The sequence below is a fragment of the Coturnix japonica genome, chromosome 2 (genome assembly GCF_054131305.1).
Source record: "Coturnix japonica strain WE chromosome 2, WE-NBRP24, whole genome shotgun sequence".
In the NCBI taxonomy this organism is placed as follows: domain Eukaryota; kingdom Metazoa; phylum Chordata; class Aves; order Galliformes; family Phasianidae; genus Coturnix; species Coturnix japonica.
The window spans coordinates 84,151,910-84,287,379 of NC_140664.1; the positions used below are offsets into that span (position 1 = coordinate 84,151,910).

The window sequence follows — 135,470 nt, forward strand, 5'->3', positions numbered from 1 at the left end:
AGTTATTTTCACTTATTTTTATTAAAGTAATGTAGTTTAATTTCTGTTTTTGTTTCTCTATTCACATGTAAATAAAGCTTCTGGAACTGCAATGACCTTTTTAAGGAATGCATTTTCCAACTAATTTAAAATCATGCCATGCAGCAAAATGATAGGAGGCAATCAAAATCTTCCAAAGGTATAAATTTGCAAAATTTCTTTCGGGGCAATAGATGTGCACTGATTTGCTTCTGCTGAAATAGTGGTGGTATCACTTAAACCTCTTTTGCATCCTTTTTTCCTTCTCTGACTACCCTCCAATGCTCTCGTCATCTCCTTTTTACACTTAAGATTTACCTCCCAAAATAAACAGTGATACTGATGTGGTTTCAAATGGGGTAGAGGGGATAGAGAGAGAGAAAAAGATTAACTTATTAGGTGAGTTAGCTCACAAAGCAGTTAACCGCAGTAACATGAGACCTAACAGACTGGTGCCTAGCAAGATGCTATGACTAATGCTGTGAGACCGCATCAAGATCAGCTAGCCCGATAGTGAAACTAACACATTGCTACATAAGAAGTAATTCCTTTTGAATTCATATATTTTAAACTTGCAGCCACTCTCAGCATTTTTGAGTTTTCTGCTTTCTTTTTCTTATGATTATTTTTGACAACTCCGTTCCTCCTACTCAGCCCAGTGCAACACAATGCTATAGAAAAAGCACTACACTTAAACCAAGAAAATGAGTAGTTGTGTATTTACTTCTCATTCCAAACCTTTTCCTCCCTCCTCTCAAAAAATAAACCCAGATGTGAGATATTACAGAGAACAAAAGCAGAGTATCCTCTCTTATTGAAATAAGCAACAAAACTTCTACCCACTCCAGTAAGAGCATATTAAAGTATTAAAGTATTTCTCACTTCACAGCCTTCCCTACAGTGTATTTCCTGTGCAACATGACCATCCCAGACTGATTGATTTCACAGAATCATAGAATCACTAAGGTTGGAAAAGACTGCTATGAACAGTTAGTCCAAACACCAACCCATCCCCACTGTGCCCACTATCTCATGTCCCTCAGTATCACATCTACACACTTCTTGAACACCTCCAGGGACCCTGAGCCACCACCTCCTTGGGCATCCTGTTCCAATGCCTCACTCCTCTTTCTGAGAAGAAATTTTTCCTAACATCCAACCTGAAGGCTGCCACCACAGCATAATGCCATTCCCTCTAGTCCTATAGCTGCTATCTGGGAAAAGAGGCTGACCCCCAACTCACTACAACCTCCTTTCAGGTAATTGTAGAAAGCTGTAAGGTCTCCCCCGAGCCTCCTCTTTTCCAGACAAGATAGTTTGTCTTTAGCTGTGTCTTAGGATGGTAAGACAGGCTAAAAGCTGTGTTACTTTACAAGTGGTCCAACACAAGCCATGTCCATGCCTAGGACATGCCACTATAGCACTAATTTCTACATGATATCTTCTAGGCTCCAGTGTCATCTGACACAGTGGTAACTCTCAAAACTCAGCGCAGGCTATGAGAATTTGCCCTTGTAGGTTTCCTGAAAGCTGGGCCACAAGTTTCTGGAGAGGGGGGATACAGATGCTAAGTGGAACCCTGCAGGGCTTCAGGCTACATGACTCAGAACCAACCCAAATACAGCAACCATAAGTTAAACATCTTTCATTTTCCACCTCAGAGAACTGCCTTACCTGTGTCTGACACCACACATTTTATGTTAGCTTTATGTCACCCTCCTGGAAGACAGATCCATGCCTTCCTATCTGTCTGAGGCTGGAAGAAATGTTCAGCCCCTCTTCTTCCACTTTCAGTACTACTAGCAAACATTTTAAAGTCTGCAGATCCAGCAGATAAAAGACGCTTAAGGCATTGCTTTAGCTGCTGATTATTAGGTTTCTCTTTCCCACAGCTGATAGACTTCTCACATTCTTAACTGTATGAAAGAAAAAAAAAAAAAGAAAAAAAGAAAAAGAAAAAAAAAAGAAGAAAAAAGAAAAAAGCAATACACTTATTAAGGAAGTGCACAACACAAAGAATAAAGATCAACTGCTTTAAGAACAACTGATGAGATCATTCACTTATGAAATAGCAGGCTCAGGTGTCCCTGAACTAGCTCCTGAAGTGTAAGCATATCATGTAATTAATATCAGTCCTTAGAGAGGCTAACATTTCTCTTCAAGTCGCTCTTCCTTCTGCCATCGCTGAGAATCCCTGCAGGCCTGAGGCACAGCAGAGCAGAACAACAGGGAGTGCAGCGCTGTGCTATACAAGCTTCATTGTCTGCAGAAGCGCACTGCTGGCTGGTAGTGGGAAAGGCTACAAAGAAACTGCTGGAGGGTCACATGGAAAGTAAAATAAAAATTAAAAATAAAAATGCCAGAGCTGTAGCAGTGGATATGCTAGCTATTATAATTTGGCTCAGGAAACAGAACTTTCTAGAGCCATTTCCAGCCTCTACAGGAGACTCTGCTCCCTGTTAGACAGCAGCAGGGCTGAGCAGGCTAGTCATGCCCGCCCACACTATTCATGGCAATCTGTCCCGGTTTATCCCAAAGGGAGGGGTAAAAAGAAGTGTCTCAAACAACTCTTCCAAAATAGAGAAAATGCCAACCAAAAACAGCAAAAGTAATTAAAACCTAAGGCCAGCCTAAAAACCATGTTGAAAGTCAGACAGCTGCAGCCTTCAAAGGCTTGCTTTCTTCTGGAGAGGGGTGGAGAAGAGAGCTTTGATTTAAACACCACCACCACCACCACAATGGATCATTTGATCTTTTGGTTCCTCCTGTTTTATTTTAATTAATGTTTCTAAGTACTGATTTAAAGTCAATCCAGCTTTATTAAAGGTTCATTGCAGGATTAAGAGAGATTTGAAACTGAGCTCAATGCAGTCAGCAGAGGCGAGTTCAAAACAGCCAGTCAGCACATAAAAAGAGTATCATGCTGGTCATTTCTGGAGCAATCAGCCAATAAAATCAGTCAGCGTTTCTAAACACTGCTGTTTTTTCCCCCAGCAATTAAAATCTTTTAAACTCCTAGTTAACAGGCCTTTGTGCCACTTGTGAAACATTCCTTTTTGTCTTCTGAGAGATCTCTTATTCACTATCAGTGCTAAGCAGGATCTTATACTTACATCAAGTACACAATCATGGCTAAATGCAACAATACATTTACAAACTAATACCATTTGTTTCCACTCTTCTGTTGGTTTTTCAGGCTCAGAAACAAGAAGATTCCCTAGTTGAAAGGTACGCCTGAGCTCTAGCATTACATAGGCTGCATATTTCATGCTACAAGTAGCATGCTCAGGATACAGAAAAAGGAAGGCTTGTAAGGATGAGAATCTTATTTTAAGTCTCTCAGAAGCAGTAGCATTTCTAGCTTTTCCAGATAAGTTGAATACAGCCAAGAGCCCTTCTTGGTGGTATTAGAGCTGTGCCTGGGAATTTATTATTGTTTAATATGGATTAGGCACCAACAAACTAATTTCACACTGGATTAGAAGAACCTAAAATCTGGCATCCATCATGAAAATACCTGGTGATTTGCTTGCTTATTTCCCACATCATATGAGAGAATGCATCCCAGGTATCAAAAATGTCCCTTCCAGAGGGACTTTGCTCTGAGTCGTATACACTGAGTTCTTTAATCAACATCTACAAAACTATTTCTGGTCAGTGATTCCTGCTTCTGCGGGTTTTAGAGGAGACAGGAGAGAGGCACAGTACAGATACACGTGAGGTATGATACCTTGGAACGCACCATATTACTATTACTATTACTATTACTATTACTATTACTATTACTATTACTATTACTATTACTATTACTATTACTATTACTATTACTATTACTATTACTATTACTATTACTATTACTATTACTATTACTATTACTATTTTGGAGCATGTCCAGAGAAGGATGACAAAGCTGGTGAATGATATGGAGCACAGGTATTATGTGGAGTGGCTGAAGGAGCTGGGATTGTTCAGTCTGGAGAAGAGACCTTATTTCTCTCTACAATTGCCTAAAAGGAGGCTGTGGTGCGGGTGGTTTTGGTCTCTCCTTCCAGGAATCAGGGATAGGATGAGAGGGAAAGGCCTTAAGTTCTGCTGGGGAAGGTTCAAGTTGGATATTAGGAAAAACTTATCAGAAAGAGGGTGAGGTATTGGCACAGGTTGCCCAGGGGGAGGGAGGGTGGTGTCACCATACCTGGATAGGTTCAATAAATATGTAGGTGTGGTACTGAGGAACATGGGGTAGGGAGCACAGTGGGTCAGTGGTTGGACTAGATGATCTTAGTGGTCTTTTTCAGTCTTAATGATCGTATGATTCTCCCTTGCATAAGCCTTTCCACAGCTCCTGCAATGGACTTCCCTGTGAAATATCTGGAATTTGTCATGAGAAAGCCAGGTCATCAGTAGGAAGAAGAGAATTTCAGAACCTTATGGGCACTGATGCTGTTACACAGCAGGCCCAGGATCAAGCAGCATGGCTCCTCATTCCTCCACTTCAATCAGCACAGCTAGTTCCCTCTTCTTCAAATGGAGAATAGCTAACAGCTGCAGATACATTACCATAATTCCCTCTCCCCTGTGACTGTGCCTACACAGTGTACCAAGGGCTTCCATTGCCAAGGCCAAGCAGTACTTACAGAAAATGCATTTCAATTCTGAGTCCTGCAGGCATGCTCCTGTTACTTTTGTTCACTTAATAAGAAAATAGTGTCAGGTCCAGCTGATACAAGTCAGCACAGGAGCAATGAACCTGGGGAAAATTTGCCAGTTTAGCTTAGTGAGGGTCTGGCCCAAGGGATTCATAATGGATGGATATGTCGAGTCAAGGAGAGGTTGAAACAGCTCAAAATGTCTGCATTTAGCCCCCACTTTCACAGTTTAGACAGCTTCTGCCAAATGATATGGGCAGCTGAACATCTTTTTCAAATCCATATTGAATTGCCTAAAGCTGGACTGGAATTAAGAATTCTACCCACAGAATAGATCAATATATTGTGCTGCTTTGGATTCAAATTGTAAAGAACAAGGAAGATGCTGCTGTAGTTTAAGAAAAATCAAAAAACTGATTATAGAATTTCTAGACTGACCAAGAAAATATGCCTGTTTAAAACATTCTATTACAGATTATTGTTTGTGATGCAAACAAAGTAATTTCTGGTTACAACAACTTTTTTATTCAATACAGAATTACAGTACGAGTATTGAAAGAACTGTGCACGTTGTAACTCAGGATACTTCCACCAATAGACAGATGTACCATGAGTAAGTCAGAACACTTGAACAGGAATCAGATTATTTTTAATATTAAAAATCTTACTTTCTCACTTTTGTTCCTTTTAAATCTTTGAAGTGATATCTCTTCTCTTAAACAGAAAAATGTCTAGAAATAAACATAGAAAAATACATATTTTGTGAAAGAGGCTGAATTTCTCAGTCAGATGTGATCACAGTGATATTTTCAGGAAGATAACAACCATCTTTTTGAAACTAAGTCAGCTAATCAACTGCAGATGTTTCCTGCTAAGAAATAATTTTCACTAAAAAGTAAATTGTATTATGTACTAATTTTATAGGGTACATATACCTGTAACAGGATCTTTGTATGGGGTCTTAAGATCTGAATGTGTTTATCTTGCAGAACTTAGTACTATATGTACAACAGTATTTGTCTGCTATGCAAGAGATTTCTCAGCCTGCCATGGCTGGTGTGTTTTTGAAAGGTAAAATGGTTAATTGTCAGGGAATGAGAAGCAAGGTTACTTGCTTGACAAAGCCTGAAGGACAACACGCATGCTATGTTCCAAATTAAACTCTAAAAGAATCCCATAATCAAACTGAACATGAGAGGGGCCCAAGGACAGCAAAACAAAAGGCTGCATTGCAGAAACAGATAGGAAAAAAAAAAAAAAAAAAGGAAAGAAAGGAATGGGAAATTATATAGTGAGTCCTCATGGGAAAAAGAAGGCAAATTGATGGAGGAAGGGAAAGGTAAGGAAACTAAGTAACTTAGAATGCAAAGGAGGGCTGGTTTCTATCTTTTTTTCCTAATTAACTGCGTAAGTAAAAACATCAGGTATCTCCTGCAACACACTGACCAACCGACTGTACCTCTGAAGTCTTTCTGCACAATTTATAAAATTATTGTATGAGAAATCACACATCCTAATTACCAGAGTCAGAACAACTCACATATGTTATTTTATTTCCAAGCTTTTGTTACCAGAAAAGCCTTTTTTTACTGAGAACACATCAGTTCTTACTTTGTCTTATTTATTCAATATAGATGTGAGACTAACAGCAGTCTAGACCATAGTTCTAATCTGTGAAATAGCATTAATTTTGCAGGATACAAATTCCAGTGATGTAATAACACTGAATCAATGGATTGTGTTGCCTAATCTATATAAACATGGTATCAAAAACTTTCTTTCTCATTTTGAGGGAAGAAATGTATCTAATAATGTAAGACAACAGGAAGGTCAGGAAAAGGAGCTCACAAGTATCGTGGCACAATAGAGACAGAAGAACTATTGGAGGGGAAGAAAATATTTCAGACTGTCTCTTAACTACTCCTGTTGACTGTATGCACACTTTGCATTAGGCTGTTTGAGCATGTTACAGTTTAATTTCCTCCACAAGGAATCTAGCCGGCACATACCAAACAGATCTGCACTGCAAACAAACCATGGTAAGAGGAGATTCATGAGACAGTCACTTGATAAGTGCTTTCCTGATCCAAACTAAAACATCAACATGAATGCACCCCTCATCATCCTGAATGACATCAACAGAGCAAACAGGGACAGGCCAAAAGGGCGTGGGAAGTGGGAGAAATGAGGCAGAGCTGGGCATGACCAGAGCAGAGTCATCTGCATCTGCCAAGATGGAAGTGAAAAGTGCCATAACCCAGTAACTACAAACTGTGGATCTCTCACCTCTTTGGTGACTGTTTAAAAGAACAAAACATCTGTTTCCCATCATAGGTTAGGAAAAATCAGTGCTGTATGGAATCCCACCTTACGTGGTAAGGATGACTCCACATGAGGGAATTTCGGAAAAAAATAAATAACAAGTAAACAAAAATGATCTTCAAAAGCACCGTTAGAGCAAAAAACTATTCTGTATGTCATTTGACAACATCAAAATCTCCTTGTAGGTGTGCTGAGTGCCCTGTGAATATAAGAGTTCAGCAGGAGCTTGGCTAAAAATGTTAGTCTTCCAAATGCAAGAGTCTGTGTCTAACCAGAGAAAACAAAACCAAGAGTATGAAGAATTCACCTTAAAAAGGAAGATGTGTTGGTAGGGGTCAGGTGTCATTGATCCTGGCCAGTTGAGGCACAGAAATGTGCAATATCCTTCTTCCTTCAGTGTCAAAGAAGTCAAGCAGCTAAAGATCATCTCCCTGATCTCATCTCCAAGACTTCCAGCCAGTAAACCTTCCACAGAGTTTTTCTTCTGTTATGAGACCTTGCTGTGCCTGACTATCTATGTATCTGCTTTTTGTTTATTTGTATTTTTTCCACCCTTGCTTTTGTTGTTGTTTTCTGTCTCTGCAACCCCATATTCACCACGCAAACAGGAACAGTAATGAGCCCTATCCTTTGGCCTGCACAGAGCAAAGCCCTGAGCAAACCTTCAGAATGAAGACCAGTGCCATGCCAGAAGGCAATGTAAGTACTTGTACTAAGTGTGATTTGTGCTCACCCATTTCTGTGCACCCAAGCCTTGATGCTGATGGGGATGTAGAAGGTGCTGAGCAAGCACTTGCACAGCCTTTCTCTACATTGTAGCCTCTACAGCCCAGGCTGCATAGTACTAAGGAAGCATGGCAGTTTCCTCAGACCACCAGAGAAATGCTTCTGCATCCAATAGGGAGTTTCTGGAAAATTCTATCTATCTACATTCAAAGCAGTCACTCAGATTACCTGGATACATATGTGTATACACACATAAGCCAAAGTACTATGTGGCTTTAATTCTCTACCTGTGAAACGTCAGTAACATACCTCAATCTCCCAGAGGCCATGGGACAGTGAATTAAGTAATATTTGTCAAGTACATAGAAATGTTATTATCAGCAGTGGAGCCCACACAGAAATAATTATTTACTCAAGACAGGCTTGGCTCTGAATGCACAGCAAACAAAGTATATGGAACGCTGAAGGCTAGTGATAAAGGTGGTAAAAAGTGGTCATTTTCTCACAGCCTTGTACACTGAGCAGAAATCAGAGGGTGGAAATATCATATTGTTATTAATTGAAGTTTACTATATAATGCATTGTGTTTTTATTAAATAGAGATGTGGTTACTAAAGTTTCAAACTTCCTATCCAGTTTTATTTGACAAATACAGGTTCATATGCAATACAAATAATACTTACAAAAATGTATTTTGTGAATTCAATGAATTACTAATGAAAGAGGATGTATTTCACACTCAGGCTGTCAATTACTTGTTCATAACTCAAAGACAGCCTTCATCTAGAGGTCCTCCAATTGCCAGGTAGTCATATTCTATTTTCATGCAATCAGTTATTTGCATAACTAAGACAGTATGCAACCAATCATTTTGTAATCTCAAGGACGATTCAAGAGCTTAATGAAGGTTAGAAACAGTAAGAAACCTTCAGTGTCTGAGAGAGGACAAAAGGTAGGGAACGAATGCCTGGAACTGTGGGTCTGCTGCTCAAGGTGCCTGTCACAACTGCATATGCTGTAAAAAAGAAATTAGTAAACACTGCCCAAACTGGAAGTTCCTCCTGATATGCTCCAGTGAAGCCTGAAATGACTGTTGGTGTTGCTCATACAGAGAATATCAACATCTCGTTGATGCTTCAAGTTGGCTGCATCTGGTAGCCATGGTCTACAGAGTCCAAGAAGTACAGCTTGGCAGATCAGCAGGACACTGCAGTACAAGCAAGGTTCATTACTGTTCTGATGTGAAACTGTTAAAGGATTAATGAAAAGGATTTGTGGAAGCTGGGGAAGGATGTAGAATGGAATAATTTCTCTGAAGTTCCAAAGACTGAGTGCAAAATACAGAAAGGAAAAAATCATTTTTACTATAATTTTTCTAGACCAGTTGTTGACAGTTTAGGCAGGGCTTTTTAGAGGCAAAATTCTGCCTTTCTGGACAACAATTCTAAAACATCCAGACCTGTACACTAGTGTAAAACACCGTAATTGATAAAACTACAAGATATCACAATTTTTTTTTATGATGCAATTAGGCATCAGGCACAATAAGCTTGTTGCAACCAAAATTTATTGCCTTGCAGCACAGCTGCTCCAAGTAAAAAACATTCAGTTCTCATTTTTTATGATCAGATTAAGTATGAACTCAAACTTTATGCTTCGAAGAGAAAGCACAAAAGGTTACACCGAATCTAAACTAGTGAGCAGAAACTTACATTGCAACAAGTTAACCACTCTATAGTGGTCCCACTGCGGGGACATTTCAAAGACCTTTACCCTGACCTAATTAGAAAATAGTTTTGTTTTGTTTTTGCTAGGCAAAGATTCATTCTGGTAGAGGTCTATAGCAGAATCAAGGGAGGGGCCAATTGTGGAATAAAATTGAGAGGTTTCCGCACCGGAGTCTTCATTGTTAGCAATTCAGAGAATACAACTTAAATAACAAACCACAGAAGATACCATAGGACAAAAAACAACAGAATAAGCAAAACTAAAAGATATTTATTCCAAAATTATAAAGGAAATGAAGCAAAGAGCAGAAAAAAATAAAATTATGTAGTTTGTAATCTCTTGTTTATTAGACCTTGCATCTGAGGACTGAAAGGCAGCAAACAGGATGTTAGATTTTTAAACAGGTTTCAGAAGGGAACTCTGGCCATGCCTGTGTCAGGCAGGATAATAAAGTGTAATAAAGAACAGAATTAAAGAATATGTGGATAAAGATGTACCTGGGGAAAAAATAACAGGACTTCTTACATGGTCTGTCTAGCATAATGTGCACAAGTTCTGCACAATCAACATGTATATCCAGCTGATATCAGCTACGTAGCTTTCTGAAGGATTTTGTTGGTTTTTTGGTTGATGTATTTGTTTGTTTGTTTGTTTGTTTTATGGTGGCATTTTTGTTGCCTTTGTTCTTCAGAAAATCTATCTATAGTGCCTTTTCAAGAAACTAATTGGTCATGACATTTCATGACAACTATTTGTTTAAAAGCCAGGAAACAGAAAGTAGTGTGAAAATAGAACAGATCAAGATTATTAAAATCTAGAAAAAATTGTATCGGGAGCATGTGCTAATCAATACAGTAAGGACATACATAAGCAGTGAATTGAGAAATTCTGCTGACAGCATGAACTGATACTGAGTAGGAATTATAGAGAATGATAGTGAAAACCTGTAGAGGTGCTTTAAAGACTAGATAATGAAAAATCAAATGGAATTCAGTATAGATTTCTGTAAAGCAGTACACAAGGGGAAGAAGTTAACTTCTGAGCTGACTATCAGCAGCACTCAGGAGAAAGATCATAGGTATGAAATGGATGAAGTGTTTATCATCATTAGTAATGAAAATGAGAACAAAATAGAGAATATTGTTATGCCACCATAAGGAATTAGGGTTCCCTTACAAATTAAGTTGTGTCATTCTGGCTCCCATTTTTAAAAAAGGCCATGGAAGAATTGAATAAGCTGATGAAAGGGATAATTACAAGCGTGGACAACCTTCCATAGAGATAGTGATTATGTGAAGTAGTACTCTTTCATGTGGCTTGGGGGAGAAACCCTGGGAAATTAAGATAAGGGTCCATAAAGCAACAGAAAAAATGAAGAAGGCACAGAGATTAAACATTGAGTCCTTTTACTGTTAGAATAAATTGCCATGACAAAGTCTTGCAGGAGCAATCTTCAAAACAGGAGGTAGTTCATTACCTATGTGTTGTTCACTGGTGGAATTCCTTACAAGAGAAATTTATAGATGCAAAGTTTACCTATTTTGAAGAGAGCAGTAGTCGAGTTCATGCAAGAGGAATCCCTCAAGAATTACATTCTGTCCAGAAAACCATTTACTTCACATCTTTTTCAAGATATTCGGGGAGTAAAGTTCACATTCCCATCTTTGTCAGCCAACTTGGAGCTTGATAATGCATAGGTTTGTGTAAGAGGTTTCTTCAGAGAGTGAAACCAGTCAAAACAGAGCCTTTGGCATGTAGCAGGAGAGTTAGGAGATTCTGATATACACAGCTTTAGGACGAAGGCAAAGACATCAAAAAAAATTCCAGACTTTTGATAAAGCTGAATAAACGAATGAGCTCCAGGAATGCTAGAGATGTTTAGGAGATCAAGAGAAGACTGGACAAATCCCTGGAGAAGCACTGCTATATGAATGTACTGTCCTTGTATTCTTGACAGTCGACGTCTTTTATCGGCCACTGGCAACTCTGGTCTGACTTGCTATCAGTATTTTGTTTGATTTGACCTCTGTTTTTACAGCATCATGCAAACAGGCAGTGTCAAGGCTAAATGTTCATCCCCCTGTTCCCGGGGATTTGGCTGCTTGGGTTCAGAGCCAACTTAGAGGAAATACAGCTGCTGGATTTGAAAGCTGTTATGAAGAAAATTAGAAGAAGTCTCAGCAGGGGCAGCTCCTTCCTCCCTTAGAAGCTGCTGTTATCTGTGACTGTCGCCTTTGACCTCCATCTGAGCTATAACGCAGCTGTGTTATAACCATGACTGTGCCTGGTCAGGTGTCCCAGTAACTGAGACCCCTGGCTCACAGCCTGGTTGCACCCAGAGCACCCAGAAATGGTCTTGCCACCACAGCCTCATCTGGTCATCACCAGCCCGCAGCTCTATGGGGTTCTCAGCTATGGTTTCATTCTGCTCCTGTTGTTGGAAGGTGATGGGACTGCACCCAGCCAGAGAGGACACGGCTCTTTCAGTCTGTTGGGTACACACCATCCCAATCCTGCCAGCACCCCATGGCCCATATACTCCCCTGACACAGGAAATCAATGCATAGTTTCAATCAGTACTTTCTGCCAGTGCCCACCCTGATCCTGAAGGACACATGAATAAAAAATGAGGAATCTTAGCAACCAGGATACCTGCAACAGTGTCTTCTCTCTTCAAAAGAAAAAATATATATATATCCTATATCCTATATTTTCATAGTTCAGAAGAGCTTCACTTATATATAATGATTTATACTGCAAAGTGCTATTGATTGCAGAATACAACATTTCCCTTTGGCATTGGCAGCTAAAACGTATAAAGCTTTTCATCACAGGAAACTCCTGTTCGAAGTTATCATAAAGGAAAATTGGAAAAGAAGGCAAAATACAAATTGTTCTCTTCTTCTTCTCGGTGCTTTTAGCACAATGTTCCTCATTCCTGTCTCTGGAAGAAATAGTGTGAGAAATAACCCAGACTGTCTGCTCTAGTAGAATAATGAAAGTCTTCTAATACTGCCTTACGTAATAGTTTGTCTTACAACCACAACTCCAGAAGAATAAGGCAAAGCAGAAAGAAGAGCAACAAGTTTTGTCCAGGACATTAGTTCTATATGGTGTTTACTCCTGATCACACCTTTCACCTATCTTTCTTTCCTACATTTTGATTATTGTCTGCTAATGATTATGGCCTTACCCAAAATGTAATGATACTTTTCATGCTCTAGAGTAACAGGCTCACTGATGTTCTTCTAAAGTTAGTGAAGATATTGCTGATGACCTCTTAAGTTCATCTAAAAAAGTTAATCTTTTCTCTCTTAGTGAAATATTTTCTTAACACTGAGTCTATGAGTCTAGAGTTCAAGTAGATTTTTTTTCTGTACAATTTAAATTATTAATTATCTGAATTCAAGTCTACACATTATAAAAGTAAAACTAGAATATGAACATTTTCTGCTACACTCAAATTTATTTTCAAGGAACATAATTAATTATTATACACTATTAAGAAGAGAACTGGAGAAAAAGGAAAAATTGGGATAAGCTGAGTTTGCACAAGAATAAACTTTACCTGAGTTTCATCAAAACTAGAATGACATCTCACATAAAGCTTTCTGAATTAGAATCATAGAATCACAGAATCATAGAATCATAGAATCATAGAATAATGAGGTTGGAAAGGACCTACAAGATCATCTAGACCAACCTTCCTTCCATCATCATTACTACCACAGCAACTAAACTAAACTAAAGCCTCTTGAACACTGCCAGGGACGGTGACTCCACCACCTCCCTGGGCAGCCATTCCAATGCCTGACCACTCTCTGAGAGAAAAAGTTTTTCCTTATGTCTAATCTAAACCTCTTCTGGTACAACTTGTGGCAATCTCCTCGGGTCCTGTTCGCTGCCTGGGAGAAGAGGCCAAGACCTTCCTCATCACAAACTCCCTTCAGTAAGCTGCAGAGTGTAATGAGGTCTCCCCTGAGCCTCGTCTTCTCCAGGATAAACAATCCCAGCTCCCTCTGCTACTCCTCATAAGACTAGGGCTCCAGACCTCTCATCAGTCTTGTTTCCCTTCTCTGGATACAATCCAGGACCTCAATGTCTTTCTTGTAATGAGAGGCCCCAAACTAAATACAATACCTGAGGTGCAACCTCACCAGTGCTGAGTACAGGGGGATGATTACCTCTGCTCCTGCTGGCCACGCTATTTCTAAAGCAGGCCAGGATGCTGTTGGCCTTCTTGGCCACCTGGGTACACAGTTAAGCATGTGTATCTAATTACGGTAGCTTCCACAAAAAAAATAAAAACAAAGGTTTAAATCAGTAGATTTTACCCTCATTTATAGCAGACTGGAATTGCTTGGGCCCAGGAAAACCTGATGATGAAAACGCTTCTTTCTTTCCAGCTATATTTAGGTGCTGGTTTATCAGCAGTAGCAGTTCTGGGGAAGGTAGTGTTTATGTTTCATGCCACTGCGTAAAATTTGGCTCTTCCCATCACTTCGCTTTTTGAGTTGAAATGAGAAAGATGGGCTCTACCTCTCATAAGCACACCTATTTAGCAATTGAGCTTACCTTGTCATTGACCAGTACAGATAAATTCAGATACCTGACTTCTCATTTGCAATGCCAAAGAGAAGATTATGGCTTTCAGTAGTCTCTTTTTGCTATACCATGTACCAACAAGACTGAAGATTTCTTTCTAAAGAAGCCCTGGAGCATCTTGGCTGATTTACATAGGGGCTGATTTCTTCACATGTTGCTGAAATACCATAGTAATCAATGCATTACAAGAGAAAAATTTTAACCTAACTTCTAAAGAATTCCAACAGTTTCTGAATTTAATTACCTACAAGTTTAGATATGTTGGAAGATTCCACAGCTGTTTTTATGCATTTTCCCTTAAATATCTCTGGTCAGACTTTCTCATCGTTCTTTATAATTGAAGGCCTTGATTGTTTACATTGAATTGGAACACTGTGTTTATGTCCATGCAGTTTAATACTAAACACTAGAAAGTCACATCAGTATGAGATGTTATGAGAGGATGGATCCCCAACTTAACTCTGTCATATCAGAGAGAAAGTAATTCACCTTAAAATCCAGGAAAAAAATATTGCTATTTTAATACAAACAAACTATTTCAATGTAAAAGCAACTGAGTACAGAACATACTGATGTATGCTTTGGTAAGGCCAGAAAGCACTGACTTTTTCCTAGAGTATTCAGACAGCTTATTGTGGTGCAACTATGACCAGTGCTAGCCCTGAAGTCAAGGTCCCTTACCCAGGCTTGGCCACACACAGCTAAGAATGGTGAGCAAACTTGCACAAAGCTGTATCTGTTCATAAATTTTCCCCTTGTTCATTTGTGAAATGTTTGTGTGTACACAGGACTTTTGAATTTGAAATGAGAGCTCCCTGCAACAAGGAGATGTTGCAGGGACAGGCTGTTTCCATTTTAGTTGCAAATGTTCTTAGCAGCTCCTGGCTTTTGAGCACTGCACCGTAGCCTGAAGTCAAATTAGTTGTTCAAAGAGAAAGTAGCTGCACATTCATGTTAAGCTACAAAGGTCACATGCTTGGGATAAAGAGATCCAAGAAAACAGCTGAACAGATTTTAGTGGTTGGATGCTAAGATACTGATAATATTCTCCTTTCAGCTTTGTGTAGATCACTTGCTTGTTTTTGTGATTAAAAACACTTCTTGCTGAAAAACTTAAAGATCCTAAAAATTACGAAATAGTATTAAAAGTTCCTTCACACTCTAATGGAAGATTTTCCTCACTTTTCCTCAGAGTCTTTATAGAGAAGTAATATTTTATTCTTTTCATTTAAATGTTGACCAGAGGAAGGCAGCAATTAAACGGACAGCCAACTGCAAGAAAATTTAAGAATGACTACCTGATCCCCCCTCCATCCATCCTTCCTACCAACTGTGATCCAAGAGTCATCAGTAATGATACGTGATCACAATTTCATCTTATATTTTAGAAATTGAAACCTCAAGAAATTGCAAAGGCACTCTGAAAAGTCTTAGATATGTACTAATTTACCCTGACAGGTTAATAAATTGTCAGCAATCCCATTATTGCTCAGGAGATACTGAAATTTCTAGGAATAAATGTAAATATTCATGTAGTTTTAATACAGGGGGATTTAAAGGTGTTAGTGTTTGCTGATTCGTGTAGTGACATTTTTATTGTAATGGACAAATGGATGCTTTTCGACATCATTTAATGGGTTGAACTAAGTCTTAAATTAAGCAAGCCCTTTAAATTTCAGGATTCAGTGAAGCATGCAGACACACTTCCCAAAAGAAATCCAAATACACTGAAGGGCATTTTTACAAGGTATATGATGTACCAACTACATAATGAGAAGGAAACAAACAGTAACTGGATAAGAAAGAATTGTTTACTTCAAAAATAACACTAGAATTCTTTGCACTGTTTTCATTCCAATGAAATTATAAGCACTCACTTAATTGCTGCATCTCTGAAGACCTACATTTTCAGCCTACATCATGGTTTTGACTGGGATAGTGTTAATTTTCTTCACAGAGGCTTGTATGAAATTGTGTTTGTGATTGCTGATGAAATTAGTGCAGTGGTGATAGCACACTTATGTTTTAGTTGTTGCAGAGCAGCGGCTGCACAGGGCCAAGGCCTTTCCTGCTTCCTTTGCTGCTCTGCCTGCAAACGGGCTAGGGGTGCACAAGGAGCTGTAAGTGGATACAGCCAGGACAACCAGCCCAAACTGACCAAAGTCATAACCCATGCCAAATGGTGCTATGCTCACCAATAAAATTTAAGTACAGAAAGAGAAAGAGGAGGACATTTGGAGTAATGGTGTTTGTCTTCCCAAGAAACCGTGACAAATGATGAACCCCACATTCCTGGAAGTGGCTGAACACCTGGCTGCTGATGGAAGTAGCATATTAATTCCTTGTTTTGCTTCTCCTGTATGCACAGCTTTTTCTTTACATAGTAAACTCCATCTTGACCCATGAATTATTGTACTTGTACCCTTCTGATTCTCTCCCCCATATCACTTGGTGAGAGTCAGTGAATGACTGTGTGGTACTGAGCTGCCTGCCAGACCTAAACCACAACAGCCTATGACACTGATTTTTAACCTGAATCCATAAATGAGCCCTACAAATCTCTTTGGAAGTAAGCTCCTGCATGTGTAAGCATGGTTTGGATTTAATGAGAAGTGAAAAACTGTAGCAGTGATGATACTTCCATGCAGTTATAAACTGGTATTTGGGAATTTACATGCACTGTAGAGGCAGTTTAATACTATTATTTGAAACACAAGTAAACAGATATCAGGATGTACTTCCCTACATAAAAATATCTCATTTGAAAAGCCTACTTAATGCTGTGAAAAAGTCCCAGATTTAGAAAACAACATGCAGCAGGAAGTTACTCTGTAGAGGTGGCTACCCCCAGGAGCTAACAGATACGGAAGGTAAATCAAAGCTCAGCTATAGCACACCTTGCCCCAGAACTTGTTTTCCATAGCCTAGACATGAAAAATTTTTAGGTTCCAGTTTGTAAAGGTGAATTGCCTTCAGCATGAAGACAACAAGAAAAATAGAATTGAATTACCTGTGAAAATTCAGTTCTACCAGCTGTTGCCTTCTATGTGATGTGTGAGTCCTCGATTAGATCTTAAGATGATATGCTTAATTTTTTAGCACATTTAAAATTCAGTCAATGTATAACACAACCTCTTTTTATTGTGCTGTGCTGACAAAGGAAAAAATGTTGCACCTTCTCCCCACAGACCCTGATGATATAGGTTCCCTAGCTAGGTTTGAGGTTACCTGGTGCCCCCTTAAAAGAGACATTAAACAGGCCCCATCATGGTAAAGATAGAGCTAGACAAGACAGGAAAATAATGTATCCTAGCTTGAAATATATCAGTTTTATAGAGAGAAGTGACTAAAGTGGAAGGAGACAAATAGCAAAGGAGGAATAGCAAAGGAGGAAAAGCCATCTGTTCAAGTTAAGAACTGGGGAATAGGAGGGAAAAATAATACCAAAATTGAAAAATGTAAAGTCAAATGAAGAGATTAACAAAGGGCTGAAAATGTGGAACTTGGAAGAAATTCCCTATTGGGGACAGCAATAACTGGGGAGGATTTTATTTTAGCTTTGAGATACATAGTTATGTTCTCTATTTCTTATTTTTCAACCCAGCAATAAAAAGAACCACTACATACTTACATTGCACTCCTATGTAAACAGAAAAAATGAAGATGAAAATATGGGAACCAGAAAGAATATGCTGTAGATGGTATCTAAATTACTATGGCTAGATGGTTTGTTATTCACAGAAAAGAAAAAGAAGAATTGTTACCTTTAAACAAAAGATTTGGAATCCAGCATAACCCCAGTTTCAGAGTTATGAGACCTGATCCTAGTGTTATAACACTAACAGCAATTTTCGTTAGAAATATTCTACTCAATCATGCATTGCTATAGAGGGTGTACAAGACAAAACTGGACAGAATGCAGCCTGAAAATAAAAGCACAATGGAATTTTGTTCTGAAACCATATTCCGGGGAAGAGCAATGTGAGAAAATAATGAAAGTGTTGGTTGAAAGGGAGGTGGGCAGCAGTAGGCATGTATTACAGGAGACCTCAGCTAAAGGAATGAGAATGCAATGACTACAGAAGAAAAGAGGTGTTTGTACACACAGTACCAGAAGGCTTCCTTGTACAAAACAAAAGCAAGAGTGACAGGAAGGAACTCACAGGGAACTCAGGGAATAGCTTGAGTAATAGCCAGAATGCAGTTTCAGAACTGTGCAAATGTCAAGATAGGGGACAGAAGGATGGGGAGAGCTCAAATTCTCCAGGCAGAAAATAATAATAATAACAACAACAACAACATGAGGAAAAAGGAAAGAGAGAAAGGAAGGTTAAATATTTTGAATGAGAATGCTATTCCCCAAAGAAATGCTTTCCACCTACAAAAATAAAACCCAGAGTCCTAGCAGTGACAGTACATATGACAAACAAACTGCAGACACTACCTGAGAGTGAGTATGATATTACAAAGAAAATGCTAGCCAGTGGAAGAAAAAAGTACTTACAGGAAAAGAAAGGCCAAGATGAGAACACACTTCTAAATTGAAACTTTTCCTTAATCTTTCATTTCCCAGATGCAAATGGATGACCAAAGTTAGAACAGAGGAGGAAAAAGCGACACCAGCAAATACCTTCTGTGAAAACAGCAGAAAGATTATTGAAGAATAAAGGAAGTTAAATGATTACCAGAGGCAGCAATTAATGCAAACAAAAGAATTATTTTTAAGAACATAATGTCAGAAGGAAGTAGACTTCATAGGTGTCAGTGTGATGCAGTTTCATGGATTTCCTGGCTTCTTTTAAATAAACGGTAATTTTAAAGCTTTGCTGGCTGACTCTTCCTGTGCTGCAACCCTTCTGCATAGTGAATTTGTCAGATACCAGAAAAAGATATTAGTTTTAAAAATTGTAACACCATCCCTCAATAAGAAACTTGCTTTGTTTCCATTGTCATAACAGTGATGCCTTATTGCAAGCTGAGAGAAGGACAACCTAGCAACTAAAAAGTGTTCATCACCTGATCATAGTGGTTATGATGCTGCCTCAGTAATAAACAAGGGACACAGAAGCAGCCACTTCTACAAAATCAGCCTATATGTGTTGCACAGAAACACCATCCAGTGCTTGCGTGGATGTGCTATGCTCAGTGTATCTTTCTGACTCAGTAACCTTGCTCAATACATAGCTGCTGCAAATTTTGAACATTGAAGAGTTAAAGGAGAAGTACTAGACATAAAATTTAAAATGGAGGCAGAAGATCTCATTATAGAAATGCCATTTAGACTTTATTTCAATGCTCAGCTTTTGGTCTTGGTGAGAAAGTGGGAAATCCTACTCAGTCTCACTCATGTCTGAATCATGAAATATCTTCATGAAGAATATGAGGGCAATTTATACCAGTCATCAGTAACCATGGCTGATATCAGAGCCAGACTATGCCCTTTTTGAAGCCCAACATTTGGGGTAAAGATTTTTTTTCAACAAACTTAACAAGAAATGTTAGACTATTGACTCAGCATGGCTAAGGTTTCATCCTTCTTGTAAATGTATATACAATATTTATATATATATATATAGCCAGAATACTATCTACTAGTCATATATATATACATGACTAGAAATATATATATATTATATATATATATATATATATATATATATTCTTTTTACTAGTAGATATACTAACCTGGAACTAAGAACCTAGGAGATGATTAAATCAAATTCTGAGAACATGAGGAAAAAGGATCATCTTGAGAATAATTTTAAAACAGAGCATATTTTTCTCCCTAAAATGACTAAAGGTAGAGTTTGGGAGCATTTTAACCTAGCAATACCCTCAGTTTTTAAAAGACATTCAGCTTGTATGATCATTTTTGAAATTTCATAGAGAGCTCTAGAACTGCAAAGAAACTGTATAGACTGTTTCCTTCACCCCTGAAAGAATAAGAGGCAGTTAAAAAAATTACTTTGAAAAGCTAACTGTGAAGCTCAGATGGTATGTGGGCATGTTCGGAGGCTTAGCTGCTTACACAGTTTTCCTCAGTGAAGAGATCAGATTGAGCCTCACCATAAGCTTTGTAGCATAATGCAATTTCATGATTCGAAAAGGTTGGCTCTGGCACCACTGGAATAGCAGTACTGCAGATACAAGCCATACCGCAGAAAAGGTTCAGGCCTGAGCATCTTTAGAGCAAAAAGATAAAAGGATTTGATTCTTCCCTAGAAAAGGGACTACAAGCTCTACTGTGAAAGAATGATCAATCTAAAAGGCTATACGTGAGTTATAGAACCACTCGTTGCCAAGTTTAATTACAGGCAGAAAGAAGTGTATGTGATGGTAAAGGGGAGTTTAATTTTCTGCTGCTTTTTCCTTCATACTGGCAACAACGGATGATATCAAAATACGATGTGGTGGCTTTCTATATCTGCTTTTTTTCACTAAGAAGTAACATAAATTTAGACAAATAAATGTGTGGAAATAGAGAAGCAGGGTAAATGACGGAGGAGATATCAAGATCTTCCACTCTGAACAAACAAACCAAAAATCCATCTCAAATTTTTTGCAGGCACATATAAAAGATAAGACATGGACACTTTGGAAGGTTCCTTCCAAGAGAGGGCCTATGTTGCTGCCACTACCATCCAGTGAAAGGCTGAGTTGTGACTCCTACACATCACTTTCCTCCTCCTAGTCATTCTCAGCAAGATGAACCTCTGGTGAAGTATGCTGAAGTTTACCTGAAGAAGACTTGAGCTGAATTTTTCTACCTGACCCTACTGTCCTAATAAGGGCTTCTCCAGAGTCCTGTAATATCCTGGGAATTTTGTTGATGGCTGAAAGATTATAAACTGTCTTTCCTAAGTTTTATATTGTAATAAAAATTTTATATTGTCAGTGACTCATCTCTCACTGAGCATAATTTGATATTATACAGAAATGAAAAAGAACATTGAGGGGACTATTATTTTCTTTAACAGCAATTGAGCATCCCCAGGAAAGCGCAACTTACTATGGGAAAATAAGGATCACAGGACTTCAATCTCTTTTTCATCTCTGTCTGATATGCTCCAAGTCACATGTCTTTATAAATTCTTACTGATCTCTATCAACAGGTCTCTTTGATGTTTAACGTCTCAGCTGGAGTCACTTCTGTAAGCCAGCAACTCCTTCCAAAATATTTATGTCCTTTGACTCAAGGTTCAAAACAGGGCAACATCCTTTTTGTCTAATTGCTCAGAGCAAACACAGCATTTCTGTTACAGCAGTCTGGGTGACAGGGATAACACTCATTTTAAGGCATTATACCTCAAGTAACTTTTGTCACTGGCACTGGAGATCTATAAAGTTCCACCAAAGGAAAACAATGTGCTGAGTGCTTCTCTCACATTAATCTCATTTTGACTCTACAGAAATCACCTTCAGTGATGTGAGAGTTCTCCGTGAATAGAATCAAGTATATCAGCCTCACAAAAATGGAATGCAGTCTCTGTTGCTAATATAAGAAAACTGCCAGTGAAAAGTATTCTATGGAACATGATGGGCATAAAGGCATCTATTGTAAAGAATGTAATAAACAATGGCACCCGTTTTTCAGATCTTTTTAAAAACAGTATGTAATTTCTCTGGAAGGATAGAAAATGGTGAATTTCATTTTTTAGAACTCTGTGAAGAGTATGAATTTTATGTATATCACCACAGATTTTGTTTAGCAAGACTTCTAGATGTATGGTTCCAGTGCCCTTCTGCTTCCTAGGTATTCTTGGCAAGATGCTTAAGCCCCCTCAGGATGTCAGTTCTTTGGCTAGCTGATCCAGAGAGACAGTGTGAGACAGATAAGGAGGAGGAGCGGTTCCAGCACTTCTCACCAATCTGCATAGCTCATTCTGTTTGGGCTGAAGGGCCAAAGCCAGCTGCTGCAGAAGTGATGTCAATTGCCACATAGGAAGATACACCCCAAGCCATTCCATAATCCATATCCCACATATCCCCATTCTCAAAGCAAGAGTCTAACAGAGAATTACATTAAACATGAGTGGAGGTTTCAACCTTTCTGCAGCTGAGCCTGACTGCTGCTCCCTTCTCTTTCACATTTGCATCCTCCCGTCTGTTTTTGCTTCGCTTCCATCACCGAACACAAACTATTACACTCCTATCTCCATCCTCCTCCATCTCTTTCCCCCTCTCATTACAGCTACTGTCACTGCTGTCTCACTTGCCAGTGCCTTTCCCAGGCTGTCACATTCTTTTCTCCTCACCCTGCATCAGCTATCACAAGTCTTTCCCCTCCCATGCTATATTTTGCATCTGCCCACCAGCAGCTGTGGCAGTGCCAGAACAGCAAGCACAACCACAAAACTCCCTAAACCTTCTGACTTCATTGCGATTTTGTCCTCTGAACAAATACACCAAAAATGTGTCAGTCTACAAGATTTCTTTGACCCTACATTGCAATTTCATCTCTCACAAGCCACATGTGAAAATGTGGCATAGATGAAAAATCTCTCATTTAAACTGTTTTTTTTCCTTTATATTTGATTTAACTATTCTTCCACGGGCAGCACAGTGAATGAAATCTCTGTGTGTTCTCTCAGGCACTGGACTTCTGTAGGAAATTCTGGTGACTTTCTGGATATACTATTTGAAGAACATGGGAAATAGCCAAGGGAACTCCCATGGAAATTTACAGATTTTCAACTTTGTATATCTGAGAGCAGCATGCTACACACAACAGAATGAGTGGGATACATCTTCTTCAGCAAATACATACCTTCACATCTCCACTACTTGCTATGGAATGATTTATTAATGGCAGGAAAAAAAAAACAAAAAAACAAAAAAACAAAAAAACAAAAAAAAACAAAAAAAAAAACATAGGCAGTTTATGAAAAACCATCAGAACATCATGACCTCTGAGGTGCCACAGCAGCTCAAAATGCATTACAAAGGCCACTTCATGTTGAAACCATCCATTACTTTACAAGGGGTGGCCTTAGAAGTCTGCCTCAGTTGTTATGTGGTTATCACTGCCCAATAAGACAGCTTTTGATAACAGAGAAAACTAAGCAGAAAACTATGATGCTGTGGTTTACTTTAAAGCATTTTATGCATTTATTTATTTATTTTTTTCCCCAACAAATGATTTGACAGATGTAAATTCCTCAATGCAAAGCACTGGCAACCATGTTTGTATCACCAGGTTTTCCCTGTACCTATGCTTGCTTGACCAAACTAGGAGCATGTCTCTAAACTTAGAAACTTCTCTCTTAACATCTATATACTTTCATCCAGGTTAAAAAATCCACAGAAAAAAGGAAGTCATTTTTCAAGTCCTGCTTGAGCTCTACTCCTGTCACACCTATATTCTTGAGGTTTCAAATGAATGGCATGACACCCTCACAAACCTGCTGTGAAGCCAACTGGAAGTTTTTGTTTGTACACACTAATTGTCAATGAGATATTGTAATGGAAAAGAATTTAATGAGGACGTACAAGTACTAACTGAATTACATGTATTTGTGTCCTTTTCTAGTTGAGACCAATCAATTCAGTGAGAAAATATATCTTAAAAACAGTACTTTTGTCATGAAACTTGACGCTACTTTATTTCAAATACACTCATTACTATTATGTGAGGGAAACAGTCAGAGGATCCAGTGGAGCAGTACTCTGTGGAACAGGTTACAGAAATCCAGACATACAGCCCTACATCTTTGCACTGCTAATCTCACCAGCCTTTATTATCAGCAAAACCTGTGTTTGGACAGGACCTGACAAGAGTGGGGTGGACCTTCTCACTCATCTCCAGTGAGCTTGCTGGGATTTCCCACAATGAATAAGGAACAGCAAATACACATGATGTGCACAGATGGTTGCTTTTATATGTTTATATGTTTTATAGGCTCCGACTGACTCACCACACACTTAGGGATTTTCCTGTTATGGAAGCTACTCAAGTCTCTTTACTTGATACTAGGTGTCAAGAAGGAATGCAGTACTTGTAAAAATAAAATAGCGTAAGCATCTAGAGTGACAGCACAAGTACAGCTCTATTCTCACAGGGTAGGTTTGAATCAGGCCCACAGAAACTAGCTCTCCACCTTCAGTGCCTTCAGGTTTTGCTTTGATTACAAGTGGGGAAGAGGCAATTCACGTGCACGATGTAATTTGATTACACATGCCCTAAAAACAATTTTTGTTCTGGCTATTTACTTTTTACACGCAGTCTTACATGTTTATTTTTATATCAGTGATATTTTCATTTGCTGTTGCCTATTGTTTTTACAAGAAGCCCTTCCTGTGCTTTTGCAGACTACTGCAAGTAAACAACTCTCCTTTCAGTTTTAAAATTACCTTCCAGACAAGGCACATTTGTCCTACTTAATAGCAAGTAAATTAAACAGGACATTAACCAGAAGATACATCTGTGTATGCAGTGTTGCTAATTTCCTTCTAGGTGACTTCTTTACTGTTCTGTAAGTGTAAGCCATGAGTTATTCTGGGGCAATCAACATGTCAAAACCTTCTCAACTGCCAGATTTTCCATGGAAACTGCAACCGGCCACTGAAGCTTTATGTAGATATGGCCCCTTTCCTTTTTCTACATTGGTTTACAGTCACATTTCAAGAGAGTTCTACCACAGCAGCAGATCGAAGACCTGACACAAAACCTTTAAAAATACCAAAAGATTTAAAACAAAAACAAAAAACTTAGAACCCTGGAAAACTGCTCTGTATTTTTACCTCCATGCTGTTTCTGAAATATCATTCTTCAGAGTATCTGTTTTTGCCCCTTCTGTTTCTATGCTTCCTTTCTCCTGCTTGCATTATTCCTCAACTAAATGAGGATCTGTTCTCCTTTTCTTGCCCTCATTCCAGTTCCAATAAGTCCTGTATTGTCTCACATTTTGACAGTTACATTACAGTCTTTCATTACCACATGTCTGTAGAAAATTCAGCTTAGCTGAACATGATGAGAAAGAAATGTTTGCTCTGTGCCTTCTTTTTTCCTTCCTGCCTGAGTGGAAGTGGAGAGACATCCCCAGTCCACTCTTTGTGCTGGTAACAAATGCCGTCCCAGTTTTTCCATTTTGAAAACCTGCCCACTCTGTGTTCAGTGAGCAGGAAAAGAGACATGAAGACAGCAATTCACTTAGATGAGAGCCAGAGTGCTGAGACCTGCAGACAGCAGTTTTGTTTCTGGATGGGGAAAGTCTGAAAGAGGGACAGCCTATGAGCAAAGACAAAGCAGGGAGGAAGCAAGCTGAGAGAGCAAAGCAGGCTATTCTCCTGAAGCAATTATCAGATTGACTTTGTGAAGCACATAGAGAGAACATAACATTGAAGACTGGTGTCACAGGTAATTAATAAAGAGATCAGGAATGAGCCTGGATGAGAAGACAAGGTGCTTTCTGGCTAATTTTACAGGCTTGTGCTCAGTGGCTGTCAGCACAGATACACACCAGAAGAGGCAACATAGATATTAACCATGGAAACCTGGCTGACCAGTGCTGCCACCAAAATCAATGTTGTTTTCCTGCTGACCTCTAAGATATTTCTTCTGAAATGTCTGTGCCCTCTCACACCTGCCAGCATGAGCAGGTGGTGAGCACTGGCAGTGTATCAGGAACTAGAGCCTACTGTTTTCTCCCAGTCTGTGAATTCTCAGCACAAAAATCCAGCCTAGAATCTCTGTTCAGTTTTGTCACAATGTACCATATGATATCTTACCAATGTTTAACAATGGCTAGTCACCAGTAGTATTTTATCAATAACCTTAATTAAACCCAATTAACTTGCAGGTGAAGAGTGTTTGAAACAAAATAATACATTTGCTCTTCATTATTTCATTTTAACTGTCTTTACTATGAGAGTGGTGAGGTGCTGGCACAGGCTGCCCAGAGAGGCTGTGGCTGCCCCATCCCTGGAGGTGTTCAAGGCCGTTCAAGGCCAGGTTAGATGGGACCCTGGGCAGCCTGGTCTAGTATTAAATTTGGAGGTTGGTGGCCCTGCCTGTGGCAGAGGGGAGGGAGACAGATGATCCTTGAGGTCCCTTCCAACCCAAGCCATTCTGCGGTTCTATGAAACAAAGAGAGGCTGAAGGACAGACACTATTTAAACAGTTCTTGGTCCTTTTCTGTTGATACGTCCATAAGAATCATCAACCTGCATGCAGTTAAACAGCAGAAAAGTAGAAAGCCCACATTCATGTCAGAAGTTAAGCATAAAAATGGACTGGCTTCATTTCTAGAATGATTCCAAGGAAGCCAAGGCACCGGGAATAACACCTTACACAGCCCAGCCAGCTGACCATTTGGATTGTACCATGTAAGTAACTACAGCAGACCAGGGCGTAACCAACCTCTAGCACCAAGATGGCAAGTAGTGCGACTTGACTTGCAACCACATGGCCAAGCTGTTCCACCCCATGTGCCCAGCTGGATGGCCATATCCACACTGCTTACCAACAAGGGTCCTCGGTATGTGGTCCTCCCTGATCTATTTGTAGAAGCATACTAGATGCCACAGATCAAGCAGGACCATGAACACTATTACATGCTATCAAGGGCCAGTGCAGGAGTTTCAGCCATGTTTATGTGACTAGCACAGATGTGGCCTTGTATTCCTGCTACAGAAGAGCACTGGAACACAGCTGAACTATGACTCATGGGGGAGAAACCAAGAATTGGTTGAAAACGATTCTTCTCAATTTAAAAAGTCAGGGGAAATGAGCTGTGAAACACAGCATTACAATTTCCATTATTTGCTCCTGTTAAAGGGTTGATGTCATCATCCAACCATACACACCAAATATATCAAAAAATAAAACAAAAAACAAAACAAAACAAAAATAAAAAATAAAAAACAAGGCCAAACTCACAAATGAGTTCTGGAAACCTGTCGTATATTTCAATCTGAATACATTTTTTTCCCACGAAAATTATAGGCTGCAATAAAACTCTCAAAGTGCTTCTCTTGCATTGCCCCTCTCTCAAACTCTTTCAGTGAATGTAAGATGGGACCAAATGGAAAAAAAATAAAAATAACACCTCCCCTAAAACATAAAAAACAACAAAAGCCCCACATTCACTCAATTTATCCTTGAGGCTTTCACGGGGCCCAAAACAAAATTCTTATTTGTTATTGCCAGTATTGTAGAGTTCAGTAAAGCCAAGTGCAAGGTCCTGCATTTGGGTCAGGGCAATCCCAGGCACAAATACAGGGCTGGGCAGAGAATGGCTTGAGTGCAGCCCTACGGAGAAGGATTTGGGGGATGTTTGTTGATGAGAAACTCAGTATTAGCCAGTAACATACATTTGCAGCCCGACACACCAATCATATCCTGGGCTGCAATAAGAGAAGAGTGTCAAGCAGTTTGAGGAACGTGATCCTTCCTCTCTACTTTGCTCTCGTGAGACCCCACCTGGAGTACTGCATCCAGTTCTGGGGCCATCAACACAAGAAGAACATGCAGCTGTTGGAGTGGGCCCACAGAGGGGCCACAAAGATGATCAGAGGGCTGGAGCACCTCCCCTATAGGGACAGGCTGAGAAAGCTGGGACTTTTCAGCTTGGAGAAGAAAAGGCTCCATGGGACCCTGTAACAGCCTTCCAGTGCCTGAAGGGGGCCCAAAGAAAAGCTGGGGAGGGACTTTTTAGAAAGGCATTTAGTGACAGGATGAGGGGAAATGGCTTTAAACTGAAAGAGGGTAGATTTAGACTAGATATAAAGGCAGAAATTCTTTACCGTGAGGGTGGTGAGACACTGGAACAGGTTACCCAGAGAGGTTGTAGATGCTCCTCTCTGAAAGCATTCAAGGCCAGGCTGGATGGATCTTGGAGCAACCTGGTCTAGAGGGAGGTTTCCCTGCTTATAGCAGATGGCTTGGAACTAGATGATCTATAAGGTCACTTCTAATCCAAACCATTCTAAGTTTGTTTGAATACCTGCAAGTACATTAGGCCATTTGTTTTAAAATGTAGAGGCTTTTTTTTCTTTTTTTAAATGGTGACAGCATCAAATTCCAAAATATTTGCCATTAATATAATGTGATATGAGGGATTCTAATTATATCAAATGGACTTTAACTCCAAGACAGAAAAACATCCTGTGAATCTCTAATTAATTTCTGAAACCTACACACAGTAATAAAATCTGGATGATCAGTATGATAATGGATTAATTACCTATAATATAACAGTGCTTTATTATAGTAACTCAGTGGTTTAAGGGAACTTGTCAGAAGAAATAGTTCAGGGCTCAAAGATCTAAGATTGCATTTGCTTCATATAGTACCTTTCCAATGTCAGTGCTCAGAAAATGTTCACACACTGTGATGGAACATATAGCAGTAACAGAGGAGTGGAAAAGTCCTTATCCGCAACAAATGAGGACAAGCCCATATGCAGCAGCAGTGGATGCAGAAACAAAGGAAGAAAATTTGCTGAAATTTAGAAGGCCTCAGGTAGGCAGAGATCTTCAGCAAAATCTTCTTGCCTCCACTGCAGACCCTTCAGTGAGGTCTGGGATCTTGGCTCCACCCCTTCTGGTCACTCAGGTACACTGCATGCGGCTGAGCACCCCTGGGTGGCCCTGCCTTCCCACCAGGTGCTCAGTTCAGTCACTGTTTCAGGCCATGACTCATCATCTTTGCTAAAAAAAAAAAAAAAAAAAAAAAAAAAAAAAAAAAAAAAAAGAAAGAAAGAAAAAGAAAAAGAAAAAGAAAAAGAAAAAGAAAAAGAAAAAGAAAAAGAAAAAGAAAAAGAAAAAGAAAAAGAAAGAAAAGCAACAGATGTCACAGGATCAAACAGCTTATTGTATTTGGAAACAGCATCTGGACTTGGGTCTGTAATTAAGATGAAGGTAGACAAGGAAACCCAGGGAAATAACAGGGGCAGGCTCCAAAAAAGAAATCATCTTGCAAAGTCAACAGAAACTATGGTAGGAATGCACTGAAGACATTGCACTAAAGGTTAAACACTGGTCTGTCCAAGTTTAATGGTTATCCCTTTACTGCAGATTGAAAATAGAAACGACCAAAGTGACACTGTATTTAGAAGTTTTGTTGTTGCTTTCACCCAAAAGTGCCCTGTCAGGTATGAGAAAATGGCTGTTCTTTTTGAAGCTTTTTGGCTTTTTGCAAATTAGACCCAGATTGCTATAGTCTGGATCTACACCCAAATATAACTTGTGCTCATAAATTTGCACCTACTGATTACACTGATTTCTTGTTGAACAATCTTACTTATCATAAGTGAAGAGATTCAAAACAAAATTCACTTGAGACACAATGTTTTCCTTACTCCATTAATTTAGTATCTCCAGGTTAGCCCTGGCAGATGCTAACATTATTTTTGTGCACAGGCAGCTCACTTAGTTGCCTTAATTTGCGGGAAAAGATCATCTCTTCAGGTAATTACTTCTTTCTTACTAATATATGATATCATATTATATTTGCTTTCTTGCATACTGATTCAGTGGATTTAAGTGAAACTATTCACCCATGCATCTTCCGGTTCCTTATTTCAACCCCAGCTAAAGTGATGAATTTTTAGTAAACTCAAACTAATATGTGCTTATTAGAATCAGTTGTTATTTTAATAATCTTATTCATTTCCCTGTATTAGTTTGTTCTGTTTTATTTGCAACCTTACATGTTTCAGAAAAAATTGCACATGAGAAAAGTAATGACTTTCGTAACAAGAAATTCCCCTTTGGAAATACACATTCGTAATAGAATGACCTAAAGGGTTCCTAGTGTTTGAAGAATAATCCAGATACATATATATACAGTAGAGATTAACTAGAATTCAACAGTTAAAACTGCTGTCTCACCCAGTTTTCTAGGGATAAAACACCTTCCTTGCCACATCAGCTTCCTGCCAGGTGTGCTAGATCCCAAGGAAGGAATAGGAGTCTACCTGACTCCCACACAATGGAAGAATAAAAGATAGTAACAGCAAGTAGATACGGCAAAAAGAGGTGTGGACAGTTGTAGCAAAGAGGCTAAAAGCAGTGAACCTGCAAACCACTGAAAAGATGCCCTAAGGGATAGGTGAGACAGAGTTGATGAAGCGTGTAGACAGGGAGTTGGCTGGGCAAAGATAAAGGGACACAGAACTGTGAGAGACTGAGAACTGAGTCAGGGGATAAGGAACAAGTGACAAGAAGCCAGACACAGAATGGAGAGATGGAGAGACCGAAAGGTGAGGCTAACACAGACAGAACAATGTCATAGATCTCTTCCCAAATACAAGATGTTCATGCATGTGGAATCCTAACATGTGAAGGAAAGAATTAAACATGAATATGGCCTTGCTTTGACTATCCTTGCTTGTGTTCATATGCACAATGACAGAATCAAAATTCAGTGTGATCTCATAGCCAAAAAAAGTCACAAGCTAAGGAAAAATATAGTTAAGTGTCTGAGCAGGTAAGAGTTTAAAAGGAGAACATACAGAATTATGCAACCTCAGAAAGCAAATAAAAGAATGCAATGTAGCTCTAGAAGACAGGAAATAATTGGAGCAGACTGCAGTTACAGGCAAAGAGTCTCTTACACTTCAGTGACATCCCACTATGTCAGCAGCAGGCAGGGAGAAATCTTAATGCCCCTGAGCATTATAATTCATTAAAAATTCTTGTTATGTGAAAGGCTGTTTTTTCCATCAATCAAGAACGTGCAGAACAATGGGTCAGAGCTCTGGCAAATGATACAAAGATGACTGATTCATGCAATTATCAAACTCTACATACTGAACTAATTTGCGATAGAATAATGACAGGACAAAAATCCGGTCTCTCAAATGAAAATACTTAGAGAGCCCATTAACTACACAGAGAACTAAAGATGTGCATAGCTAGTGAACAAGCTCTCATCCAAATAGGGAGTATAAACTAAACAGTCACAAAACTATTTCAGAAGGCAGAACAAGGAAAGCATGAAAATTTAAGGAAAAGCGAACAAAGGAAGGCATACAAAATACAAAGCAGAATAAGTGAACAAGTCCCAAAGATCTGTGGCTACTGTGAAAAAATAATAATAATAGTGAAATGCTCTTTTTGCAGGGTCACATGCAAAAATTCTGACAAGACAACTCATTATGCAAAGGATTGCTGAGAAGAAAAAAAGCCCCCATATTGAGACAGTAAGCAGTGACTCAGATTTTGCATCTTTGTGACATCAGTGCAGTGCAGAACAGCAAGAAACAAATGGGCTGTGAGGTTCAGACTAGCACCAGATGCATAGGAAATGGAATGGAAATGAACAGTGGGCATCAATGTGTGTGAGAGGCCTCAAAGAACTCTTTAGAACTGTACACAAATAGTAAGGAAAATAGCAGAGCCAAACTTTAACTTTTCTGATTATATAAACATGGAATAACAGGGCCAAGTAAATCGAGTATCAAGACTATTAAGCAAACATTAGGTAAAGTTCAGGTAAGTACAAGCACTAGAGAAAAACATTTAGGGAAATAAAAACCAAACATGAATTACGGATAATTCTTACAAGATATACATAAATATAGACCATATCATGTGTAGCTCGTGCTCTACTGTATCCATGCAACACATCTAAGGCAAGCCAATAAGATGCTCAGAGATAAAAAACCATCAGCCCCTACACCAGTGAGGCTTCAGTGGGGCTGGGCTCCATCTCCCCACAGCCCTGCCCTGCCTGGACATGGCTTCTGCCCAGCTGGACCCACTCACATGCCCACAGCCCAGCCTGGCCTTGGCCAATCCCTAGCCCCACTGCCCCAGAGCCCTGATTCTGGTGAGGCACTGGGATGGGCCCTACATGCCTGCCCTGCCTGCTCCACAAGAGGAGTCCCTGGCACCTTTGGTAATGCACTGTTCAGGCAAAAGATAATAAGTTGCATTTCCTGCATCCAAGTACCTACAGAAGCCTTGCTTACTAGCAAATTCATAAACAGAGTGAGGACACAAGCTTGAACCCTGGAACACAATAGCTCAACTGTTAAGCTGCCAAGGAGCCTTTATGACAGTACACAGTCTCCCTATCAATGTCCAGCAACAGTTTTGGGAAAAGCAAAAGGCAGAAGGTTGATGCTCCCCCCCACCAACAGCACAGACAACACCACTTTTGAGGAATGGGAACAGCAGGAATACAGTTTAGCTATGTTAAATTATACTAAAAAGGCCTATTTTATATAATATGTGTCAGATATTACATATATACTTCAGATGTAGTGAGATGAGAGTCGTGTGAAAAAAGGAATACCTTTCAGTGCCATTACCCTGGGAAAGCTTCAAGCTGTACAGTCAAAAAGAAATTAAGCACAAATAAGTAAAAGACCATTTTTAAGAGCCCCCACTGTTAGTGAGTCTGCAGTGTTATGTATTTCACTGGATGGATGGCATACAGGGCAGGTATGTCCTTAGAGAGTTAGGCAGAGCAACTTCACACTATGGAATAAATAGAAGTTAAGTCAGAGCATGAGATCTTCAGCTGGCTGGAAGGTTGTGTACACTTTCTACAGAATGTAATGTAAGATTCGTGCATAGTCATGCCCTAGACAACTCTTGTTTCAGGGTATGGGCTTGGAAAGAATGCAGAAACAAAACAGTCAGAGCAAAGAAGAATTAATTCCTGATCACAGATGTTATTCTGTTGGACGCTCACAGAAAAACCTCATCTGCCTCTCAGACCAGCAGGACTTCACATAAGCCAAACATGCAGCATGTTGCCTCCTATGATCTCACATCTTAATGTGAGGGAGGGAGGGACGGAGGGAGGGAGGGAGGAAGGGAAAAACTCTTGCTACAAACTTTGTTGTTATAGGATGCTAAAACGCTAAAAGTTAAATGTATTGCCCTAGCAGTCCTCTCAGACAAGACAGAAAGATGTTTTAAGAGCATGGATATCCCCATACTATCACATTAGCTAGTAGGCTCCTGTTTACACATCACACGAAAGAGAAACTACAAAATCAAACTTTTCTAATTCCAGTCAAGCACTCAAGTCAGATTGTTAAAAATGCTATAAACTACCAAAAGAAAGGTGAAAAACTATAATATCACATAATGACAGAATGCTTGAGGCTGTAAGGTACCTCTGCAGGCCATCTGGTGCAGCCCTCTGCTTAAGAAGGGCCACTTAGAGCCAGCTGCTCAGGGCAACTTCCAGATGTCTTTTGAAGCTCTCTAAGGATGGAGACCTAGAGAGCCACCTGCTCCAGCGCTCCACCAACCTCATAGTAAATCAACGGTCACTTATTTCAGATGGAAAAGTCATATGGAACCATTCTTGAATTCCTTTAGCTAATCATTGGAAACAACAACTGCTTTGTGAAAAATAAGAGAAAAAAAAAATGAATTAAAAAAAAATCCTCTAATAATGTGATTGAGGAAAGGGGGTTATGTGACCAAATATCTATTTTTTCTTTTTCCTTCACTGCCTACTGCACCAGTTTCTCATAACTGATCTGTAAGAAATGCTGGAGGCAAGCTGTGGAGTTCACCGGGAGTTCATGCCATCAGCATTTTTAAGAGTGATTATGAAAGAAATTTTCCACCAAGCAAGAAGAGATCGTGTAAACTAGGAAAAGTGGCCTAGTTAAAGACAATTTAAACCTGAAGTCAGACTCTTGGGCGAAGAAAGAAACCACATTTACTGTACATTCTCTGTCTGAGAGCAAATCTGATGAAAAGTGAAGTTAGGCTACAACAACAGGCAAAACTGGATTCATATTTACAAGTTCTCCTATATGAGGCAATCTAGTTGTAAATTTGTATTTTTAGTGACAAGTAGGAATGCAGTATCACTGAGCTGAATAGCAGGAAAGGACAATATTGGAAGTTAAGGAGATTTTTTAAAGATTCACTTGCATTCAGAGCATCACCAAAAAGGAGGAACATCTCCAGAGGTTACTATTTAAAAAGGGATCCTGACCTACAAAGTAATTAAAGTAGGGCCCAATATCTCTGTAAAAGCCCCCACAACAGAATTATTGTTGATATCCTATCTAACTTTTCAGAAAATATGTATCTTAACTTGTACTCTTTGCTAAAATGAGATTTCTTTTAATCTTGTCTAGTAATGAGGTGTTTTTCATAACAGGCTTACAAACACCAGATGTTCTTTCTCTCAGCAAGTAACTCTACTTGGAGTGGTGCACAGACATACTTCCAAATACTTTTCACTACAAGTCTCTTTTAAGGATGCATGAAGTAGGACTATGTACCTACCATATAGCTGCAATGACCAATTTCTTCAAAATTCATGCCATATATTAGATCAGTAGATTGAAACTGGTAAACAGTTTTCCTGTTTACAAAACCCTTTGGAAAAAGGAAAAAGGAACTCGTAGGTGTTTCATATTTAATAATAATAAAATAAATAAATAAATAAATAGATGAAAATAATAAAAAAGCCAGAAGTTGGATAACAAAGAGTCCTAATACATTAGGCACCTTTCAGAGAATCCAGCAGTCCAGTATAAATAGAACACAAGCCAAAAGCAAGAGATGCCATAATGCCATAATACATTCAACATATTCAACAGTACAAGATGAAGTGCAAAGCATAGCCAAGCATCAAAAGAAATATTTGAACTTTTTCCAACATCTTGCTAAATAAGCAAAATAATTCGTTCATAGACACAGAGGACGTTATTCCCAAAACAGTAATAAACCAATAAAGTTAGTACTAATTTGTCTGAGACCATTTTTCAGGAAGTGTACCTCGAAGTTCAGTTTGTACACACATTACATTAATAATGTTTCATTTCATTGCCTCCCATGAAAGTGAAAGAAGGGAAGCTACTTTGTGAACCTTATATTCTGTCTGACGTATGTTTACAAGTTAGTGCTTAGGAATTTAAAGACACTTACAGAAAGTGCTTGTTGGTTATAACATAAGGAGCAGAATAAAACTTGGGTACTCCTTTGTCTTGGCTGCTATCTTACATCAAATGTGAGCTGCAAGGAATGGAGGCAGGCCTGAGAAAGGAGCTAGGAGAGTGTTTTTAACGTGGACAGGCAAGATAGGAAGGAGCAAAAGAAGTCAAGATAAGAAAGAATCATGCAGGAGAGCCTGTGGCCATAGAGCAACCCCAGAAGCTGAAGGAGACTGAAGATTGTCTCGTCACACATTGTCCATTATAGAGCCACTAAGATGCCGACTGGAAGAGATCCTCTTGCTTTTGTATCCCATTACTGTTACTATCAAACGCTACAGTAGCCCAAGTGGCAGAAAGTGGCACCTCTAAGGCTCCATTCCTGGTACTGAACTGCAGAACGCTGAACATGGAAAGATTTAGTGGAATCTGGGAGATAAAATTTGGTACTCTGCCTTTCAGCACACAGCTAATACTATTCAGCTAACAGTGGGTTCTACTGCTAGAGTGACCTGCCTTTTCAGCCTAACAAAATGAAACCCAGGAAACTGTTTCTGATGATCAAGAGATAAAAACAGACTGACTGCTCACAGTCAGAAAAACTAACACTGTGTATTCTGCTGAGCTGCACAGCCTTAAACAAGAATGAACTTCCAATTCATTTGGATGAGATGAATTTTTAAAAGAATTCTAATACAAGAAACTGGTACGTGTTAGTCTAATACTTCCTGAAATCTTCTCAAAGTATTCCAGATAGTGAAACAAAACTAAAATAAAATAAAAGACACGGTCAGAAGATTTCTATGGGTAAATTTAGATCTCAGTTCAAGTTTTAGTGAAAATAACTCATGGAGATACTGAGTATTTAGACTGGTGTTCAGAGAAAACTGTCTTTACTGGAGACAAATAGCAACTAAATGTTTACAGTCACAGCATTTTTCTTTTCATTGCTGCATGATGGCCTAATATTTGTTCAAACAGCAGGGATAAGACAATTCCAAAGCTTTAGAGAAGAACAAGTGAGCAAATTCAAATAATACCATAGCAACAGTCCTATAATCACCTCAGTGAAAGAAAATTAGATCCCTCCAGATCATCTGTGTAGGCACTGCAGGAACTGATATTGAAATCCTGAAACCTTAAAAAATGATTTTAATGCATTTCATTCAGGTTTTTTTTCCTATTAAAATTATCTAATTAGAGATGAGATAAGTGGATTTTCCTGTTCTTCTGCAGTGTGCTTTTCTTTCATGCCATCCTCCACAGTCCCTGACACTGACTGACTTTGGTGCTGAACTACGGTTAGTTACAGCCTCCTGCAATTCTGTTTTAACTGTGCAGCAACCTCATTTACTTTTGTAGTGAAAATCAGTGTTAGATGTGATGAGGGGAGGGGGGGACGAGAGAGAGAGAAGATCACTATTTTCATCAAAAAAAATTAAAAATTAAATAAAAAAGAAATGATATACCCAGATGTTTAGATCAGCTCATGTCTGCTGGAGAGATGAGCAACATCACAAATCCAGTGTTCCAGGTATGCCTCAGTGATCAGAGAAGAGTGAATGGCAGATAGTAACATATAAGTAGGAAGAGAGGCTATTCAATTTCTGCATCTTTTACAGAATTCACCTACATACCTCAAGGATCACAACAACTTCCATTTTCACCTACAAGAGCCATGATTGATGAGGAATCCCACTCTTTTCAGTGCAACAGCAAAAAAAAAAAAAAAAAAAAAAAAAAAAAAGATGGGGATCTAACCAGAAAAGCCTGTTGTATCCAACTTGCCGCCTCAGATCAGCTGATTGTTTGTGAAGGTATTCTTATAATCAACTGGATGCTTCACATACTGAAGCTAACAAAACACAATTGCTAAACAAAACAAAACCTGAGATAAACTAAAAGCTGTATTTAACCATCTCTTTCCAATCCCCAGCAGACACATGTCTGTTTTCACCAAAGATGAGGAAAGTTAATTCAGTTCTCTGCTGAAATCTGAGCTGATATTTTCTTCTCTGCTAAGCGGCATAATGTGAGACAATAGTGGTCTTCACCTTGTGCATCTTGTCTAAAAAGGAAACAATATACTAATTCCACACAATAGCATAGTTTTGAAATACACTTATTTCGTGTGCACATGAGAGTCAACAGATTTCCTGACTTGACAGAACTCTACCTATTTATCACCATAAGTATTGCCTCTGCAGTGCAAATTCAGACCTCATGTTTACAGTCACACAAGAATTTTAAAATCTTTGATGTCGAAACCAAAGCATTTCATCAAAATTAGTAAAATACACCATTCCATCTCTCCAAAGGATTAAAAAAAATATATCTTTCTCTCACAGAGAATTCAGATAACTGCGTTAGGAGGTGAGAGTCCTCTAAATCAAAAAACACTGTTTTTACTTCCTATGATAAGTAAGTGCAGTGGTCTAAATTACTCTTCAAACCAGAGTCTTAAAATTAATATAGTTTGAATAAGAGTGTCTACATACAGTGTTGTGTCCAGAGAAATATGCTTTCACCAATAAATATTTTAATTTACAAGAAAGTCAAGAATTAAAATCCTAAGTCTTTTCATAGAAGACCAAATACTACACATATTCATGGGTAATGAAAGCTTGATTTGCCACAGAGCTGCCTCTCTTCTTTTGTCTTCCCTCTTTTACAAGATACCCCAGAAAATTCTTACATTTCTCTGATTTCCTTCTCCTAAGCACAGAGATGGATGGAAAGTAGAAGATAAAGTTGGAAGAATATGGTTCATCACTCTTAAACAAGCAGTTGTCCTTTGTGTTTTGATCACAACCCCCAAAGTATTCAATGCAAAGTCTTTTCTTCATTGTTATCAGAGCTTTTTATCAGTAGGCTAAGGAATTTGTTTTAACCGATCTTGTCCTGTAGCAAATAAACATAACTTACATACCTGGGAAAAATATCTTCTACTTGGAGAAATTATTCCATCTTTTCAGACCTCTGTGTGAGCTGGAAACAAAGGCAGTGAATAAATCTAAAACATTAATAACTCAAATATGTTTTTTTTTAAGGGAGATGAACAAATAAAAGTTATGATGTTTTGGAAGACAAAGGGATATAAAACGCAGAAATATGTGTTTTTCTTTTCCCAGAAGTAACTTATTATTTAGCACAAAGCCAGGAAAAAATAGAAGCCACTTCCTACGGACTCACATTTGTACACCTACAAGGATACTGGGGATAAGAATAAACTAATGACAGTGACATAACTTATTATTTACTCTTTTTAAAAATCAGAAGACTAATGACTTAGAGAAAGACCAAAAAAAATTAAATCTCAACTAACAGAGCATAGATAGAGCAATTTGGCAGTCTGCTTGCATGACTTAAGACTAATAGAGGTACTTCTATTTATTTTGTTGAAGCAGTGTTCTACTGGAGAGGAAATGAATAACAGACAATTACATTCAAGATCATTGCAAAATAAAATTTGCATACTAGAACAACACAAAAATAATAATCCAACTGATAAGACAAATTTTTACAATTAAAATGAGTAACTTGGAAAGTGGAAAAAAAAAACAAAAGAAAACCAAAGAAAACATCTGAGAACCAATAATTTGCATTTCTTATTGAATCAAGAATATTATTGCTTTTGTCTTTATTTGCATAACCCTGCTGAAATACCTTGAATAACTCAGTAGACTGCCCCGTCACTTCTCATTTTGATGTCCAGTGTCCCTTCAAAATGTTTATGCTGTTTTCCTTTCTTTTACTCTCCCCTCCATAAACACAGGTAGCAAAACAAGTGCTTGTGTACTACCAGAAATGACTACTCAGATGCTTGGTATGTAACCAAGACTTTCCAATAGAAGGAAATTGGCAGCAAGCACTTTCTTTGAAGTGTTATGATGGAAGGGCAGTGAGTCTGCTGCTGTCATGCATTACCCTGAGGAGGTTGCTGAGGGCTCATCAGAGGCAACAGAAACATCTGCCAGAAGTTCTGGTGGGATTCCTGCTGAACTGGCAGAAGCAAGGAGCCACTGACCCATGCACACTTGGAAGAACTGTGTTTTGGCCATCTCTAATACAGAAGCGAGGGAGTCAGAGGGCATATTTAATTTCAACCAAATTTGGCACAGAACAATATGTTTTTCATGTCAGAGCATTGTACATAGCAATAAGTGAAGTTTTCTGACTCATGCTAAGATCAGATCAGCTTCTTGAATATACTGGAAAGCTCTTGAAGTACCATCTCAAAGACAGTTCTCACTAAGCTTGGGTATCTATGAAACTGAGGCCTACTTTGAATTCACCAGCAACTACTTAATCAGAGGTCTAGAAAATTCAATTGCAGAGAACAGCACTAAAAAACATAAGACAACTAAACTTGTGCTGTTTGTTAATATGCTGTAAGGAAATAACATCAAAAACAAACCCACAAGAACTGGTGAAGAGAACGAATAATAATCTGGATACTTCGAGTGTTTCTCTTCTTTGTCCAAAGCAACGATGTAAGCCCTTTTTTGGGCTGAGAAGACATTTTAATTTTCATAGCATTATTTTCCTGTCAGAGAGTGAACATATTGATGAGAACATTTAAAACACAGACTATTCCTAATGCTCTAACGTCCAATTAGAGCTAAAACATTAGCTAACTTCAAAGAAAGATTCTACAGCAGATGCCAGTGCTTTGGAAATTGCTTCATGTTAGAATGCTTAACTGTTAGCAGAGAATGACACTCTTGTGTATTGTATTTGTCTTTAATCTGTTCTGAGATACATTTATTTCATTTAAAAAGATTCCACTCTTTGTAGACACAGCTAATACAAATGAGTTTCCTTTTCACAAGATTATTTAATGCAGAACACTATATCAGTTATACCTTGCTACAGCAATTACTTGAAGTATATATGTATATATATGTGTGTGTGTGTTTACAACTGCACAGATCTCATTTTTACACCAAATGCATGTGTTTGCATGCATTGCATATCTGTGGAATGAGTAGTTCTCACATTCTGATTTCTCAGTGTGCAGCAAATACTAAAAGAAAAGAAAAGAATAAAAGAAACAAGCAGAACTGGTGGAAACCTGAAACGTCATCCCAGCACTGGATTTTGACCTGACAAATGTCCACTCAAACCAGATTACAATCTTCTGACTATTTCAGTCTGTATCCGTCCGATGGTTTGATAGCAAAACACGTAGAAAATTCCATCTACCCTGCTCAAATCTCCCCAGAGCCTTAAGGGTGAATAGGACCTTCCCTAGAACTGCGTCTGCTGTGAGATGGCACCCACTGCAGCACAGCAGATCAGCAGCTGCTCTGATTAGACCCTAGCAGCAGAGAGATGGAGAAAGAAGTGAAGTGCTTGGGAACAACTAAAAAGAGCAGAAACGGAGATTCTGGAGGTGTGGGGCACTGTGATAAGAAAATCAACATGGAGTTTTGGAGCTGAAAGATAAAATTAAAATTCGACCCCAACCCCGGATATTTTCTGTGATTCTGAATATACCATTGATCCTTTTTTTTTTTTTTTTTTTCCACCACAGATGATCAGGGCACAAGGAGAGAGCTTTAAATATCAGTTCTTAAATTGATTTTGTTCCTCCTCCCAGACTATAATCTGCAGAGGTGCTGAGGCCCACAGAAGCTGTTGTGCTCTGAATAGGGTAGCTGCCCTCATGAGAGTACCTGTTTAAAGAGGCCACAGGCATCCAGGATTGCACAATTACAAACAAAGAGCACAATCCTTATGACCTCCAGGCTTACAGGAATTTAGGCGACTAACACCCAGAACATTAATTTTGCTGGGAACTGAGCATCTAAATATCCTTTCTTTGTGGTTTTCCTTTTTCTGAAAATTCAGAAGCTTAATTCCCATCTGGAAAATAATGATTTCTCATAAATTCTTTAGATTGTCATGAACACCCCAAAGAATCAGAGACTAGTTCCAGATTCTCAGTTCTTTACCACAGGCAGTCTATCAGTAGGGAATAGCATCAGATAAGGGCATACACACTGTACAGTGGGGCCAAAATTAAAACTGCTCCTTCCGGGCACTGAAACACTCTATGCTCTGACTGAGGAATGATCCTGAAGAGAAAGGGCTGGACTAAGAGTCATTTTACAGAGCAAGCTAACACATGCAACCTAAAGCCTGGATTTCCCTAATTACTTGCAACACTTCACCTAGATATTTTGCTGTTTGTTAGCATTCTTTTGAGCATGCAGCAATAAGATGCAGCAAGCTCAGTATAGCTCAGACTTTACTCAGCGCTGTTCTCCAGGTCTGCCTTTTATCTTTCTCCATCTTTTCTACAAATCTTGCTACTATATAATTTGCAACCAGCTCTCAGAAAATGTCAAACAACAACCGGAAAGAGAGAGGAAGATTTGATCACACAAGATTTTCTGAATTGACTGAAGAATCCTTTGAACCCATTGTATAGGTTGCCACACTGAAAGTCCTTAGCTTTCTCTTGCTGTTGGAATGTGTTGTTTTGCTACTTCACAGCATGGGGTGTTTCTCTTTATGAAATACAGCAGCTATTTTTCTTTGAGAAATGTATGCTGTGATCATGTTATCATTTTACTCATTTCTATAACATTTTTCTATTTCATATCCTTTGCAATCTGATGTGATGAGATTCACGGGAAGAAAACATACCTTCTTAACTCATCAGCTTTGTTATAATACTTCAGGAGAGAAAAAAAGAGGGGAACATTGCTCTGACTTGGCACTTCTGTAGATCTCTCTATTATATTTTTAAAAAAACACCTAGGGCTTTATCCTGCACCAACAAATTCATAGGAAACTTTCCCTTTGACTTCATCAGATAGCAAAATAGGCCACAGAAGAAAGGAAATGTGAAGATCTATTGATGTATGTAATTATCACTTTATCATTTAAGACTGTAATCCTGGAGATGGGAAGAGGAAAATAATAAGTTCCTGGATCTACACAAACAGTTGGTAGCCGTGGGCTACAGAAATTAAACAGGCAGCTCTTACTTCCATTATTGTACCTCTGCCCAGAGCTAAGCCATCAGTGTGAGCCATCTTTGTTCCACATCAGTCTTGTTCTCTGAGCCCTAGAAGCTAGTTGTTTGGTTGCAAACACCAGTTTGGAGAAGCAGACCTGTAGGCAAGTAGCCAATAAACAAAGGATGAACCAGGCACTGATTAGCAAGAGATTTTTGTTAGCTGCATTTGGGTTTTGCTTTTCTTCCAGTGTATGTGATGAAGATCTAATTCCATCACTGCAGTCAGAAGGATAAAGTAAATCTAATCTCAGGAAGTACTATAGCAAAAAGCTCCTAAGGTGGTTTTCTCAACCTGTTTCTGGAAGAAAAAAAAAAGAAAAAAAAAAAAAAAAGAAAAAAAAGCACTATTCAATCTGTCAAAGTATTTTACCATATAAGGTAAAAGCCCTCCAATTCTTTCTCTTGGTAAGAAAAATAAATCAGAGCTTCATTATCAGAAGACTAACAAGCAGCATGTGAGTCAAAGAAGGAAGCTGCTAGCTGAGACCAGTACAATGATTACAGGGGGCTTTACTGAATAAGATGTCACCCTTTGAGTGATTGTGTGAGATAACTGGAGATTCTGAACCCAATTTTACCTCATAATATCTTTACACTTCACTACAGCTATTTCTAAATTAAATTGGAATGGACTCATACTTCTTACCTTTCCTTTTATCCTAAGATATCTGCTTCTTTTATCATCGTTATAATGGAAGTATCTATATTCCTTCATCTTAGGAAGGCCAAAACATTCCTATTCCTGCATGTCTATTCTCAGACATCTAAACATTCTTCTGATATATATTAATATATTTCCATTTAGAAAAAAGGAGTCAGAGATATCTGATTAATCCAGAGACTCGAAGTTGTCATATCAGATAGACAGCTCATAATATGGCAGATCTTTTTCATATGACTGTCCCTGAAGTTAAACAAATTAGTTTAAGAGAATATGATCTAATACAGAAATCCTTCCATATTCCCAAATAGTGTATTTATGAAAAATAGCAGCTTCAGATCCACTTTCTTTTTTTAGTTTTTTTTCATTATTGTTATTACAATGACATTGGTACATGTTTCCATGTGCTTGCCAAGCTGAGAGGTTACTGTACGTTATTAGAAGGTTTCACTTAATTGATTTTTGGATACGTAGCTAATTTCTCTTCAGACTCGGAGTAGCACAGCAGCGCTACATTTAGCCAGAAAATATACAGGCATTTAAAGGAGCAGTAAAGAGTAGACTGGTGAAATTCAGCTTTTGGTTGATATCAATGGAGAGTAACTTAATTGATTTCTGTTAATGTATTCTGGAGTTGCACACATACATTTGGGAGCCACATTTGGGCCAAGGACAGTAAGGACTGCAGTCACAAAATGCTTAACAGAGAGTAGCATTTAAACTCAGAGGATTAGGGGCAGGAAATAAGTAGGCCATAGCAACAATGGACTGGGTAACTTACCTGACCGAAAAAACATTAACTGAAGCTTGCCCACAGCTGAGTTACAGACAGCCTGTTCCCAGCTTGTTGAGCATTGGTGTGTTTCATTGTTGTACAGAAAGTCATGAGTAAAGCACCAATATCTTCTAAATCACATAACTTTGCAAAAACCATTGCTTAAGCAGTCACCTACTGCTGTTAACATTTTATCAAGCTAATTCCAAATACTCCTTTACTAAAGCTCCACTCCTAGAAGATAGCTTAGCACTTTCCCATGGTGTCATTTACAAGACAGCATGAAAACAACAGCCTCCAGGTGCTGTGAATTTCAAGCTGTTCCTTGTGAGATAAGTACCATCAAGCCTTCTTAATTTAGTTTCGGCAATCCCATATTTAACGATGTTGTTAAGTATGCTGAAAGAAAGATCTAAAATGATTTTCTCAGTTTTCATGTCAAGTGTTGCTATAAAGTTTGCAGGGTAATTATTTTTTGAATTTTCTTGAAAGTACATCCATTCTTCAGTCTCTTTTCTTGAACACTGGTGTTTCCTAGTATGTATTATGACCTCACCTGGGAGTAGAGAAGTGCCTTTTAACTTTAAAAGGCATGCACCAAATCTTTAAAACTGAGATATCCTGAAAGCAACTTGAGATTTTGAAAGGGAAATGAAGAGTAACTGTAGTAAGGAAAGATAATTCTGTGCTTGGAAAACATTTATAAATATCATTGTATAGAGACAGATTGTCTGTTTAATATGAAATAGCATCTTTGGAACTTATGCCGAGCTCTCAAGATCGTGCTCTGCTCTGTTTTCTGATTTCTTATTGGCCTAAAACAATGTAAAGGGCAGTGAGCCATGCAGAACTGCCATAAGCAATGCCAAGAAGGCCCAAATACTAAAATCCAATTTAATTCCTAGTCATTCCTGTTGAGTCTGAAAAAGGATATCAGAGAACCCAGGACACTAGCACTGGCCTTTCCCTTGCCATCGTAAGACCAGGCTGGTGACAGAAATAGGTCCATCAACAATCCAGTGATGATTTATTGAGGGCATGGGTTGAGTCTATCTGGACAGGCATCCCTGGAAACTCCAAACAATTCAAGAACAGCAGAAAATGGCCACCTGCAACATACCTCAAGGTGGGACTGAGGGCTTTGGGCTGGGCTGAAATGTGGTCATGAGTGGCATTGGGATAGATCCTGGGAGGACTGAAAATCAGAGCTAACAGCATCCCAAGAGCTCATACAGCAGCAAAAAGAATGAATGTCTTGGATAAGCTAACTATTTGGGACTGTAGTTTTATGGCTGCTTTAGTGTTTACCAAGATAAACCTAGACTTCAGTCCCCCATTCCAGGTCCAAATATTTATATATTTGTATATTTTATATATACAAAGCCTTAGACCTAAAACATACCTCCCATAGGTTTATGATATGTGCTTTAATCTATGGATAGACCAAAGAACAGACCCAGATTTATTCCCTAAATTAAAAATACATCTCAAGTACACCTTGTAAAAACACAGCCATCTGTGATGGTGACATCTTCTGCATCTTAAACTTGGCATGATAAATTAAAATGTCTTGATCACAGAAAGTTTCCTTCTAATAGATAGGAAATTTTCCTGTGGGTCATGTCTTATAGGGCCATGAAATTTGTAAATCCCAGTAAAATTCTTCTTCAATAGATTGTCAGTGAGAGCCTCCTCATTCTTTCTTTCAACGCTGTGCCCAGTAGAAACATCCTTTCCAAAAAATGCACCATTTAGGAGGTTTGGTAAAGTTTCCAAGTCACATTTCTGTGGGATGAGGAGGTCCACCATAATGACTGTCGGACAGACAACACATCAATTGAGCTATGAATGCTGCTTCCTCTCCTGCTTTTCTTTGACTGTAATTCATTATAGAAAGTACCAGTAACTGCTGTGCTTTCAAAACTTGCAGCTCCTTAGTCCCAGAGATAAAAATCCCCTTTCTGCTTTCACACAGGGTAGGAAAACTCCTGGTATCACTATTCTTGGAAGCCCAGCTACAGTTGAGAGGCGCTCCCAGTCCCTGTGCCCTGAGGTGGCAGCTTTCCTGCTCCTTCATATGGAAAGCACAGAGAAGCTACAGCTCTAATTAATCCATAACCATCCTGTGTCACCAGCAGACTTCTGTAAGTTGATTTATTTTTGGTAAAAAGGTCCACATATCACTTGCCCTAAATCTGGTGCTGTGTCCACTGGTGGTATGTGGATTTCTGTGTGTGACCTAAGGAAAGGAAAAGGTCCCGGTTATTTATTGTTACTCTAAGTTTTCTCCTAAGGGGAGCTATTGATATCCTTAACTTTTTTCAGCCTCTCTAAATAAATATGACAAAAGGCTTCTGAGAGTCAAGTTGTGTCAATTCATCTGCAACACTGTAGTTTCCTAGAAAAGAAGTGGCAGGAGGATTGTACATCCTGAGCTTCCCCAGCCTGTACTGCACACACAACTTCCTCAGCAATTCAAACAAATGCTGTGGTTGAGAGTGGTAAAGTCACCATCTAACACACCATCAGTTATGCTACCCTTCCTGCCACAAGCAGAAGAGGAGAACAAAACAGAGAGCAGAGAGAAAACATGGATAAACTTATTACAGTTAAATGGAGGAGCTAGAAGTAAAATCCAGCATTCTTCACAAATGGAAATTTAAATAGTCAATTTAATTAACACTCCTTTTTTGGAATCCTTGATGTGAATACCTCGGCTCATGCTTCAGAGCTAAAGCTTTCCACAAGAACATTCAAGTTTAGGAAATGGTTTGAGGTAGGAGCAAGCAAGGCTAATCCTAGGAGAACAAATCCATCCCCACAGCACTCTGGCACATTGTCTCCTGAGGGTTAAAGGGCTGTCTGCTGGCTTTGTGAACTGGAAAGAGAGAAGATGCCAACTTTCATGGAAGGTTTTAGCCTTAAAATAGGATTGCTTTAAATGAGCGGTATTCTGCTAGTGCACTCTTTCCTATTCCTAAGACTTTTCTGGTGCTGCCTGTCACTGGGAGATGATCTGTATGAACACGATCACTGAAGGCTGCAATTTGAAACTCAGAACAATGCGTTCATAAATCTGATGACTAACACAATGAGTGCAAACCATACTTGAGAGCAGCAGCAAATGCTGGAAAGCTGCTGTGGCTACAAAAACGTTGTCTCGTGCCTGATGCAGATTGCTTTTCCATGAGTCACCTGACCTCTGAGCAAGTCCGGGGTTTTGGTTACACAGCCAGGGGTTTATTGTTTCTCAGGTTTCACACTGCAGGACTGCCATTCCAGAAAATGACTGTTCTCTGATGGGAGTATCCCCTGGGGGTGGCCAGTGCCTCATACTGATTGCTGTAATAGAACTGCAGCTTACTCAGTAAACAGACAGGATACTCATGTGGTGACTATACCTCATGTTGAGCACGTCTGCTAAGTCAGGTCTGCATGACAGAATCTTTGTAAGATGGCTAAAATTGGAAGAGAAGTGCATTATACTAATTGTGAGGGCCAAATTTATTCAGAGACATGGAAGGATCACCCTTGCGTAGCATACAAGCTAGTGAAAAACATCCAGTTAGAATATCACTTTCAGTGCTAAGTGTAATTCCAAACTTACTCAAATGCTGTGTCCTCGGACCTCAGATTTCAGTCTGTACAACGAGGTTTGATTTCTGAAGCAAGTCAGGGATTAGATTTCTGAAGTCAGGTTTGGGATTTTAACCACCTGTCTTGGTTTTCCAGCTTCACCTCTAATTTTCTTCACTCTCTCCATCGAGAATATCTTTCATGTAATGTAGCAAGGGAAGCTTGCTTTCTTAAAATAAATAAATAAATAAAAAGTGATATTTCAGTAGCTCCTTGCTGCTGGAATCTGCAAGGCTGCATTTTGCACTGAATTTCTATTTCCATACGTACCTAAGCCATTCTTCTGCTCCTATTTTTAAAATTGAAAAACAGAAGCTATTTCTCACTTACTAAGAAGTTTACTGTAGGTGAAACGAGGGCTGGGGGAAGGGACTGGATCCAGAAATCAGCCTTTTTATTAAGTGCTTTTCCACGTTTCTTTTCCCTTCCAGGGCAGGGACACACTGAACCAAACCTTTAATCTGAGTAATTGGTATGTTAATTTATACCACCTCTGGCTTTGATCTTTCAGTCCTACCACAGCGCAAATTTTGCCTCATATATAAAATTTGGAAAATCCCCTGGTTATAACATCTGTTCTTTCTCACTTCCCATTCTGCTAGAACAACTTTTTTTTTTTTTTTTTTTTTCTGAAATAGCTGTCTTTTTTGTGGTTTCTTTGAGAAGTGTGGCCCAGTGTTTCCCATTGAATCATTTCGCTGTGTATTGAGGCAACTAAAGACCACTTGCTCAAGATTTTTCTTATTATATTGCAGCAAGTCACAATGTAGATCTTAAGAAGTTTAAAAAATTCAAGTGTGTATTCAAAAAAAGCGTGTGTGCATGACTTTAAGTACCTGCTGAAGTCTCATTAACCTCACGCCTGAAGTAAAATCCACCTAAGTATTTTGCTGAACAGAGTCCCTCTGGATCTGTTCCAACACACATTGAAGCCAGCCCAAAATTCCCTTGATTTCAGTGGGCCCTCGGACAATTCCTTTGAGGTTTTGGGTGTGTGAAGTTCAGTGCTTCTCCTGCCAAATTTCAGTTCTTGCTCTGACATGTGTTTTTTAATTCTTTACACTGTCTCCTCCCTGTAGAGGAATATAAAACTTTTAAGTCAATCCCTAAAAGGCCAGAAGAGTTTTTCACCACTGTATTGAATGAACTCTTGTCAAACTGAAGTATTTCAAAACCATTTATTTCCTTCTATGAGAAATATCAAAGCAAATAGTTTGAGGTATAATATCTAGCTGTAAGGATAATACGTATGTTATTGCATCTTTATCTTTTGGGGGGTAGTGTTTCTGTTTTGATACATTCAAAACACTCATTACAAATCCTGAATATACATGCGGAAACACAATTGCAAACACTGTTGTATGTATTTTTAAATGAAATCTAGCAGTTTAAATAGCTAACAAAACACTTTTTCTTTTTCGGAATTAGAACTTTCTGAAGCATGAGTAGAGTGGTGCATTTTACATTAGAAAAATTTTCAATTCAAATTAAAACCAAGCTTCTAAATGTTCAGTTTTTCACAAAAGAATTTTTTCTGTCAGCATCTTCTAGAACATTTTAGATTGCATAGCCTTTTACTCTATAAATACAAAGATACATAGAACTTTCACCCCAGCTTGCCTGTTTAGCAGCTTAGAATCACTAATAAATTCCTCCTCAAGTAATCTTTCAGTAAAATAAATGATATTTCCAGGGCTTAGTATACAATGTGACAAGCTAGGCTAAATTTTGCAGGAGGCATCTCTGGTTTCTGGGTATTGCGTTAATTTAGTGGCAGCTTCATTACATTCAGAAATTGAGAGTCAAATCTTCAGAAGGTTTAAGACTGGCAAAGCTCTGAAGTCTAATGAGCTATAGTGGTTCGGTGCAGCTGGAAATGTATTCAGTTGAATAAAAATTGGATAATATGAACTGAAGAAGTAGCCTCTGTTTTATTAAGATTAATTATTTAGTTCACATTGTGCAGTACCTGAATCTTCTAAGAGCTTCTTTATTTTCCTCTTGTCTTCTCAGTGTAGTTGTTACAAGGATGGGTGAGATTTAAATGGTGGACCTGGGGAGCCAGCACCCAAGAAGATGTCAGAGGAAGTCTGAGCTTGTCCAACACCTTGAGTCATGTGATATACCTGCTAAATTGATCAGGACAAGATTTAAGCACAGTTTAAATTCATCACTTACAGACTTCATAGTTACTGGGCCATCAGAGTACACAGGGCATGTCATGTCTTTTGCGTTCAGTCATTGAGGAAAATATGAAGCAAGGCAGCACTGAAGCAGCTCCCTGTAGCTGCCATAGTTCTACTGTTCCCAAAGCTGTACCAGAAAGCCACGTGGCTGAGGGCAAGGGCATTGCTCCTGCTGGATTCATGCCAATAGCAGCCAGTATTAGCTATTAAGACAGTTCTGGCATGGTACAGAGCTTGGCATACAAATACCACTTCCCCTGAAATACCTTAGCTCTTCACTGTACTCTGTTCTTACCCAACCAAGTGAGGGACTCAAAAATTTCTTAACGGGTTATTTGTACAAAAAGCCTTCCTCTCATATTTGCAAGTACAGATGTGAAGGACTGTTTATTTCAAGTCATTGCTGAGCTATGAAACATTTTCCACACCTGAAATATTACATAAACCGGAAGGAGAGGAGAGGAGAGGAGAGGAGAGGAGAGGAGAGGAGAGGAGAGGAGAGGAGAGGAGAGGAGAGGAGAGGAGAGGAGAGGAGAGGAGAGGAGAGGAGAGGAGAGGAGAGGAGAGGAGAGGAGAGGAGAGGAGAGGAGAGGAGAGGAGAGGAGAGGAGAGGAGAGGAGAGGAGAGGAAAACGAAAGGCCATGTTTATACATTGAGCCACAAGCATGTGAAAGATGAGGGGAATGAACTTTATGGAAGATCTAGAAGTCTCTATTTCTGTACTTGGACAATAGCTGTACTGGCCTTTCACCATAGCAAGTACCCACACGATGCTTGTCATGTAAAGAGAGAAACAAAAATCGTTGCTAATCATCTTCAAAAATGTTTTCCTCCTCCATCTTCTCTGACAACCTGTTTGTTCACAACAATGGCTCTTTCTGAATCAAAATGAAAATGTATATTTGAAAAATCCTCTGTTGATACTACTTTGGACTTGCCCTCTCCTAGACTAAAGCCAGTGGTGTTGTAATTAATTCCTCCAGTCTGATGCATAAACTGATCTTTGTTTTGCAAGGACCTGATTCTGAGTGTATTTCATAGATACTCAGAAAGCATTGCCAGTCATGATAGCTACAGATGAAAGTGAAAAGATGTTAGACCTGCAGTATGTCAGCAGTGCTCACTAGCAGAGGACCATAAAAATATTGCACATGGAGAAGTGCCAACAATTTTTGAATCTAAAAGTGGGAAACAAAATGTACAGGAGAGAGCTGAGAAAGCCTCCACAGTTTGTGATTCCTTCATCTCTTGAGTTTAACTGGTGCTTCTAAATCTTCCCACTGACTGTTTCCCTGGAGCTTCTTCTGTGTCAGCCAAGCCCCCCATAAACTAATTAAACCAACGGGTAGCAATTTATACTACTGTAATTCATATGATCCCTCTTTATCATTCCAGGATAATCCCAAACATTTTCTGCCTTTGTGGAGCATTAGCTTACATTGTACAAGTATCTACATAAGGGCAGCTTATCAAAACACCCAGTTGGAAGAGCATTGTACTTGCAGGTGCAATAAATCCCCATATTTTCAGATAACAGAGTTAGTACTATTACAAATACATGAAAGTATAAGCTTTTAAGCTTTGCCTCTCACCAGCATTATTTCTCTCTTTGTTTAATCAGCAAAGCATTTCTAGTGGTTATGCCAGAGTGACTTTGTCACATTTTTCTTTCTCAGATGACATTACCTGTCCAGACCATGATGCCTGAACGCAAACCAAGACTCTTAAAGAGAGGGGAGGTGAGAGTAGAATGGGCTGTGTGGGTAAGGAGCATGTGTCTGATTGCAGAACAGTGGTTAATAGTGAACAGTGCCTGTATGTTGTCTAGGACAGGGCTGTGTTGTTTCCTTCTTGGCTTTCCAAAGTCAAACAGGACTAGTCTGTCACTCTGTAATGGACACTGCTTCTTTATCTGTTACGTTTCTGCTCATGCACTTGAAGACTGAACTGTAGTAAAGAAACTGAGAAATGTTGCATAATATGAAATTAATACAAAGTAAAAGTGTGTTTTCTTCTATCCTTTCTACTCCCTGCCCTCTCCCACTCCCCCTGCCCCTCCCCAAGCATCTCTTGGGAACTGTTCTGAACTTCTACTTAGGCAACTACTTTAACTGTAAGTAAATCACAGAATCCCCAAATGCCTTGGGTTGTAGAGGATCTAATAATCACCTAGTCCCAACCCCCTGCCATAGGTAGGGTTGCCACCTACTAAATCAGGTACTAGATCCATTTGCCAGGGTAGTAAATTTTTTAAAAGGTATTTTGTCTTTCTCACAAGGGGTGGGAAAGTATCTCATAAAATATATTCATGAACAGAATTGTGATATCTGTCATTGTCTGAGTTATCAGCCATTGCAGGAGTGGTTTCACTTATCATATGGCACCACTGGGTTCCAGTTGCCACAGACTTTACAGAATGACAGGGCCCATTGTATGTAATGGGAGTATATATACTACTATTTGTCTGTCATTGTGAAATCAACTAATCAAATACAGTAGTATTCATTCCATGGGTAAAGCTGCCAAAGTACATTAAATAGTTCCATTTAATGATTCAAAATGGTATCAATTCTGCAAAACAAAAGATGATGAGTATTATGAACTGTTGAAACAGCTATGCCAAGTACTTCACATATAGCAGAAATTTAGAATACTTCCATGAAAGCAAAGTATAAGAACTGAAAAAAAAAAATGGTAACTTTTCAAATGGAAAAATAAATTTAAACCATACTGCCATTTCTACTCTCTAAGATCTTTATTAACTGAATCAAAGAAGAGAAAATGAGCTTTCATTTTTTATTACTGTGTTTAGGTTTTAGTACAGTGGCTCAAGGAATTCCTTACTTATTCAGTAACTTCTGCTGACTGGCCCAATTGCACACTCCATAAGAAATTAATGTTTCTTATTTGTAAAAGATAAAGCTGTTCAATAAAGATTAGGGACTTCAGGGGAGTATTATATATAGTTACAGGCAGGCACTAAAATACCTGCCCATATCTGCTCTGTGATGAAACAATGGAGAAATTCTATACATTAGCAGGGCAAAATGCCCTCCTGTTTCAGATATCAGATACTTTGGGCACCACGCATGCACAAACTGCCCAGATCTTGTAGAAGAACACAGCAAATTTCTCAGTTCCAGTTTTAATAACAGAAAAAAAAAAGCTCAAGCATCTTACCTAGGTACAGTTGCCCCAGATGAACAAATCTTTTATTTTCTTTCTTCCTTTCATTTTAACAGTGTTAATGATTATTTGAACAGGACAGTTATTCTGACAAAAACCACAGCAAGTCGTACACCCAGTCTGGTCTTTCAGTTCATTGAGCTTTGGATTAACTTGGCCAAAATAAAACTGGAGGAGTGCAAGGAGATAGAAACGATGGTGCTTTTCAAGACTGTAGAAACAAAGCCCAACAGTTTTGCAGATTGTGCTGAACTTTATGTATTAGCGGATGCCAGGAGACAAGAAGAAGTATGGAAGGAGATGTACTCACAGAGTTTTTGATTGGAATGTCTTTGAAAGTATCCTCAGAATTGTCAGTTCCTGAGTTTCAAATGGATCTAATTACTCTTGTGCACACAGCGGAGTCACTTCTAAGAACTTTCTGATGTTTATAGTAGCTGAGTGGAAATACATACACATGGTCTCAAGAAAGTCTGATTGAGCTTCAAGTCTCTATCCTCATCATTCCCTCCTTGTGCCAAAAATAAAAGTATTAGAAAATAATTCTCTATTAGGGGGGAAAAAGGAGCTTAAAATTTTGTGGTTTCTCCTACATCTACCCCAGCTTTAAATTAACCCAGTACTAGCATAGCTATGCACAGGCCAACACAAAGGAAAAAGCACAGAATAGCAATGATTGCTCAGCAGTCAGCATGTACGTGGGGCAGGGATTTTCCAGGTTATTTTTATCTGTTTGATCACTACAATTTGCTGGTCCAATTCTGCCACATCAGCAGATGTACTTCTTAAAAGAAAGCCTCATCCAGTTTTGCACAGGCAGCACTCTGAGAGTTTTCAGGGTTACTAGCACTTTCAATCAGAGATCCATTGTGAACTGCACGTCTAACTAAAGCCCATAACTATTAGAAAATTCTCACCACTGCTGGACATCTAAATATCCCCAAGACCATTTGTAACAGCTGATGATGTTGCCCAGTTGAAACAGCAATATATTTATCTGCCTATCGCAAGCTGAGACATGAACAGGAACACTACAAATATATATCCAAGAGAAGACAGTGACCAAAATACATGCTATTGTTTCTCATTTGTAGTTTGATTGGTGCATACAGGAAAAAGTAAACAGCTTTGCCTATTGATGGTCTGAAAGATACAAGAATTGCTAAATCAAATCATGCAAGGGGGACGGAGAGAAACATTTTTTTCTGGGCATTCAGACAACACTTCAAAAAGTATTTTAAAAGGAGATGCTCAGTATCCTGGAGTAACAACATGCTGCTATTGAAATACAGCACCAGGGGATTTATTTGAGATGGAAGTGTACCTTGTACTGCCCTTAAACCTGCTGAAGGCAATCTACAGTGAATTATTATTCCATGAAAGCAGATATAGTCTTACTTTTACTTATTCACTTGAAGGAAGAGAGTTTTCACTGGAGCAATCTGAAGTCATCCTGGAACCACAGAAAACTTCTAAGTCTTTGACAAAGCTTTTCATTCCCTCACTTTCAGGGAGTTACACCCATATCCATATAACTCCTGACCAATATTTCTTCTCAGATCTTTAGTCTCCCTGCAGCAGTTCCATGGCTTCCTCCGGTGAGAGGCAGCTCTGAAGCCCACCGCAGGTAAGCCTGACAATGCCAGGGCACATGGCCGCCCTTGCCCACACAGTCAGCCCAGGTTTGGCAGCACACGTGACAGACAGAAGTTGCTTATAAAGTGATCTCTTTGTATGAACAAGGTCATTTCTTTTTCATGCCTTTGTTTACTACAAGATGCTTCTAAGGAGAAGGCTGAATGTGGTGCCTGTCCAGAAATACAGGAACTCTCTGGAAAGCATCTGGGATGTGTCACATGTTCCTCTTCAGTGAATAGTTTGGCCATTGCAGGAAAATGTTACTTCAAATGCCTAAAGCATAGCTCAGGGAAGAGAAGAAAATAATTATTGAGGGTATGGCTAGAGCAGTAGAAACAAACAAATATCAAGGTGGGAGATAAGGAGGAAAAGAATAGCAGACTGCAATTTTCTCCATGCTTTCAGATGCAGGCAAAAATCCTATTCTTTCTGCATAGATTTACTGGCCTGCAGCATATGCTAGCTTGTCCAGACACTCAGACGGGACCTCATCTCGATGCCCACACAAAATAGTGCTCCAAAAGTCACCATCCTGGCTTTGAATAGTGCCTGCAATCTTCTGACAATCCCCTTTTAACTGTGGCTAAATCTTCTATGCCTTCCTCACACTCTTGTTGGAAATATTACATATTATATTACAGGGCAGTAGCTGTGGTCTTGTTCTTTTATTTTATTTTACATTTTTACATAATAGTGGGGTAAGACTTTTCTAGTCTGCCAAAAAATACCACTGAGTACACCAAAATATACGTGCACATATTTGTAATCCAAATTTGCTTGGATTAAGTCTCAGAAACATAAACATTAAAGAAGCTTAGCTTTCAAAGATGGATCTTTTCTTTAAAAGTCACTGCAGTGGGGGGGGGGGGGGGGGGTGGTGGCGGCATGTCTTTCTGCTAGACTTGGAAGTCAGAGAGTTATAGAATCACAAAATTGCAGGTATTGGAACGGACCTCAAGAGTCCAACCTTCAAGGACCTTCCAGTCATCATAAGTGTTGCTTTTAGAGAAAAGCAGTATTTGTCCTCATATACATTTCTTGTACTCTGCCTCCTCCACTGCAATACTGTATGTGATACCCTTTGTGTAATTCGGCTCTCCTCAGGAAGCAGCCTGTATCATTGTCACCTTAACTCTACCATGAGGTTAGACACCACTGTATATCTTCATCCACGTTTTAGTTACATCCCAGTTTTAGCTGTTCGTATGACCCGGAGGAGAACTCTCAAGCTCAGCATGCTAACATCTACCAGCAGCCCCTACTTTTTCAGCATGACAGAGATGAGGGCAATGTGAGACATCCAATGCCCATTAAAACCCAGTGTCTGTTTTTTCATAGTCCTGACATTGGTATGGATGAGCCAAAGCCAGAGTTTGTCAGATGTTTATCAAATACAACAGAGCTCAAGTTGGATGGAGGAGGACCATTTAAAGAATTGGGTCATCACCTGTTCTGGGGCCCGCTGATCCTTGCAGATTGAGACGGAGAAGCAACGTCAGATATGGATTCATGGGCAGTGGGAGTATAATGAAAACAGAGCTTCTCTTCAAATCTCACCCAGAAATAGTCCACTATTAGACACTGCTAAGCTAGAACATCAAAACTTGGAGTGAAGCAAAATTAAAGTGTACTATATTTAAGAGCAGCTTGATGCACTGGCTTAAATTTAATATTTATTAAAAAGTACACAGCTCTCCTTCCCAGTACCACTGTACTGTATTCTCCAATCCTTCTTCAAGTGCATATATAGAAATATGCTGATCCTTATATTGTCCCTCTTGTCTCACATAAGCATTGTGACACATAATTCTTTGATAAATATTTCAAATCAACTGTTTTAGAAGTTACATTACATTCATATTTAGTTCTGACACACTGCCACAATTCAAATCCAATTCTGTCTCTTATTGGTTTATCACTAAGGTTGATAGATTAATTATCTCACATCCAATCATGCAATGCTACCTGTCATAGTGGGATATTCTATTGCTAATACGCTTATTATTATTAATATTAATATTATTATTAAGATCTATATGAAATAATTGTAAATAAAAGGAGTTTCATTCAGTTTGGTAGAGATTTGTTGACTATGCCAGCTGATGGATTAGCCACTGCTGTTCCAGATTTTCTCTCTGTTTTAGGATGAGGTGCGTGGTCAAGCTGAACTAGCTTATCTTCAAAAATTAAACTATAAAGATTTGCTTTCATGAATGTCTTTGAAAAACTGCCAAACACAAAAATTATTGTTTTAAATAAAATGTTGGAAGAGGTTCCAAAGTAGTGTCAGAACCTCTTCTGCTGGGAAAGGTTATTCAATGTTTAATAGGACTGAAATTTTCCTTTACAGTATTGTCATTATCAGCTACTGTTGTTTGCTTCCTTTTATTTAAGAATAAACAAAATGAAGTGCAGCTGACAAAGTTCAGATAATCGGACAGAGCAGCAGAGCTTAAACCAACAATTCACTTGGCACACAGACATGATATCTTTTGAAATATCCATAAGGTCTTTTAGCTTACAGTGAGCCAATTCAGAATCCTGGACTGCTGCAGAAAAAAGGTTTTGCTCTTTCAGGCTTGCACCTATTTCTAGCAATATAATTTTTTTTTATTTTTATTTTTTTTCCAATTTTTCCACCATGTCAGTTGATATTCTACTTGGGAAACATATAAAGTTTTACATTGTCCAGAATACTGAAAGTAATGCCAGAACTCCACCAAATAAATAAATAAATAAGAGCCAGAAAAACTTTATTAGTAGAGCATCAGTATGGTCTGCCACTGCAGCAAGCTATTCTCATTAACACATAATAAACCAAAACTTGATAGAAAGCCAATAAAACAGGGATAGGGGAAAAGGAGTGCTAAGAATGACAGCCACTGGAACAGAAAGACCACAAGTCCAGCAGCTGGCTTCCTGCCACACTGGGTATCTTCAGTAGCTTAGTTTCTCAGGGTAGCTGTGTAGCCTGTGATTAAAACACCAATCAGGCTGAAGTTTTCACGTATGTTATAAAGACGTTCTATAGTTAGTAGTTAGCATGACAGCCTGGCAGCTATGAGCTTTGCCGTGCCTGTCCCATTCCCAAACTGAAAAGACCATCTTGGGAGAGAATCCTGTGCCACGCTGTGTTTCTGAACTGGCTGGAACTGAGTGGAGAGAAAAAAATAGTTGGATTCTATTGCTTCTCTCCATCCTAATGTGAATGGTTCTATTCTTCTATATCTTGTGAGCCCGGTATGATATGTTTACTTTTCACATGAGACTGGATGTTGAATTTTCCCAAGTGTTAATTTAAAATTACTGCCTGGTGGAACTGCCAGTGATGTTTAGCAAGTCATTCATTTTGCAGTGACCTGGTGACATCCCAAATAACAGTTTGATAGGCCTGTGGGATCCTGTGAGAAGATCTCACCTTATCCTCACCATAAGTATCATGCAAAGCCTTTGAATTTTTTCTTTGTAAATAGAAAAAAGTTGTAATTCAATCAGATCTGCACCTCACTGGCTAAGCAATCTCAGTCATCTCAATCAAGTCAAGTTTGTGATGTGCTTAAGTCATCAAGAAGCTCAGTCAGATTCCTGATGCAACAAGAGATACTCAGAGATATGACTCACACTGTGGAGGAAAGAGCAGCTGAAGATGGAGGAATGCATTTAGATAGCCATGAGAGGAAGTGCTGGAATTAATATTTATTGTCAACACAAATAAATATGCTAAAAGAGGAACAAGTATGCCGGCAACAAGTTGAGAGAGACTGGGTAACCTTACAGTGACCAGTTAAGATATAATAATGCTGTCTCAGGAAACAAAAAAATTGTGTCACAAGCACAATTCCTGCACCTGTATTTCAAAATATCCCCTACGTTCCCTCTGCTTAACAACAAAAATCTGAGATACTTCTCAACACACTCCCCAGCTTCTGAAGAAAGGCTGAGGGCTTAATTCCTCCACTTCTTCAAGCTCAGTTCAATACACTGGAATGAAGAGGAGTTCAATGTGATTAAGAGAAAGCAACTTCTATGCGAGACAGAGAACTGATACACATTTCAGTTAGAACAGGCATGTCCAACTCGTGGCTGTTGGTCTGCATGGGACCCAACACAGCTGGAATTGTGGCCTGGCTGCTGCCTCTGTTCCCTACCAAGCATCCCAACCCGGCCCGGGGAACACACCCACCTCTCAGCAACAGCCAAACATCAGTGTGCGATTAATGCTATCTGACCTGCAGCTAGGGCACAAGGAGGGTGTAGTGCGGTGCCAGGTCAGGTTATAGCAAATAATTGTGTGCATTTTGATTCATTGGCTAAATACAGTCCTGTGAACAGTGAAAAGTACACAGCTGTGCTTTTTGTTTTGATAAAGGAATTTGAGAACTGGTTTCAAGATTGTAAAAAATAAAATCATTATATCTTTTGTATATTTGAAACTTCATTTTCAGTCGACATAAATACATTATGTGGGAATTATCAAATGGAGTGCATAGAGTTGCAATCAGACATTCAACTCAAAAACTTACCATTTCTCTTTATTTCTATAAGCCCTCTCTTATCAATGAAAAACATTACTCACTTTGCAATCGTGTCTTACTCACGCCATCACTTTTTGGCTGTATATACTTTTGTGAACAAACATTGTCAAGAATGAAGAACAGGAAAAGAAAAATTTCATCAGAAATCTCCAGTGAACGCCTTGAGACCTCACTAAGAGCTGAAGCCACTGACATCAAACCGGATAATGAAGCATTTCTTTCACAAAGGCAAGGTCACATATCCCACTAATTCGGTATTTTTGTTCCTCTCCTTTTTTGCTTTAATAAAGAATATTAAAGATTAAAATAAATGTTGTCATTAATATACACGAACCATATATTGCATTTTATGAGCTTTGCTCCAAAAGTAATGCCTCCTATTTTATCATGTTGACCCATGATATCAGCAGTGGGTGTTGGTGGTATGGCAGTAGAGGCTGAACCTTCCTGCCAATATTTCCTTACATGTTGTTGCTGTGCAATGATTGGTAGCAGAGGGGCAGTCTGACAAAATGGCATCTGACATGGAAGTTCATATGAAGCAAAGGAGTGGAACTGAATTCTTCCACATGAAAAAATGGCACCTGTTGACATTCATTGAAGCTTGGTGAATGCTTATGGACTCCAAACCATGGATGTGAGCACAGTGAGGAGCTGATGATATGTTTCAGCAGTGGCCACAGAGAAAGCAAGTCACCTTCACTGGTGCAGTTATTTATGAGTTGAGCATGCATGCATTCATAGTTAATGAAGTGACTATGTGTCTTGTAGCTGAGAATTTGCTCTATCAAATAGTGCTGTTATACTCTTTGCATAAATTGTAGTCTCCATGGAAAAAAATAGAAGGTATTACTTTTGGAGTGACCTTTGCGTATAAGGCTCGAGATAATTTATGTTTACTCAACATGGCCGACTAAAGCCAAAATGTTGGACACCCATGAATTAGGAGTTGGAACAAAGGGAAAACAAACTGGAAAGCCAGTAACCTTAGATACATACAGCTGTCTAATCTCATACCTAGAAGTGCTGTCACATACAGCATCAATGCATCCTGAAATGCTTTGTTTTAAACCTGCTTCACAGAGGTGTCTGTCCCATGTACATGTACAGAAACCAGCTTCAGTGTGGCTCTGAGGTGGCTAATTCTAGTTGCTTTTCCATCTCAGAATTCCATTATTAAAACACATATACAAACCATATTAAATCACATATACAAATATGTATATGTATACAAGTATATTGTTTATACAGTGATAAAAATAAATAAAGGTTAAGTTGCTCCTTTTTTAGCAGCAGCTGCTGTGAAAACGTGAATGAAGCCAATGGCACTGACCTTCCTGTTGCTGAAGGGACAGAAACAAATTCTTGATGATCTCCAAGGAAAAACAAGAGAGACTTTGCAAACATATCTCTGTAGGGGCTTTAAACAATAGCAATGGTTCTTTCCCAGGGTTGAGTTTCTCTATTCCTTTGGCATGCTTTCATGAAAGGGCTGGGTCTTTGAGGTTATCTGTAATGTGCTTACACTCAAACCATTAACATGCCTGTTGGCTCAGTACTCTTTACATACTTTTGTTATTGAAAAGTGATTATAGCTCAGAAAAGGAGGACCTTGGAGATGAGCTTCTGCACCAAGGGGAAAAAAAATAGGGCTCTAGCCCCTTTACGTGCCACTTCAGGAAAGGAACATGCTTCATGTTTATATTATCCCCATCATATATACATATTTCATGAGCTCTTTGAGCAGAGGCAGTATCTATCCTTGTGTATCTAGGTGCAGCAACACTATGGAGTAATGGTCTAAACGGGAATGCTTGTGGACTACCAGTTGCACACTTTTAAGTATTTGATAAGACTATGAATAAAAGAATTAAAAATACTGTATGGCTAAGTCTTTGAGAAGATCAAGCACTGAAATGCATCAGTTTTTGGTATCATAGAATCACAGAATCCTAGAATTACTCAGGTTGGAAAAGACCTCAAAGATCATCAAGTCCAACTGCAGCCTAAACCATAGTACCCTAACTCTAACAACCCTCTGCTAAATCATCACTGCCTCTCAGCTTCCCTATAACATGTGCCTACTTCCATGCCTGTATGTTAGTGATTTCCAGTCACATGAAATGACATTCCCTTGCACTACTGACAGCATCAGGAAGAAATTTCCTTTAACAAGCAAGTTGTGAGAACTGCAGCATGTATGGGAAGAGTATTCTGTCAACAGCTGCAAAACTGCTTGGTTTGGATACAGCTGTGGGGTACAGGAGTATTTTTAACTGCCCCAAAGAATTAAAGTAAGACTACTTGTAAGACCTTCTCGCCAGGTCTAAGCATGCCGACTGAAGACATTTCATGAGAAAACAAAGCATTGTCAAATAGATTGTCATCTGTTTTAATAACAGAGATTAAGTGCTACTTTGAAAGTTTTATTGAAAGTGAATGGGTGCGGTATCAGACGAGGCATGTTATTGTCAGTAGGCATGCTTGCAGCCATCCCAGTAAATAATTTACATACCTGTTCTCTACTGGCAAGCACTTCCAGCCTGAAGGCAAAGCATCAGCTTAGTCCCACCAGCGCTGCATTGGTTCTGTACTGCATCACTGCGAAGTACTGCAGGATCTCTGCACGCCTCCTCTTCATCCTGGACCTCTCATGAAGTTCATGGAGGAGTCCTTGGCAAAAATTTTCCCTCTCCAAGACACATCTACACTGGGGAACAATGGCAGAGGGCTTCTACAGGTTTGCTAGAAAGCTGCTGACTTGACCTCACAAGAATGCCGTAGGTCATGACAGCTGTATAAGCAAAAACTTTGGTGAACTACGCGAAGGGGCTAATCTGCCTAACCCGTGCAGTACTTCACCTCTTTTGTCTGAGAAATCTGCCTTCATTTTAAGCCACAGTACTGATCTTTGTGTAAAAGAATCCAGTTTGTTTTGATATGTTGTGCAGGAAATCAACTCCTTTACATTAATGATGCAAAAACTTGATGGTGATGCCAGATTAATGCAAGTATTTGGCCTGATATGAAACCAGGAGGACTGCTGATGACTGTTCCAGTAAGTTTTCCCTGGGTGGACCAAGGCACATCACTATCCCCAGCTTTAAATAAGACCCCCAGATTTCTAAACAAAATAAAGGATGAAAATTGTGAAAGTCTGTAAAGAGAATGATCCTCACTGTGTGAAGGGAGAATATGAGAAATAATATATATAATTTTGAGGCACTATCTGCCTTCTTTATTATAAATACAAGATAATCTATCTCTTTGGAATGTGTACAATCTGTGTTTCCATTTTCCATTGGCCACTTCTCTCAGAACCTGTGCTCAATCCAAGAGCTTGCTGGTGGACAGGCTGAAAATGCTGCTTTCACACGTATTGTGAATTCTGCACCTCATCTGTGCCCTGCAAGGACACTGCTCAGAAGAAACTGCACTTATCAGTTATCTGCTGAGTGAAAATGGGGCAAAAAGTAAAACTACTGAAGAATGTTGTTTCTGCTAGGCTAAACTCTGCTGAGCTGCACAAAGTTAATTGTACTTGAAATCAACAGATTCAGCCTCTTTTGACAGCTGCATTTCATCTTCTGCACAGTGGCAATGGGAAAAAGAACAAACTGTATCAACACTGGGAATATGTTAATTGGACTAGGATTAAATGCAATTGCGTTGTTTTAAGAGATCAGGTTATCAAATCCACTGTCTTACTCGCAGTTAAAACCTGGCCAGCATTCCTCTGACTCTTTGAAACAGCGAGAGTGCTTTTTGGATGTTAGATAGGCGTGAGGCATTTCAACCCTGCCTGAAATTAAACACATATGAGAGGTACTGTCCACCTGCCACTTCCAGCCTCACCTGTGAATGCTTGTGGCTGCTGAAGCAGGAGTATATGGCAGCATGATTCTAGGACTGTGAAGCTGATGATACTTTGTTTACCTCTATTTTGCTATAAATGGGAGAGTCAGCAGCCCCAGATGTAATGTTTCTGCTCTGGGTGTAAGTATTTCCTATGCCAAATTCCTAATGTGAAAGTGGAGATTTAATCAGTCTTTACGCTTTTATATTTTTTAAATTATTTAACTTTTATTACTGTTGCACCATTTATACAATTACATATAATTTCAATGCATCCATTGTACATTTTGTTTTTTTCATTTGTTTTCCAATGAGTGTGTGTTGGTGTCTGTGACACAGAATGGAAGAGAAACTGGAACTGCAATGAACGCAGACTTTTCATTTCCACTGACCAATAAACAGAACTACAGGTGCACCCAACCACGGACATGCATTAACTCGTCATGAGAAATCTAGGAAGGCTAAGTAGGATGAGAATGCTTTTTACTCCCAAAAAATATTTGGAGAGGAAGAATTGGAGGATTGGCATTGAGAAATATGTGGACAGCTAAGTGGGTTTTGTCTGAAAGTTGGCATTCATCCACTGCATAAAAAAAATATCAAAATAAGAAAGGCTGTAAATAAAAAAACCACAGAAAATACTGCTTTCATAAAGATCTGATTGCCTTGGCACAAACCCAGTGGGCAGAATCAAACGCATCACTCCCAAACCCCATTACAGAACAAAAAGAAGATTTTGATACATTGGTGGAGTGCATTTACAGCAGTTCAGATACAAAAGATGTGCTGTACTTTCAGACATCCATCTATTTTACTTTTTTTCTTTTTCTTTTCTTTTGTTTTTTAATCCAGGACTTGTGTCAAGTTGGCAGAAAGTATATTAGATATTTCCCCACAAAAATACTATTTGGATTCTCCCCCCTCCCTCCCTCCCAACTTGATGGGACATCCTTTTCATTATTTTTTTTTCCTTTTTTTCCTTCTCTTTCTGGGCAATACTTTTTGTTATTTCAGATCTGAAACGAGTTAGTATAGCTGAAAAAATAAAAAAAAGACACAGGTTGTTTTAAGTGGTTGTTTCAACAGGCTGTCCAATTTAATCTTGCACTGCTATGGTTTGATCCGAATTAGTCGCTGGGGCTTCAGAAGGTTTCGCTTCCTCTGGTGGGGCTGATGGTTCCGAGGCCTTGGCAGTGGAACTAGGTGCTGCTGTAGCTGCTACGGTCTCCTTGGAAGAAGGTGCAGCCTCGCTGCTGCTAGGTTTTGAGTCTGAAGCTGGGGCCACTTCGCTTTTAGTTTCTTGGGCTGCAGGCGTTGCGGGAGCCTCAGTCTTTTTGGCTTCCCCGTCCTCTTTGCTCTTGTCATCTGCTTTGCTGGGAGCTGTGGCTTCTGAAGGCTGGGAAGCTTTTGCATCGCTGCTAGGCTCAGAAGTTTTGGGTGCTTCGCTACTGGCAGCAGGAGCAGAGGCTGCAGCTGGCTCCTCTTGCTTGGGTGCCTGTTCATTGTTCTTCTGCGGCTCTACTTTTGCATCGACAACTGCCTCTGACTTCTCTGGTTCTGCTTTCTGGGCTTCTTCTTGGGTCACTGTTTTCTCTTTCTCCCCTTCTTTTTCTTCTGTCTTATTGGCAGCAACCTGAGAATCCTTCTCAACCTTCTCCTCTTTGTTGTTCTCCTTCACTTCTGTGGTCTCTGTGGTTTGCTGGGCATCCTCAGCCTCCTTTGGAGTCTCCTCTTCCTCAGTTGCTGCTCCTTCAGCCTTCTTGTCTTTGTCTTTAGCTTTTTCATCATTGACACTGTACCCCTTCTTCTTCTTGCTCAGTTTGCCTCCCATGTTGGAGCTCTGCAACAGAAAAAAGAAAGAGGTGGTTATTCAAATTGTTTGTCACCAAGAGAATCAAAAGCTGATCAACTGAGATACAGGAAAAACAATTCAGTCTCCTGAAATGGGGACTTTAACCATTGGGTTTGCTGCTAGCAGCCAAGCACACCCAACGTGATGAGCACCACTGCCACCAGGCCACCATCCCACACAGCCCCACAGCACTGCCGTCCCAGGACTACTGCCACATTCCTTATGTGCAGTCCTGCTCCAAGACTGTCAAAAGAAGGGCATCACACACAGCGAGGACCTCATCTGCATCATGCCTCATGTTCATACAAGTGGAATGGATACAGACCAGAAATCCTGAGCACAGACTACATATAGAAAGATCGCTGCCCCTCAGCAAGGCAGCTAAAGTAATATGACTGCTTCTGAATGATGTATAATGCATGATATCACGCAATAAAAGGTAGAGAGGAAAAAGAGAGGCGCATGCTTTGACCCATGTTTTCAAGCACCAGAAGTGATCAGGTGTGCAGTTCAGCTGCTTAATAGAGCTGATATGGTTACAACTGTTGAGCACGTGTAACTATACAGGTATTTATATACCCTATGTGTGGGAGTCTTCACTAAGAATATTTAAAATCTTCCATAGTTCCTGGAAGCAAATTGAATCTATTAAAACAGGGAAATGCTTTCCTGTTTTCTTTCCTGATACATTGCTTCCCTCGTGGACTTGAAAATCCCTAGGATTGCCTAAAAGACAGTCTCTATGTTCTAAAACAAAGGTGTTGTTCATCCTCAGCAAAAGGTTAACAAAACCATAATTTCCTTGTTTCGTGCTATTTGAAAACAATTGAAAAGGAAATTTTTTCACAATACTGCTAAATAAATATGTAAGAGCTTCTCTAAGTGGAGATGAATCATTCTCATTTTCTGTTTTTAAAAAGTAGATCTTAACTTTTTCTCACACCTTACAAAATTGTGAATACAGGCGAGCTCATAGAATGCTATATAGTAAACTATTTTAAATATCAATGAGAACCAGCTGCTTCTCAGTAGTTTTCCAGCAGAGATCTTTCTCAAGAAGAAGAATTTGCCAATATTGTTGAAGGGTTAGCACACAGCCCTGTAAAGCGGTAATCTAATATTGCTAAAACACTACTTTATTGTCTGGGGTTTTATGGGTAATGCCACTAAAAGGATTAACTTCCACAGAGCTGCAGTTGAGCAACCTAATCTCTACCTTCAGGGCAGAGATACCAGGTCTGACTAGGGGAAGAATATGGATGTTAGTTGTTTTCTAGACTTCTTGGTACTCCAGCTTACTGTCTGTGTATAGTTAAAGCCGAAATATTTGAAAGGGCTTTTTGCAAGTCAGAAGGATTAGAGATGTATACTGAATTCATGTGTGTATCCCAATTTGCAATCCCTAATTACACCTGTAAATGTTTCCCAGTGAAGCTTAATTTTATTTGCTGTATCTGCTGTATTTTTCCAGATTTGCTATTCTGTGTATAGGAACTCACAAAGATTTACTTTTTCATATACACAGACACAAATAAATAATAAATAAATAAATAAATAAATAAAGCTTTTAACTACATATAAAGCTAGGCAGAGAGTGCATGTGCCTAAGGACCTTTAATAAGCAGAGAAGCATTCATATGAGAAAAGTGCTCCCAAGCTATGAACAGAAACATGTGCTGTCTTTGCTCGGAGGTAAGATGCAAAATTGCTGAGTCTCAATTTGCATCACAGCCAGCTGGCTCGAGAGAGTGGAGAAGATGGAGACTATCATTACACTCTATTAGTAAATATTTACAGCTACAAATGGACTGCCATAACAGAACATAATGGACTTACTTTATAGCAGAACAGATTCAGTCCTTGTGACACCAGATCCTGAATCTCCCTATTTAAAAGCCTTCATCACAACTATACCAGGCCAACATGCAACCCCCATGGCATAAGAAAGCTCTCCATTACATCCTCCAGCCAGAGTCCCATGTATTCCACTATCACAAGCAGACGCTGCTCTGGTCCCTGTCCCACTTTATCCCTGCCAGAAGGACAACTCTGCATTGTCCAGAGCAGAGTAGGTAGAAAGCAGACCTTTGAAAACATTCAGAACTAGCTGTACCTCGAAGAAGCCTAGCACATAAATCAAGGCACTGTAGGGATAATACTGCCTAGTGCCATATGAAGGCTGTATGCCAGTGTCCTTCTTGAAAACATCCACAAGGAATTATTTTCCTGTCCTAAGTGTACAACACTAGTGTTAGTCTCTTCATCCAAGCCATTTGGCTTTGCTGTCAATCAGGTTACTTTGTTGTATAAGCAGTGGTGGGTTTATGAAAACAGGTATTTAAATTAAAAGAAGCAGAGAAAGAGAAAAGGAGAAAGGGAGAAATAAAACTGCCGGAGTGTCATTTATTCAAATAAAACCCCTTGAGAAAATATCTCAGTGAAAAGTTTCACAAGTGAAGTGGCAAACTGCATTAAAACATTAAGGCATAAGGTGTTATGCCTACCCTGCACTACTACCTATACACTAACACTTGCAAGGACTTCTTTGCTTCCCCTGCCAAAGAGATAAAATCTAACAAAAAGGAGAATGACAGTAGTTAAATAAATGTGCATGACAAGCCTTGAAGAAAACTTGTCTACAACTACTTACTTTCAGAAGCTATAGCCAAGTATGCCTTCAGTTACTTGCACTGCCACTGTCCTGTAGTGGTTCTTAGCTCCAGAAACTACCAGCTAAGCGCTCTGTAATAAGTATGTTCAAAAGGAGGGCTCTCAAAAATGTTGGTGCCAAGCACCATTCCTGCAAAATGGAACAGCTTTGTCCCTTCACTGTTTGACAGAAAAATGTCTAGAGACGATCTAGAAGCTTTGATATAAGAAGCAGCAACGTATCAGCTATTTTCAGGGACCTGTGATAAACCAGTTGGCACATCAATGTTTCTGAAAATTGAAGTTAACTACCACACTCCAAAGTCATAAAAGACTTCATCTACTTTCCAGTGTGCTTAGTATGCTTTATATGCAGTGTTCTTCTCAGAGAGGAAGAAACAGACCCAGCGAGCACTACAGAGGACACCTAAAGAGGAACAAGATTTCTCAAGTTCCTAAGAGCGGCCAGTCATTTTGCTTATCCTGAAGTTTCCATTCTCCTCTAGAAAGCAAGAAGAGAATGGAGAGCTGGCGTGGGTATGTCACTCACTGTAGAGAAGAAATAATCTGGCAGTATTTGCATTATGAAATAACATGTTTACAGCTCACCTAGAGCATGTTAAGTACTTTGAAAATGAAATGTTTGTGATAATCAGGATTTCATGGGATAAAAAATGTTAACAAAAGAGTTAATGTCCATAAGACCATAATATAGCAGAATTCACAGAAGACTGTTTGAAGACTGAGGTGAAGACTGAGGATAGCAGTGGGTCCCTGGAAAAGAGGAAACATGTACCTACACAGTTTGGGAAAGAAAATATTATTTCCAAGTTCTATATTTTAGTTTTTCCTCTCTAATGGTCAAGTTCCTATAATTAACCCCTTTCCCTCTCTCTTCTGCCAGTCATGGTTTGTCAGGCCGTTTTCTTAAGTGTATATAACTTTCTAAAAGTTTCATTTAGCAAACATTTTCACATCCTATGAAAGGGTCTGGCTCTCATGAGAATGGACAAGCAAGGAATTCCTGTCACCCCTATCCTCAATACAGAAAACAGTACATCACAAAAGGATGAAAAACACAGATAACCACCTTCACATTACCATCATCTGATTTCCAAAGCTAAATTTCTAAAGCTCCTGTTCAACTTCATGTGGAACTAAGTCCACCTCCAAAAACATAGAGTGCAGGAAGGTAATAGATGCCTTCTGAAATAATGCTGCCCAAAGTGCAATGCAGGCCCTTGCAATGGGTTGGTCCAAACAGTGCCTGGAGCAAGCCAGTTCCCAGGCACAAGCTATCTCACCTCAGCTGCACAAAGGAGTAGTAAAATGCACATTCCTCCCAAAGCAGGATAACAACACACCAAATCAAAGGAAATGCAGATCCCAGAAGCTACCTCAGCCACAGCTGCTCAAAATAAGTTAAAAAGAAAAAATCTTGAAAAAAGCTTTGCATCTCTACACTTCACTGATTATCTTTACATCTCTGTTTTGAAAAGTGAGTGGAAATTTTCATACAAGCGTGTACATAGGAACTTAGGGGAAAAAAAGGGATTTCCAAACATAATTTTCAAAAAATTTTCTGAAACTTTTTGTTGAAGAAAAAGAAGAACTTACTCTTTCTTAAGATATGAAGTACAATTTCATGCTTCCCCTTACATGTACACAAATGCTCCTATCTCACCAACCCCAACAGTTCACCAGGTTAATTTTAGAAGATGACTATAGCAACCTTCTCTATAGAATTTGGTTCTAGCTCTGTGTTTTAGCCACAAATACCTGCTTCTCTGTTGCCTCTCAGTTGCCCTCACACATCTTCCTTTTCCTCTACTATTATATGGAATAAACAGAGCAGAAATGCTAGGTTTCAGTCAGGTTAAAAGCCTCATCACACTTCAGTAGCAATAACTTTTTCCTCTCTCCTCTCCTCTCCTCTCCTCTCCTCTCCTCTCCTCTCCTCTCCTCTCCTCTCCTCTCCTCTCCTCTCCTCTCCTCTCCTCTCCTCTCCTCTCCTCTCCTCTCCTCTCCTCTCCTCTCCTCTCCTCTCCTCTCCTCTCCTCTCCTCTCCTCTCCTCTCCTCTCCTCTCCTCTCCTCTCCTCTCCTCTCTTCTCCTCTCCTCTCCTCTCCCATGTTCTAGTAAAGGGATAGGAACAATCTCTCATGGTCAGGCAGGTTGTGGTGCTGGGAGTCAATGGGAAGCAGGACCCTGACCATCTCTCATCTGGAGACCTATCTCAGGGGTTATATTCAGTCTGTTTATTGTGTTTATTGCTGGCCAATGCTAGTTTTATTATTGTAGATAATAGATAGTAGAAGACCTCTAAGAAGTAGTATTGCCAGTCTAAGGGTCCAATTTGATTATTTTCTTTCTTTATTTAAAGAGGAACTTTTATTTTCTGGTTATTTTAAAAGTCCTGGGGACACATGCTACACAAAAATGGGAATTATACTGTACTTTTTTCATATAGCCCATTTGTCATTAACACATGTAAATGATGACAATTTATAATAGATTGCCATTATGAGACTTATAATGATTTAAACACACTGCAGGCAGATATGAAATTGTGTCTGGCTATCTAGCAATTCATAATTGAGTAACTGGTTCTTTTGAGAAGTATAATGAGTTATCATAAAAGTTAATGAACACATGATAATTATTTTGAAAAGAAATAAAAAATTCATACCTGAGAATGACTAAGATCCAAGTGAAATACTTAAGCTCTGAGATATGTATTAATTCATAGGTAAGGAATCTATCAGCAGGTATATCACAGGCAAAGTCTTTGCTGAAATTATCAACTCATATTAGCATCAACCTCATACCACAATTACTTCACATGCACAATTCATCTTTGCTATTCAACTAGGCAGAATTCCTAAGTAAAAATAAAAGGCATCCGTTATTTGATCAAGAAACAATGAAGATTTTTTGGATTACAGTGATAGCAGCTATCAAAGGCTCCAGACTTTGTCCTCCTCACTTGGAGGACTGTTCAGCTGAGACCAATGGAACAGAGCTATGGAAGGTCTACCACGCAGTCTGGCTGGTCAGACACCAGCACCACTTTAGCTTTAGGAGCTTTTGCAGAAATACACTCACCAAGGTGCTGTATTAACTAATCTTTACGCATGTAATCCTCCAATGAAGCCTCTCTTGTGCACTGCTGAACTGTGCACTGTATGAGGACATGCTGCAGAGCTGTTCTGTAGGAGCAGCCTCCTGAATGCAATAGGTACACTTCATTTCTTTAGGTTGTTACACCCCTTAGCTTCTCTGGATGTAAAGCCATCTAAAATACAGTAGCAGAACTTGGACCAGTGTGCTGTGGCTTCTCTGTTCCACAAGCAGTATAGAAATGGTGCTCCACTGTGTGCAAACTCCCACTCACCCCAGGCAAGGCTGTGCTTTGCAAGCAGAGATCATATCTTCTATCAGATAGGTTAATATGGATAGAAATAGCATTACTCCAATTTACCTTAGGCCACTGTCCAATGAGTTTTAGAGCAAGCATTATTTGATACTTGTCTATTGCAGACTTCAAATCAGAACCACAGTGGTTTTGCCACCTCTTTTTTTCAGTGAGCCAACACAACACTGTCTTGCCCAGTGGCACAGGTAGAATTGTCAGTGCCTCTAGTTCTATCTCCGGCAGCTCTTCTAAGGCTGTTTTGCACTGTTTGTACAAAAGTAGAAGTCATATTAAAAACTGACTGGCACAAAGGAAGTGTGAAGTAAAGGGTGATGTAGGTGTTTTGCAGCCTTGCAAAAGTTTGTTCAGTGTTCAGACTGACTGCTGAAATTAAAAATGTTTCCATCCACTTTAATTTTCCTCATCTCTCCCATTCAGTCTACCAGCCATCCTACAGGCTGGAGTCCTACCTCATCTTCAAAGCATTTCTCTTCAGATTACCTGCATATATTCTTCCCGTCAAGCAATAAAAACAGCATGTGGACATGTTCATGCAGATACAAACATGCAGCCAAAAGTCAGCCTGCCCCAGATCGAGATCCTAATCACAGTATTGTTGGGCACATTGTTAGAAGGGGGAACTCTGCTGTAAACACCTGTTTTGCAGAGACTGGGATTAAATTTACAAAAATAAAAACCCTTCTGTAGAAGTAGTTTGTGGTCTTCAAAACTAACTTAACAGCCAAAAACATAAGTCTGTGCCTTCTTATGGTTCATTTTGAGTTGTAACATCACCTTGCTTTTTCTGTGTGTGACTCCCCCAAAAGCATTTAAACAAAAAATTTTACATTAGCCAAAGCTTTCTAATGTACCCTAGAATTAAGTTCCTAAATAGAAAATTATGCAAATTTCAGAGGTGCTGATTACCCACGTATTTTATAACTGTTCAGTCCTCAAGAGTACTTGCAGCAGAGGGAGAGGTGAGATTCCTTGCATATCATTCCAATTATGGTGAGCCACTTTTTGTCTCCTTCAAATACTTCAAATGCAGGTTGGGTACCACAGTATAGGAAGGACATAAAACTGTGTGAGAGTGTCCAAAGGAGGGCTATGAAAATGGGGAAGGAGTTCATGGAGTGTTTGGACATTGCTCTCAGATACAGGGTTTGGATTCTGGGTGGTGCTACATGGAACCAGGATTGCAACTATATGATCCTAGAGTATCCTTTCCAACTCAAGATATTCTACGACTCCATGATTCTACGGGTTTCAGGTTTGTTTAACTTTTAAAACACAAGCAGCCACTCCTGACTGCAGCACATGAACTCCAATCACACCACAGAGCAGAGGAGAAGGGAGCCAAGTTCAGCCACCATCCAATCAGTGTAGCACTCTGCTGCAATGCCTCGGTGTTCATGAGAGTACCGCAAGCCCTTCCTTCCAAAACACACAGTGCAGAGTTTACTCGGCAAAACAGAACATTAGGAATTATTTCTTGTTGACTCCTTTATTCCATTACTTAAGTATTCAAGTATTGTAACATCTAGGACCCAGCTAACACATTCCTTATCCTCTTTTGTAAATATCATAGAAACATAGAATTACCTAGGTTGGAAAAGACCTTGAAGATCATCAAATCCAACCTCAGCCTAACCATAGTACCCTAAATATAACAACCTTCCGCTAAATCATATCCCTGAGCACCACATCCAAACAACTCTTAAACACATCCAGGGATGGTGATTCAACCACCTCCCTGGGGAGCCTATTCCAGTACTTAACTAACCTTTCTGTAAAGAAGTGTTTCCTAATATCCAACCTAAACTTGCCCTGGCGCAACTTGAGGCCATTTCCACTCATCCTGTCACTTGTCACCAGTGAGAAGAGACTTACCCCACTCTCACTGTAACCACTGTAATAGGGCTGCACCACTATCTTTTCTCCATTTTCTTCCAAAAGAAACAATGGCAGATACACATGGTACTCCAGCAGATACCACAGCTTTAGGCTCAGACACTGAAAGAAGTTGCTTGATTTAAAAAAAGCACCCACAGTTCTTTTCTTCCAAACGTGAGTCAGAGAAGATGCGAATGCATGAGGTAGTAGCAACGTTCCCATCTTCCTGCTAACCTTGGCCTTGAACACCATGATGGCATTCCTCAGAAATGAAGGTTTATGGATGAATTGAGGAATTATGCCCATTTCATCCTCCAATTATTTCATGACTGCTAATGACAAATTAGTCGTTGAAACAATGTTCTGAACATACCCGCACATTTAACATTGCACTAGAAAGCTGAAGGCACATGTGGCTGTGGAACAGAGCTACACAGCAGGACTTTATGGTAGAAAATATCCATCTGGAGGTGGTCAGCACAACACCTGCTTTCACCCTCAGCAGCACTTAGAGGGGATTTTACCCTGACTTCCTGAAGTCACTGTTAGAGCTGCCTGAAGAGCTGCCACATTTCCCCCTGCAGCAACAATTTTTGCCTTTTCATCTTGCGTACGAAATTTCATTTTGAGTGAAAACTTCAGTACTGAAGTCAATGTACACAAGTCCAGTCATGTTTCACAAAGCGTTAAAACTACCTGTAATTAAACTCTGCAAGACTTTGGGCTGCATTACAAGTATTCTTCAAGCTGCTAAGAAAAACCTCCTCCTTATGAGCACAGTATCAATGTCAGCACCGTATCAGCTCTCAGCTTCTCACAGTTCTGTTGTAATAATCAGGACGTGCTCAAAAGAAATGGCAGAAATGCAAGCTAGCATGCTTAGCATTCTGGAAGATCTTTTGCATTCATATACCTGGATGCTCTTCTGTGCCATCTACATTTTCTACCTTGCTGTAGCTTTCTCTACTAAGCAAAGTTTGTCACTTCAGTCATTCTCATTTCCTGGTTCTCACACTTGTATAATACATATATATATACATATTCAACAACATACTCTTAACACAAATGAAAATCTTGTGTTCCAAACTTTCTTATTTTGATTATATTTAGAATGCATGTTTATTCTGGATTTTACCCTTTTTAGTCTTTTTATTTTTTCTTCTTTGTTTTTCTTTTTTAACTAAAGCATTGCAGTCAAACTATCCGATTTACTGGTTTCACTCAAGTCACTGAGGGAAGATTATCAAAATAATATGGAATGTGCATACAACATTCACTGGCAAGCAAAGAATATCAAGCATCTGATTTCTGTTTTTTTTCTTGCAAATGTCTCTCTCCATCATTTTCACCACTACTAACTTGCATTCCTCTAATGGCTGTTCAAAATAACAGGATGCCTTAAGCAATCTTTTTATTAAGACTAGTAATGCCCTCCAAACCTTCAGAAATTAGAGCTGCATTTCTTGAACCAGATGAAGAACCATAGGTATATATCAGCAAACTGTCCTGTGGAGCCTATTACACCCCTATGATACCACGTTTTGCTATAAGTTGTATCTGTTTAGAGAGTGCCATAGATGACACTGAGAAAAGAGTTTGCTTTTAACTTTCAGTGGCACAAGCTGACACAGGGCACTGCAGAATCAAAATACTGTCTATTAGAGAGCTTTGTCTTGTGTCTCAACATGACAACAGTTTGCTTTGAGGAATCCACTTGGAAAACATAAAGTGTTTCTTAGAAACCCATTATAAGAGCTAAGCCAGGATACAGGCCGTACCATGTCATGTGTTAGGCTGTTAGACATGTCAGCTTGGATTTGAGACTCCAGATATAGGTTGATTGCCTGGGTTTCTTTCTGACCTCTTCACTGACTGTATCTTTTTCTTTCTTTTTTTTTTTTTTTTTGGCTTGGTTTTGGTTCAGTTTATTCAGGGACGGCAAATCAGCTCTATGAGAAGGAAGGCTGCATAAGATTGAAGGCTAGCAAGGTTCTTCGGCAACATTTAAAGTCACTAGCTAGTTCAATCCCTGAATTGCACTAAGGGATTCATGTTCAAACCAAGCAAGAAAGAAACCCAATTTAATAATTACTTAGCCAGAATTTTTCCAAGCTAGTGGCTATAGAAAAAAAGAGAAGAAAATGCAGTGCAGAAAGAATCAAAGGAAGACCAGAAATCATGAAAAGTGATCAAGTGTATATTTCCTCCAAATAAAAAATCTCGTTTTTATTTTGCATTTTAATACCAGTAGGAAATGACCATCTTAGAGATATCAGATTTAAACTTACAAAACAAAAACAAAACAAAAATAGCTTTTTAGGGATAATTGTAGAGTTGGATGTAGTTCCTTCCTTGTTTTCTTTGTCATCTGAGCACTGACTTGCATTTGTGACTACAGGTATAATTAATAAGTTAATGTGACCACATTTCAATTTTTGCAGTTCAGAATTGATTTAGATTATATTACTCCTGAAGTGGGCTAGCTCTCCATCAATGTTGCATGTATGTAATGTACCAGTTTACAGCTTTGGTCCACTCAGACCATGTAACAGAGAAGATCTTACCTTTGAAGGCCCACATGCTGTACAGAAAATTGTGGAGAGTTCTGAGGGTCACTCCTTCACTTTGAGCTTTCTGTTTATGGCTACTTGAAAATTATCTATTCCAACCAAAGAAGGCAAGCAAACAGTACGAAATATAACTAATCTATTTCATGATTAAGATGAGAAAAGTCTTTCAATGCAATGGAGACGCAAAAAGCTTGAAAGATTGGGTTTCATTTTTCAAGACAGAGCTGTAAGTACTATTCAAGCACTTCCATTAGCACTTTCATTGCTAAAAAACATTTCAGTAGCAGCTCATGATTTAAACATGCACCAGGTCCCATTTTGCTGCCCCACATACTGGCTCATACATGGAATCCACCTGTGTCCCAGAAAGTCTAAAATTTAAACAGTATGACTGGATATCAAGACATTTTAATGTCATTAGCAGCACACAGTTGCCAAGACTCCCACAAATAACTGGCTTTTCTAAAGGTTTTTCACATCAGTTCTACTGGCTGACAATGTAGCAGTAGTCAGACTGAGCAGCCCATCAATTTGTGCTTTTTTTCTTCTCCCACTAGAAGCTTAGATGGTGGTACAAAATTCCCGTGTCTCATTGAGGAGCTGGAACCCAGTGAGTCCCTCTGCCCTCCTATCTCAGCTCTGGCTACCAGGGTTTTTGCAATTCATTTGCTAAGGGCAGGGTGGCAAAAGAGAGCTGTTCTTCACGAAGTTTAAGATGTTGGCTGTTACAACCCAAGAAGCATTCAGCTCTGCAGAAACTATGCACAGTTTGCTCACTGCAGTTTTCCGGGTAATCCCCTCACATGCACAAGGCAAGTATTAAGTTCACCTGTCCCAAACCAGAATGATGATTCAAGTGCATAAAAGTCTCGTATACATACTTAAAAATATTAATCTCATAGGTCTGTACTACAGAAAATGCTACGTGAAGTACTATAAAGAAACACGTATCAAGAAGCATGAATGGTTTTAACAGTTCTTGGAACTCAAAATCTTCACTTAATTCTCTGAGATGTCACAAACTTTGACTGTGGAATTTCTTCTATTTCTGAATCATGAGTAACTGGTAAACAATACCACAGTACAGTTTCTTCTTCTATTTATTCTTAAACATAATTAATTTTTTTTAATTTTTTTTTTTTTTCCCCCATAAAGAGACAGTTTCTCCACCTGCTTTCAGTTCAGCAATTCTTCATTACCACGGGACAAGACTTCTATTTAATTACTCATTAACTTCAGGAAAGGAAAGATTAAAAAAATATTTCTTTTCAAAGTCTTGACTAATATCCCCTCAAATTTCTATGTGAATATATGAGAGTAAAAATAGAGGTCCTTTTATTCTGGTTGCTGGTAAGTGCAAAGAACTTTCATGTCACACACTCTTCTTGAAAAATTTGACATGAGACACTTTATTCAAATATAGAAATCAAGTAGTGACAGAATTATTCTCTTTATTTAACAGCAACTTAGAGAAATTATGCAAAACTACTATCACACCATTACATTTTGCCATAGCCTGCCATTCACACTTATTTTGTTTGTGAGATCTATCTCAGATCTGCCTTTTCCTTCAGGTCTAAAGAACCAGCCTTACCTTCCAGTCATCGCTAAAATCACACCATGTTCCTGTGGAACACAGGAACTTTTTTAAGATAAAATGTACCATCCTTGAACAGTGAGACAAAATCCCTTGCAGCAAGCTCCTGGCAGCTGTCAAAGCACAAATCTCAATATGGTAAAATGGCAGATGAGCTCTTACCTTCCAAAACCTAAATGTAGACAAGTATTACTGAAATAAAAATGTAATGTAGTACAAAAGCATGAGAATATCTCCCTCTTTCTGAAATAGAGAAGGCATGAGCTCAGAACCTACTCCCATCTCTTCCAGCTGCTGCTGGAAATTCTGCTCATCTGAATCTAACTTTCTCTTTTAGAATACTGGTAAAATCACTTTTCTTCCCCAGGAAAGCTCTGGCTGCTCCCAGCAGGTGCTGTGAAAAGTCAAAGAGAATTTTCAGTGTTTTAAAACATTAACTCTTTTTAATACGGCTTCTTCACCCCGAATCTCTTCATTAGGAAAGGCAGTGATACATACTGGCATTGTACTAAATTACTATCTCTGAAACATATTAGAATATTGTAATGAACAGCTTAACTCATCCAGATTTTATGGTGCTGTGTAACTATAGTATAGAGATGGAAAGCATCTCTGAACATTTTCAAGTATAACTGAAAGTCCCTTCTGGAATCAAGCTCCTCTGCAATTATGCCTCTAGGCTGAGAACATCTGTACATAGACGCTTTGATTTATAGTTCCCAATGCATACATTTCAGTCAGTTTCGGTACACGTGTTGAGAAGGATTTTTTGCTCAAGCTAAGAAAGTTTAGGTGTATCCAGCTGGATACAGATGAAGCTTCTGCTTGGCAGCCATTTTAGAACTTTATTAAAGACAGATGTAAGAAAATTACTTTGCTTAAATAGAACATTTTGAATGCCTGAAAAACTACAGCAAATCCCTTTGAACCTGCTGGTACTGAGTTTTCAGGCACTGGGCTGAGACATCATAGCTAGTACTGCATTTTAGATATACTTACTAATTAAATGCATGTCTTTGTTAAAAGGGCCTTCCTTTTTGCAACAATCACTCAAATATGAACAGATGTAAGAGGAAGCTCTAAACTGCTTCACTAACTTTCCAAGACCTTTTTAAAGACCGTGAAAGTTTGAAAATTCTGAGTTATATTTGTTACACATTGCAGAAGCTGCATTTCCTTAGATCTGTGTTTAGCAACCACGTCATTACAACAATGGAAAGTCATGAAAATTAAAAATATTTTCCTTTAAGTTTTGATTAAATATCAAATAGACCATTTCAACACAGAGCTGCTGAATGTGATGCTCAATAGGGCAGGAAACAGACGGTTCTTCTGCTGGATTTAGCATGACAAATTTGTGTAAATTGGCTTCCAAACCTTTAAGTGTCTACTCAACCTAGCCTGTATTCAGGAGTTTCAGAAGCCTTCTAAGATCAGACCAAGAGCACAAAGTAAATAAATAATACCAGTGAGAATGAAGAATGCTCATGGAGGTCTCAGTTCTTTGCATCTACACCAAGGGGCACGTGACTACAAGGGATCATTGTGGGTCCTTTGATTAAGAGGTCTTATTTCATTAACTGCTTTCATTATCGCTTTTGTCAGAGGTCAGTTAGTTAGAAAAAAAATATCAGGTTTGCAAAAAATCTTTAAGGTCTGTGGCTGAGCAAGAAGTGAGGTCAAAGAACTTAAATCATATGAGATCATTGCCACACAATGCTCAGTTTCAAGTGAACTAATTTTCTATGAATTCTCATTTTCATAAGTTGTCAACTCACACTTTAATCATAAATTCAGAGTGTTTGGATTTATTTAAAGCACCAATGCTAGAATTTATTACAAAAATAATCTGACCTTCCATTTTGAATCCTCATTTTAGTGAGAAAAGCCCTGAAAAAGACCCAAACAGTATACATGCTTTTGTCTCCTGGCTTCTTAAGGCATCACTGACTTTAGATGATTAAGGTTAGGAAAACAGAATGTTTGCAAGGAGTAAAAACTATCTGAAATATTCTTTAAAAAATGAATGGCAATTTATTTTATGATTTGTCATTGTATTCAGAATAACGAGTGTTCTTCAAATTTAATTTAGTATTTGTTTAAATATTTCTCTTTAGCATGCTATAGCTTGACAAGTTAGCCATGAATATTCAGTAGATAAGAAGCTACCATTAGTTACTAACCTGACAAAGTACCCTAAAGGGTTGCCATACAGAAAACAGGAGAGCTGTGGATGGGAGAGACAAGAACTGAGTCTCTTGTAACCAGTATGTCACCAGTGGGAGCTGAGAGTCAGTGTCATTACTAGTAAAGAGCTGCTCCCAGCATTTTTTCCATAGAAAACTCATGGAAAATCCAAAATTTTCTTTTAAAACAAAATGTCAAGAGTGATTTTGTTTAAATAAGAAAGATATTTGAAAAATTTTGATGGATTTTTATTTTTTTTTTAATGTTGAGAAGGTTGCCCACAAGCTTGCCACAGTGCATCACTGCATGATCTGTGGCATTATCTCTTCATCTAGCGAGCTTCTGGAGTGTTTTCCCATAAATTCTTTTGCTCATTTGCAATTAACTGATATTTTGGGTGCTCTGAGTGATTTTCCAGCTGGAGCACTATAACAATTGTTTGATTTTATTTATGTTATTTATAGCATTGAACAAATCCACAAATGAAAGCCTCAGAATTTGAAACTGACTGCCTGTTGGACCATTCCTACTGTTTCTCCTAGATATTTGTTTCAATCTTGTTCCTATTTTTAGTGATTAGCAAACAACTATTTGCTATCATGCTTGATTAGAACAATAGTAGTCCTCAAATTTGTTCAGAATAATTTGGAGATATTATCTGTTGCACCCAGTAATGCAAAAATAACTTGATGTTTAATTGCAATATTACTGAAGAGACAGGAGTTTCCTCAACTCAATTTAAGTACCAATTCTTATTTTCATGTGTGACACTGTCAAAATTCAGCTAATGTTTTTCCTTCTGATTTTTCCTTTAAGGATAATTACAAAAAGCAGTGCTAAGCCAGAAATCGGTCTTTACAAAATGCCACTAGCACTAAGCAAAATTTTGCAGTTTCATTCAGAGAACTACAGAGTAACACTTAAAAATGCTCAGCAAAAGTTAATCTTTGGCATCTGCCTCTAATTCTATATTTTCAAGTACTAGATTTTGTACTTAGAAGAGTAAAGTTTTGCTGGGACTTTCAACCACAACTCCAGCATTTGCCAATACAATTCCTTTCCAATAAACCAAGAAAAATAGAGAGTTCGCTACCATTACAAATGAGGTTAGCAGCTGGATCAAAGAATGCTGAACCAGGATTTGTTGAACCTCCTATTTAACATTTTTTTCTTCAAAAATCATGTGTTTCATATGCAGCCCAACAGTATGACATCTATGGTTATTCTATTATGATCCTTAGTCACCAGAAATACACTCATTTTACCAAGCAGCAGACAGAATACATTAATAACAGTTGTAGATCTGGATGCATAACAAGGTCGGATGGCCAGGGGAAAAAAATTGTACAGTTGTAAACAGCTACCTGCCTATACAGACTGAGATCAATTAACTCTGCTTAGCTGAGCATCACCTTCCTCACCTTTAAATATTATTTAGAACATTCTTGAAAGCATATTCTTTATATTCACAAGGCACAACAGCACTGCCCCTCTGTAAATCTCTGAGGTTTACAGCCTCCCCATAATGAGCACGTCAGCACAATGCTATGAAGAAGAATGCACCACTGGGCTCACAGAGATTCAGTGCGTGTGATTAAGGGTATGGAAAAAAAGTCTTATTACTCAGCCACAAAACATGCAACAATTATTTAGATACTTGATTACAGCAGGATAAAATTACAACTTGACTCCCAATCAGCACTTTGTAAATCAACCTCAGACTAATGCCTAAGAAAATATCAAGCCCTGTCTTTCCTCATATGCTGTTATCAAGCAGTTGACAGTCCTGATAATAAATAGTCAGGACAAGGGAGCAAGAGGAGAGTGACTTTGGGCACATAAACTTTCTTGTGCTAAGAAAACAGATGTTAGACCAGGAAACAAAGTCTAGAGTCTGTTAAGAGGCAATGAGATCTTAGAGAAGAGTGTTCTTCCTATTTCTTATTTACTACTGGAAAGGCACATGCATACACATGCACACATATGCACACATGCACAAAAGAGAGAGAAATGTCATTCTGCATTCCTTACACTACCTGCCATTCCCATTCTGGTATGTCGTCAGCCTGCTTGTCTGTACCCATTCTCAATGGATGTTTATCCACAGACAATGGGAGTGCATTGCAGAGATGTTATTTTCCATCCTGCCTGGTAAGATCAGCAACATTACAGCTCTGAAAAGCTCCACACTCCATTGCTGATCTTGAAAATTATCGTACAGACACCTACAACCCTTACTTTTGCACGATATTGCTGAGAGATGTCTGTGGCATTAGCAGGACCCACTTTCTAGCACAAGTTGGTGCAGTAGGTTCCTGGGGTTGAGAGAGTGGTGGAGAGTGCAAACTCAAACTGACTGAGCTGAGCACTATCAGCAGAGTTGCCAAGGAAGGTGCATTTAGAATCTGAGGGTTTGAAGTTACTGAAAAAAAGCTAAACACAGATTTAAAGTATTCTAAATACCTAAGTGTGAGGAATTACAGTAATTTAGAAGATGAAAAGTCTGAGCACAGTCTGACAGCAAAAGTGTAATAAGGAATGCCAGGAAAAGGTTACTAAATTGACACTTTTGCTGTTTTGATTATTCAAATCTGGTGTAAGCATCTGACAAAGGTAGCTGTCTTTGTAGCCTCCAGGATTAACAGTCATTTTAAGATGCTGTTGATTATTTTTATAGTCAATCTGTAAATGTTAAAAAATGAAACCTCATTTATGTCCACCAGCATTTGGAAGAAAAAGGGAAATGCCTAGAGGGTAACTTTTTCCCTTCAGAACATTCCTGAAAAAAGGATGTCTTTCATCTGCTCCTCCTGCATGGCAGATCCTTCCCTCCAATTTGGTTTCCACTGTGTTTTACTGTGTTCCTTAAGGAAGGAACGCTCTTACTGAAATTATTCCAGTGAGCAGGGAAGCATAGATCGTTATAAACATAAAGTAAGCTATCCTGTTCCAAGCAACTTCAGTATAAGGTCAGCATGGTCCACACTGCTGCTTAGCTGTTTGTCACCATGACAGCACCTCGGCCCAAGCTGTCCTGTGCAAGTTGAGTGTATGAAGTGCCCTGTTTTCCTGGCAACAGTTAACATCATTTTCCCTTTTCCCCTTCCAGCAAACAAAAGACCTTGCAAAAGAATCTAGATTTTCTAAATGAAAACACACAAAGGGAGGAGGTCTGCTTTTACAGTTTGATGGATATGAGGAGAGGGCAGAAAACAATAAAAGGATATATAGGAAATCTGTCCTTCTCTTTGTTCAAAACAAGTAAGAATATGCTGTTATGAGACCAGACTTGATCTCTTCATTCATGGGGCCCTTGCAAGCAACGAATCCTCCCCACCCACTGATGTAAGCTAGGTAATATCTCATGATGCTGGGTGTTGTGCGCAAACGTAAGATGTTCTCCTGGCCCTGATAAGAAGTGTGCAGCATCAGCAAAACACTGACCAAGCCACAAAGCAGCACACAAACAACAGAAGTGATCCCCCTCTCAGTCCAGTTCTGGCTTGTACCAAGGGACTAGCATTACTGCAGTCAGACGCAGTCTGAATGAGTGAGATGAGGCCTAAGCTTCAGATGAAATTTAACAGGAAAGCGTACAAAAAAAGGTAACATACTTAACTTATCCTTCATAAATAGCCATTCAGTGTCATTGGGTCAAGATGTATAGTTGACCTAACAGTCTGAGCAATCTACATTGGTCACTACATTCAGTGGAAAAGGAGTATAAAATTATTAAAGAGCTCTAAAAAATGTACACCTTGAGTTTCATCTAGAGTAGTTAGAAAATATGAATGCTGGTTACTCAGCAAATGAAAATGTCTTCCCCCTCCCCCCCCCTCCCCCCTTTTTCTTTCTTTCTTTTTTTTTTTTTTTTCCCTTAACAGAGAATTAGAGTGATGATCTATGCCTGTGTAACTACTTTTGTAACTGTTTATATATTGCTGGAACTGCATAAACTGCATTTATATGCTGGAACTGATTTCTAGGCATATTTCCTGTGAGATCTGATACTGGACAAACAAGTATAATAAAGCACGCAGTCTTCTGTTCTTCACTGTCACATTTTGCTGTGTGTGCCATTTTGGCTCACGCATTACCTTTTATGTATGAGCTGTACTTTCAGTGCCCCTTCATTTTTATGAAACACAGCTGTCAAGGACTCCAGTAACAAAGAGATTCTAAAATACTCCCAGGCTTAGGCATTTTCCTGTCTACTACGCTGCTTGCAACACTAGAGTGGTATTGTATAAAACAAGGCTGCCTTAAAAGTATAGCTGCCACCATCCATTGACACAGAATGTTTTAAAACAAGAAAGTAGTAAGAGCCAGAGTTCGAGCATCGCAAGCCCAGTCCAGCTGGATAACATACAAACATCTTACAACTCAGCCTCATTAAAAGAGTTCAGGGAAAGGGCATTGCTGAAAATGAAGAACAAATGTCTTGATTTACAGATCTATGCAGCATTTGCTGCAGTACATTAAACAAAACCAGAAGTCATTTTTAATCCACTCTTTTTCATTGAGAAGCTCATAATGATAACCCATCTGTGCTGCTAAGGAGAGACCCAGAAAGGATACACACAGCATCAATCATTTGTGCTACCTTCTACTGAAATATCTTATCAGTAAAAGGTAGTGGCAGTGGTACATGGCTGTACAAAAGGCATCTCTGGTTAATTAAGTGAAGACTCTGTCTTCATCCTTCCTTTCTGATCACTGAATATGTACAGCCAGGCAGTAGGCAGCTCAGGAGATGCTCTCAACAGCATCTGAGGCACTTGAAGTACTGAATGCCACCAAGTTTCAAAGGGTCAAATTCATGCTTATGAATGGTTGAAAAGCAGAGACTACATTTATATTGTCATTGCAAGGACAAATCGGAGCACAGATTTGAGCACTTTACCAGTAGAAACAGGCTGGTCCACAGCAATCATGCTAGCTGTTAAATAAAGGCTTTTGTTGAGGTACACACAAGCCTCTGTGAAAAAGCTCTGCACCATGACAATTACTTCTGAACTTTTTCTCCACCCTTTCCACAGACACCAAAGGCAGTTTTCAGATTGGGCTTTTTTCCCTCTACTACTGCAAAATGCTCCCAAGTGCTACAGATCTCACTGAAGAGAAAGCAACCCACTGCCCCACTGTCTGCCACCAGGAGATTGGGTCAAAACAGTTGTGCTTTATTTAAAGGTGTGATCCTTGTGTTTTGACGGTCCTCTGCTGAGCCAGGAGCTGGACTCACTGATTCATATGAGCCCCCTCCAATTTGGGATATTCTATGATTCTATGGTTCTTTGCTGTGAAACTTAGGGAGAGAAACAGCAATTCTTGCTATAGTCACTGCTGAGGGGCCTGAAAAGGCAGCACCATGTGAAACGTGAGGTTTGGTTTCAAGTCCCTGCCTTGTCCGGCTCAGGGGGAAGAATACAAGAACTCTAATGAATGAACACTTTGAACTTTGGATCTCTGGCAGGCTAATCTGTCCTTCAGCAAACATGAACAACACGTGCAAGGCAGCCTTCTCTCTTCCCACAGCCATGGGGTCCCCTGGACAACACACAGATCCAGATGGAAAACTCTGTAAAAACAGATATTTTTCCACAGAGAGACAATGCAATTAAACATAATTTGAAGCAGAACACCATCTCTGCTCAGTGCTCTGAGAAGAGGAAGAATAGGAGGAAATCTGCAAAACTATACAGCAATTTCATAGCTCTCAGGAGAGACCCCCCAGTCTTGCAAGTATGAAAACCAATGGCACCAGTCCAAATATCTTATTCTACCTTGATGCCAACTTGTTATCCAGTCTCTGGCAGAGCACTTGAAATCTCATAAGCACACTTCTTTCTCTTCCTCTCCCAATGCTTTGAAGATATTAATCTCATTTTTACTTCCATAACAATTTCTCCAAGTTTGGGCACCGTATTAGTTAACTTGCTGCAGCTAAGCAGACAATCAGAATAAGACTCACAGGATTATAAGGATCATGTATCCATGGTGATTTTTAATAAGAAGTCTTATTCACAGTAGAATAGATAGAAGCAAGAAACAGAATCGGGCTTCATGGGTGATTTATTTTAATTCATCTCCTAGGAACTAGGATGTTACTGGCTTCACTTCTAGCCAAAAATGGTAAGCCTGGATCAAATTCTTGAGATTCAAACTCAGCTATATTCTACTCTCACAGAGCAGAATATAAGAACCAAATTTTGCCAGTCCTTCAGACAGGAAAAGACAGAGATTTTGAAGTATATGTCAGGATGTCATGTGGAAAGGAGAACTAAAGTTACAGTTTTCATACAAAGTACCTTCTTGGACCAATTACTTAATGTCCTTCATTTCTTGCAGCTAAGTGCTATGTTTTCTGAACTTAGCAACACAAGAGTTTCATTGTTTCTGTTCCTTTTACTAAGTGATTTAATCAAGCTTTTTAAAACTGCTTTCCATCACCATATCACCTGAGATCCATGTTAAACAAAGCACTCATGCTATCAACTACAGGATTCTGCAACTAAGCTGCCACAGCACTGATGTGTCCTGGGCAGTGAAGCTGTTTGTGATGCTAGAGAAGCTACACCACATTCTATTTCCTTTCCTTTGTTTTCTACATTAGTGTTTTACTCAGTGTTCTTGCTCAGTCAAGGAGGAAGAAAGCCTAAGAAAATGGCCATGCACAGAGCTATGACAAAACAGTTGAATCTGATAGAAAGTCTTCAAGAATATAGAGAAAAAGACCTGTTTGCCTTGGGACCAAGATCTCTGTAGGAGGGAAATGCCATGGTTAGAGTCTTGAAAAAGCTAAGACCAGAAAGGAAATTATGTTAAGACTTCTGAGAAAAGGTCTCTGACAAATAGCACGTCAGGGGTGAAAGGTTTGCATTCCTTCTGCAATGTCGAATAGCTCTGTTCCCATAGCTACTGTATGTTGAGACGGATGATGTAGCTACAGCAACAGAGAGCCAACGTTCATGTTCACTGTAAAATTCCAAAGTTATTACTTACTCCTTCTGTTACCTCCTTCCAAACTTCTAAAAGAGGAAAAAAAAATAATAATAATAATCAGGCTGGCTTGTTCTTTGAATGAAATAAAACTATGCTAAAAGTATTAAAATGAGCAGATCAACTGAACAGATGACTGGAGCTAGAGCTTGTTCCCCTGGCATAGACATATTGCCCCATCCCATGTCCTCCCTGTCCACACTGACTGGGAGCCATTACTGTTTTGCTAAAAAGCAAACTGTTACTGTGCTGCTTGATGGGTGATGTTTAGCAGACTGCAGCTCCTCCAGGTCATGCTGGATTCAAGTGCAGCACCCGTTCATGTGTAAGCCGATTCTCCCATCTGTTATATGCGCCTCTTTCTTACCTCCCACCTCCCTCCATGAATACCTCACTGCTACTTTGAAGTAATGCCTGTACTCAGAAAATCTGTACATTTTCATAGCAATTATTTGGCACTGCTTAGCAGTGTGCTAGTTCCCTACCTAATTAAAAAGGAAACATTGCATCAAGCACAGAAAGCTCTGTCTAGATCACAGAGCATTTTAATCTTCAGCATGTTGTTTGCCATGTAATTGCCAACTGGATAATGTTTGGCAACCCAAGGGCATGTTTTGTTACATGTATATGCTGCTAAACAGAAAAAAAAAAAAAAAAAAAAAAAAAAAAAAAAAAAGCTTAAAGTTTAACCTACTAGAATGATTTCTGTTTTAATGCCCCAATTCATGCCTCATCAAAAAAAAACAAAAAACAACCACAAAAGAAGTTTCACTTGGGGATTTATGCTGGCCCTTAGGAGCAACAGTCAGTACAAGCCTTGATTTCCTGAGGGCCCAACACAAAAATATGCCCTACCACTGCAGAATCCAAACATGGAGATACCAACAGAAGTCAGCACTCTGAGCTCTACCTTCTTTTTTCTTTATGTCCTACTTAAAACTGCTCATTCTCAAAGCTACATGGATTACTCAAAGGGTCAGTCTTCACTTGAACTGTAAAAGCATAAAGCAACACCTAAGCCCTGATAGTGTATAAATTAATCTAGAGCCGTTGATTAGAAAACCAGTGGAGTGCAACTCTACGTTAAAAAGCCAACACTAGAATATTCTCAATCAAAAAAAAAAACAACCCTAGTGCTCAGAAATATTCTCATAGGAGTCCAGAAGGCAGCTGAATCTCAGCATAAATATTTAAAGTTTTAATAACAAGATGTTTATGCAAGCTCATAAATCCATGTGTGGCATAACTACCCGACATTTATACTGACATTGCTAATTTTGGCTCGTGTGGACAGAAGGAAGGCTCAAGTAAATACTGCAGAGGATTATTTTTCCAGACCCTCTCTTCCTCTGTCTGTTCAGAATTTCTAAGGCTTGCACAGACGTTCAGTCAATAATGGTACTTTTTTCTTCCTGTCCAGGAGAGGCACAGCACAGGTAGCATGTATGTAGAAGTACTCCTGCAGCAAGTGCCATTAGTCAACAGTTTTCTATTAAAAATAAGTGGGAAAAAAAACACAAGCATAGTCTGGGTTTCACTTTTTTTCTTTTTTTCTTTTTTTTTTCAGAGGAGAATGTGACCACTCAAATAATGAAAAATTATTGTTTTAGAGAGCAGTTTGTTTCTTTCCCGTCCCCTCCTGCCACTGAAACATGCCTTTCCTGCTCCCCAGGGTACTGCTTTTGCAAGAGGAAAGTTTCACAACACGGCACCAAGCAGAGCGTGTGTGCACACCACACATCAGCCAGGGAGAGCAGAAATGGTGCAGGAAATGAAACTAGCGTAACTTAACAAGTTTTCACACATGTAGCTGAATATAGACACAAGTTAGCTGAAAAGTGGAAGCAAAGTAGAGTTGATGTGGTTCATGCAATTCAGGGAGAGTGAGAAGAGCTCAGGTTGATATTTCATATGTATTAAAATAACTAAGGAAAATTTGAAAATCACCTATTTTTTATAATTAAAAAATAAATGTAAAAATAAAAATAACATCAGCCTCGGCTCTGGGCAATCTAATAAAAACACTCTTAAAAATCATCATAAGCCTTGGTGTTGCACTGCCTCTGAAGTACTTCTGCAGAATGTATTTAAACATCTGAGGTAATCCATCAGGTTGCACTGCCAGGGTCTTTCGTATCCACATGAGAATGGTGAGATATTGGAACAGGCTGCCCTGGAAGGTGGTGGAGTCTCTGTCCCCGGAGGTGTCCAAGGAAAGGCTGGATGTGGCACTGAGGGGCATGGTTTAGTGGGCATGGTAGTGGTGGGTTGATGGTTGAACTTGACCTTAGAGGTCTTCTCCAACCTTAATGATGCTATGATTCTGTCATCTACACATTTCAGGTAACTACAGTCTCTGAATGATTGAAAAGCAAAACAGCAGACAGGCTGCTCTCTACAAGCTTTGCAGACAAAAGTATGCACTGATGTAATTTCAAACAGAACCAGAAAAGACTTCATAAGGGCTGCCCAGAAATGTTTGCCGTAGCCCTACCACTAACCGTGCTGAGACCAGAAGTAAAAAGAGTACAAGACCTTCAAAACTGTACCATTAAACATGTGAGATTCCACCTGCATACCACGTTCAACAAGTTTGGTACAAGCCTAAACAAGGAAAAATGCGAATTCAGAGGGAATGCTTCCAGCACCAAGCGCAAATGGGTTCTCATGTAGATTTTTGCATCAGTTCTGGTAGGAATGAATGAACTGGGAGAGCAGGAGTAGCTTTTCTTCAAGCAGTGCCTATGCTGTGAGACTGACCACAAAGCATTACAAGAAACTGCCCCTCTATTTCACCTGCATTGAGTTTCCCCTATTGAACTGAAAAACACCTTGAAATGACTAGTCCCCATATGACAAAAAAACAAGCCATGCCTCCAGAGAAACATAAGCTTCCTCCTTGCATGCTGGCCATTGCAGCCAAATAAAGACATAGACTCCAAAGGAGTCCAACTATTTCAGTTGTACTGAGGAAAAATGTGAAAATGAAGTACAAAGTTGAAAAATGATTTGATGTGGGATTGCCCCAGGCATGTTAAGGGAAAGGAGTGCCATTATTATTTCTTTCTGAAAGAGAGATGGAAATCAGCTTGGCGAATTGGATTCCAGTGCCAGAAAGGCAGGCTGAAGGCAAGCAATGGGGAATAGATCATAAGCAATGAGAGTCCTCAAAACTCAGCATTTCCAAGATTTTGCAAAATACGAACAATATTTTTAAAAAGATATCCCTAAAATTCAAGGATCTTAAAATAAACAGTCACTATTTTATGGCACCAGTCCTGCGTCTAATAAAACCACCGTATACAAGATTACATACCCTCCATTCTTCACTGAACCTACTCCTTAAATTTTAGACTGTGATCCCTGCCACAGCTTGACAAAGGCCTCCTCCCACCCACCTGCATGTTGCCTTCTGCTGCATTCAGCATAAGCAGTTCTTCTTCCCAGAGGTGTTATAGATGTTCATTTCAATAACATCAACTTAGCACATCAGTATTAGAGAGAGCATGCAATGCCTTCAGACAGAGCCAAAGTTATGACTTCCATCCTGCATTTATTATAAGAAATGCATCAACTTGCCTTAGCCTCCCAAACCTTGGAGAAAGAGGGCATTTTACTTTCAGTGACATCAGTGCCACAGCATTATGGGAGAAACATTCCCAGAGCTTTTCAAGCAAGCAACTGTCATCTTCTGATAACTTTGTCAAAAATCATAGAATCATGGAGCGGCCAGGGGTGAAAAGGACCACAGTGATAACTGAGTTTCAACCCCCCTGCTATATGCAGGGTCGCCAACCACCAGACCAGGCTGCCCAGAGCCACATCCAGTCTGGCCTTGAATGCCTCCAGGGATGGGGGATCCACAGCCTCCTTGGGCAACCTGTTCCAGTGTGTCACCACCCTCTGTGTGAAAAACTTCCTCCTAGTAAGAAGGAAAGTGATAGCAAAGAATCAGGAATACAGAGCAAGTGATCTGCACCCATCAGCAAGAGAATAGTCTGGTATTTTGGTAAGGAACCTGCAAACAAAAGGTGCAGCATGGAAGACCACGCTAGCAATATTTATCCCAGTAGGTGCTCAGTCATTCAGAAGAAATTTGCAGTTTTAAGTAATTCAGCTGTCTTATATGCTCAATAAAGAAAAATAAAGTAGCAAATAACAATAGTAATGTGGACATCTAATATTATTTTGGAGGAATCAGCCATGTCATTGTGACCAAAAAGACTTTATTTATGTCCATTTTTTTTTAATTCCTATGTTTGTGTGCACCAATAGAATAGAATAAAAAGTCCTTAAAGAGTCAAATGGACCTGACAGGGGACCTAACAGACTGACTGGGGGTGGAGGTGGACTGTCTCAAAGAATTTCTTAACACACTGGAGATTTTCATCTAAATACAACTGAAGAAGTGGCTAATGATTAATGAACAAAACAAGCTGCATGTTTGAAGATGTTTCAGCACTTAGTGCATGCCTACTGGGTTCCATTCATTCCTGCATCCCTCAATGGAAAAACTGATGCAATAAAATTTAGGCTATGTAAGCAACAATTTAAAATAAACCCAAAGCAAGGAAAGACCAGTATATTTGGAGATACTACAAGCGCATAAAAGTACTGCAGCCAGCTGGCAGACTGTGGGGCAGATAGCATGCCAGAACAAACTATCCTCTGCCCTGGCAGAAGGCTTTGGCATGCTTTGCTATGTCTGTTGGAACTATATTTTCATGAGGGCTGGCAGCACTAGCAGGGTCTCACCTGAGCTGTGCTCAGCCAAGAATGAACTCAGGGAGAGGGAGGGACAGAAAAGAGAAGCAGAGGGTGACAGGGAGTACGTGGTGAGGCAGGGAATAGGACTACTTACAGCACAGGGTAGCACAAGAAGTAGAGCTGGGATGGAAAAGAGCTGCAAGAAAATTCCTACATCCCAAAGACAAGGATTAGGGGAAGAGTGGGGAAACTACCCAAGGGAGGTGCCTGATATCAGAGGTGTCTGTGCCAATAATTAACTAGAAAGAGATCTGTATGTCTTAGTTGGAGCCCATTACTGCGATAAGGGCTAGGACAGTCCGTGCCAAACTACAAGGACAACGTCCTCTGAGCAGGAACACAGAAGTGCAGTGCCAGACAGGGAGATAACAGCCCAGAGGGGACTAGGGGAGAAGATGTGCTGGGTTGAGAGCCCTTGGCTGGAAATGATGTCTGCTACTTGATTTTAGTTTGGGTATTAGGGAGTAAGGGGATGGGAGGGGAAAGATAAAAGGAGATTGTTCAGGGCAGCACAACATTCCTGAATTCATACAGCACGATTTCAGTCCTTGTTTCAGTCTCCATAATGAAGTAGATTAAATGTCTGCACTGCATGCTGCCTCCCAAGGGACTGACAAAGGATGGGTCAGGATTCAGGAGGGCTAAGGGGTAGCTATAATGGGTCTGACACTGAACTCTGTTCAGCAGTTAAGGAATTCTCCGGTTTAAAAACAACTGAACAACAATAACAAATGCACACAAAAATCCGCAATATTCTCTCTACTAAACCTACCTCATCAGTGTTTTTCTTTTCTCGTTACTTTAGCTCTGTAATTTGTTAGCTCTGTAATCAGAGCTAACAAATAATTGCCCATTATGTTAATTCAGACCCAAAGCAGCTGTCCAAGAGGAGCAGAGGTGAAACGGTCCCCAGTGCTACAAAAAATAGCACATACTGGAAGAAAGGAATGGATTAAATACAGGAACAGGGTTCATCTGCTTTTCCATTCACTCCTGTATTTAACTCTATTACAGTTACTTTAAAGATGGAGGCCTCAGACACTGCTGCAGCAGGATATTTTTTTTAAGTAATTCCAGAATATTTTACTATGCCTTTCTTTTTCCCTGCTGTAATGGAAATGCCTAAAAAATACACACACACACACACACACACACACACACACAAACACACAAAAAGCCTAAATTTTAAGAAAATGCCAATTGTTTTATGTTCTCAAGGTCTTGGCAACAGGCAGATTTGGCAAGCAGCATCCCGGACAGCATCAGATGGACACGAAGGCCAGTGACACAAGGCACATACACTCCATATCACAGCTGCATGCTACTGAATTTCCACAGTGGGTCAGTGACACAATTACATAAACAGTAAGAATAAGAGTTCAAATCATCCCCAACACAGGGGATTAATTAATAAAATACAGTCATGCTGGGTAAGAAAAATCAAGAATTGCCTACAAATGAGCTAAGAATATTCCCTGGCTAAAAGACAAATCTGAGTTTGAAGTTACAGTTTCCAGTAAATGTGGCTTAAATCAATCTTCAGTATCTACTGCTTTTTGAAATATCATGCGCGGCTTCACTGCACACGTGATATATTTGAATTCCTGTTATACAAGGAGGGATTGAAATACCTTACACAGTCTGTTTCTAACTCACACTTCTCATTTTACTTTGCTTCAAAGAAGTCCTCATATTGTTTTAATCTCTATGGCATCTGAGGTATGATAACCATGCCCAAGTATGGTCAGCTAATTATCTTCAGCGGGTAATTACAAACACTGAGGATTTTGGCTTTCTCCATCACCAGAATAAGCCAAGGTTTTTAAATTAGGCTTTAAACATAATTTGTTAAGCTATTCAGTGAGAATGGTAGCACCAAATGCTTAATTGTTATAAAATGTATAAAACTAAGCAAAATCTTCTTTTACATGTGTTAGAGCATGCTAACTCTTTATTATAAGGTATAAGGACCTTCATTCACAATGAGTTAGGCTTCAAAATGCTGTATAACCCAGGCATATAATTGTTGTTGAGTACAAATAGTTAGGAGCCACACTTCTTAAGTTACAATTCCCTATTCAGACTCATATCATACTGAAGAGAGAAGAAGCAGCAAGAGGGGGAGAATATGAGCACCCTCTGTAAGAATAGGCTGAATATCTCAATTGGTTATTTTGTAAGGATTTATTGCTTGGTCTAGGCAATTTCTTTCATGAGTCAATGTTTCATTTGTTTTCTCAGAAATAAATTTTCACTTGCCGATATCAAACTATCTCAAATCATAATAACAATGCAGTTTTCCTGGAAGTGTGGTCAAGGAATTTCCAATTGCCACCACACGTTATCAGAGTGAGCCTTTAATATTACCTGAAAGACACCATCTGAAGAACTGAAGAGTTCCACAATTTCTGAAGCAACAGCCGGTTGAAAAACAAAACATATGCTGATCTTTGCTTTATTGTTGATCTGCATATTGCCTCTTGTTTGGTTACTTCATGCCATTCTATGCAAGCAACTGGACTATCTGCCTGGAAATATAGTCTAGAGAGTAGAAACGTGGCCTAATTTTTAGTTTTCTTTTAAAATGCCATGAGGAAATTATTTCTGAAGCAGCACAAGTTCCATACACTGTTAAAATGGAAACTAGAAACATTGTTCCAGGAGAGAAAGGAAACAGTCTCAAAATACTTAATGAATTTTCCATGCTTTCCTCCATCTGACAAGTTGCACTAATTTCAGTGAACAAGGTGCATTACAACTTCTCACCTTCCCAGTCCATACATATTTTAGACATGAAGAAATTAAATCCAAACAGAAGTGAGAAAATGTAAGCCCCTGAAAGGAGATGTTTAAAGAGTCTTCTCAATCTGCTTGTAGCAGTGTTAGGTTTGAAGAAGACCTCAATCAGCATAAGGACACTAATGACTGATTTGACTTTCTTATTCATACTCATGTTTGTTGAGTTGGTGGGGTTTTGTTTTTCTTTTCTTTTTTTTTTTTTTTTTTTTTCATTTTATTGTTAATGCTTCCTAGGAGAAATATTTGTACACAGTTTGTACTTGTGAGCTAGGACAAAGCACACAAGCCACAATACTCATGAAGCAGTGCTTTAGTATTAGACTGTGAAAATTGCAGAGCAACTCAAATGAACCAGAATTTCAATGGACTGCTCTTTACATCCCTCTAATTGGGTGGACACATCAATCCTTGTTAGAGCACCTCAGTGATCCATTTGTTGTTTAGCGAGGCATGTGCTGGAAGAGTCCATTGGCATGCCTTCAATGGTCACAGAGAAGACTCTTCCATTGAAATTAAAAATTTAGTTGTCTTTAGCTGCTTTTTAATAAACACATTTTCCGTTTGACCCACATTAGAAGCTTGCTTTGTTGAGATTTAGAAAGAAATGTTTGTCCTTGCAAAAGAGCACAGGGAACTGTTAACATTCAGATGGGATTACTGTAGTGATTAGATATCATTAGCGTCTGAGTTTTAGCTCAAAGTAAATATAGTTTCTTCCTCATCTCAGTAAGTTCTTCTCAAAGAGGCAACTTTCTTCTTCTCAGTAGCAGCATCCTTCATAGACACTAGAGCTCCCTCAGCCCTTTTAGTGAAGGGGTTTTCAACCAAACCTGCATGAAGCGAGAAACTGGGGCACTCCTACACCTCACTGGGTTTAGCTCTCTCACCAAGGGGCTCGTGGCACTGCCATGGGTCTCAAAGCTTTGTCAGCCCCCATCTTTGCCCCAGAATGCTGCTTACGAACAAGTGCTTCTGTCAACCTGTTCTGATGGCTGCTGGCGTTCGTACCAGGGATGATATGCTGAGCCTTGTACTTGACATATAAGTTACATCAAATTTTTTACAAGCTTAAGTTCCTTTGTTCAATGCGAGTTTGTTTTATTGATGTAAAACTAGTAGAAAATGGGGGTTAATGCTCTGTTCCCTGTAACAGAGGAAACACTGTTTTGCTATAAATGGAGTTTATACTGCCTTTTGGTGCTGAGGGGCCGACACCAGGCCTGTTCATATTTGCATGGCAGATTCAGTCCCTATAATGTTACTTATTTGAAGAAGTGTGCAAAAGTAAGGTAGGGGGAACTCCATGGTTGCTGTCATCTCTTGTGTTTCCATGTTGCAATAGTATCTATTCAATTACCTACAGCCAAAGTTAAGAGGAACTGTTAGATTTTACAAACATTTCTGAAGAGTCACACGCACAAAATCTAAGCTTTATAATGAAACTCATAGAGTTAATAGTTTTCTAAAATGTTATCTTTATTAAATTTAATTCAATTTAAATGAAAGGAACAAGGATACTAAATACTCCAGGGAACACAACATTGAAATTAGTACTGAGACAGCTAGTTGCAAGGAAGAATTATGGGGCACCAAGCGGGCTATTGCATTGGCGCCCACATTAGAGGAAGTAGCTGGGTAAAATACATGTGAAATTCTACAAGGGGCTGCTAAACATTCTCAGAAGGATAAAATTAGCTCACACAGAGCTTCCAGATGAACACAGCTGTGGTTCTGCCAGGAACTCTGGCACTTGTAAAGCTACCAAACATGCTACATGCATATCCCCACTTTAATTGCTGCTGCATAAGCCAACAGAAATGTGTTGGTCCAGAGCTGAAGATCTGATGGATTAGGACAGGTCCAACAGTTCTCCATTTCAGGATAAAACTGGGAAAGAAATGCACTGGCAGTTAGTTTCTCAAAAATCCCATAAATAATCCTGACTGACTGTATTGCCTCAGTGCATGGTGGAAAACAATTCTTGGGGAATTTTAGCAGGCAGGAATTACCTGACAGATTACTGTATGAAAAGTTAATATAGTAGCTAGGCTCTCCTCATAAAACAGAGCTTTACACAAGAGCAGCGCACTTCCCTCACTGCCCTGACAAACAGTCTCGTGTTTGGCCAACAGAGCTGACTCGCCTCCGTCCAGCAAGTGTTACAGCTCTCCTGCAGCCAAATGGCTGACAGAGCAGACATCACTCCAAAAATGCACAGACTGAAGCTCAGTTTTATGGCCATCATCGAAGTGAGCTAAGTGAGAAAACTACACGCATTCATAAATTACGCTGAGCAAGCTATCTTCGGGATACAACATTTCATAAACAGTGCTAAGTTCTCATTTACAGTGTCAAGGATTTCCTGCCCCAGCACCAGTGTAGCAATTTCCTATGTGCAGCACAGTTCAAATGCTGCCTTGCTGCTCTAATTCTATCGAGGTGTGTAATCTGTAGTCTCAATGATTTGGTTTGTAGTGGGCATCAGAAACTACAGATGAAACAGCTGAACTAAATAACCCTTTATCTGGTGAAGCAAGCTATAAGTGGCTCCTTTGAAGGGATTATAAATATGTATAAAGTATTAATTTTTTAGTCTCCTTGATTAAAACTGGTGGAAATCCCCCCAACTCTCCCTAGTCAGTGTTAAATGAGCATAAAAAACACTTGAAAGTATGAACCCAAGTTGTCAGCCCGATGTGATGGCTTTATCATTGCAACCTACTCACTACTTTTAATACAGGAATCAAAAGACAACATTAAAGCAAGAATTCAGTGAGCCTCCTGTAGCACTCCTGCAGTACCAGGATCACAATATCCCTTCAGAGCTTTGGCTCCTGCCCAAGTCCAGAAGTGTCAGGTGTTCTCAGGCATTTTTTTTCACACCGCTACCATACTGCTCACACCTGAGTTTTACACATTAGTTTCAGCTCAAATGTAAACAAAAGAATCGCCGTATAAACCACAAGGGTTAGTGCTCATTTTGCCTGAACCAAAGTAGCTTTAAATAAATAAATAAAGCTTAAGACTTGAGTTGGTCCTACCTCATGCAAAACATAAACTGATGTGTAAGATGTAGATGGCCACTGCAGATCAGAGTTAACTCATTTCTGAACTGCACTGTCAGATTGGACGTACAGTGATCATTGGGCAGATTGAGACCTCTGGCAGTGCAGAAATTCACTTATTAGAATTTAAACCAAAAAGGCATTTTACTGGAAAGTTTCACAATTGCTTTTAATTTGCAGAAGTTTATGCAATTTTTTAAGACCCATTATGTGATGTTTCCATGTTCTATTCATAAGAAGGATATGCTTAAAAGTGTGGGTTTAGATGAGAAACATTCTTGGTGGAACATTATTAAAAATGATTAAAGCCTTGGGATGAATGCACAGTTAGGTGATACAACCAAGCCAAATCAAACAGCTCGCTGTTTCCAGCAGGACGGGCTGGCTGCCCATTCCCTTCCCTTGCAGCTGGCCTGGCTCATGGCTGAGCCCTGGCCCAGGCGATCCCAGTCAACCAGCTGGCAGTGAAGGAGCCCAGCCAGAAACAGCAAACAGCAAGTGGAGGAGCACACAGCATGACACCCAAAGGAGACGCTGAAAGAACCTAACAGCACAGATGGAATCGGATCTCGTTTAAGTAAAAAATCTTGCAGCTTGAAACATAAATTTCAAATTTCCACCCTATGAGTTTTGCCCTGGTATAAAGTAATAGGACCAGCTCCTTGGTTAAGATGAGTGCCAGGCCCTCAATTGGCACTTAGGGACTCCTATAAATCAAACACTGCAAAATAACAGAAGGGCTGCCTATTTAATTTATGAATTCAAACAAAGACACTGGTTTAGCACTACAGCTACATAGCAAAAAGCGCTCCAGTCCCCACAGTATTTGAGGCTTCTTTTTTGAGCTTTTGCAGTTTAACAGGCGAAAAACAGTCACGTGTTTAAGCCCTCTGCTTTTAGAGAACCACTTCATCTATAAGTGTGGATATTTCAGCTCTTTTCTCTATCCAGTTCAGGCTGAACTTCAGCATTCAACACCTCAGATCACAGATGTTTTCCTGACAGTCAGTAGTTTATAGAGCATGGAGTTTCATCAGCAGACGCTCAGATCAACCCAACCAAGACTGAACAACAGTCTGCTGAATATGATGCTCACTGGCTGCATGAAGGCAAATCTAAACAATCAGTTGGAATCAGTAACTAAAATTTGAACCTTGGCTGTCTACATAGGTTACATATATGTTAAATGATTAACTAGCCCAAAATGGTAATTCTGACCTTTCAATCAGCTAGATATATACCATTATTCCTACAGAAGCTGAGCTGTAAGAATTCAAACATTTTCCAGCAGAAAACATTTCACTGGAAGATTCCAAGCCAGTTCAATTACCCTGTTCAAATCTCAGATTTTTTAATTAAAATCCCCTTATAATTAAATAAATAAATAAATAAATGCCATTCTTCACTTCCTAGGAAGGGATGGTAGGATTTAATTTAAACCTTCCTCCTATCAGTATTACACTTCTCATTTATTGAAAAAATTGCATAGGATGTGGCACTTGAACAGAATCTATAAAATCTACTGAAATATATCCAAATTTCAAGTAGTTCACACTACTTTTCTTGCAACAAGTTTTCTTATTGCAGAATGTCTTCAAGGTGTATTACCAATAGGCACAAGATATATGCTTTTCTTTAATTAACATTCATTTGTCCATAGGCTTTCTATGCTACTGCAAACGTTAGGTCATAGACCTCAAACCTCTACAAACTGAGGGTAGTTATGTTACAGTAGAAAATTCTACTGTGGTAGATAGTAGTCTCAAAAGCAAACTCCAGTCCTGGAATACAAACATGAGTGTTGATTTTATAGTTCATGTTTATTTTCACTGGCCTGTCTCTTAAGCAGAAGAGGTTTTTGTAGAAGTGCACTAATTAAGCCAGACATATCTGGTTTATACATGTCAGATATTTCTCTATAACAAACCAGTCCAGCTCTGGAGTTTAAACACTGGCATATGCATAATACTTGAAGATCAAAAGAGACTATTTTCTAGAGCACATTCCCCAAATTAGGTTCCAATCTGGTCATTTTTAGCACTTCATCTTGCTTACTGACTGCTTGTACCGAAGAGCAGTTTTATTACTCACACCAGACTCATTCCTGAACTACAGCAAACTCCAACACAGGATGCTTTCTCCAACCCAGCTTTAGCAGCAGAACCCTATGACCATCCTAGCCCACTGTTCTCATCCATCAGCTCCTGCACAGAGCTCTGCTGCAGAGAAGAAAGAGAGCGCTTCCCACTACACACCAGAGTGTGTTCATCAACCTACCTGGATGGCCTGGTACGTCTAGTACACTCTGCCTTCCCTCATGCTGCCTTTACTAGGCTGGTTTCTCATGTAGAGGGGAAAAAAACAAACTGCCTGCTCAGCCCTTTGTGCCATTCCATACGAGCTTATTAATATTAATGACACCTAGTGCCAGGGATTTTGTCTCTGACTAAAAGAATCTTAACCTAAGGCTCTTTATTCTTTCTTTTCTGAGCTATCTACTCAACATGAAAATTGGACTTCTGCAGATTAAAAAGATAATTCTTCTTCCTCTTCAGGCAGTATGAAACTTGCTTTTAACATCAACACTATTCTTAAAGGAAGATCTCAGGAAGAAAGGCAAACAGATGACAAAAGGCTTTGATTTAATGTTTTGGGAAATAATAGTGTATTACGATTGCAAACACAAGTGTTGCTGTGTCCCACAAAAGCATGAGACTCAATCAGTGCTAGCCACCCAAACTAATTAACCTACAATTCCAAAAGCTCGCAGCTCCAACTTTATTAGCAGAACTCGATTACAGTCGAAGTATGGGCTCCATAATCCACAAGGCAAGTACAAGAAGAGGAATCAAGCCCACAGCTCCAGCTCTGCTCCGACTTGCCTCTCTTCATGAGACACTCATCTCAGAGATGCCAGCACACTGTTGTGAGTGGCTTGAAATTCATACCGAGCAGAGCAATCTGGCAATTAGCAGCCGAACAAAGGTGAGCATTTCCTCATCTCTAGTAACACCAAGATATGGGCAATGAGCCAAAAGTCTGATTCATCAGACAGAAGCATACACACAAATCCTGCAATCGCTTCTAAAAAGCACACCACTACTTTCAGTAAGCACATAAGGGAACTAAACAAATCTCAGGTTGCCCTCAGGTACAAAAGGCAGACTCATTTCAAACTCAGTCCCAAATAGCTGCAGAATGGGCAGCCCCTGTATTGATCCAGGAACTTCAAATGCAGCTGCCCACCTGCACACAAAGTAGAATGCAGAGGTGTTTGTTCAGCTAAACGTTACATCCATTCAAAACCATTTATGTATACACATCAAGGATTTCTTTAGAAATGAGCCTAATTTATATCAGGCTTAACCTTCAAAGCTATTGTTATTATGCCATTAAGTTTGAGCAGCCATGTGGTGAAAGTGTGTGTATAGCCTTTGTTACACAGCTAGATCCTCCACTCATCTGTGGAACAACCCCACAAACGTTTCTGCAGCCTATAGATTAAGTAACAAAGGGTGTGCTAGTGTCATACCAGTCAGCATTGCAACCGTTCTCAGATGCAGTTACAACATTTCATTCTGGGCTTACACAGCAAAAGCTTCAAGTGTACCCACATGACTACATGTTATCGTCTTGAAATAAAATTTAGGAACTAAAAAGCCTTGGTAATTTTAGTAAGCTTTACTCCCATTCCTTCAGATCAGACCCAATCTGAAGAGTGGCCTCAAATGTACAACACATTTCAGGCATTCTGTTGGAAGTACTCAACAGAGATCTGTCCAACAGCCTGTGCTGTCCAGAATCAATAAATTAAATCTCTTTGTACCAGCTTTAAAAAGACTTTATTTATACATTTCACGCTAGTAATTTATCTTTTGATCTCTATCATTCTGTGATTTTAAGAGAGCTCAGGCCCACCGCTAATAAACTGGCACATTTGGGAAGGACTTTCTTTCAATGGAACTAATTTCTCTGCACTCCAGCACAAGCAGCTCACTCCAAAGGTTCCTGGTGTGCCTCATCCCACAAACTGTAGGGCTGGCAGGGACCTCAAAAGCAATGTGAACAATCCCCCTTCTTACCCCAAGGCACAATGACTTACACTGAAGTGGTGTTACTTACCTGGTCTTATCCTCTTCTTTACATTGCTCAAAACCAACCTGTTCATTTTTCCTTTCACAGATTCCATTGATCATTCACATTGTTTACATGGGCACCCATTTGAATGGTGTCTCTTTTATGCTGCACATGACCTATGCAAGTAATATGTGTAAATGTCTGATGCATAGTACACGAAAGGAAATTCTTAACTGTCCATTTTAGGATAGAAACAAATCAGTTTGTTCTTACATTAACAGTAAACATTTTACACAACATGATGTATTCTTGCCCATCACTGGTCAAGAAAATCTTTGTGGTTATTTGGGCCACATGGCTACAGACCAGTCTTTCTTAGACATGTTTCCACAGAAAATTATTTTTACAATGATTTATTAATTTCAGATTACACTTATCATTTTAATCTAGGTTACTGACCATCTTCCAACTGTTACAGAGCAAAGGATAAATATTTTCCACACACAGTCTGAAGTCATGTTTATCTGCTCGAACATCGGTAGCCCCATTTCTTACATACAGTACAGTCACTTCCCAGTACTCTGGTGCAACAGAGAGATTCCTCCTTGTCTTCATGAGAGATGTGAAGATGGCTGGAAATTATGAGGTGTAATGTTAAGGTAAAAACTTATTTTCTCATATTAATTAAGATGAGCTCCCTCTCTTTTTTATTTCAGATTAAGGGCAAACGGGAGGCATTCCCAGCTGTGGAAACGGTCTCTTAGGAACTGCGGGCAGATTTAACCATGCCCAGATAAATGTTCAGAGAGACACAACATTATATTTAACTGTCTCCCTAGCTAATTAGATTGGGGAAGCAGAATAATATCACTAGATTAATTAAGATGAAACAGGGCATTTCTAATAATTAAGTTAGGTATTTGGTCTCCTTTCCAGTGTAGGGAGACAATGATCATAGTGAGTGCAGCAGCTGATGGCTGGTACTTCAGATCACGTGTGCCCCAAGGACACAGACCTACCAAAGACAGCACAGAAAGCTTCAATGGACAGCCTCACTTGATGTGCTTGCTTTAAGAAGGCAACTCAGTTAGCCAGAAGTCTTTCTTGTCTGGAGGAATCCCTGAGACTACTCACAGGAGAGGTTTCTGGACAAGCAAGGTGGGACAGGTAAGAGGTGCTGCAGCTCAGGAGCAGAACCACCATAATGCCACGAGGGGCCTAATGCGGGCATTGGAAAGACACTTCAGGACCAGGAATCTTGCAGAAATTTTCTATGACTCATAAAAGAAACAAACAACAACAACAACAAAACAACAAAACCAACCCCAAAAAATGGTGTTCTTGAAATCAAAACTATATTTATACTTTATACTTTTATACTTTATTACAAAACTATACTTAAGAAACTACTCTTGAAATGAAAGCTACACTTCAAATTTACATAGAAAAAAAAGGTGTATAAATTTGCCATCATTAATTCATTTGGCCTGAACATGGTACTCATCTTGATGGCATTCATAATGAATTTGCATGACAATTGTGGTGTTGTCTCTCTTATTTATAGATGTGACACTTTATCTAGGCACAGTGCAAATTCACAGCAATAAGAAGTGGATCCAAATAAAGGTACCTCCATGGAAGAAACTCAGGCCAGCTACTGGCCTTCGTGCAGTATGTTGCCCATCAAAGCCACAGCTTGGTAGATGAGCTTTGTCTATTATAAAAGCAAATATGTTCCCCTGAATATGTGTTTTGGAAGATTTTGCAACACAGTGATGTAGTTTGTGATCTTGCAGTGATTTGTTTAATGTCCTACAGCAATCAAACAGGTCTAGTTCCTCTGGAAAACAAGACAGGCAAGGCAAACTAACAGATTTTTTTTTTTTTTTTTAATTTATTCTTGAGCCCATTTTGCTTAAAAATAAAGTATCAAGTAAAAAGGAAAAGAAAAGAAAAAAAAACTTAATTCCCTTCCAGTCATCAGAAGAAACCACATGAATATGTTTTTCAAGTGATAAAAAGTTAAAAGGGTTGAATGCTTCGGGCTGGAAGAGCTCCAACATGTCTATATTCAAATAAGATTTGCATAAAACACTGTTTAAGATCAAGTTCTCATGTTGATATGATCTCATTCTAGTGGAAATATAGATTTAGGAGCTATATCCATGTAAAAAATTGGGGTCTGGTAACATTATGAGTTTAAGAGTTTAAAATTAAAGTTCGGCAATAAGTCATTCTGTACACATATTCCTGTTTATGACAGGGAATGAGACTACGTTTAATCTTATGGTGTAGATCTTACTGCATTCTGTACACCTGCTAATGCACGTTTCATGTTAGCATGTGATTAACAAGATGTTCTGTGAAACACACATTAGTTCACAGCTGAAAATACAGACTTCTAGAGAAGACGGTTAAAGGAAACACCAACATAACCAGTATGACAATTAACTGAAATTTTAAAAAATAAGAATAAAATAAGAATAAAAATGTTATCCACTCCAATAATACAAGGAAGAACAGAGAACAAATTTTGCTGGAAAAGTATATATGTATATATATATGTGAATATGAATATACATATATGTGAATATGAATATACATATATATTCATATATATATATATATATGAATGAGAGCTAGATATTTAAAGGCATTTGATTATTTTTTTTTTTTTTTACTTCAACATGTTTTGAAATACGCGGTATGCACAAAGATACATAAGGGATAATGTAGTGTTTCTATAAGAAAATACATGGAGTGGCTTTTTTAACCATAAGCAAGTGTGCAAAAGAATTTCCTATTTGAAGTAGAATGGAAATAAAGGCTGCAGTGATAAATATTTCTGTTCTCAGACCATAAATTTGCTGCCATTGTTTAAAAGCAAACTCCTGGATACACATTTTTCTTAACCATAAATCTGTTAGTACAGAACTGGTAAGATGTTTCATTCCTTCCTTTTCCCCTCTTAGCTCTGTGCTTTAGATTGTGAGGGGCTTGCATAGTCAATTGCTGTGAGAGGGCAAACAAAGCCACTTCATCTCCCTCGATACCATCCTCCCTGTACCAACTCCATAGCAGAATGGAAGTGGCAAGTATATAATGTCACAATGTTTAGCCTGTTTTGAGCAAGTGGGATCCATTATATTTGTCATGTGTTGACTCAATATGTTTGCTTTTCTCCATAATGCCTTGGTAACAGCATTGTTTCAAGAGATGTTTACAAGAACAAATACCGGTAGGTGATTTGCAGTGTAGTTCGAACCCTTAGTAACAGGAGCTACCTCAAAACTGAAGACACTTTCAAGACATTATGGCTTTGTGGGTTGCCAATACACTGCACTGTTTGGCCAGGAATTAGAGATCTTGAGGAGTGCCACACTTTTGTTGCCATTGCCATCCACAGTTTGTTCATGAATCCACTCTTAGCTGCCTTGTCCAGAGAAGAGGATGAGAGCTGAACTTCCAGAAAACTATTAATCATTCTTGTGCTTACAGAAAAATTACTATTATGTTCATTTTCTTGAGCACTATTGTAGACTTTAATACTACACACACCAAAAAAAAGAGCATTTGGAGGTGAACTATTGTATTTAAGTGCGTATGGCAGCACTGACTTAATTTTGTTACAAAAGTGTCATTCACAAAGGCAGCGTCATCAGTTCAAGGCAAATGGAGGTAAAGCTTGGGCCACCATGAAGAAAGCTGAATGCTCTTATACATATCACTTAGGGAGCTGGGCACAGAGGATAACACTAAAATGGATAATTTAGCAATCATAATACTGACAGAATATCAAATACCCAAAGGCAGCTTCAAAAGGGTTCTGCTGGTGCATGTGCACTGTGGAATGGTTTTCTTCAAGATGAATACCCCTGCGGGCAGGAAAGGAGAAAGGCACAGTACAGGAACAGAAAACAAGTAAGTCCTTACCAAAATCCTTATCCATGAATGGCAACGGTTCCAATAGAAAACACTGTCTACCAAGGAAAATCCTTCACACACTCCTTGACCTCTTACATCCTATAGACACCAGGATGCTCTTGGCTACAAATGTTGGAGTTATGCAGAGTATATGCCAGATGCATCAGATAAGGAAAAACTCACCACATTTGCTTTGGCCCACTAATTTATGCGTGTGAAGATGAGGCTCAGAGATTATCCCAAGCACTGGGGTACACTGTGGAGACCTCACTGACTATATGTAGCTCCTAGTGAAAGCTCCCAGTGAAACAAAGCTATGGATCTTACTGTGTTCTAGTCCCACTCAAGGAAAGGACGGAATGGAAGAAGCTGGGAATTCTGGCCAGATATTCATTTTTAGTCTTTGGGAACCTGTTGTCTCCCTGCCTTCACAGGGCTCTTAGATGTGGAAAGGAAAGCAAAAGTCAGTGAGCAGCTTGCTTGCACACCCCTCAGTGAGACCAGCTGCTCCCAGTGGGCTACACCCTCAGTGGTGCACAGCACGCACACCAGGCTGAATGGTGCTGCTAAAGAACCAGCTCCACTCTCAGCCTATCTGCTGGAGAAACTTGTTGTTTAGAGCAGGTAGCACATCTTCCTTATTTCTCTTTGCTGTGAAGACAAGATACCCAGAAAAGCTGCTTTCGCCATCCCAGAGCTCACTGAATTTGCTTCCTCCCACCAGCTCAGCACAACCAGTATCAACAGTCAGTCATGCACTTACCAGTGCTGGCTGAAGTACAAGCAAATGGAAACTGCATACTGGTGAGGAGCATCACCTGAGCACCACGCCTAGCAGTAACAGGTTTCATGGTCTCCATTTGCAGACGCCTAGTTTTGTACCACCTTCAGCCTGCTTTTCACTTGTTTTTGTTTTCTTCCAGAATTACATGCTTGAGTAATTGAGTACATGATTTGAGTAATTGTGATTACAGGAAGCTGATGTAGCATTTCTCAGACTCCAGCCTATCTTGGATTGCTGTATCAGTGTTTGTCATGACTTTACTCTCCCAGGTTCTTTCATAACTGTGGGTTTTCTCTAGTTTCCACATTATTATTTGCTCTTGTTTTGTGTGTGTTTCCCTGAAGTAGTAAGATAGTAAGGCATGTATCATTTCTATTGTTATGTTCTTTGTTTTGACTAACACTGCTTCATTTCTTCTCCACAGTTCAGCAACCATCTTAAACGTCTGGCAGATGCATTCTCCTGTGTGACTATCAGCTCTATCCTAAAATGTTTAATAAAGGCAAGCTGTAATTTTGAGTGTAAGCCCCTCCTTCAGCAGTCAATCCCATAAGGAAAACTGCAAGAACAGAAAATAATCAGATAAAACAGGCTTTTAGCCTTTGCATCCCATTGAGCATTTAAGGACTGTTGGAACAGAAGATGGCCAGCAGCTCTCTGATTTCACTACTTGAACAGGAGCAGCTTCCATTTGTCATAAAAAGTCACGAGGGCAGACACTTCTGCCATTAAAAGTAATCCTATGGGAAGTTTTAACAATGCAGATGTTTGTTTTTTGCCTGGAGTAAAAAGTTACACTTCAGTGTTGTGTTCATAACCTCCTGATGGCATCGTGTAGGTACTACAACCAGCACCATGACCCATGAGCAAGCCTCCATCAACATACCTCTGCAAGCAGCAAAAGGTAGCAGGTTAAGGACCAGCCTTATTGCACATTCCGCAAGTTATTCATCAAAGCAAAGCTTGTGTCACAAGCCCAACAATTTACATTAAGTCCCAAGTGGATGCCACTCTGAAGAGCAGTTAGAGAATTGCTAGTAAAATTATATCTTTTGAAAATACATTCAAATTCCTGCAGGGTAAAAAATAAAATAACATGAAGTAAATCCCTGTGGCTCTATTACCAGGCTAAACCTTAAACTATGCAACACCTGACCCCAAAGCATGTGTCTTTCCCAGAACTACCGCATTGTGCTTGGCTGCCAACACCCCGCAAGCCAGGTCAGCGATGCAGGCTGCTTCAGTTCTGCTCTGCAGAACACAACACCAAACACATCAAAAGAGATCTGCCTCCAATCTATATCCTAAGACAGAAGGGTTTTATTAATAAAACTGTTTCCTCAGACTTAAATTCCTTTAACCATACTTAAGAGGGAGTTACTACACATCTTGCCCCCAAGCGAAACATGACCATTCCACACATGTTAAAAATCAGTATCTCTTTACATTTATTTGTGTGTTGAAAAAAAGCCAAAGGATTTCTTTTTAAGACTGTGGCAAGTTGGGAATCTTTCATGTATGAAGAACCATGTCGTTATCAACCAGTTTCTATTTTGAACTTATGAATTTTCATATCACATACACAACGGTTACATTTTTATAATAGCCACATCTCTCCATCTTGAAGTAAGAGGCTTAGCTGGCATCTCGCTTTAAGGACAGCTGTGGGATACGAGATGCTGCAGAGAAGACTTTGAAGCTCTCTCCATCCTGCACGAGGTGTTTCCCCCTCCCTCCCCCTGCACTTTTGTTAAACTTGAAAGCATTTCCTACTAATGCATGAAACCTCTATTATGCCACATATGGTTTATATTTTCAAGTCTCTAATGATTTCAGGAATTTCTTTGATTTCTCTAGTTGTTACCTCATTCTTATCATTCCTGATTGACACAGAAGAAACAACCCTCAGCCCCTCCTAAGCTTTATTTCTTTCCATATGAAGCTGTCTTGATGGATGTAGAAGTTCAAAATGGCCTTTGTAGGAAGGAAGGTGGGGCCTCAACCATGGGTCAATAAATCTGTGTTACATTTGAATAGCATCCATTTTTCTTACTTGGAGAACTGAGGCATTAACCATCAAATCTGTAGTGTGCCTAAGGATGCTATGCTCACACCTACAGACCTATGTCAGCACTGAGGGCTTTCATACTAATCTGTACGCACAAGTAGAGCATTTCCAGAAAGAAATACTCCACAATTCTTGTTTTCGTCAAGTTTCCAAATCATTAGCAGCTGAATGGTGGCCAGACACCCGCAAACACAGCCACACAGAGTTCTCCCACGATGCCATGGCAATGCCTGGTTCTGCCCTGCAGCTCCTGAACTGTGCCAGCTCCGTGTGCCCTGTCCACGTGTGGATGCCAGCACAAGGCAAGGACTAAGCCTTGCTCAGCCTCAAGCTGCCCTTCTGTGGTTCATGGTTCACTGCATCGGGTAAAGCTTTCACTGGAACACAGCACACATACAAGAGGGTTCGCTCGGAAAATTCAATTTATTGCAGAGACTTCATGTTGAAGGATCAAAATAGACAAATGCTTAAGGACAGTTCTGGTGGCAGCTTTAGAATTATGGAGAGATTCTGTAATCTCATGGAGGGGTTTGCTCCAAAGGTGTGCCTGCTCCAAGGCAAACCTATCTCCTACTACCGTGCTCCTATAGCAGCGGCTATTGTACTTCAAATGCAAAGAAAGATGGAAAGAGAGGAGGGGGGGAAAAAAAAGCCAACACCAAATAATTGCTTCATGTAACAACAGCACTGGTAGATGAACCAGTTCTAATGCTGATTCCATTTATCTGGATGTGATACTCTCAGAGATTCCTATCAGCAGAAGAAAGGGCTGCGTGATTGCTTCTTGGCAGCGGCGTTGAACAAATGCCCCAAATTACACAATCGGCTGTCTCATACATGGAGCACACAGGAACAGGCAGAGCCACCATGAATTTCCCATCTCTTTGGGTTTGTTCAATCCGGAGAACATCAGTGCTCTCCAGTGAAACCCGAACAGCCCCGTTAAAGAAAATATTCATGGCATACGGTCCCACCAGTATGAAGATGACAAAGCAACGCTGCTCACTCGCATGGCGCTCCATGAGACAATGAGCAGGAACAGCAGTGCGGAGCCCTTTGGTCACCCCCCACCTTTTCCTCTCCCTCCCACCGCAGTGAAAGCTGGGGGCAGTTCCCCGATGCCTGAAACCCCCAGACACAAAGGGGCTGCAGGGCAGCATCTCCTAAGGACAGCAGCAGCCAGTGCCGCATTGCTCCCACATGGCATTCCTAACCCCAGACCTGTGTCTGGAGCTTGGGTGGCGCCCAGCAGGCAGAGAGGTGGTAGTGGGGTGTGTGAGGGCTCCAGGAGTGATCTCAGCTGGGAACATGCAGGGATCCTGACCTGAGGCCTTGGGACGGGTGCTTTCCAGCTAATCACAGAAGGGACCTCCCAGTGATCACAGAATCCAACAGCCTCCTAAAGCAGGCTCCCTAGGGCAGGTAATCCAGATGGCTACCTGGAAAGCTGAAGGCTGGGCTGGGAGCTGGCAGTTCATTGCTCTACACTTCAGGCATCTATAGAACCTAATCAGTGTTCATAGGGGAAAGTCAAACCCATGGCCACCCTCATGAGGAGCCCACTCGCACCATTCTTTTGTCATCTCTGTGCTTGACAAGAACCTCACATATCTCATCGGAAACAGACGAGCCATTTGCTGACAATATCACCCCATTACAGCAGGCTGCAGAGTGCCCACCACACAAAAACACGTGTCTCATTTTGAGGCAGGGGCACCCAATGGGGCGGAGGAAGGACGAGCAGCAGCTCCGATGGTGAGACGCAACCATTTGAACAAAAGAGATTCCAAGATGTCGCACTGAGAAAATCTTCCTGCGGAAAGCTCTCTCCCCCCGCCCCCCGAACCCCCCTTTCCCGGCAGCGGGGGATGCTCGGGGGATGCAGGCACACGGGTGGCTCCCCCTGGCGCGTCCGTATCGCTACGCGGGATAGAACCGCAGCGCGGAAATCACCGCCGAAAGGACTCGACAGCGGACGACGGGGCTCCCACGGTCCAGGGAGGGGGGGCCTTCCCCATTTTCCATCGGTGCCGAGGGGTCATTTAGCGAGATCGGTGGGGAGAGAAGGGATCTTTGGAATTAGCGGACAGCGCCGCGCGAGATGCGCACCGCGGGTGGGAAGCGGGCTGGGGGGCGTGGGGGGGAGCTCCACCGTCTCTCCACTGCCCAGTGCGGGGCCGGAGCGCGGCGAAGAGCCGGGGGGGTCCCTCGAGGTTCCTCGAGGAGGGGCGGGGGGGTTTGGGGGGCGGCTTTGTTCCATCCCGGGCCCGATCCCCGACGGGGTGGGCCCGCGCCCCCGCCCCGCGCATGCGCCGGGCAGAGACAAAGGAGCGGGCGCTGGCGGCCCCCCCCGCGCGGCAGTGGGTCGTGGCAGGGGGATGTTGCGCGTGTGTCCGGCGGCTGGGCGAGGACACGCGTGTTCGTGGGGAGAGATGGAGGAGAGTAGGCAGCGGGGTGCTGGGGATGTACGGTTTCCTGGGGATGGGGGGTTGAAATTGGCGAAAAAGGGATGAAAAACGGTGAGGAGGAATCTCCTGGGAGAACGAGAAGGCGCTCGATGAATATTCATGGTACGCGAGGATGGAGACCCGGCGCTGAGGCAGCGCAGCACCCCGTACCCCGATGCACCCACCTACCCATTACCGCGTCCCACACCCGGTGCCGGGAGGTCCCGCCCGGCTGGGAACCGTCGCGCTGCCGCCCCCACAAGGAACCCCCCCACCCCGCGTTCAGCCCCCGCCGAGAGGTTCGGGGGTGCGCTGAGACTGAGGGTTTTCTCCTCTCATTGTTAAGAAATCGGGCACAAAACCCTCTCGTTCCCACCACACCCATCGTTTCCTGCCCCCCCACCCCCACCACACCCCACCCCGAGAAAGCGCCGTCGGGCATTTAAAACCCCACGGCATCGCCCTCGGTCCGCTTTGTGCCTCGAAGCCTCTCCCGGGAGATGGACGGAGCCCGTCTCTCGAGGAACCGCTCTCCCCACTCTCCTCGCATCCCCGCACCGGGAGGGAGGGAGGGAGGGAGGGAGGGATAAAGCATTGCGGGCTCGGAGCCCACCGCTCCGCTGCCCATCGCCACGCACGGGTCGCGCCGCTCCTTACCCCGCGTGCTGCCGCTGCCGCTCTCTGTGCCTGTGCCGCGCTGCCGCCCGCTCCGCGCAGCCCGGAGCCGCTGTGCGCTGCGGCTGCCGCTCGCTCGCCGGGCGCGGAGTGCCTAGCGCTGCTGCTGGAGCACTGCCGCCGCTACCGCGGCTGCTGCCTCTGCATTTCTCGCTCTCGCTCTCTCTCTCCCCCCTCCCTCTCTCTCCTCCCTCCCCCCTTCCCTGTGACAGTCTGTGGGCAGTTCAAAAGCCACACGCACTTATTTATTTATTTCCAGGCCCGGCGGGCGGGGGTAGGGGAGTGAGGGGTGCGCTGCGCGGCGCTTGCGCGTAGGGGGCGCACGGGGCCGGGATGTGAAACAGCACGGGGGGGCTGCGCACTCGTCTTGCAGCCTTATATATCCCACCTCACCCCCAAAATAAAGCGATCTTGGGGAGGACGGTGCCGTCGAGGAAGGGCAGGGAGCGGCTCCTGAGCGGAGCGGCGCTGCGTGGCTCTCCGCTGCAACCCCAAGCTCTCCCCTACGGATCTCGGAGCCGAGGCGGGTGGAGGGGCTGCAGGCAGAGCACCCCCCTCGAGAGAGCGAGAGAGCCCACGCAAGAGGTTCTGTGCCGCAGAACAAAAGGCAGGACACGGAGGGAAGCAGCCCTGGCATCGGGGCACGGAGCTCTCCGGGGTTCGAGGTGCGCTGCCCTCAGCCACCCCAGCCCCACCGGTGCCGCACCGCTCCCCCTACTCCCCCCAACCCCGGCCCCCTCCCGCACGGCGATGCGCGGAGTTGGGGCGCCCCCTGCTCGGCGTCGGGGCGTCACCGCCTGCGTTGCGCTGCGCTGCGGTGCTCTGCGGTTCGGCACGCCCTTTTTTCTTTTTCTAATCCCTTTTTCATTTATTTTATTTTATTTTATTTTATTTTATTTTATTTTATTTTATTTTATTTTATTTTATTTTATTTCTTTATTTTCTTTGCATCCCCGCCCCGCTGTGCGCCGCACCTGCCCGAACTCCGCCGAATGACGTCTGGTAATCGAGGAACGAAGAAACGGGACACACACACACACATTTAAGAGAGAGAAAAAAAGGCAGCAGTGCCTCTAGGAGTGCCGGATCCGGCGGGCGGGGCCGTGCCATCGCCGCACTGCCACGAGAGCGCCGTAGAACAATGCGGCAGTGGAGGAGAAGCGGGTGGTGCTGCTGTGCCTGCGGGGCGCTCCGGCCGTGGGTTCGGGGCGTGGGCGCTCCTCTGGGGACAGCGACATGCGGGGTCAGAGATCTCTGAATGCACACAGCGCAAATGCGGAATGCATCCGACACTCCCTTTGGCCTCTTTGCTGCATGAACACACCCCATAGATGTGATCGATTTCATAGAATCGGAGAATCATTTGAATTGGAAAGCATCCCTAAAGGTCATCTAGCCCGGTCCCCCTGCGATGAACAGGGACATCCACAGCTCTATCAAGTCGTTCCAAGCCCCGTCCAGCCTGACCTGGAATTTAGACAAATGCAGGTCCCCGAATCATAGAATTTTAGAATTGACAACTTTGGAAAAGACCTCCAAGATCATCCAGTCCTGCCGTCCACCTACCGCCAACATTTTCCTACTAAACTATGGCTTTTTAAAGCTGCCTTTGGACATTCTTTTGTCCTAACTGGAGAGGTGTGGGGTATCCGCAGTTTCTCCTCCCGTGTACAAGGAATGAAGGAGGAGGTCGTTATCAGGAAGGGGGGAGATAGCACAGAACGTCTGACAAAGGATGGGGAGCTCTGGCCACGTAGCTCTGGTCCGGTCCTGCTGTGTAACACAGCTGTTTGTCCTGAACTCATGCTGCCGCTATGGCAAACCTCGGCCTCTTTCCCATTACCCAGCCCCGTCATCTCTCATCATCTCTCTCCCTGCAACCTTTCAACCCCCTCTGATTCCCAGGTGGCACCGACTGTCACATTTCCATCTTTGCCACGGAGGAACAAACCCAACCCCGAGCACCCCCTCGCTCTTCCATCTGGGTGCAGCTGGTTCTGACCGACAGTTCCTCACGTTGCGTTAAGTGCGGCGCTGGGCCACCGCCCCTTACCCCGCACCCCCCACAGCAGGAACCCAGATGCGCACAGCCCGCCCCCCCAGAACCCACCGCTCCCCGAGCTCTGCGAGTCAAAGCAGGGGATCACCTGCTCCTGGAAAGCAGCGAATCCCCGTTGTGCTCTAGGAAGAAAACGATTATTCCCCCCCTCCAGAAAAAAAGAAAAAAAAAAAAAAACGAAAAAAAAAAACCACGTTAAAAACCCCACCGGCGCTGCTCTTTCACGACCAGCCCAGGAGAGGAAGACTTCCCTCCTCTCGCTGCCATCACAACGAGAGCAAACCCGGAGCCCCCCCTGCGCCCGTAGCCGCCCGCCCAGCCCCGCCCGCTGCTGCGTTTCGCACTGGCACCGCGGGAGGGAGCGCTGCGCTCAGTTTATGCGCAGTCCAACTTCCCCGTGTCGAGCACGGAGAGGGGCGCTCCATGTCCGCTCCCAGGTCAGGGAGGCTGCCTTACCTCTGTGTTCCTTGCTCCGACTCAGCTCGCATGTGCCTCCCAGGAGGTCCTGCTCCAGCCATCGGTTTAAGAGGCTTCCCCGCTTCTCAGAAGCCCGTGTGCAAGTTTTCCTAAAGATGGATATAGATGCTGTTCTGACAGTTCTATTTATTGGTGGTTATCTGGGCTATTTTTATCTCCCACCCCAATTACCCTCAGGCCTTGAGGAGCTGCTTATGTACAAAAGAAGCAAGTGTGCATCCCTTATGACTTATGTGTGCCAGACCCCTCCATGACCATCTGTAAGTCAGATCTTGGAGTCTGTTCTCCATTCTCACGTGCACATTTCACTGCAGCAACATCCGCATCAGGGCTTTTCTGTTTGGCTTCTATGGCCAAAATATAGCTATTCATGTAACAGCTACAGTGAGTGTATCGGTGTCACAATAGTGACCAGACTAGGTGACCAGTGTCACCAGTGGTGCCCAATTGGTTTATTGTGCAGTATTTCTTCTGTTCTCACACAGAATGTCAGTAATCAAATCAAATCACACTGTCTGCATGCACCAATGTGACAGCTACAATGCACTGTTGGGTACTCATGAAGTAGAAGAAGCGAGGTGCACAGGAAAGGATGCCAAATACACTGAGCAAAGAAAAGCTCTGCTCCAGTGCTCGTTGTCTGGTCTCTGCGCTCAGGGTGACTTATGTGAGTTGCTGTCTGGACATGCCGTTTGAAATGCAAGCTGGACTCCTGCCTTGGGAAGGAGACACTAGCTGCAAGCATGGAGTCATAGCCCTGGGGATACATCATCCACACTGTCCCTGCTCACCTTCCCTGCACCTTCCCAGCCCTGCCCAGGGATCAGGATCCATTTTCAGCCCTGCCTAGGCCATCATACCTCAAAACCATTACTCAGTGAACCACCAGACATGTCAATAGCATGAGCTGTTGAACTCACAACACTCAGCTGCTTTCAATCTACAGTCAGTGACGAAGATTTCTCTGAAATGGAAATGTTAGCAGCACAAAGGAGTCGGTGCTTCAGACCATACAATGTAGGTATGCTCTGTGGCTGCACCTCCATGACCCATCCTTCCTTATCAGAACTGGGCATGTTCTCAAGGCACGCACCACAGATTTAGCCACAGGATTCTCTGTGTTGGAGCAAGACATGCTGTCTGCTTCCTGAACGCTTCTTTGAAACACTACACTACTTTGATATTTTTATTTTTGTATTTTTACATGCCAAGCTGAGTTATCAGTATCAGAGAGAGCGAGAGAGTGATGGAGCTTTAAATAAGCCTTGCAATGTGCACCACCAGCTGTTCGTGGCTGAACGACAGAGGGTCTGCAGCCAAGCTATACCTTTTGCCTTTATTGGGTGGATTTTGTGGATACTGAAAATAAAAGAGCATGTGGGGACGTGTCACAGAATCAAAGAATTGCAGGGGTTGGAAGCGACCTCAAGAGATCCCTGAAACATGGCCAGATCAAGGCCATTACAGTGCATTAATCAAATACTTACTCACACAGAATGAGTCAAGCTTTACTGAAAAACTTTAGAAAGAAAAAGATAAAGGCCAGTGAGATCAGTGCTGATCCAGAAGCTGATAACAAGTTGTGCTCCAGCACAGAAGTGTCTGACACCTCTTGCATTACTGCCTGCAGGTCACTGACTGGTCTAACTGGATGACTTCATGCAATGAAAGTAGGCACTGTTTTTCTTACCCAGCAGCTCATGTTTGTTCAGAGATAGCTGGCAGCCCTGGGGACAGGCACAAGCTGCTACTGTCACCTCACCACCAATTTGTCCTTCACTGAGTATCAGTTAATTGCAGTTACTACTGATATCTAATTGCAAAAAAACACCCTCGGTTTCAGCTTAGAGAGTTTAAAAATTTGAGAAATAACTTTCCAGTGGGAAAAGCAGAACACAATCTTTTTACATCAAAATCACTGAAAGAAGCCCTTTTGCCAGTAAAGCTGGCCCACAGCACATGCCATCTATTTGTCTGGGAAGTTATAATGCTGTGTAAGGTGTAGTTCCCAAGTCATAGAATCATAGAATCCTTAGGGTTGGAAAAGGCCACTGAGAACATCTAGTTCAACAGTCAGCCTATCCCCATCAATACTGCCCACTAAGCCATGTCTCTCAGTGCCACATCTACATGTTTCTTGAGCACTTCCATGGACAACGATTCCACCACCTCCCTGGGCAGCCCAGGGACTCATCACTCTTTCTGAGAAGAAATATTTCCTAATTTCTGACCTGAACCTCCACTGCTGCAACTTGAGGCCATTCCCTCTCATCCTCTCACTCTGAGAGAAGAAGTCAACCTCCACCTCATCCCTACTTCCCATCAGGTGATTGTAGAGAGCAATAAGGTCTCCTTCTGAGCCTCCTCTTCTCCATACTAAACAATCCCAATTCCCTCAGCTGCTCCCCATTAGAATCATGCTAGGCATCCTTCATCAGCTTCCTTTCCCTTTTCTGGGCATTCTCTAGAGACTCTGGAACATCTCAGTTCCTAAAACAAAGTCTCTTGCTCCTTACAAAAGGGCTGTGACTAGCAATCGATGGTGCAACATTAAAGCTGGGACATCACAAATGTCCCATGTGACTCCTGTGAAGAGACATATGGGCTTACTGCTGGTCAAAGATCATAGTACAGGTTAGCTACCATTTTGTGCAGACTAAATGTGTGTTTAATTGAGCACTCTGAAAAACAAGGCTAATACCACAGCTGGTAAGTCAGGCTTTAGTAAGTGCATCCTGAATTCCATGAGCTCCATAAGCCTGAAGCTGAGATGCTAATAAGCAAAGACTACAAGAGAAATTACTGAACAGCTTTTGTTCCAAATAATGGTAGCCACCACATGAACAGGAGGGCTTTCAAACAGCGATGTTACTGTTCTGTGAAAGCAAATCTGACAATGGCATGGTAAAAAACAGTTCCCAGTAAATGTTTTAGAGTTTAGGAGATGCTTCAGCTTTTCTTTGTGCTCTCCCTGCACATCTTCCTTTTTCTTCCCTTCCATACCATCACTTCAGCTTGTTTGCCAGACAGGCCGCAGTTCTCAGAAAAGCTACAGTAGTTCATACTGCCTTTTACTAACGAGAAAGAATTGTGTAAGAAGACTGAAGAAATTCATGATGTAAGTAAAATCAAGTCAAAACACAAAATTGCCACAGTCTCCTTGCTTTTTGGTATTTCACATGTTTTCCATCTATGTGTTCTGTCTTGCTGCAGTGTTAGCTTAGAAGGGCAGAAATGCTGAAAGCTCATAGACACCTCTGCACCGTAGGTCTTAGCCAAGTCAAATAGATTGGTAGGACCACGGTGCTGGCTAGACTCCTGTTGCAGTGTAAGGATCACAAAAATTGTAAGGATTAACCAGATCCAAATAGTGGGAGTAAAAGAGCTAAGCAGAGAAGGAGTATTTTCTGAGTGCTGTTGCCCCCATTTTATGAGCATGATATGCAGGCTTTTGTTCATGGCTTGTGAAAATGCGTAGCTAATGGTGGTAACTATGTTGAAAAACTGTTTGCTATAGAAAAAAAAATACCTTTTCTATAGTTTTGAAAACCTTTGCCAAAGGTACCAGCTACAGTACAGACCCTTCTTAAAGAGGAACTAACCCACAGTTAGCAATTTATTTCATACCCATGCAGTAATTTATTCATGGGAGCCATCAAATGCCCCAGCTGGATAAAGAAATAGGAAGCTTGAAGAACAGCTGTCTCTGCTCCTGTTTCCTGCAACCATCCACATTTTTAAAGGTGCTTTCAACAGAAACTGCAAAGGTACTTCTAGATGATACAACTCATACCCGATGCTATGAGCCACGTGCAAGATGCTCAGTTAGCTTAATTATTTCCTGTTTAAGCTTAATTATCAGCTTACATGCAAAGTTTGTTTCCCTCACCTTTCAAAATACGTCTGAGCATAAAATTTTCTTTTCTCTCCAACAACTCCAAAAAATATCTGCTTTGTGACAACAGATGAAAATAGTCTATAAACTTAAATAAATTTATTGGCTGAATGTTTTTCTTGAGAATCCGAGTTGTATATCTTAACTGATATACAACATGTGTGCAAAATGAACTCCTTGAAGTGCAAGTTTTCAGCTTGGACTAGGGACATTCTCATAACATACTACAAGTGCGGTTGTGAGGAAACTTTGGGAGGCCTATAGTCCAATTTTCTGCTTAAAACAGGCAATCATTAACACTAAATGAGGACCACCATGTCTTCATTTAGTTGAGTCTTGAAAACCTCTGAGGCTGGAAATTCTACAGCTTCTGTAGAGCACCTTCCTGCAGTGCTGCACTACAGTCTTAGTGAAAATGTTTTCCTAAAGTCTAATGTGAACCTCCCAAGTCACAGCTTACATTCGTTAATCCTGCCCGCTTTTTGTTTGGTACTGTGAAGAGTGTGGCCCTGTCATCATGTAACTCTCCTCTATGTAGTCATAGGCTGTTGTTCAATATCCTCTCAGCCTCTTTTTTTCCCAGGCTAAATAAACTGTGCTCCCTTAGCTTCTCCTTATAGCTTGTATGCTCTTTTTCCCCAGCCATCTTAGCAGCTTTCTGCAGGACTTTGTCCAGATTTTAACATCCTTTTTAAAAAGTGAGCAAGGGAGTTCCCATAAAAGAGCACAGAAATCTACTTCTGCACTACAGTAACCCATGACTTTATTTATTCAGGGTGGGAGGACATCATTGGCACACATTCCACTTGACATCCACTGTAGCACCTGGGTCATTTTCAGTGGGGCTTCTGTTCTGATATGCACTTTGCAGCCGGTTCTGATGCATGTGACTGCTCTTCGCAGATGGACTTCTTCCTGCTGAGTCCCACAGGTTTTCTGTTGTTCCAGTCCCTAAGTTTCTCAGGCCACTGTGAACAGAAGTTCTGCTATTTGTCCCATCAGTTCCTACCCCTGCTTTAGCATCATCTGTAAGATGGTTTGTGGAAGGTGCATGCTGCCACATCATCAGGACTGCAAATGAAGCATTGGTCTATACACGTGCCACTATTACAAAAAATTGATCCCTGAGGGACTACACCCCTTATCAGTCAGACCTCAAGACACCGGTTTATACCCTTGTAGCCCCAATTTCTGTCCTGCACAGCTGTCTGTTTCTCAAGCCCAAACTTCTATAGCTTCTGAGTGAGATTTGGGATGTGACAGGAAATGCTGTCAAATCCTTTATCAAAATCCATGCATGTTATACCCACAATTTTCTCATTGCCTGCAGAACCACAGAAGGCAAACCACGTCACCAAAGACATCTTGCTCTTTGGACATCTGTGCTGAGTAGTTTTCATTACTTGCTTGTCCTTTGAGGGTTTGCAGACAACCAAAGAACATGCTTCACAGTGGTCTCTCCTGATTGCCATCATTTTGCATAGGTAGAGGCAAGCCAGTCGCATCAGCTAGCTCTGTCAACACACTTGCCATGGACTGACTCCTTCCAGCTTTGCTAAGTAGAATCAAAACTGTTGCTACTCCATTTCCATCTTGATTTGTGCTGGTCCACACTGACTTCTGGGATCTGAATTTGTCTGTGAAGATTGAAGAAAAAAAATATGAAAAACTTGAGTATTTCAGCCATTTCCATGTTTTTTAATGCACCGTGTTCTCTTTCATCTGCTGACTGCCTTTTCCCAAACTTCCTTTTCCATTAAACATACCTGTGAAATCTCTCACTGTGCCCCTAGGCAGTGGTAGCTCCAGCCCCACCTTATCTTTTTACCCTCCTGATTTTATCCTTACTGCATTTATACTTATGCTGAGCAATATTGTTTTGCAGTTCTTTCATAGATTCTCTTTATTTCCCCTTCTTGTATACTCCTTTTTTTTTTTTTTTTTTTTTTTTTTGGAGTGCATTTTAGTCCATTGACAAGCTCCTGCTTTAGCCAAGCAGACCTGCCAAAATTCCCAGTCTTCCTGCACAATGGCATGGTTTGTTCCTGAGCACTCAAAAAGTTTTGCTGTAAGAATTAGCCAGCTTTCCTGGGCAGTCTTCCCCTTCATGGCTTCTTCCCAGGGCACTCTGCCTAATAATTTCCTAAAAATAAACCTAAAAGTCTGCTCTCCTGAAATCCAGAGTGTTAAACCCTGCTGCTTTCCTTCCCAAGCATCCTTCAGATCCTGAGCTCATTCATCCTGTAGTTACTGCAACCCAAGCTGCCAATTGTGACTACACTTTCCACTAACATTTCACTGTGAGCAATAAAGCATTACCTATGGGCAACACTAACATTTCTTTTAGGAAATTATCACCATCACTAACAAGGGTTTTCCTTGATTTCTTGCAAAATGTTATGTTGCCAGTGTCTAGAGGGTTGAAACCACATGAGGACAAGAGTCTAAAGACAGAAGACATTTACTTGTTTCTAGAAGGCCTCGTCTACTATGTCCTCCTGGTTAGGTACCTCTCACTGTACCTCTGCCCTCTAATTTTGACCCAGATATGTGCTCAGTGAACACATCAGCCAGATTTATTCTGGAACACTGGGGAGATTTTTCAGCAGCCCTCCCCCTGTTCCCTGTTTGTCCTTAACTAAACACCTTTTACCCAATTCCTGACCATGGGTTACTGTGACTGCTCACAGAGAACTCATATTATATGAGAATCAAAGACCTTCACTCAGTGTGCCCAGTCTTTATGTCTGTTTATAGCTTGCTCATACTTCACTTTCACATGCTACATAAAATTTGCTGTGTTAAATGTTGTTTCTCATTTTTGAGGAAAAAAGTCTAGGACCTCTCCTCTTTACCCTTCCATAAAGAGGAGCAGATGAAGTTTTAAGGGGGGAGACATAAGTGTTCTCTGTGCCATGGTCCAAAGCAGAGAGCAGTGAGGTGCTGGAACAGGCTGCCCAGAGAGGCTGTGGATGCCCCATCCCTGGAGGTGTTCAAGGCCAGGCTGGCTGGAGCCCTGGGCAACCTGGTCTGCATGTTGGTGGCCCTGTCTGTGGCAGAAGGCTGGAACTTGATGACCCTTGGGATCACTTCCAACCTAAGCCATTCTATGATTCCGTGATTCTATGAAAGCACAGGTCAAGATGTGAAATGAACCATCAGACAAGTCCCAACACCCAAGTTCACGTTTCTGCCTACACAGGCATCTTCACCCATGGAAAATACAGGAATGGCGTAGAACAGAAATGACTTTGCCTGCACTGAGATACTACATCTGTACTGCACACAGGACTGTTCAGGTAGAGGAACAGCAGAAAACAAAATTGCTCTGAGCTTCCAAGAAGGAAGCATATTACTTTAACTCCAAAAATTCTAATAAAAATGTAAATTTATCTCATTTCCTATTGTATTTTATTTTATATGGGTAACATCCATATATACACAGCAAAACAGTTCACAGTAAACTTATGTAGTGCTTCAGCCAAGCTAAATGCTTTTGAAATGCTAATGAACAAAATAAATCAGCTTTCTGTAACCCACATTGAACATTGCTATGCACGCAGTAAGGGCAAAACATCCTTTGGAAGGACTAACTATCCCCCTTCACATGGACTGTTTAGTAGTTTTGGGCTGTAGAGCTTCTGAGCGGGAATCCAGATACCCTTGAGCCACTTTCAGGTTAGCACACATGTGGATTTTGTTATGTTTCAAAAGCAGCTAGTTTAAAGTATGCTTCAGCTACAAGCATGGAAAATTATACTTTTATTTCATGCAATAAACTCCAAGTCATACTGCATGTGGCTTCTGGATTTCTCTTGAATTTGTGATGACATGATCTTGAACACCATCCAGCTTCCTCAACGCCACAAAAAAGAACACAGCATCCTTGTAGAAAATGTACAAATACTTGTGTGAAAAAGCACATTTTCCCTGAGCAGACAAGAACTGTTAATGTCAATGAAAATACATTTTAGATTACTTGAAACTATTGTCTCAATCTTTGGGTGAATGACAGATACGGAGAATTCATGTTTTCTGAGCATGCTATTCAATGGCAAGCCTAAGAAATCATACAGGGACAATAAAAACAGCTTTCTGGACTCTAGGGTACAGGACACCATTGACTGTGTCACTGCTGATGTTATGCACGTGTTAAGGTTTGCATGGAAAATGCAGCATTTCCAGTACTTAAATTCTTTCCTCCACCATATCCACAGCTCTGAACCTATTGGAAGGCCTCTCCTAGCAGTGACAGAGGTCTTACATGAAAAATGTGCATGGGTGCATTAAGGAAATGATTAAGGAAGAATTGTGGCCCAAGACAATTTCTGTTTAACAAATGTAACCCAGGCAAGCCAAAAGAATGGACACACATGCCCTATGCTGTCAAGGGAGGGCAATGCAGTTCCAAGTCCCGAATGGTGAGTGGTTTTCTTACAGACTTGGCTTTCTTTAGTATGTGAATGCTCTCCTGTAGTGTCTTTAGCAAAATAAATGATTTGTCATATATTAGTTCTCTTTAATCAAACACAGCTTTCAGGTTACTTCCGGTGTATAAGCAGAGCAGCACTGTCTGCTGCACTTGTGTCCCGCTCCAATGGAAACTGGTGATCTGAACAGATGATCTAATCTTGGTGACAAGTGCACTGGAGAGAGTAGATCAGTGCAGCAGGCATTGCTAGAAATGGCATTACCAGAAGGCAGCAAGTTCCTGCTCATTAATCAACCAGAAATCAAGCAGAATCTCATCAGGGCTATTTTTGACTGGAAAAGGAATGACTCATTTCAATTATTTGCAATCTGAGTGAACTTTGAATAAGGGAGCATTTATCCTTTAGTTCCAAACAAATATCAACTACTTATTCCAAACTTCAAATTTCCTCTTTGGAATCTGATTTTATATATATATATATATGTTTCCTATTTCATTCTTAGACAAGTTGGGCCAAAAATATATTTGAAATAATTCAGTCATTCCAGGCTGCCCAAAAAGATGAGCAGTAGACCTATGTTCCTAGTGCAGGATATGACAGCTAATTCTAATTTCCAGTTTGGGGATGACTACAGAGGATGCACAAATGACTACTCTCCGTCTTGCCCAGCCTCGCTCTACCTTATCTTGCAGTGAGACTCCTGCAAAATCATTGTCCTGCCCACTCAATCTTCCATACACAGGAAGTAAATAGCAGTTCCTATCTTATATTTCTTGGCCAAATGAAGGCTGTAGAGCATAGTTTGTAGGATCCAGGTTGTTGGCCACTGAACATTTGCTGCTTTTCTTCCCAAAAAACATGTAATTCCAGAGATTTTCCACTGATACTATAGCTGGTATAACTGATGGAGATAACTGTAGAAGTAGGGCAGCTTTCCACAGAGGAGAGAGAAACAAAAATATTTCATCAGCCAAAATCACTGCTTATTAGATAAATTATAAATTATTTACCTTGTTAGCTCAATTACCTTATTAGCTTAATTAAAATAACAGCTTACTAGTTGATTACTGAATCAGAATTCAACTGTTGTTGCAGGAAAAGAGACATTCTCTTGTAGCAAGACATATTTAATTTTTCCTAAAACAGTTGTTTGTGCTGGTATGGAAATACACTGCACATTACAAGAACATGATGTTAATAATTAGGACCTCAACATCTTTATAATTTCACCTCATCTGACAGTCACAATGAGATCTGAATGGGGCCATGATTGTACACCCACTAATAGAACAGGAGCCTATTTGGGAAATGTAAAACATCCAAGATTTCTCAACTGAGTTTAAATAACTGGAACATAACTTGTTATTTTTGTTGACGTTAGTTGTGTTTTTGATGAACAAATAGGCTGGAAGGATACTAACAGGAAATACTATTCACAAGATAAGCAGCTGTTAGTCCCCAGAGCTTCAAGGGTTCATAGAGCCAAAAAACTTCTTTCTCTGTCTCATTTAATGAACAGTCAGCATTCCTCACCAGCCAAAGGAAATGCTTTGGGGGCAGTTTTTACAGATGCAATCAAATTTTGTGTTTGTGTGAAAGAGGACAGAGTTTGCCATTTGTTTGTGAAGTAACAGTTTCAAAGGTTATGCTTTCACCACAAAAATCTGAAAATGTTGTTGTTCCAAAACGCTTGAGAACCAGCCTATTTTGTAACTTATTGTTTAATTTCTGGAAGGAGACTTGGTCCAGAACGTGCTGTTGTTTTCACAGTGGAAACAAAGATTTTAATGCACTTTTCTTGAAAAGTCTTTGTGTTCAGCTCAAATTCATCTACAAAGTGAGCAGCAGACTTTTGGTTTTCTGTTTGTGCTCCACAGACCCTACAACTTTTCAAGCAAACTCACACAGGAAGCACTGACAAAAATATATTGGTGTAGACCATATGATTAATTAGTAAGAACATAAAACGGGTATGTCTTCATCAAGTTTCACACTGCGAAGTGTGATACATCTTCAGCTAACATAGAAGGCATAACCTCATTTGCTACTGCTGTGCTTATTTTCAACCATTAAAGCTGCAGATCTGGTTAGTCACTGGTAATTCTGGGGAAACTATGTGCTCTTTGGAAATTTTTGTGCTTGGAAATATGGTGTTGGATTCTTGTATGTAATGCATGTTCAATGACAGCCCTCCAAAGCAAGCAGGTACAAAATAGAACTGTAGATATTATGAGTTCATAGGAAATCATAAAAATAAAAATGAAAACTGAACAAGTTACTGCAAGTCCTGTATAATCTATTTGTAGAAAGGCAGTGAAACTTTAGAACCCCAAATTCCTTCCAGTGGAAAGAAACAAGCTCAAAGGAGCTTGGCATTCATGAAATCTTAATCCAAAAGGGCCAGAGAAGTAGCAAGCCATGACCCTTGCAGGGAAGCTCACATAATTACTTAAAAACCTTAACAAGCTCGAAGACAGAGAACATGATGGACATTTAATCAAACTGGTGTTAAGTTGCCTCCAGCATATAAGAAGTCAAATTACAGTATTTTCTTCTAAATGTTGGTAGTCTAACAGTGAAATCTGTCTTGTTACCTGTATTTTCCCTTTCCAGTCCTGGATAGAAGAAACCTTTACATACAGTGTACAAGAAGCATGTTTTATGTGTCTCTATCATTAGAAAATGTAACTTTGCATATGGAATTCTCATCAAGCCAGAGTGGATATATTTTCTCAAGGAAGTATAATGACCTTAACTGCAGTAATATACAAGCATTATGATATTCAGTTTCAGAGGAATGAAGTATCATAGGAAACAACATATACAAGACAGAATATGATGAAAATGCAGCACAAATTTCTTTCACAAATTCAACCTTTGATGAACTGAGAATCTCTTCAAGCGTTATGAAACAACAGAGCAGAGGACAGCACAACCATTACATGCACTGACCAGGACTGTATTTACACTCAAGATTCTTCTAGGCCATATCAATTCCAACCTGATGGGCAATTAAATATTCAGATGCTTTGGACCAAGGTAGATCCAGTAGCTCTGAACGTTTCTTCTGACTTCTTTGTCATTAAAGCATCCTCAGAAGGTGCAGGTGTAACTGAAGTAGGAAACCACATTATGAAAAGGAAATAAATGATTTTTCAGGAACATCTTAATCTCAAACTGCCAAATGATGCTGGTTTTTTTTCCTCCGTGTCTAACACACCATTTTAGTACCAGTTCCCAAAGTGCACAGAAATAGAATCAAATTTTGAAAATGTCTGTATGTACAGAGATTCATGCCCTCACATTTGAAAATATGCTTTCTCTGGAAATAGTTTAGTCATTTTCCTTTCCTCTTATTCTGTTTTTCATTAAAAGATCTTTTCAAAATGGAAATAGATGATTTAAATTTGGTTGAGCTTGAAAGAAGTATTTTGTTGCAAGAGAGGATATTCTCTGCATTTTCTTGTGTTTATGTGCATGTGTACTGAATTAATGTGTATTTGTATAGTAAAGCTTATATAAAATTTCACTAATTAAAAATCACTGCAATGTCTCAGAAATATATTTAAATGTTTAGTCTATAGGAAACTAGAATTTCCCCTGGCTTATGTGGTAAATTAACTGCCTATGTTTTTCAGAGAGAAACCCCCCAGACAACAGTGCTACAGAAGAGAGTACCCCACTGAGTTAGGGCAGAAATTGCTTCCTTTTTTTCACCCTTTTTTTTTTTTCCCCCAACGTGGACGTTTGTGCTGTTTTTCTCAGTTTTTTCTCTGAGCCACTATTCTGGTAGACTGAAGCCCTCATCTCCCCATTGTAAAAAAGCGACTCTGGGATTAGCTGAATGCTAGCACATGTTCCATTTTTACAGCAGCCTCACTGGATTAAACCAATAGGCCCCTGCACTGTTATTTAGAATGTTTTCATTTGGGGCTATACATAGAAAGTGCTGAGAATTTTTGTTTGCGTTAGCTGATAGGAGGAACTTTCCAAAGACTCCTTTGGAAGTACTTAGACTCCCATTTAGTTCGGTAGGAAAATCCACCCTGAGCTGTCTCTGAGACCCAAGGAGAAAGCTGACTGCATCACACTTAGTTGAGATATCGTCTCAGGCTGTCTGCCAGTATGACTTCACAAAATGCTCAAGTTCAGCTTTCTATGCTGTCTTTCAAAATCACACAGACAGCTGCCAAGGAGTTTTTTTAAGCAACACTGCGTCTGAGCCTTACTGACACAGAAGGGTAAGACAGTTGGCTGTAGTTATCAGAGATAATTTACATATCAGCAGGTATTTGCTGCTGGGCATAGATAAAGTGGCCATGATAGAAACAGGGGGCAGTGGTTCTATGAAGTGCCATCACTGCTTCCTTTGTTGTTACAATACCTATTTAATTATGTTCACATTATCTTCTTTCCTCACAAAGCAAATCCAGAATATTTGTGAGGAAGCATGCCTCAACCTACACTGAAACCCTTGGAGAAAAGTTGGCTTTCCCACTCCCTTTGTTATTTCTTACTGAAAATCCATGTGATAATATTAGGGTAAATTTTCACTTCTGTACGGCATCAGGAGTGTCACCATCTCACAGATAGCACAGGACATCCTCTGCCCTCCTTTCTCAGCAGACCTTGACACATACTGACTTAGCTAGGTGATAACACTTGCTCCAATTCATAAATCATGTGAACTTTCTTCATTTATTTAACTGGCATTCTCAAAAAGATTTAATTTTCCCCTCCCTATTAGAGCTGGTTACAAGACACAGCCTAGTGATCTCGTGTTTGCAGCAACTTTTCCTTGAGGCTTTGAAAACTTCTTCCTGTGGCACCTACAGAAATATGTGGTCTTCACTCATCTGAAATCAGTCCAGGAAAGCAGTTGAAGCCATGAGGCTCCTTGTGATGCAGTTAGAATTATGTAGTTAGAAATTCAGCTGCTCCCCTGCCTTCTTCTCCCTTTTCCCATTGCTCATAATTCACATTCCTTTTGGCTTCTATTTTCCACACTTGACCTCAGCCCATAAGTGAACATGTTGGAAGTCTGTGTAAAATCTGTTGAGCTGTTTTTGAGTTATGCAAGTGTGAAGAAACACTGCCATATGCTCTGACCAAAAGTGTTGTGCTCAAATATAAATAAACAAGGAAAATACAGAGTCCTTTTTTTTTTTTTTTTTTTTTTCTTTTCTGTGGAGGTCACTTGAGAGAGTTTCTCAATTCTTTTCATTTTAATGCAATGGTTTTACAGAATAATGGGAAAAGATGGTAATACGGCAATATTTAACATGGTGACACCCCAGCTCAGCATCATAACCCTTACCTTTCCCCAGTTTCTCAGCAGCGCTCTGACATTTTGCTTATAAGTGCATTCTGGACCACACACAAAGGGCATCATTCAATCTGTGCCGTCTGTGCTGACAGCAGCAGAATTTCAGTTTCCTCTCTGTTTGATGGAAGTTTACCATTGTGTTAAAAAGGGAAACCCAAAGCAACTCACTGTTTTCTGTTCCAAATAAACTTTGTTCATCTAAACAAAGTGTCCAAAGGTTAGACTGGGCAAGGACGCTATCTGGCAAGAACTCTCTCTCAGGGCTTATCCAGAGCTGGGACCTCAGAGACTAAAGAAAAGCAAGTTATAGCCATCTGCAAAAGAAGGCTGGAAGGTCAAGCTGAAGAGACTCAGGCTGGTTGGTCTCACTTTGGTAGTCACTTGGATTTGCCAAAGGTAAATTATGCTTGACTCACCTGATTGCCTCCTATGATCAGGATCTCAGTTTCTGGATGAAGAGAAAGCACTAAACGTTGTTTACTTTGACTTCAGCAAGGCTTTCAACACAGCTGTACACGATGTCATTGTATTCAAGTTAGGAAGTCACAGCTTGAATGGATGGACAACCAAATGGGTTAAAAACTCATTCATTAGAATTGAGGAGTAAGAACTGAAATTAGTTGTACTTTACCTATAAGCCAGTAACAAGCAAAGTACCATGGGACTTATCCCATAACCTGCCCTTTTTAATGTCTTTATCAATAATCTGGCTGCATTCTCACCAAGTCTGTAAATGACAGCAAATCGCAAGAAAATTGCTGATACACACATGGGCAGAGCTGATGTCCAGAAGCTTATAGCCAGGACAGAGAAGTGGGCCAGCACAAACTTCTGGAAATTCATAAAGGACAAACACCAACTGCTGCTGGGACAGAAAGGAGCAGTGTGAGGGCACAGGCTGGGAGCAGAGCTGCAGCCCAACACCAAGAGCCTGCATGGGCTCTAAGCGCTTGCCTCTTAAGAGGAGGCTAAGGGACCAAGGCTTGATCATCCTGAAGAGGAGATGGTTTCAAGGGAACCTAGAAACAGCCTGTGCCTGCAGTGTGGTCATCAAGGAAATGGAGCCAGATTCTTCACCACTGAATGTGGAGAACACGATACAATGGTCATTTGCTGAAACAAGAGGTTCAGATTGGAAAAGGACAAAAAGGGAGAAAAGGGAGAAAATCAGAAAGGCAAAAGCCCACCTTGAACTCAACTTGGCTACTGAGGTAAAAAATAACAGAAAACTTTTTACAAATGCACTAAGAGGAGAACGAAGGACAATCTCCACTCTTTACTGGATGCCGCAGGGAATGTGATCACTGAGAATAACAAAAAGGCAGAGGTTTTCATTGTCTTCTCTATATTAGTCTTTAAATGTCAGACCAGTTATCCTCTGAGTGTTCTACCCTCTGACCTGAAAGTCTCAGACAGAGAACAGGATAAATCACCCATGATTCAAGTGGAAACATTTGGAGATCTACTACTCCACCTGGACTGTCAGCAGTCCAAGGAGCTAGATGGGATCCACCCAAGGGTGCTGAGGGAGCTGGTGGAGGTGATAGCCAAGCTAATTTCCACCATCTATGAATGTTCCTGGTCAACCAGAGAGGCCCAAGAGGATTGGATGTTTGCCAGCATGACTCCCATCAACAAGAAGGGTCACAAGGAGTATCTGGGGAACTACAGACCTGTCAGCCTGACCTCAGTGCCAGGTAAGATTATGGAGCAGATCATCTTCAGGGAAATCACACAGCACATGCAAGACAGCTCGGGGATCAGAATCAGGCCTGGCCAGCATGGGTTCATGAAAGTCAGGTCCTGCTTGACCAACCCAATCTCCTTTCATAAGTGAGTGACCCATCTGGTGGATGAAAGAAAGGCTGTTCAAGTGGTCTACCTAGACTTCATCAAAGCCTTCAACACTGTCACAGTATTCTCCTGGAGAAGCTGGCAGCCTGTTGCATACAAGTATAAACACAGTTTGTCCTCTAAAATCGTCTTCTGTTGGGTATGCATGAATTTTCAATGAAAATTGTATAGCCTGAAGGTACTAGTACTGTGGCCAATGTGGTGTTAGGAGACAGACTGCAGAGTAGCATGCTCTTACTCTTCAATTCATTTTTCACTCTGGTACTCGTGATAGCCCTGCATGCAGTATTTGGAATGTTTTTCTATCTCATATATCAAAAGCATTGAGGGGAATGATTTCACAATCATCTCACTAGTTACGTTAGCTCCATAAGTGCAAGAGTAGGATCCAGTTATTCTGAATGTGGGGAAATAGTGGTTGCTTTTGTCTCAAATTGGTTTGGCATATGCTAAGCCAAAACTGCTATTGTTTGGAGTCTCATCCCGTCGAGATCAGAAGGTGACAGGTTGATAAGGCCCAAAGCAGATCTGATCACATTTAGTCACAGAAGTCTCATTTTTTTAATAGAATAAGCAGTAACTTAACCAGTCTAAGAAATAATTCAGGACTTCTAGTGTATAAAATATTAAGTATAGAAGACCATGAGGGCCACTGTTATTCTTACTTGAACACAAGGAATTTTAATATGTGAGCAAATCATCATTTTCCAGGCTTATTCAGAAGCTCAGTGAAGTAATTGGCCTTTCCTGTTCACTGCTGGCACTGAGTCAGACTTAATGTTCAGTAGTGGAAATAAGATTGGTAGATATGAATTGCATTTCAGTTGTGACAATAGATCAGCTTGTATTAGGAAACAGTGGTTATGGCTGTAAAGATTAGTTCCCAGGAAGAAGTGGATAATGAAAGTCTGTAATAATGATAGGTCATGAGGGAGCAAAAGGGAACCAAAATTGCTGGACAAGTGAGTGAATGTCACATTAGAACAAGTCAGACTGTATATATCACACAGTAATATGGACAAATGGCTGAAAGCAGCAATAGAGATGGAAAAACTATGATCTCAAGATAGCAGGACAAGATCTTTTTCAACAACTTGAGTACACAACTGGAGACTGAGGACTTAGATGGTTACAAGAAAATGCAAACCCTTAAGTGCTGAGGAATAATGTAGGATAAATAGCTTCATCTTTAAAATGATGATTATATAAAAAGTTTATTTCAGTAAAATAAAAGTTATTCTTGCAAAAAGAAGTAACTAAACTTGAAGTGACACACTTAGCACAAAGCTATCTACAGCAAAAATTCTACTACTCATACAATCCAAAATCTTATTGAATCACAATGGTGGTATGTGACAAGTTTTTAGGTACCATTAATCTTACCTATGTTTCTTAACCTGAGAAAGTGAAAATGCAATTAAAAATATGATAAAATCACTGCAGCTGGGATAATTAATTGTTTTCTCTTTGTTCTTCTTTTTGAGTCATCTCAAAATGACAAAGGCGAGAAAAATTAAAAAACAAATTATCTGAATGCACCAAAAATGAAAAAAAAATATGATTGCTTTTACATTTAGCAGTGTTAGAAGTGTCATTCTCTCAGATTAACTTGGATCTTGGAATGCAGGTCTTCCTCTTATCAATAGAGTCACAGTGTACTAGCAGCGAACACTTAGTTCTGAGATAATACAGCTGAGAGGATGAAAATCTAACAAGTAATATTATGCTGTTTTGGAGTGTGCTACCAGCAGACCATTCTAAATGCTTTTGAAAATGGAATTTTGATTTGGAAAGTGAGACCTACATGCATGATTTGAAGCCTGAAAGCCGTGGCAAAGAATGAGAAGTTAAATTCATCCTGGTCAGTGAATTTAAGTCAACAGAACTTAATCACTGCCTCTGTCACATATAGAAGAATTCCAGTGCAACAGGATTTGCAAACAAAATGTCAACAAAAGTAACTGGATATATTTTGTTTAGTGTCAGGATTCATACCAATCATTTTCTAAGGTTATTCCTAATTCTGGTTTTGTTATGTTTTCTTTAGGTTTATTGCACAGGAATGAAACTATTAGAACAGCACGTTCACCAACCTCAGCATATAACTCAACCAGAAAAGGAAAGCCCAGGAGGGCATAATCCCTTGTGAGTGACGCAGGCAAGCTGGTAACAATAGACAAGGTAAAGGCTGAGGTACTTATCAACTTTTTTGCCTCTGTCTTCCCTGATCATCACACAGCCTTCAAATATTTGGTTTGGTAGGAGGGGGACGGGAAAGCAGCTTCCCTCCCACTGTAAGCAAAGATTAGGTTTGTGACCACTTGAGGAAACTTAACAACTACAAGTACTGATAAGATGCAATCTGGAGTCCTGAGGAAATTAGCTGATGTAGTCACCAATGATATTATCATTGATATTTGAAAAGTCATGGCAACCAGGTGAAGTTTCTGGTGACTGGAAAAAAGGTAACACTATACCTATTCTTTAGAAGAGTATAAAGGATCACCCCGAGAACTACTGACCTGTCAGTCTCACCTCCGTGCCAGGGAAGACCATGGAATATATCCTCCTGGAAATTATGCTAAGGCACATGGAAGTCTGGGAGATGATGTGGGAGAACCAGCACAGCTTCACCAAGGGCAAATCCTGATGGACCTACCTTATGGCCTTCTGTGATGGTTCCAATGCATCAGTGGACAGAGGAAGAGCCACTGATGTGATCTATCTGCATTTCAGTAAGGCCTTTGATGCAGTAGCCCACAATATCCTTCTCTCCAAATTTTGGATAGGTATGGATTTGATCTCACCAAATTTGGAGAGATATGGGTTTGATGGATGGACTGTTTGATGGATGAAGAACTGGATGCGGAATCAAGTCCAGAGAGTGGTGATCAATGATTCCATATCTGGATGGAGATCGGTGATCAGTGGTGCCTCCCAGGGGTCAGTGTTGGGATCAATGCTCTTCAATATCTTCCTCGGTGACATTGATAGTGGAGTCCAGAGCATCCTCGGCAAGTCTGTGGATGACACCAAGATGTGGGGTGCAGTTGACATATCAGAGGGACAGGATGCCATCCAGAGAAACCTAGACAGGCTTGAGCAGTGGGCCCAGGTGAACCTCATGAGGTTCAACAAATCCAAGTGCAAGGTTTTGCACTTGGGTTGAGGTAACATCCACTACTAATAACAGCTGGGGGATGAACGGATTGAGCACAGCCTTGCTGAAAAGCACCTGGGGTGCTGGTATTTGGAAAGCTGGATGTGAGCCAGCAATGTGCACTTGCTACACAGAAAGTGAACTGTATTCTGAGCTGCATCAACAGGAGCATGGCCATCAGGACAAGGGAGGTGATCCTGTGCTGGTGAGGCCTCACCTGGAGTACTGAGTCCAGATATGGAGTCCTCAGTACAGGAAAGACATGGACTTGTTTGTGTGCATCCAGAAAAGGGCTTCAAACACGATCCATGAAATGGAACACCTCTGTTATGAGGAGGACAGGCTAAAAGAGTTGGGCTGTTCAGACTGGAGAATAGAAGGCTCTTAAGTGACCTGAGAGTGGCCTTTCAATATCTAAAGGGGGGCTGTAAAAAAAGATGGGGTCAGTCTTTAGTAGAGTATGTGGTGATAGAACAAAGAGAAATAGATTCAATCTTAAACAGGATAGAATTGTTAGATATAAGGAAAAAGTCTTTTACAGTGGAAAAGGTTGCACAATTAATTGCGGGAGAGTTGGACAAGGTGACCTTTAAAGGTCTCTTCCAACTCTATGGATTCTATGATTCTATAATATTAAGCATTTAACTGAGCCAAAATACTTCATTTGATTTTCAGTAAGGCTTTTCTGGGCTGCTTTCTTGTGCTGTTGGTGTTGATAGAATTAATCCATGAGTAGGTGCAGTGGATGAATGAATATATCATTTGTATGAACATGGGAAGGGGAAAGATGGCAATGAATTAATGGATCTCCTATACAAGTGTGGTAAAAGGATGAATGACAGTTCACCTCATCTGGAGTTAACATTCCCCATAAGCTTAAGTATTTATCTCTAAGGAGCTTATGTCCATTTGCTCTCCTCAGTTTTTCCAACTCAGCAATTGTCCCTAATACAGAAGGCTGAAGCAGTCAATATCTATTGCACTAGGAAGGAAAAAAGTGAACTGTGGGAATACAAGAAGGACTGTACAGAGCAGCAGCTGTGGTGCAAGACAAACAGCATGAGAACCAAGGACACCTCTAGAAGAAGAAAGAATGGCTCACGTCTCTGATTGAATAAGCGCTGTCATAAATGGCTGAAGAGCATTTGTGGAATGTTCTGATGACATGTAGGGGCAAATGGGAAATTGTGAAGGTATATAAGTAACAAGAGAACTTGTAATAAACAATTTGGATCATTCACATCTGAGTCCATGCATCAGACACAGCAGTGAACTATCCAGGCTGAGATGAATGCAGAGTTCCCTTCTGTACAATGCGTGAGTGACCAATTACAGATTGAGATTTGAGCTCTGAGTCACACTGGCTGGCTACATACAGGTTCCTCAGTTAAGCAACATCAGTGTTTGAGACCCATAGTGAACTGAGTAGATTGGGAAGGTTATTAGGGTTGACCTCTTGTTCCAGCACTTCTCACTTCCTCTTATTCTCATTTAGAATCATAGAATCACAAGGTTGGAAGAGACCTACAAGATCATCTATTTCTATTTTGGTTTGTTTGAGGACTCGAAGATGGAAATGTAGGAATGTTCATCCCGGTGAGTGTGAAGTGATCTCAGGCCCATATCATTAAAGCCGTTTTACATATGGAGAAGTGTTTACATAAGTCCTTAATTACAAGTTGAGTTACACTGTGTAGTTCCATTAGATAGACAAAAAAGTAAACAAACTTGACTGCAAGTAGGAATGTAGTTTTGAAGATCATAATCTAAACAGTGAATTTAGGACTGAAGAAATATTTTCCTAGAAATCAGATTTACTTGGTAGAAGTGTCCTGAGTGCCAAAAACTCATTTGTAAAAGGCAAATGATTCTGCAGGAAAACTGAGTAACTGTGCAGGCCATGCACTTCACCCAAGCTGTTATAATGAATAACTCAAATGACTTGTTAGTTTAAGAGACTTCCAGCAGGAACTGGAGCACATTGTATACTGCTAATGCTTTAAGAAAACACGGGATATTTTGATTTACAGCTCTCTAGGTTTCTCCTTTAGGCAAAAATACAGACTCCAGATGAATTCCATGAAAAGAAAATAATAACAGAAGAAAGCACCCAGTGTGCAGTTAGACATTATATTCAGGTAGGCAGCAGCATTCAGTTTGCCAGTTTCACCATCTGCTGTTTAACTTCACTCCCTATGTGCAAAGCTAAAAATTTTAGAAGGGCAGAGGGTCACCATTACATCAGATAATTGGTATTTCAAATATGTTAGAAATACTATGAGCACTGGCAGAAAGCCATTAGCTAAGAGAACAGACAAGGAAGCAAAAACTGTCTTCTCAGCTTTATAATGAAACTGCATGTGTAACAACAAACCTCTACAAAGAAAAAGCCTTTAGAGAGCAATTCAGTTCCTCCAAATTTCACGTTTTCATCAGAATATTCCATTACTGTGGGAAATTTAAATAACAGTTTGTATGAGAGAGTTCATAACCAATAGGAACAGAGTTCATACTTCTCAGAAGAAATATGAGCTTAAATGTCCACTTTTGACTGACATTTGCATTTGGGTGGCTTTTCTTTTTTTCTTGTGAACCACATGTATTGTCATTTCTCTATTTAATAGCACAACATTTTGCTTTTGGTTCGTGAGCACAAAGATGCTTCTTCATTTTTGTCTACTTGTTAAGGGACAATCTTCAAACCACTCTATCACAGAGTATAATGACTTAATCTCTGGAGTTAGAATATGTCACACCAAGATACTTTTCCACAAGCAGTTTGAAACAAAATGATATAGAACCTAAACCTTTCAGCATATACCACAGCCCAAAGCCTGCTGTTCTACTCTAGGAAAGGAGGAGCATGCACAAAGGTTCACACAGGACAAATCAATGATATTATTTAACAATTTTCTTACTGTGGGCACTTCTGGAAGCCTGACTTAAAAACAAGAAAACAAAAGAAAGGAATTCCCAAACCCACATAGTCTGAAGTGAGAGTTTTCCATATATGAGACTCACTTCCTCTCTACCAAGTCAAATCTATTTTACGCTCATTTGGGGAGATCTCACCAGCTTCAGTTGAATGTGGTGGAAGACTACAGCAGCACAACACTTAAGTTTAACATAACTTCTGCTAGTCCATTTTTCATTCACTATTACATTCACATAAATGGTATTCGCTAGGCAAACTCATTTATCCTGTAAAATTATTCTGAACAAGTATTTCTCGGACAGTTCTTAGAAACGTGATATTAACATTGGCAGAGTTTCACCTATTGTCTTCCATGTTCTCTAAAACAATGCCAAGCCACAAGCTAGGTCATCACTGCTTTCATAGACTCCAGTAAATCTAACTAGTAATAGTATGCTTTTGGCAATTCTAGAGTTGCTATTTTAAAGCTCCTTTTCTTGGAGCTATCTATTCTCAGGGGTTACAGAAGGAATCTTAGACTTTCCAGTATGGCATCTCAGACAAGAATGCACCCTGAATTTTTAGTGATTGAGAATAGCCATCGGATTAAGCCATCATTTGATACTGCGTTGGGATAAGACCCTCAATTTAGATGTTATTCATATTAGATGCTTATTTTAAAGTGCAGCATATTTATGGTTTTAGTAGCTCAAGCCAGATGCCACATCAGCTTTCTTCATGCTATAGATAGCCACCATCTGGCACAACTGCATCAGCACAAACACCAGTGTTACAAACTGCAGCTCTCTATGGCACCAGTGGGGCTTAGTGTGGCTTCAAGAAGGTGTGAATTCAACTCAAGCTGCAGCTATGCTACTGCAGATCTAGCACCACGGCAGATCACATATTGCCAGAATCTAAAGTGTGACACTGAGGTTCGTACCAGTTAAAGATCAGATCCTTGTTCTCTGTTTACCTACCTTCATCTAAATTATGGAATGAAGAGCTTCAAATGGACTACCATCTTTCTTAAGCAACAGTACTGGGCCAATTTACTGACAGTCTTCATGCTGAGTCAGCCTTCTCATGAGTAGGGTCTCCAGATAAACAGTCTGGCTGTTCATTAGTTGTGTTCAGTGTTGATCACTCAGCTCAGTCCAGACTGTGTTGACTAGAT

General features: G+C 40.3%; 1 protein-coding gene across 2 annotated transcripts; it reads right to left on the reverse strand.

The window, feature by feature from the left end:
• Positions 1 to 62,606: 62,606 nt before the first annotated feature.
• On the reverse strand, positions 62,607 to 110,327 carry BASP1 (brain abundant membrane attached signal protein 1). 2 transcript variants are annotated; one of them, XM_015854432.3, is made up of 2 exons: positions 110,158 to 110,327; positions 62,607 to 64,245 (listed from the first exon to the last, which is right to left on the reverse strand). In XM_015854432.3, exon 2 carries the CDS (start codon positions 64,234 to 64,236, stop codon positions 63,502 to 63,504), a length of 735 nt encoding a protein of 244 aa, XP_015709918.1. In that variant the 5' UTR covers positions 64,237 to 64,245; positions 110,158 to 110,327; the 3' UTR covers positions 62,607 to 63,501. The 2 variants fall into 2 exon arrangements, with proteins under 2 accessions (XP_015709918.1, XP_085393960.1); XM_085537834.1 differs by lacking the exon at positions 110,158 to 110,327 and adding an exon at positions 76,546 to 76,621.
• Positions 110,328 to 135,470: the final 25,143 nt, after the last annotated feature.

Bases quoted from the DNA above. Each gene is read 5' to 3' on its own strand.
- BASP1 (XM_015854432.3), bottom strand. From the start codon at position 64,236: ATGGGAGGCAAACTGAGCAAGAAGAAGAAGGGGTACAGTGTCAATGAT.